This window comes from Gadus morhua, chromosome 1 (assembly GCF_902167405.1).
Source record: "Gadus morhua chromosome 1, gadMor3.0, whole genome shotgun sequence".
Lineage (NCBI taxonomy): Eukaryota > Metazoa > Chordata > Actinopteri > Gadiformes > Gadidae > Gadus > Gadus morhua.
The window spans coordinates 19,431,475-19,541,474 of NC_044048.1; the positions used below are offsets into that span (position 1 = coordinate 19,431,475).

At 42.5% G+C, this 110,000-nt stretch overlaps 4 protein-coding genes and 1 long non-coding RNA gene across 16 annotated transcripts; 4 read left to right on the forward strand and 1 right to left on the reverse strand.

The window, feature by feature from the left end:
* Window positions 1-640: 640 nt before the first annotated feature.
* On the reverse strand, window positions 641-7,838 carry LOC115552322 (tumor necrosis factor receptor superfamily member 14). The gene is made up of 8 exons (XM_030368303.1): window positions 7,491-7,838; window positions 4,755-5,101; window positions 4,541-4,666; window positions 4,081-4,230; window positions 3,896-3,980; window positions 1,072-1,238; window positions 842-867; window positions 641-733 (listed from the first exon to the last, which is right to left on the reverse strand). Exons 2-8 carry the CDS (start codon window positions 4,912-4,914, stop codon window positions 659-661), a joined length of 789 nt encoding a protein of 262 aa, XP_030224163.1. The 5' UTR covers window positions 4,915-5,101; window positions 7,491-7,838; the 3' UTR covers window positions 641-658.
* Window positions 7,839-10,797: 2,959 nt separating this feature from the next.
* LOC115559682 (tumor necrosis factor receptor superfamily member 14) lies at window positions 10,798-26,829 on the forward strand. The gene is made up of 10 exons (XM_030378760.1): window positions 10,798-10,958; window positions 11,616-11,752; window positions 12,820-13,076; window positions 13,254-13,379; window positions 23,131-23,286; window positions 23,711-23,798; window positions 24,275-24,441; window positions 24,709-25,222; window positions 25,463-25,496; window positions 25,745-26,829. Exons 3-8 carry the CDS (start codon window positions 12,932-12,934, stop codon window positions 24,783-24,785), a joined length of 759 nt encoding a protein of 252 aa, XP_030234620.1. The 5' UTR covers window positions 10,798-10,958; window positions 11,616-11,752; window positions 12,820-12,931; the 3' UTR covers window positions 24,786-25,222; window positions 25,463-25,496; window positions 25,745-26,829.
* Window positions 26,830-27,670: 841 nt separating this feature from the next.
* On the forward strand, window positions 27,671-47,686 carry LOC115559088 (tumor necrosis factor receptor superfamily member 14). 12 transcript variants are annotated; one of them, XM_030378280.1, is made up of 18 exons: window positions 27,672-27,863; window positions 28,413-29,528; window positions 34,133-34,206; window positions 34,435-34,494; window positions 34,653-34,778; window positions 35,100-35,255; window positions 35,428-35,515; window positions 35,848-36,020; window positions 37,054-37,079; window positions 37,204-37,261; window positions 38,201-38,269; window positions 39,120-39,997; window positions 40,219-40,397; window positions 44,803-45,152; window positions 45,363-45,488; window positions 45,797-45,952; window positions 46,132-46,219; window positions 46,466-46,636. In XM_030378280.1, exons 5-12 carry the CDS (start codon window positions 34,655-34,657, stop codon window positions 39,569-39,571), a joined length of 1,146 nt encoding a protein of 381 aa, XP_030234140.1. In that variant the 5' UTR covers window positions 27,672-27,863; window positions 28,413-29,528; window positions 34,133-34,206; window positions 34,435-34,494; window positions 34,653-34,654; the 3' UTR covers window positions 39,572-39,997; window positions 40,219-40,397; window positions 44,803-45,152; window positions 45,363-45,488; window positions 45,797-45,952; window positions 46,132-46,219; window positions 46,466-46,636. The 12 variants fall into 12 exon arrangements, with proteins under 12 accessions (XP_030234309.1, XP_030234140.1, XP_030233653.1 ...); XM_030377793.1 differs by having other exon boundaries at window positions 28,413-29,190; window positions 29,400-29,528; window positions 34,133-34,494; XM_030378359.1 differs by lacking the exon at window positions 34,435-34,494.
* Window positions 47,687-48,629: 943 nt separating this feature from the next.
* On the forward strand, window positions 48,630-50,947 carry LOC115559832 (uncharacterized). Its single transcript, XR_003979634.1, has 2 exons — window positions 48,630-49,071; window positions 49,931-50,947. It is a non-coding gene; the product is annotated as an uncharacterized LOC115559832 (long non-coding RNA).
* Window positions 50,948-51,884: 937 nt separating this feature from the next.
* On the forward strand, window positions 51,885-57,191 carry LOC115540509 (tumor necrosis factor receptor superfamily member 14-like). The gene is made up of 8 exons (XM_030351917.1): window positions 51,885-52,019; window positions 53,987-54,333; window positions 54,445-54,570; window positions 54,771-54,903; window positions 55,348-55,478; window positions 55,890-55,931; window positions 56,706-56,731; window positions 57,153-57,191. The coding sequence occupies exons 2-8, from the start codon at window positions 54,174-54,176 to the stop codon at window positions 57,189-57,191; spliced, it is 657 nt and encodes a 218-aa protein (XP_030207777.1). The 5' UTR covers window positions 51,885-52,019; window positions 53,987-54,173.
* Window positions 57,192-110,000: the final 52,809 nt, after the last annotated feature.

The window sequence follows — 110,000 nt, forward strand, 5'->3', positions numbered from 1 at the left end:
TCCCCCCCCCCCCCCCCCCCCCCCCCCCCCCCCCCCCCCCCCCCCCCCCCCTACAATCGTGTCGTCGTCGTCCCCCTCAATAAACGTGTCTCTCCCCCCCCCCCCCCCCCCCCCCCCCCCCGGTCAACAACAGTCTACCTCCCCCCCCCCCCCCCCCCCCCCCCCCCCCCCCCCCCCCCCCCCTAAACAATCGTGTCCACAATTTGCCGCGAAAGCCGTTGAAACCCAAACCCCGAAACCCGCCTCCACAGTGGCACACGTGGATACTGTAGGTATAAACACTCTATTTTTTACGTTGAAATGCTACGTATCCAGTGTTCATGGAAACGTACACCGTAGACGTTTTTTCTTGGCGACTGGGTTGTGTCATGACGACTCAGTCACTCAGTGAGCTACGTTATCAATGCCACTGAGCTGACGTTATGCTGGCCACATCGCCCCAGCTATCAGAGTAGTGTCTTATATACATGGATAGCTCCATTCTATAATCTAATATCTAGAGGATGTTGTTCAGTAGGTCTGCCACTCTGGTCCCTCTGCTAGGTAGGCTCTGACTCTCTGGTACAATTAGATGGAATGTTTTGAATCACAGCGATATCATTTGACCTGGTGTGAGTCAGTAACCCTTGCATATCACTGGATATTAATAAATGATCTTTTACTCATTAACAAAGTGTAACATGTGGAATAAGAACTTACCAAGATTATAGTGTGTTTCGGCTATTCCCTTTTTCTATAAAATAAAAAGTGAATAAAATACATTTACTTTAAAATACATACCACTGCCAGTTAGGGTTACACATATTATTATGTTCTGTATCAAACCAGTGATAACACTTACCTTCGAAAGCCTTCTATAAAGCAATGCTATAAAGAGATAAACAATACAATACAAAATCAAAATGTCAGGACAGCAGTGAATATCATTCGCATCAACATGATACATGGTAGTTTAATGTAACCACGATACATGTTAGTTTAATGTAACCATGATACATGTTGGTTTAGTGTAACCATGACATCTGTTATTTTTATGCAACATGATGCATCTTAGTTGAATGTAACACTTACCTATTTTCTTCTTCTGAGTATTGGCTATGATTATTAAAGCCAGTATTAGCAGTATGACTCCTGGTATTATTACTGCCACATGTCCTCTCTCTGGACCATGTTCTCCACATTCAGAATCAGTTGAATCAGTTCCTGGTTTCATCAGTTTCAATTCCTTAGATTCACATCTGAGATGAGAAGGACCAGACAACAGGTTTAGTTTGAGGGTGTGTAGTGTATATCCTATCCTGGGGGGAGGATAGTAGACTGGGGGTTTGTCTCCTGGTCCAAAGGTACGGGGTTCAATCCCCAATGTCCACAACCTTCCAGAAGGCCTACAGGAAGGTTCTTGAGCTAGATGCCTGACCCCTACCTGTTCGTAATGACCTGTATCTACCAGTGTCTGAATTCACTGTACACCGCTTCTAGGAAAATGACTAAATGGTCAATTATATATATTGTCAAGCATTAAAGGAGCATTTCACCAGTGGAGACATGAATCTGTATTGAAGTGGGTCATATAGGTAGTCGAATCGTAACATACATTTCTAATTTGGTGTCTTCTTGACCGAGAAAAGGGTTACAGTGACTTTTTGGCACTGTGGATTGAAGACGACAACTCCCACAAAGCCAATCAGCGTTCAATCAGCGAGTGAATCGCAGCAGGAGAAAGTGATTATTGCCGTTTTATATAATATTATATATATTGGTATCTATATAATATAATATATAATATCACGGACAAAAGCTGTGTTTGCCTCCGGATGATATTATGAATTAAAGACTGCGTCGGGTTCTCGGACATCTCTGGTACGTCCACAACAAGTAAAGACTCGTAGTGGGGGTTATCTCGGCCCGAGTCCTGCACGGGTTCGGTGACCCACACAATTTGGATAAAATGGGTGAAAAATAATGTACTGTGTCGGACACTGGTGCGAGTCGGGTCGGACGCCTGAACAGCGCGGGTTGGTTGCGGGTTTTACGATTGCGATTGAGACTTCTCCAGTGCTGGATATGTTCTTCAGGAGTAAATTAAAACCGTCCACAGTGGATGATGTGAAAAAGAAGCACCACGCCAAACACTATCAATCGGTATCAATTGATAGCGGGTCTGGTCGGGTGCGGAATGTAATTCGCGGGTACGGGTGGTTGCGGGATTGCAAAATAAGAGCGTGTATTGATTCTCGGCCATGGTGGAGAAGGAATTGGGGTAAGAAACTTGGGCTTTGACTCTCTGACCATGTCCTCAGTAAAGAATTTAAACTAATGCCTTCAGGGCGGCGCTACTGTTCAATCAGGACAAGAACAATGAGGTACTCCCACTCTTTTATCCCTGCAACCATCAGGTTACTAAATGATGACAAAAGTAAGGAGTAGGTGGAGAGCACACCAGTGTTGCTGGGTGTTTCCGGGGGCAGGGTGGTTGTTACTGACGGGCTGAAATGAATTGTGAGTTAAATGTGTGTGTTGGATTGCCTTTGATATATGTTTTTGTCTACCTCCTATTGCTATTTATTGTATTTATTAAGTAATCTATTATGTGAGACTGGAAACTGTGAACGAAATTGCCCATTTTGGGATAAATAAAGTTTTCTAATCTAATCTAAATCTAAAGTCCAGATTGAACCGCGACTTCAGATTGATGTGGAAGGACCAGAGACGTCGGAGAACCCGACGCAGTTGTTTATTCATAATATCATCCGGAGGTGCACACAGCTTTTTGCCGTGATATTATATTTTATTTTATTACACTGCTCTTCTCAATGCCGTGGAACTCTCCGTTCACTTGCCTGGGCCTTCCGGATTTTTTGCTTCTGATTTATGTCTTTGGTATCAATCCGCAAGTAGTCCGGTAACTTATCAACCCCAGTGTATTCCGTTGCTAAGCGACGCCAACGTCTTTGGCAGACTATTTCTCTGCTGATCATCACTACGAATGGTAATATAAAAAGACACACCGTGTGAATTTATTTTTTCATTTTGGCAAGTAGCCGTGTAATAAGCGGGATAATAAGCCCCTTCAGGGTCTTATTATACGCTTCGCGTCGGTGTCCTGTTTGCCCTGTTGGGGCTTATTTTCCCGATAAAGACCGGTGTTCTATTCATTATCCCTTGCATAGATGTCTACATGTTATATTATATAATTTAGATATAGAGCTCCAGGTCTGCCGCCGGAGCTCCCGGAGTGTTCTAGATTATCTTATAGAACACGGCCTCAAGCTGTGTGCGCGTCCGAATTGTGTTATGACTAAACAACTGCGTCTCTGGGACTACGTCATTGCTTCTTTAGCACTCATGTGATCTAGCGGTCACACCGGTCAAAAGGGAACGTCAAAATCCATACCGTAGCGCAAATTCACACCGGTGAACTCATAGCGTTTAAACCCTACACACCTCAGTCCCACCTACTGGCACTGATCTGTAATAGGTCTGTAGCGTCAGTGGGTCCCCTAGGCGGGTTTCAAAATTAGGAACTAGTGCCCCGTCTCAGGGGAAAATGATGGAATGATGCAAGACCATTCAAAAATATGACTGGGTTTCTAACGATACAAAGCTTAATGCAAATAGGTGAAGTGTCCCTTTAATGATATTTTTGCTATATGTTATTATGCCATTTTTATGATTAATAGAGGAGTAAACTACAAACATAATGACTTCTGTATTTATTCTAAGGACTATCAAATAATAAACAGACCAATAAACATATGATATATGGCCCAGGCCTAACTGGCAATTAATGAAGTGTACATATAAAGAGTGAGCAGTCAATCGATTAAAAAAATTATCTGCCAAATCCCATGATAATGCTTTGATTAATCGTGATTAATTAGTTAACTCCACTTACATTGTGTGGGGTTGGCATGACGATGTGCCATTTGAGAAAGTACCATTAGCACATGGAAGGCACTCTGTGTCTTTATCTGCTGTTCCTGTAGGAATATACATGTTTTATTGAAGAACACCATATCTCAGATATGCTTTTTCAAAGCTATAATTAATGTTGACGTACAGTATATATAGAACACAGACCTGTTTGACCGATGTAATAACCAGGACTGCAAACCGTGTGACTCTGAGCGGCCCTACATCCACCTCCGTTAGAGTCAATACAGAAGAATCCATCCAGGACCTCACACACAGCATCTGATTTTGATGAACACAACTTCTTCCCCTTCAGACCTGTCAATCACAACAGTTACAGAGGAACCTGAGACAACCTGAGAGTACACAACTTCTACTATAACCATGAACAACACAACTTATCTATCGACATTAACAACACAACTTCTACTATAACCATGAACAACACAACTTCTACTATAAACATGAACAACACAACTTCTGATATAAACATGGACACAACTTATCTGATATAAGCATGAACAACATAACTTCTCTGATGCAAACATGACATGAACAACACAACGTTCTCATCAACCCAACATGGGGGTTGCATGGGGGGCATTTCCATTAAATAATATAAATGTACCTGCATCACACTTTGTACAGTTAGAGCATTCCTTCTTCACATTAAAGCCTTCTTGGAAAGTACCATTGGAGCAATCTTTGCACTTTGTCATGATTCTCTCTTCACAATCCTTATAAACTTGCTGTCCTGTTAAAACGATAATGTTGAATTTCTCCATTCTCATTATATTTTTATATTCATATGTTTAACAACAGTTCAGACATTTTACTCTTACCAGCAGGACATGCAGGGCAACATTCAATTCCCACTCTGTATTCATCCTTGGGACACAATGGTGATGCAGTGCTAGCAACTCCACAAGTAAAAGAAACTGAACATATTGATAACATGAACGCTAAGAACATGGTGATCCCGTTTGTATGAGCTTCAACCATCCAACGAATGAAATTTGACTGCAGTTCTGTGGCTGTGTGTCATTGCAAGACTTGTGTATCTGTCAAGGCTCAATAAGGTGTCGTACTTTAACATGCTTTCTTTCTAAATATATGGGCCACACCCTAAATGTTGGCTACCATAACATTGTCCGGCAGTTACAGGTTTCTTCTTGAACTTCAGAAATATCTGGGGAGAGATAGAAGAAAATACAGCGGTTAAATGAGGTTACTTGTTTCTGTAACACTTTCGTAAAAAACAACTGAATATGTAGTTTAGAAATATCATGGATATCATGGTTCCCCATGGATTTTATTTCAATTTTTTTATCACTGCTCCTCCCTTTCCTGGAAGATGGCCACACGGGCATTAAAGACCAATTAATCAGTGTACCTTCATTTCTATAACTTTTATAATCGGACAAACATCAATCAAGTCAAACGTTTTTCAAATTGAAGCCAGCAAAACAGAAAAGCAAATCAGCGCAGCAACTTGTGAAAGTACCGAACTTGAACATGTATTATTTTGATGCGTTTAAAAGCATACATTCATGAGTTATAACTTATAAACATATCGTAAAAGCGCTAGTCTATCTTGACTAGGATACATCCTGTTCTAGATATTATTTGGTTAATGGATGACACTGACATAAGTTTAATGTAGGATTCCTTCAAGTGTAACCTCCACCATGACTGACTCGTCCCATCCTAGAGAACCATCGTTCTCCAGGCGGCTGAAAGCGGGGTGAAATTCGTCAATCAGACGGTCGTACTGCACTCCCCCTCCCCCTCTCCCCGCGCGTGACCCCTTCGTGCACGTACTCAAAGCTCGTGACCCAGAGCAAGCTTCTGTTTGTTGTTATCCTGCGGTAGCTACTGGAGCTAGCAAACTAGCTAATGGCTCGCTCTTGCGCATCTGTGTTCGTGCTCGTGCATGATTGCGCGTCCATGTACTTGGAATGGGTGGAGTCAGAGTCAGCGTTGAAGGAGAGGGAGTAGGACCATTTGAGTTGTGTATTTTCAAAATCTGACGGCGTTTCGCAAATCCCATACCCAACCTTTAAATATGGATGCAATATATAATATACTGACTACTTTTGTCTTTTTTTTATTTATTAAAAGGTTTTTCTTTAAAACAAAGGGTTGTGGGAACTCCACAATGAGTTCATGAACACATCAGAGTTGGGGAGCGGGGGAGGGGGAGTGCAGTACGACCGTTTGATTGACGTACTTACTGTCCAATGCCACTCGGTGGCTCTGGAAATCATTGGCTGGAGTTTTCGAGCCCTGCCCGTTCCACAGATGATTGACTTGTTTAATTTTCATGTCAGTACTTTTAACTCAGTGGCTGTAAGTGGGTTATGATAAGGATTTCAAGTAATTTAGAAAAAAAATGCCAAAAAAGAGAATTCCATACCAAACCTTTAAGTCTTTTTTTTAGTAGCTCACTTGTTTTTATAGATATCAACACCAAACCAACTCTGATGTGTTCATGAACTCATTGGGGAGTTCCCACAACCCTTTGTTTTAAAGAAAAAACTTTTAATTGTTTTAAAAGGCAGACGTAATCATTGTGTATAGTTAGGCTAATTCATATTCAAGGCTTTTATTTTGTAATAGCTCACTTGTTGTTATAGATATCAACACCAAACCAACTCTGATGAGTTCATGAACACATCAGAAGTGGTTTGGTGTCGATATCTATAACGACAAGTGAGCTATTAAAAAAAAGACTTCAATATCGATATATTGATATATATATCGATATATATATGGACTGACTACTTTTTTATTGTATTTCTTAAAAAGGTTTTTCTTTAAAACAAAGGGTTGTGGGAACTCCACAGTGAGTTCATGAACACATCAGACGTGGTTTGGTGTTGATATCTATAAAAACAAGTGAGCTATTACAAAATAAAAGCCTTGAATATGAATTAGCCTAACTATACACAATGATTACGCATGCCTTTTAAAAAAAATAAAAGGTTTTTCTTTAAAACAAAGGGTTGTGGGAAGTCCCAAATGAGTTCATGAACACATCAGAAGAAGTTTGGTGTTGATACAAAAACAGGTGAGTTATTAAGAATTGGAAGAAAAAAAAAGACGTTTGCACTTTTTTGACGGTCCCTAAGCATTCCGCTGCTGTATGGCACTAGGAAGTGTATTCGGCGCGGTTTCTCCCTTTATTATGTCCATGGGTTTCTCTGATCTTTCTCCCGACTCGGAAAATAGGCGAATGTCGAATATAAAACCAATTTCACCGCGCCACGGCAGAAGAGCTCGGTCCGAGCGGCTGTTCAGCCGCCTGGTGAACGCAACGTTTAATATTTTTGTTTTGCTTTTTGTTTCTGTGGATTTAAAAATAAAAACGACTGGGAGAAACCACCTTCTTACTTCCTCGTCTTAACCGATTGAAAATGAAAGTAGGAATGTCCCTATCAACTATCACTATTATAGGCCTAGCCTACATGTCATAGCCTAGTTGTTGTAGCCTACCCACTTAACTTATAACATAATGTCGTGAAGAATATATTGACGAGGCTATCTGATTTGATTTAGAGTGCGTTTAGATGACTTACTTTGATTGAGATCGTCGTAACTCTCGTCTCTGATCAACATACACACCAGGGCGTAACATCAACTGTCACGGGTGGCAGGCAGCCAGGTATATGCAGTTAGATTCATGCCAAACCACACACACACACACACACACACACACACACACACACACACACACACACACACACACACACACACACACACACACACACACACACACAACGAGTTTTACTCACGCACAACGATTCACACACACACAAAACCTGTTTTACTCACGCACAACGATTCACACCAGAGGCGAAGCCAGACTTTGTGTACATCCGGGGCTTAGCCCCGAGGGGGGTCTGGGGGTCCTCCCCCCCAAAAAAATGAATTTCTAAAATGCGATTTTCCTGCATTCTTAGTCCATTTTAGGGTGACCTGCTGGACATGGGCATATCCTAAATCTCTTCTAATTCATTTTCAGTTGCAGGGCCTGCTCAAGACAATACTATTGAATGGAAAGAAACAATAACCACTTGACTTCTAGAGATTTTTATGTAAACTACAATCGGAAAATTTAGACTTATAATTTGAGACTAACCTTCAGTAGATTCAAAGTGCCTTGTCATGTTAATTGCCATTTTTATTTTTTATTACAAAAAAAAAAGGAAGAGACTGAAAGGTTTCTCCCATAAGGCAACTGTATTTAATGGAAAAAAAAACATATTACAAATGCAAAGTATTGTGAAACAAGATTAACAACATCATTAGGCCTGCTAACTCACTGAAATATCAGTGCATTATCATTATCATTTTAATTTAATTTTAATTTAAAATAATAATCATAATGCACTGAAGTATTATACATATGCAAAAAAATAAGTACTAAATTGTTTTAGAGGATTGTCCGCATCTATCACTCTGTTGGAACTCACTTAAAAAGGGGTCAAAGTTCAATGAACGAGGATATGGACGCAAGCTGAAAATAAACAAGACAGTCTAGCACCAGCCACGCATCGTCGGTAACATCGTTAACATGTTGGCTGCTGGCCAAACAGCGAATGCAGCAACCCGATATCTGTACATTTCTTGTCTAAATCGTTAATAAAGTTTGAATTTAAAATAACCGATATGTCAGACATGGATATTTTTTACCTATTCATGATGTTCAGTGGACCTCAACATTTCATTTAAGGTAACATTTGGTAAACACTGTACAATATTGGCTGAGACAGAATCGCAATCAGAAAAACGGATTTCTGACATTTTAAACAACGCTGATAATCTATTTTTTGTGAAAGGAGTAATTATCATAGCAGCTAGGCTAGGCTATTTAGCACTAGCACCAGCACTACTGCTCCCGGCCAGCGCGCATCAAGGTAATTTTTCACTGACCTGGGCCCCGTTTCCCGAAAGCATCTTTAGCCTAAGTGGATCGCAGAGTGGGTCGTACGAGCATCGTACAGTTTTCAGACCGTTTCCCGAAAGCATCTTTGGTAACGAACGTCTTGAAAACGCTCGTAGCTACGAGTGCTCCAGGGTACTCGTAGGACGCTAAGAGCCTCGTTAGCCTACTATAGCCTCAGTCAGTGGCGTAACCAGCGGACATTCCTAGTATTGGATGCGTTTTATTATAACACATTGGTAATGGTGTATCACGTGCGTCTGAGCCTAATGTGGGCCATTATGTTCTTAGTTTGAGAGAGACAGTCCAGGAAATGTTTGAGCAGGCAGGGCACTTAAAATGTGTGAGAGAAAGTGGGGGGGATTTGTGCAGACTGACATAGGCTACTCATAAAACGTAGCCTAAAATAATGTCAAAAAAAATAAAATAAAAAAATAATAAAATATTAATTATAAAAATAAAAAAAATGCAAAGGAGCAGGCAAAAGGCTGGGATATGGTGGGGATTGGTCACGTTGACGGGAATGTTTAGTGACATGTGGGAGGGTGGAGGGGGTTAAAAAAAAGTCGACGTGCATGAAAACCAGCCGCGTAGTTATGAGGGAGGCCGTCCTCACACCGATCTTCCTCGTCGTCATCGTCCTCAATGTCCTCCGGTTCAACCAAAGCTACCCCAGCCTTAGCTGCAATGTTGTGCAACATAGCTGTCACAGTCACACATATCACAGCGCATGACTTGGCCGGCGAAAACTGGAGCCCTCCGCTGGACTTGTGAAGGCATCTAAAGCGCAACTTCCACCTCCCGATCGTGCGCTCAGGATTAGGACTGATATATATGCCTAGGCTTAATCAATTGTGTTTTAATATCTTTAGCATTCATATTATTGCAATCTATTCTTTTCGTAGGCTACTCTGCGGTTGAACTATATGGGGAGATATTTTAACCCTTTTTAACCCCATTTTCCTCCGACATTCCTGCGTCTCCCCCTGCGTCATAGCCCGTTTCAGCACCATGTCAGTGGACAGGTACAATCCTACGATCGTCGTGAGTGAAGCGAATGCGCGTTCACGTTAAGAGGAGTTTCGGGAAACGCTCCAAAGAAATTATCCATGGTTCGAAAGATCCATCGAGAGAATGATCTTACGAGCGAAGATCCATCGATATCGGGAAACGGGGCCCTGAAACATTTGACAGGTCATTGGCAGGGGCTGCTGCTGCTACGGTATCACTGGATGTTGGTTTAGAAAAATAATTTCTAATGTCCATTGTAAAGTTTGTTACACACCCTGAGGCTACTTTAACAAAACGTCCTGGCAACCATTCTAAACAACCGAACGAGAGATTGCATTTTCCATTGCTTCCATGTGTTTCTTTCAAAAGGAAAATAAATAAATTTCAAGAGGTGAAAATCACTACCAGTCGAAACATGAGGGAACATGTCAGGGTTGTCATAACTTCAAATGCTTAAAAAAGATCCGGGGCTTTTGACGTAAGATTCGGGGCTTCAGTCCCGAAAGCCACCCCCAAGCTCCGCCCATGATTCACACACACACTCTGTATGGTTTGCAAATACAAAACATCATTCACAAACTAATGTTTTTTGCTTCAGAAAAAAATACAGTATGTTTTACACATACAAAGAAACATATTTCTTCAATTACAAAATAATATCCTCCAAGTACAAACTTTCCTTCTGAGCTTTGCACAGAAGGCTTTTCTGCCAAAAGGGGGGGGGGGGGGGGGGAAGAGAGAGAGTGCGAGCGAGAGAGCGAGAGAGAGAGAGAGAGAGAGAGAGAGAGAGAGAGAGAGAGAGAGAGAGAGAGAGAGAGAGAGAGAGAGAGAGAGAGAGAGAGAGAGAGAGAGAGAGAGAGAGAGAGAGAGAGAGCAAGCACTCTCAGTAAATAGTTGTGCAGTGACGTCTGCTGGCGAAATATGTAACTGCACCCCTGGTTTCAGTTTGGATACGACGCAGTTTTTATTTTGAGTTTGTTAGGCAGCTAGACTCCAAACTGAAAGAACATGGAACAACTTTTTGTCTTTATTTTTTAATATGCAAATTACCAACCGGGTGGAATCCTTCTTCTAATCGTCATATTATAAGGTCAGTAACAATGAAGGCATTTTGTATTTCTAACTTCTTTGTATGCAGTATGGGCTCGTCGATTGACCATCTTTGATAATGGTAGGCCGACCTTTTTAAAACCACGTTGTTTTCTAGTCTATTCTTTTGAGGTGTTTTTTGGTTTTGTCTCTCCCCAGATATTGCAGAACTTCATATAGGAACTGCGTGGCAGCATGTGGGGCCCATATGTTTTGAATGAATGCATGTCAAAACAATGTTAAACTTATTTAGCCTCGATAGATTAACAAGTTGCAATGTACGGCCACACAACTGCTGTCAAATTTCTTTAGTTGGATGGTTGAAGCTCATACAATGGGTACACCATGTTCTTAGCATTCATGGCAACAATATGTTCAGTATCTTAGTTATTTGTGGAGTTGCTAGTACTGCATCACCATTGTGTCCCAAGGACAGAGTGGGAATTGAATGTTGCCCTGCATGTCCTGCTGGTATGAGTAAAATGTCTGAACTGTTGTTAAACATATGAATATGAAAATATAATCAGATGGAGGAATTCAACATTCAACATCTTTTCAACAGGAATGCATGTTTATAAGGATTGTGAAGAGAGAAGCATGAGGCGGTGCTGAGACGGCAGAAACATATAGCCTACTAATGCAATGTTGTGATAAACAGATTAACCCGGACACGCCTACGGAAGGGAAGGAATTCACTCTGCTGCCAAACTGAAAGAACGGACAACAACATTTATTTTTTTATATGCAAATTACCACCCGTGTTAAATCCGTCTTCTAATCGTCATAGATAATAAGGTCAGTAACAATGAAGGCTTTTGTATTTCTAACTTATTTGTATTCAGTATGGGCGTCGATCGACCTTATCTTTGTTTATGGTATAGGCCGCCATTTTTAAACGACGCATGTTGTTTACTAGACTTTTCTTTTGAGAGGTGAAGTATCACATTCAGAGGTGAAGTTGAAACTTGTTTCATTTTTCACTTGTTTCAAGGGTGAAGAGGTTGATACTTTGTTAAATTTTCACTTGTTTCAGAGGTGAAGTTGATACTTTGTTGTATTCTCATATGGCCACACATTAGTGCCATAAAGCACTAATGTGATAGAGAGGTGAAGTTGATACTGTTTCATTTTCACTTGTTTCAGAGGTGAAGTTTAAACTTTCTTGTATTCTCATATGGCCACACATTAGTGCCATAAAGCACTAATGTGATAGAACATGCATTCGGGCGTATTATATTATTTCAGACGCGTAGATATTAACTGCCTGCGCGCAAATTATCTCTGCGCGCGCGCGCACTCAGAGCGCTGCTCCCCGAGCGAGCGAGCATTACCTCGTTGCAAGCGAGAGGGGGGAATAACTTCGGTGCACGAAACAGCCTCTCGCGAATGATGTTCTGCTCTCTCGCTCGTATTTAATTTTGGCAACATGGGGCAGGGAACCAAGGCAGGGCGGGTGTGTTTCATGCGTGTTGTGTTAAAATCCGCCAGCTCTAATAATGTCCCCCGTGACGGGCCCAGGGCGCTCTGCCAAAACCACGAGGTGTCATGAGGCTCAGCAACAGGAAAGCAGCCTGGTTCTCTTTCAACTTCTGCTATCTCCCCACGTCCTGCAGAGGGAGAACATTCGGTCATTCCTCCGAGTCTCTGCAGCCGCCCTCATGGCTTTTGATGTGAGCGGCCGTCTTCTGACGAGGCCTCACAACTACGTTTTAATATTTCCATACTGTAAATTAATTTGGGTGACATGAAAAGGTGTTAAGTAAGCAAATGTGTAAATTTATACTAACACAATGGTTGAAGCTTCCCCTACTTGTGTCCAGATACTGCATTTATTAACTTCTCGTGGTCTTGCCTCTCCCCAGATGTTGCAGAACTTCAATCCATTCAGAGGAACTGCCTGGCGGGATGTGGGGCCATACACCTTATTTTTTCAATCTTAGTTTGATTTGTTGAAACGTATACAAATTGGCCGCCATGTTCATTTCCAATGCTCAATTCATGTTAATTATGTATTTAGTTTTATTCGAATTAAATGTAATTGGAGATAATATTGCACCAGCAAAGTGTCGCCAGGCAGAATACCGAGTGGGAGATGAATGCTGTCCTACCTGTCCACCAGGTAAGAGACAATTATCTGAACTTGATGGAGCTAACGGTCTCAATCAGGTTATAATTGTGTTAAATGCAGCCCACAGAATATCTGAATGAGCTAGTTTACTAGCTTGTATAGATTATTTTGGGATTAATTGAATGAAATTGAAAAAGTCAACACAGTCATTTGTTTTCTGTCCAACAGGGATGCATGTTAGTAGACATTGCACAGAATTCAGAAGTACATCATGTGCATCTTGCACGGAAGGTACTTTCCAAGATGGCGACAATGGGCGTGAACAATGCTTTTCATGTAAACATTGTGATCCAGGTACATTTTCATATTTCAGCTTATTGTTTCACAAACCCCTTGATAATGTTACAATTATCAGGGTTCAAGACCCTGATGGCTCAGTGATACGTTGCTTGTCATTTAAAACCCTTTCCCCCTGTGTCTCATTTAACATGAATTAAATGATGTTAAATGAGACACATGAGTTTAGATTAATGAGGGTAACAGGTGCCTAGATGCCCCTTGATTGCACTGAGTACTCCCCTTCTGTTCCTATCAAGTTATTCTAATCTAAGACTTCCTCAGACGACCTTCTCATCCTCTCAGGTCCCCAGTAGGGCCGAGCTCTTCGAGTGGCCAACGACGTGCGTCGCGACCTAGGTCGCATTGGTCGCGACGTAGGTCGCATTGGTCGCTGTGTTGGTCGCTCGTCTGGCTGCCGTTTTCTCGTCTGGCTCGGTCGCTCAAAGTCTATGGGCGGTCCTTAATCAGTTAATTTGCATGTTATTAACGGGGTTTTTTGCGACAGTTGAAGTACCAGAAAGCCATGCTCTCTGGCGAAAGCTACCTACAGCTCTTTATTGCTAATATTGTTTTAATATTTTTATATTGAAGTACAGTTTAAAATGATGAAATCGTTGGTCTATCAGTATCAATAAAATACATAAGTTGTAATTTGGGGCGTATTCAAATAATTTATTTAATTGTATTTTATATCTTATATAGCCTATATATTTGTTTTGTTAAATGTCATTGAGCCTAATAAGGTATATTATGCACAAAATTCTTCGTTATAGAGCGATAGGCTATACTTTAATATAAGAGGAATAGTTTGAAAGCAATGCTACAGTGGCGCAAGCTGTGGTACAAGTGGTAGTGACGCTAAGTTATTGATCCTGAAGGCCGGTGTTCTATTCTCTCCACGGACTGATTCATTTTTGCTCTTTTAGTCAAACTTATTGACGCAATCGGCCTCTTTCATTTAACATTTTTGTATGATTTAGTACGATGGTATGATAATTATATGACGGGCTGCGACGCTGGCTGGTATCGGCTGGCTAGCTGCGACGACAGGCCAGCCGCGCTGGCTGCCACTGTCCGCGCTGGCTGCCACTTGCCGGCCGCGCTGGCTGCCACTTGCCTATGGAAAGCCAAGAAGGCCACAATCCGGACCTAGATTTGGCGCGGTAAAAGTGCAAAACCGTACGGAATCCGTACGGAATCCGTACGGTTTGGCAAGAATTCCGTACGGTTTTGAATGACTAATAGCCGCGGCTATTAGTCATTCACTCCGGCTATTAGTTATTCACTCCGGCTATTAGGTATGCAGAACGAGCCCCTCCCCTTCTTTGCTTGACCACTAAGTTTGAAGGCTGTCTAACCAATCAGTGAAGGGAAAGACCAGACTAAAGTAACGCATTGTCGAAACTAGAGCTGCAGTGCCTCCATGTTTCGCCGTAACATAAGGCTGTGTTGTCTTTACTAGTTTCACTACAATGTAATGACCACCACTAGCTAGTGGAAAATATATTTGTGTCTAGTACAGTGATATATTTGTTAGGCTATATATTGAGATGGCAGTCCCTCATCCCCAGATTGTTCGCGATATGTAGTAGCCAGCTCGGCCATAACATTACAATTTCATGGATGCAAGCAAGCCAAGACAATCGATCTATATCTATAGCCTACATGACAACACGCAGACACACACACACACACACACACACACACACACACACACACACACACACACACACACACACACACACACACACACACACACACATATTAAAGGAGCATTTCACCGGTGGAGGCATGAATATGTATTGCAATTGGGTCCTATATGTAGTCGAATAATAAAATAAAATTCTACTTTGGTGCAGTCTTGACCGAGAAAAGGCAGAAAGTGACTTTTTGGCGCTTGTGGATTGAAGACAACAACTCCCACCATGCACAGCTTCGCTGGCGGCCACTCCCGCTGATCATCTCCGCCTATCGGACACCTCCTTGTACCATCTACTAATGGAACAAATCAGCGTGGAGCTTGAACCGACGTCACTAGAGTAGTGACGCTTGCACAGAAGCATACGGCCGACATCTTCCTTTATTCTGGGTGGAAATAGTAACATAGTTACGCAATTAAATGCGTTTATGTAAACATTTTTAGCGAGAAATGTGCATTTTAATTTCATAATGTTCGCTCGTTGAATGTGAAGGATGTTTGGTTTGATAGTTATGACGAAGAGGGAACGCTCCATTCACTTGCATGGACAGCGTCTCTGGTTGCTAAGCAACCTCAACGTCTTGGCGGACTATCTGCTGATCAACACTACGAATGCTGGAAACACACCAGACACACCATGTGAAGTTATTTAACCCGATTATTGTTATTTATATCCGACATTATTTAATCTAACCCGATCTAAACTCTATCATGCACCCAAACACGGCGGCATTTGGGTTTCCTACCTCGGACTCCTAAATCCAGCGCAGCCACAGGCGCGTTGGCGCGTTGAACCATTTTTGTGACACACAATGATCAAGCTTCAAGTTAAGCACGTTACACGCGTTTGGTGTGGCCGTAGCCCGTGTCCACCAAAAGCGTCTTTTTATGCGGTTTCACCGAAAAAATCGGCTTCGTGTGGACGGGGCCAAGAAGGCGAACACACGTCACCAAGACGGGGAGACAGCGCCAGGCGACTTACGCCACTATCTGCCAATGGATCGTGGATGCCTGGGCTGATATAACAGTCTCAACTGTGGTCTAAGCTTTCACGAAGGCAGGAATAATCACTGAACTGCCAGGCAACAGCAGCGACACTGACTCGGATAATGACGAGAGGGATCCGGGCATGTTGGATGCCGTACTCGCCCAACTGTTTAATTCGGACACACAAGAATTCGAGGGATTCGTAGACGGGGAATGAACTGAAAAAGTGAGCTTATTGTTGAGAGATATTGATATTGATGAGATATTGTTAATATGCACATTAACGTTTGAACATCGTTACCATGGGAGTGACCGGAGTTGTCAGAACGCTTAATAAAGTTTGACTTTATCTGACTGTTTTGTTGACATTCCCTTTAGCACAGCTCGGTCTGGTCGATGCATAACGCAACCCCAGTCAAACGTTTGACTGCAGTATCTTCTATTCTATGCGCCTTATAATCCGGTGCGCCCTATACATGAAAACAGTTCTAAAATAGGCCATTCATTGAAGGTGCGCTTGATAATCCGGTGTGCCGTATAGTGCGGAAAATACGGCAGCCCTCGTCTATTTCTTTCGAAATGGTGAACTTTTGCATGGAGCCATCTTCTATGTCAGATCGAGTACCCTCCGCCAATGTAGGCCTACTTCAGTTTTATCAACAGCCTCTGTTATCTTAGCTTCAGACGCTGTGGATGTTAGTTTCTGCTGGTGAAGTCCCACCCACTGGCACTGCTCTAATAGGTCTGTAGCGTCAGTGGGTCCCACCCCCTAGAGGGGGGTGGGACTAGTGGTTGTAGTCGTACGAGAATCATCCCCTCTTAAGGTACGGCCACACCAAAAGCGTTACCCGCGTATCACGCGTATAAAATCGGCAATTTTTCCATAGGGAACCATTGGTTTACGCGCGTATGAGACGCGTACGAGCGTTACATGCGTATAAGCAACATTTTACTCGCGTTAGGTGCGTATGAGGCGCGTATATATACGCGCGTATATATACGCGCGTACATATACGCGCGTACGAGGAGTTCAAAAAATTGAACTTTTTACGCGAGTAACGCTCATACGCGCCGCAATAGCCAATCAGCGTTGAGCTTGACCCGACGTCACTGGCAGAGAGTAGTGAGCTTGGACAGAAGCATACGGCCGACATATTTCTTTATTCTGTGTGGAAATAGTAACATAGTTACGCCATTAAATGCTTTTATGGAAACATTTTTAGCGAGAAATGTGCATTTTACTTTCATAATGTTCGCTCGGTGAATGTGAAGGATGTTTGGTTTGATAGTTATGACGAAGAGGGAACGCTCCGTTCACTTGCATGGACAGAGTCTCTGGTTACTAAGCAACCTCAACGTCTTGGCGGACTATATATCTGCTGATCAACACTACGAATGCTGGAAACACACCAGACACACCATGTGAAGTTATTTAAGACGATTATTGTTATTTATATCCGAGATTATTTAATCTAACCCGATCTAAACTCTATCACCCAAACACGGCGGCGTTTGGGTTTCCTACCTCGGACTCCAGCGCAGCCATGTCCATGGCAGCCACGGCCGGCAACTTTCTTTATTCTGGGTGGAAATAGTAACATAGTTACGCCATTAAATGCGTTTATGGAAACATTTCTAGCGAGAAATGTGCATTTTACTTTCATAAGGTTCGCTCGGTGAATGTGAAGGATGTTTGGTTTGATAGTTATGACGAAGAGTGAACGCTCCGTTCACTTGCATGGACAGAGTCTCTGATTGCTAAGCAACCTCAACGTCTTGGCGGACTATTTCTCTGCTGATCAACACTACGAATGCTGGAAACACACCAGACACACCATGTGAAGTTATTTAACCCGATTATTGTTATTTATATCCGAGATTATTTAATCTAACCCGATCCAAGCTCTATCATCCACCCAAACACGGCGGCGTTTGGGTTTCCTTCCTCGGACTCCTAAATCCAGCGCAGCCACAGGCTGGGGGGGGGGTCTCATCTACGCGCGTTACGCGCGTATCTGACCATTTTTGACACAAAATGGTCAAGCAACATTTTAGGAGCGTTACGCGCGTACATGGTACGCGAGATACGCGCTTGGTGTGTTCGCGGCTTTACACTTCCTATTTTCTTGTACGCAAAAATCGTCATATTGCGTCATAAAAAACAGGAAGTGTTGGAGATCGATACGGATCTCTCCAGTCTCTCCAGAAAATAAGGAAATGATGCTAGACCATTCAAAAATATGCGGGGGGTTCTAAAAATACAAAGCTTATGTGAAATGGGTGAAGTTGCCCTTTAAGCACACTGGTAAAGCAATAGGAGCCTGCATTGGCTAAAGTTGTTGGGATGCACCTTATTTTATAACAGGGAGGGGCAAAGTTGTGCATTACAATGCAAACACGACAATAATTGGCACCGTTCTTGCGCACTCAGAAGAACATGAACTGAATAAATGCCAGGTATATCGGAGACGGGTACACAATCAGTGCATTTGCAAATGAGAGCCTGCAGTAGGACCGATCTTGTGACATTATTTAACCATCCATCTACAGCTAATACGATCAGACAGATACATCATTGATCACATAAAAGCCCACAACAAGCCCAACATCACCACGGCAGGTGCGCTCTCTCACGCACATTCACACAATCACTCCAACTTCTCCAACTCCAAGGCAAGGCTGTTACACTAAGACCACAAACAACCACAACTAACCAGCCTACATATCCACAATAATGCACAACAATCAGTTCTATACATTGCGTCTATCTTCTGTTTGGTGCACATGGCTAATTTGCATAGTTTGCACCGGACTGTCGGCTCCGCTTGTCAAAAAAATAGAACGTATTTGTGAATAAATGCTTTGAATTCGCTAAAATGGTCCCTGCCAGTGTTTTTCTATTCTGATGTTTGTGGATGAATCTTTCAGCTACAGCTTTGTTACATTTCCTTGCGATGGTTTGCTAGTTTAACTATACAGCAATAAATCAAATGATGTAAGATGATGTGTCCGTTGCGTGGCCCACGCAAGCGGAATCTACAGCTGGTCACTTTCACTGGCTAAGCAAAATGAATCCCGAACAGTTGAACCTCTGAATTGATCCTGAAAGCCTATATGTCCTAGAATAATTCATTTGTATTCCGTTTTAGGCCATCTCACTAAAGGTCACTTAAATTTAGCCTATTCAAGCTCACCAAGTCCAGTATTCAGAATTCAAAGCATTTATTCACAAATACGTTCTATTTTTTTGACAAGCGGAGCCGACAGTCCGGTGCAAACTATGCAAATTAGCCATGTGCACCAAACAAAAGATAGACGCAATGTATAGAACTGATTGTTGTGCATTATTGTGGATATGTAGGCTGGTTAGTTGTGGTTGTTTGTGGTCTTAGTGTAACAGCCTTGCCTTGGAGTTGGAGAAGTTGGAGTGATTGTGTGAATGTGCGTGAGAGAGCGCACCTGCCGTGGTGATGTTGGTCTTGTTGTGGGCTTTTATGTGATCAATGATGTATCTGTCTGATCGTATTAGCTGTAGATGGATGGTTAAATAATGTCACAAGATCGGACCTACTGCAGGCTCTCATTTGCAAATGCACTGATTGTGTACCCGTCTCCGATATGCTATATACCTGGCATTTATTCAGTTCATGTTCTTCTGAGTGCGCAAGAACGGTGCCAATTATTGTCGTGTTTGCATTGTAATGCACAACTTTGGCCCTCCCTGTTATAAAATAAGGTGCATCCCAACAAATTTAGCCAATGCAGGCTCCTATTGCTTTACCAGTGTGCTTAATATGTGTGTGTGTGTGTGTGTGTGTGTGTGTGTGTGTGTGTGTGTGTGTGTGTGTGTGTGTGTGTGTGTGTGTGTGTGTGTGTGTGTGTGTGTGTGTGTGTGTGTGTGTGCGCGCGCGTGCGTGTTGTCATGTAGGCTATAGATATAGATCGATTGTCTTGGCTTGCTTGCATCCATGAAATTGTAATGTTATGGCCGAGCTGGCTACTGCATATCGCGAACAATCTGGGGATGAGGGACTGCCATCTCAATATATAGCCTAACAAATATATCACTGTACTAGACACAAATATATTTTCCACTAGCTAGTGGTGGTCATTACATTGTAGTGAAACTAGTAAAGACAACACAGCCTTATGTTACGGCGAAACATGGAGGCACTGCAGCTCTAGTTTCGACAATGCGTTACTTTAGTCTGGTCTTTCTCTTCACTGATTGGTTAGACAGCCTTCAAACTTAGTGGTCAAGCAAAGAAGGGGAGGGGCTCGTTCTGCATACCTAATAGCCGGAGTGAATAACTAATAGCCGGAGTGAATGAGCCGCGGCTATTAGTCATTCAAAACCGTACGGAATCCGTACGGAATCCGTACGGAAACCGTACGGAAACCGTACGGAATTCTTGCCAAACCGTACGGATTCCGTACGGATTCCGTACGGTATTGCACTTTTACCGCGCCAATCTAGGTCCGGATTGTGGCCTTCTTGGCTTTCCATACTTGCCGGCCGCGCTGGCTGCCACTTGCCGGCCGCGCTGGCTGCCACTGGCTCTGGCAGGCTGACCGACTAGGTCGCGACCATAAAAGCGTCGCGACCCTTTTGGCGGCAAATAGGTCGCAACCAACCAGAGGTATGGCTGAATGAGCGACCTGTGGCAGCCAGCCATTGTCACCATGGCTGCTACCACAACCAAAAGCCTATGTTATCAGTTAACATCTCATTGAACAGAATAAATATGGGCTACGTGCGTCAGTGTAATAAAAACGTACATGCAATAATATATAGCCTAGCTTAGATATTGATAGACCAATATGCCTTTTTATAATATAAAAATAAATAGGCCTTTTGGTCTATCATCTATAATTAATTTTAAATTAACTTTGTAATACAGTGATGCGTATGAATTTGTATTGATTATATTGTATAGCCTTTTCTTTTTTAAATGTCAAAGACTAATAAAATATCCTATGAAGCAAATTATAGTGTAATATAGTTCTATAAAAAGTGTAACGTGTCTATCATAGAAGTCACAGGGGTGTACCTGTTGATAAGTGTAATGATGTTCATTTTAGCCACAGTGGTGTAAGTGGTAGCGATGCTAGGTTAGTAATCAAGGGGATGTGGGTACGAATTTATTCACAGTCAGATAGATTTTTGCTCTTTTAGTCAAACTTATTGACGCAATCGGCCTCTTTCATTTTAACATTTTAGCAGGATTTAGTACAATGTTATGATAATTATACGACGTAATGACGGGCTGCGACGCTGGCTGGGTCGGTTGGCTGGCTGCGACGACAGGCCAGCCGCTGGCTGCCGCTGGCAACTGCCGCTGGTCGCTGGCACTAGCTCTGGCAGGCTGACCGACCAGGTCGCGACCATAAAAGCGTCGCGACCCTTTTGGCGTCAAATAGGTCGCAACCAACCAGAGGTATGGCTGAATGAGCGACCTGTGGCAGCCAGCCATAGCCAGCGTCAATAAGTTTGACTAAAAGAGCAAAAATCTATCTGATTGTGAATAAATTCGAACCCACGATTACTAACCTAGCATCGCTACCACTTACACCACTGTAGCTAACAAAGGAAATATCGTTACACTTATTATCAATGACACCACTGTGGCTTTTATGATAGACACTGTTACACTATTTATAGAACTATATTACACTATAATTTGCTTCATGGGATATTTCATTAGTCTTTGACATTTAAAAAAGAAAAGGCTATAGGCTACAATATAATCAATACAAATTCATACGCATCACTGTATTTCAAAGTTAATTTAAAATTAATTATAGATGGATAGACCAAAAGGCCTATTTATTTTTATATTATAAAAAGGCATATTGGTCTATCAATATCTAAGCTATATATTATTGCATGTACGTTTTTATTACACTGACGCACGTAGCCTATATTTATTCTGTTCAATGAGATGTTGACTGATAACATAGGCTTTTGGTTGTGGTAGCAGCCATGGTGACAATGGCTGGCTGCCACAGGTCGCTCATTCAGCCATACCTCTGGTTGGTTGCGACCTATTTGCCGCCAAAAGGGTCGCGACGCTTTTATGGTCGCGACCTAGTCGGTCAGCCTGCCAGAGCCAGTGGCAGCCAGCGCGGCCAGTGGCAGCCAGCGCGGCCAGTGGCAGCCAGCGCGGCCAGTGGCAGCCAGCGCGGCCAGTGGCAGCCAGCGCGGCTGGCCTGTCGTCGCAGCTAGCCAGCCGATACCAGCCAGGCGTTGCTGCCCGTCATTACGTCGTATGATTATCATACCATCGTACTAAATCATACAAAAATGTTCAAATGAAAGAGACCGATTACGATTACGAGTTTGAGTAAAATGGCAAATATATACCTGATCGTATCGAACAGCCATTGTGATGATTACCAACCTAGGGCCACTACCACTTGTACCACTGTGCCATTGACGTTTTGTCGTTGTACTTTTATTAAACAATATAACTCTATAACGAAGAACTTTGTACCTATACTTTATCAGGCTTAATGATTTAACAAAACAAATAGGCTATGTATAATTTCGAAAATACATTATTTCAATATGCCCCAAATTACAACTAATATATCACTCTATAACGAAGTGCTTTGTGCATAATATACCTTATTAGGCTTAATGACATTTAACAAAACAAATATATAGGCTATATATAAGATATAAAATTCATTATTTGACGGATAGACCAACGATTTTATCATTTTAAACTGTACTTCAATATAGAAATATTAAAACAATATTAGCAATAAAGAGCTGTAGGTAGCTTTCGCCCTTTCTGGTACTTCAACTGTCGCAAAAAACCCGTTAATAACATGCAAATTAACTGATTAAGGACCGCCCATAGACTTTGAGCGACCGAGCCAGCCAGCGACCAAAACGGCAGCCAGACGAGAAAACGGCAGCCAGACGTGCGACCAACACAGCGACCAAAGCGACCTACGTCGCGACCAATGCGACCTACGTCGCGACCAATGCGACCTAGGTCGCGACGCACGTCGTTGGCCACTCAGAGAGCTCGGCCCTGCTCCAGGTCCCTCTGTAACTGTTGTGATTGACAGGTCTCGGTCTGAAGGTGAAGAGGTCGTGTTCATCAACATCAGATGCTGTGTGTGAGGTCCTGGATGGATTCTTCTGTAGTGACTCTAACGGAGGTGGATGTAGGGCCGCTCAGAGACACACGGTTTGCCGTCCTGGTCAATATATCGGTCAAAGAGGTCTGTGTTCTATATATACTGCACATGAACTTTATTTAACTGCATTTTCTATTTCACCTTTAATTTCTTCAGGACATCTTCCTGAGGTATAGATACTTCTTTAACAACAGAGACCTGAACTTAGCTTTAAACATCTACTGATACTATTCTGCCCTATAAGGGGCCATCCAGCTTCTTAACATTTAATGTATGGGTTTCTAAGTTATTCCATGATCATCTACAAAAGTCTGGCAATGAGTGGATAGCCAGAAACACATTCTGAATTACAATTCTCCATGTCCGTGTTCCTTCTTGGAGCTTGCGCCAAACAAATGTGGTGAAGGTAGTTGGATTATTCAACCTCTCCGTGTTTTTCACGAATGTCATTTTCACACCAACTCTTAGTATGATCGTGTTCCAATAAAACATCTATATATTCCTACAGGAACAGCAGATAAAGACACAGAGTGCCTTCAATGTACTCATGGAACATTCTCAAATGGCACATCATCGTCTTGTGAGAACCACATAAAGTAAGTAAATATTTTAGTTCATTTATCAATACAGAGTTCATTTATGGCACTTTTAGCATCAGGCCTGGGCAATATACAATTTGTGTATTATTGTGGCTTATTATTTGCTGTCAATATGTTTTGTAGTTTATTTTCTACAAAATATTTATTTTCTCAATCAGAAAAATGGCAATAAAATAAGCAGCAAAGTATCATAAAAGCTTGATAATCGATCACATGATTTTCTGTTCAGTCATTTTCTCCAATGCACAGTGAATTTAGACACAGGTTGATACAGGTTATTAGAAGCAGGTAGGGGTCAGGCATCTAGCTCAAGAACCTACCTGTACCTCTACAGGTAGGCTGTGGACATTGGGGATCGAACCAAGTACCTTTGGACCAGGAAACAAACAACCAGTCTACTATCCTCCCCCCAGGATAGGATGTACACTTCACACCCTCAAACTAAACCTGTTGTCTGGTCCATCTCATTTCAGTTGTGAATCTGTGGGACTGAAACTGATGAAACCAGGAACTGATTCAACTGATTCTGAATGTGGAGAACATGGTCCACAGGCAGGACTAGGGGCAGGAATAGTATTAGGAGTCATACTGGGAATGGCTTTGATAATCGGAGGCATTATTCACAGGAAGAAAATAAAAGGCAAGTGTTACATTAAGCTAACATGTATCATGGTCACAGCTAACATGTATCACGGTTACATTAAGCCAACATTTATCAGGGTTACATTAAGCTAACATGTATCATGGTTACATTAAGCTAACATGCATCACGGTTACATTAAGCTAACATGTATCAGGGTTACATTAAACTAAAATGGTTATTATACTGAATGATAGTGCCTGCTTTCATGTAGTTGCTTATGTTCTGACATTACTGTATGTTCCTGTATTGTTAATCACACTATAGCTTGGAAACCAACCTCACCCTCATCTTCATCGCCAAACCGCTTATCCAGGGTCGGGTCGCGGGGGCAGCAGCTCTAGCAGGGGCCCCAGACTTCCCTTTCCCGGGCCACATTGACCAGCTCTGACGGGGGGATCCTGAGGCGTTCCCCGGCCAGTGTTGAGATATAATCTCTCCCCCTAGTCCTGGGTCTTCCCCGAGGCCTCCTCCCCACTGGTCGTTATGGAACACCCCCCAAGGGAGGCGCCCAGTGGGCATCCTACCAGATGAACCCCCTCCACTGACTCCTTTCTAGGCAGAGCAGCAGCGGCTCTACTCCGAGTTCCTCAGGGATGGCTGAGCTTCTCACCCCATCCCTGAGGGAGAGACACCCTCCTGAGAAAACCCACCTCGGCCGCTTGTGCCCGCGATCTCACCCACACACCCACACTTCATGACCATAGGTGAGGATAGGAACAAAGATCGACCGATAGATCCTCATCCATGGTCATGGACATCCACCCTTAAACAAAAACAGGTATGTTTTGTTACTTTAGTTTGACACTGGAGTGTGTGTGTGTGTGTGTGTGTGTGTGTGTGTGTGTGTGTGTGTGTGTGTGTGTGTGTGTGTGTGTGTGTGTGTGTGTGTGTGTGTGACCCTATAATGACAGTGATATTTATTCAATTGTGCACCTTGTTAATAGCTCATAATACATTTATTTGAAGAAATTAATACATTTAAAATAATAAATGTGAATATTTTTATTTTATTTACAAGAATGAAGATAGGAGATCTGACCTTCAGCCAAGCAGTAAGCTCTTCCTCCAACTATTCCAGTTGACAAATGTGTTGCTAAAATAAGCTATAATTAATCTAGACCAAGGGTCTAACAGAGAACAGTTGAGTTATATCTGGCAGGTAGGTTCAGACCCTTAGTTTTCCAATAAAAAAATTCACTTTAGCAGCCTACCAGCCAGAACCCCATAAATATACATTAGTCGTTACAAAACCCTGAGCAGGGACAAAGTTTAGGACTTCTGTCATTTCCTTCTCTTCCAGAACCGAGACTAGGGAGCCTCTATCCAGAACCGAGACTAATGGGGAGCCTCTATCCAGAACCGAGACTAGGGAGCCTCTATCCAGAACCAAAACTAATGGGGAGCCTCTATCCAGAACCGAGACTAATGGGGAGCCTCTAGCCTCCCACCAGAGACCTAAGAGAAGAGGCTGGAGACGCAGTTGACAGTAGACTTGGCGAAGAAAAAACTCTAGCCACAACACTCCACAATGCAAAAAGAAATGCGGACTAGGATGGTTTCACGAGGCTATGCCTGCTCTGGATTGACTCTTCAAATGCACGGACCAATCAGATGGGTGGCTAAATACACGGACCAATCATCAGCAGAGTTTGGCACAGAAGGATTTGGTAAGAGTGAAGAGAGCGAGAGCAAAGAGAGTGAGAGCAGTTGCTCAAATTATCGCTCTGTTTATTACACTCCATTCGGATTGAGATACATAGAATAAATGTTCAGAAATGTGCCCTACATGTAAATATCAAATCAATATTTAACTATTTTTATATGATTTTTTTACGACCTGCATGTCGTATGTATAGAGGAGAGTGGGGTAAGATTACTTTGTCGTTCAACTTACCCATGATCCAGTGAGGTTAAGTTGAGTCTCTAAAGTTTAAAGTGGGATTTCAATGTAGTATTACACAACTGACTTGGTTTTTTGTAGAAAACATTGTAGAAAAGCAATTAGGCCAAGAAAGAGAGAGAAAGGAGATGGAGAGAGCAGCCACTGATGTCAAGGGTGAAAATCCATCAGAGCAGTGGCAAAATACAGAAGTATTGACACGTTTGATATTGTTTAAAGTGAACTTAAGCAAATATGACTTTTTGGAAAAGGAAAATGCTTACAACTTGTAAAAGTAAATGGATGAATCTACCCCCACAACACCTGCATTGTTATCAATTTGATTGACAGGGGAAATCCTGAAGTAAAGGTAGATGTTTTCATCTTACTTTTTTTATTTTTCCTTGCCGAGAGGACAACATGAGTAAAAATGGTCTCATCTTACCCCACTCTCCCCTACATAAAATGATAAACCGACAATAAAAAAAAGGTCAAATTACAAATTATCTGTTTTAGCTAAATGTTTTACATCAATATTAAGCTGTTTGTCAACATGTTCACAATAATGTCTCTATTTCCATTTCCTTCATCACTGAAACATCGTTGCGACACAAATGACACCTCTAGCTAAATGTAGTAACCTAGAGAACCAACTACAACCTTCTTTTCATCCAAACGAGCCGTCTTTAGAGAACGGTGAATTGCAGTGTCTTCTATGAGCTGTCGGCTTTCAGCCGCGAGCTTAGGGACCGTCTGCAAAGTGCAAAACTGAAAACGACCACAATGGTCAAATTTCAATAGCGTCGCCATTATTGACTCTAGAGCCCCAACTTGCTCCATATAGGCATGGCCTCTATATGGTCTTACTACAACCCTTAGTTTTGAAAAATATATCTCCTCTTATTTTTGAGGATTTTTTATTTGGCAACAATTTCAATAGCGTCAGCATTGTTGACTAGAGCCCCAAAACTTGCTACATAAAGGCATGGGCCTCTATATGGTCTATCCACAACCTTTACTTTTGAAAAAAATATCTCCTCTTATTTTTGAGGAATTTTTATTGGCAACAATTTCAATAGAGTCGCCATTGTTGAATGAGCTCCAAAACTTGTTCCATAAAGGCATGGCTTCTTTATGGTCTTACTACAACCTTTACTTTGGAAAAATATATCTACTCGTATTCTTAAGGATTTCAATAGCGTCGGACAAAAAATCCTTAAAAATAAGAGGAGATATATTCTTCCAAAGTAAAGGTTGTAGTAGGACCAATAATGGCGACGCTATTGAAATTTGAACATTGTGGTCGTTTTCAGTTTTGCACTTTGCAGACGGTCCCTAAACTCGCGGCTGAAAGCCGACACCTCATAGACGCCCATGCAAAGACGGCTCGTTTGGATGAAAACAAGGTTGTAGCTGGTTCTCTAGGTTACTACATTTAGCTAGAGGTGTCATTTGTGTCGCAACGATGTTTCAGTGATGATATATTGAACCGCAAACTCTGAATCTGCCAATTTCTTTCCAACTTGACGGAAGTGGTCTGGTGAGTGTCTCTACAGATATGAAAGCCATAAAGAAAAGCGTTCAGTTCAACCGTTGGCTATCAAGAAGAGACAGATTTCTGAATACGTATCGCAAATAAAACTATATCTCAGGGTCGTTTTAATTGTTAATGAATAGCCTTCATTCAGATGTACTGTCTATATCAAAAACGTAGTCAGAAGATCATCTTAAGGGCCTTCACCCTGAGCGGTGTTGTGAATGTTTCAAATTCAAATCCAAACTGTGGTCACGTCATAACGGTATCATGTAGGCTATTATATTTTAGGGCTATAAACTCTGACACTTCTGTCAAAGCCGGGGCAATGTGGCCCCTTGAAAGCCTGCGTTTTGGCTCAGCCACTTGTTAATCATTACATAACAGAGCAGGGATAGAGTGTAGTTGTGTTTCTTGCTGTGTCTGGTTGTTTCCTCATCTCCACCTGAGAGTACCCAGCTGCAGAGCTGCTCCACTGGGCTTCAGTCTTCAGTGAGTGTTGCTGCATGTGGAGGCTGGCTGTATGCCCTGACTCTCTGCTGCCTTCTCTCCCAGTGACTACATCGCTAAACTACAGTGACTCTCCTGCACCAACCGGGGACCAACAAGAACATACCACAACTACCCCTGCTGCAACTATGATCATGACGGTGACCAGTCTGGGTTCAGCCCCACACATGATGGATCTGTGTCACTCACAGATCCTGAGAACTGCTCGTTCTCAGGATGTTCTGCGAACGATCAGTCTGTCCTCATCAGGAGAGACATTTGTCAAAGTTGCCCATCAACGGTGTAACACTATTGATGGGTAATGATATTGCAGGAGACAAAGAAAACTCAGATGAGGTTGTTACCTGTTCAGAGTTCAACTAGACTGCGTACGTCCCTTCCGCCCACCATTGTATGTTGTACGTCCTGGCACTTAATGTGCACACTTATTGTTCGCACTTAATGTAGGCCTACGTAGGCTACGTTGTACTTATTCATAGTACTTAATTGTCTCGCATCTGCAGTAGCTGCTATCACTGCTGTATACGGGGAATGGGTTAGCCTAGAGAATGTTAGTACTTGGTACTTCTTAGCACTTGGTTCTATGAACATCTTTACTGTACCGACAGCGATATATTGTTTCACTTCTTATGACAAATGTATTTATTCCAAGTCGCTTTGGATAAAAGCGTCTGCTAGATGCCCTAAATGTAAATGTAAAGTCTACTGTATAGTTCCTGATGCCAGCTTTCTCAGGAGAAGAGGTCTTGTGAAGTTCCCTGAAGAGGTAGATTCTGTATTGCCAAGAATTACTGATGACCACAACACCAGGGGCCAGGAACAGGTTAGCCCCAGGAACAGGCAATAGTTCATTTTCTTTGTATTTGTACCCCGTTGGTCATTTTAATGCTCTTACACACTTGATTACATTGCTACTTTATTCCGATTACCAATTTATGCATTGCACGGTCTTGCTGTGAGTGCAATACAATGTAAAGTTGAGTTTGTTTTCGAGCTGGTTTGCTTATGTAGCTAACAATAAACCACGACCAGCCAGGTTCATAACACATCAGAAAGACCAACGGGAGCCATGGATCTATAAAAAACGGGAACGCTCCGTATGACGTCGGACGTACAACATGGATGTCCTGCTTTGACTCCAGCTGAAACTGAAAGAACACGGTAAGCGTCATATGGTTTAAATTATGCAAATGAAATGATCCCCGTCTTCGCGTTCAATCCGTCTCTTAATAGTAGGCCTACGACACGTTAATAAGGTAAGTCTTATATCCAAAACGACTTGCAACCATTTAATTACACGACGACTGTGGAAGAGACCAAGGTCGAGCCAGCTCGTCAGGCCTCAGGAGCAGTCAGGGTGGGTGTGTCGCTCAGGGACACCTTGACACTCGATAGGAGGAGTCGGTGATCGAACTAGCAACCTTTCGGTTACAAGTCAACCCGCGCTCTCCTGAGCCAAGCCGACCGGCCATGAGCTTGGTAGACTCGGTCGTTTTCAGAGCGGAAGTGGCAGAGCTCAGCTGAGAAGAACATACGATGACTTCCTTGGTCTGGACAGTAAAAATGGGGCAACTTTGTGTGGCCTTGGGTTTTTCATTTTGCTGCCTCGAATAATTTCAAACGTGTTTTTGTGCGTTACCACAATAAAGTGCTTAACATAGTCTTCCGAGCATATTTCGATGGGTGCGTCACCTATGAATTTGGAGGACGAGTTTGGTCACGTATGACTTTTAGTACCGTGGGGGCGACAGAACCTAGAATCGCCAGGGGCGATTCTAGGTTCTGACTTTTGGGGGGGCTCAGCCCCAGGAAGCCACAGGGGTATATAAATGGTGGTGACCTGGTGGAGATCCTAAATGTATTCTGGTGGGGGGTAAATCTATCTATTTATCCATCAATCCAACACATTGTATATTTTTGAACAGTCTGCTGGTTTATTCTCAGAAAACCACAGACCTTTTGTAACTGTTTAACCTCAGTTAAACTCATAACAATGAGTATTTCATCCCAGAGGAAAGGATTAAACACATTTTCAAAAAATACCATATTTCCCCCTTTTTTTTATTTCCACAGTTACTGAAACACATTGGTTTTCAAAGTAAACGGCATGGTAAATATGGAAAATGGATCCAAAAAATGTGAAGACAAAGTAAAATGTGAACTTTAAAACAATTATTGTTTTATTGATATCGGAACATTGTATCAAAATGCATTTTCATAAGACTTGTGATGCAAGAAAATCAACAAGTACATCATGTACTAGATTAATACTATGAGAAACAGACCACTATTTCGGGAGCACTAAACTATGTCGCCTCATTTTCAGGGACCAATACATTTTTATAAATTGTATCAACATACATTTTATAAAACTTGTGATGCAAAGAAATCAACAAGTACAACATGTACTAGACTAATGGTGCGTAGCATGATAAGGCGCAAGGAGCTGATTTTCAATTAGTTGATGATTTTCAGTTAATTCTGGCATTATTTAATCAGCTCAGGGCGTTTCTATTGCCAAAACAACGTGAGCTAATCAACAAGTACAACATGTTCTTGACTAATAGCCTATTATGAGACGTTCTCAGCTGATAAAATAATGCCAGCGTTTTTTTTTTTTCTGAAAATTAGCACCCATGTCAACTTTTTCTGCTCCTTGCGCCTTATCATGCTTATCATGCTACGCACCATTACAAGTAGGGTTGAGCACCGAAATCGGTTCCAGTAGGGAACCGGTTCCGAAGTAAACGGTTGTAACGAGATTGACTAAGAACGCACTTTTCAATTTCGGTGCCTCATAACTAGGGTTGAGCACCGAAACTCGGTTCCAGTAGGGAACCAGTTCCGATGTAAACGGTTGTAACGAGATCGAATAAGAACGCACATTTCAGTTCCTCATAACGGTGCCTGACGTTTTTTAACGCCCCCTGCCCCGCCCCTATGGTGTTGCGGCGTTGACATGCGTTAGTGCTGGGCGCTATACCGGTTCTCACTGAATAACGGTGTGTATTTTCGTTAGGATATGATTTTTTTAATATACCGCCATACCGGTGTATTTGATAACACAACGTTCGGAACGCAGCGCTGCGCGACACTGTTTCAGACGGGACCCTTTTCAATGTTGCGCTATACACGCAGGGTACGACTACGACTCTCTTTATAGGTCCATGACTGCGAGGCGTGGTATTTCAGGCCAACTGGTAAAAGAGTGTGTCACGGCTTTAAAACATATAAACCATAAAGCCTATGGGCGCCTCGAGACTCGGGACGGACTTGTCAACGCGCTGCGGCATCGCTTACTTGATGTTGTTTTGATTGAAGATCAGCAGGTTGTAGTGGTTGAACATGAATGAACGTGTGTGTGTGTGTGTGTTGCGAACAAATGTAATTTTAAAGTAGCAAACAAACAAACTCAAAGCCGATGCATGCATCCAAAACTTTCTGTTCAAAACCAAATAAACAAATCAAAAACAGAGTCGTTATTCGCTTCAAATACTCTTTCTTTTCAAAACTTGGGAATTAATACAGCGCGGTACCGAGCGGTTGAAAACAATGTTGGCGTCTCCTGTGGCTGCCTTGAGCACCTGAGTTATATTACTTAATATGACTTTGGCAGTAATGTTGCGCCATGATGCGTGCCTGCCTGCTTTCAGCGAGTAATTAATATTATTTGTAATTATTTTTTAAAAAGATATTTATCTGTCACAGCACTCACAGCAGCCTCTTCGGGTAAGTCGAGTAATTTTTATGTGTGGGGGGAGGGAGTTCCAGAGCCTGGGTGCTGAACAGCTGAATGACCGGGCACCCATTGTAGTGAGTCGTGATGTGGGGATACATAGTAGTCCAGCAGAGGTTGAGCGGAGGGAGCGGGAGGGAGTGTATTCTTGGAGGAGGTCGCAGAGGTAACTGGGGGCTAGGTTGTGGAGAGCTTTGTAGGTGATTAGACATTATACTCCCTGGAACCGATTTTGACAGTATCTGCATATTTTGTTGAAGATTTAATAGCTTTTGAACGTTAATTAGTAGGCCTAAGTAGGTTGAAGTTCCTTAGTTTTCCCCGTGAAAGCGAACAGCTGTTGCTCCATTCCAAATCAGCTGTTCTCTGCCATCTCAGCCCTTACGGGAACTTTTTAATTCATCCTGGAACGTGCATCTTTTCAGGGAATTTGTACAATAATTCCATAACAAATACCGAATATTGATTGTCTTATGTGTTCATATTATATCCATTATATTGACCGGGTATTCCCAAGACGCTCACGCTCTGCAGCAAGCCAGTCACAGTTGATTGGCACGGCGCTGTACAGCGAACGTAAACAAACAACTAAGCTAAGGTTTTAAGTATTACTTTTCCTCCAGAGATCCCGCTAATGTTGTGTCATAAAGTAAAGGGAAACAAGATATATATTCTTCCTCCACCTCTCTCGCTTCTCTGCTTGGTGTCGCTGACGCTTATAGTTTGCCTACCTCGCTCTGGTAACGTCAAGTACGTGAAAAAAAAAAAAAACGAAGCTCCGAATACTGATTTAAGCTTCGAATACTAATTTTCCGAACGAGTATTCGAATATTCGAATAATTCGGGCCAGCCCTATATAACACAGCTGGAAATCGTGGATTTTCTAATAAAAGACTAGCTAGCCTCTTTGACAGACAAAACAGCAGAAATATGTTAGGTGCGCTCGCGCTGCATTTTTGGGTTTTTTTCAAACAGGAGACGACCACCCACCAATCAGAGGAAAGAGATTCCTGCAGGAAGGTTGTGCTCGAATTCACTAGCCTATTTGAGCCTGTCCATTAGTGTACAGCATCCATCCTCCCATTGCTTGTGTAAAAAAAACGGTAGAATAATAGATTTCAGGACGAAATGATAGGGTTGGCTAAGGCAAGTTTTGGATAGGCTTGAACCCACCCAAAAAAGGTCTAGCTGCTTCGCCACTGGTGTTACCGTTATGAGCGTTATAATAGACCTCTGAAGAATTAGTCCCGCCTCCGAGGCTCCTAGTTCCATCGGTTAAATGTCTATGGGAGATAACATGAGTTTTTTTGAATGATTAACAAACTAGGTGGCGAAGAAGTAAAAGTTGCTCACGTTTTGAACTACCCACTCTTTCTATCTAGATTCCACTTGGGTTTTGGATTGTCGGTGCCGTTAAAGTATTATTTATAATCGTTTACTACGGCATGTTTGCTTCTATGAATTAGAGTTCTCGAGTATGAATGAGAGCTTTTCTTGGGATTTTGTGGTATCTCGTTCATTCTGAAAAACGGAGCGGAATTGATATTCTCAGGTGAATGCGTTACTCTTCCATATATCCGCACCAATTAACCAATTTTCCTGATTTCCCTTTTGAAAATGTCAATGCCAATATCTGTCAGGTGGCCATGTGACCGACAGGACAAAGCAACTTCAATCTCTTCCATAACATGGCTCAGCAACACAAAGGCAGCCTTTTTCTCTTTTTAACTTCCACCGTCCACCCGTCTCTTAAAGCCTGATGGCAGTTGGATTATTATTTCCTGTCGGATGAAGGAGCCAATGTCCTGCAGAGGGAAAACATTCGGTCTTTCCTCGGAATCTCTGCAGCCGCCCTCATGGCTTTTGATGTGACTGGCCATCTTCTGACGAGGCCTCACAACTACGTTTTAATATTTTCAAACTTTATATTAATTTGGGTGTTGAGTAAGATACAAGTGTGGCTAACACTATAAGTAAACCTCAACCTGTCTCCAGATATTTATTAACTGCTCATGTTTTGTCTCCCCAGATATTACAGAACTTCGATCCATTTAGAGGAACTGCCTGGCGGAATGTGGGGCCCATATGTTTAGAATTAAAGCAGTTAAGTCAAAACCATACACCTTATTTTTCCTCAATATAAAATACTTACTATAATATTGTTTGATTACTGACACAGAGCCACAAGAGTTGGCTGCTATTGAAATATGTTATACAGTTTGATGGTTGAGGCAAATTGGACGGCCATGTTCATTTCCAATGCTCAATTGATGTTAAGTCTATATTTCGTAATACTTAATTTAAATGTAATTGGCAATACTGATGCATTAGCAAAGTGTCGCCAGGCAGAATACCAAGTGGAAGGTCAATGTTGTCCTACCTGTCCAGCCGGTAAGAGTCTCTGAATTCGCTAACTAGCTGTTGAAATCAAGTTATAATGTGTTTGTGTCTGATTAAGCTAGTTTACTAGCTTGTATAATTTATTTTGGTATTCACATTAAATTAAATGGAAAAAAAGTTTACGTAGTAATTTGCCTTCGGTCCAACAGGAATGCATGTTAATAGACATTGCACAGAATTCAGAAGTACATCATGTGCATCTTGCACAGAGGGTACTTTCCAAGATGGCGACAATGGGCGTGAACAATGCTTTTTATGTAAACATTGTGATGCAGGTACATTTTCACTCTTCATCTTATTATTTCTAAAACTCCTTGATACTATTACAAATATCAAGGTTTAAGACCCTGATGGCACAGTGATATGAACCTGTGTCATTTAAAACCCTTTCCCCCTTAAACCATGACAACATTGACAGAGTAACAGGGCATGAATGAGAAACATGAGTTTAAATTAATGAGGGTAACAGGTGCCTAGATGCCCCTTGATTGCGCGGAATACTTCCCTTCTTTTCCTATCAAGTTATTCTAATCAAAGACTTCCTAAAACGACCTTCTCAATCTCTCAGGGTCCTCTGTAACTGTTGTGATTGACAGGTCTCGGCCTGATGGTGAAGAAGTCGTGTTCATCAACATCAGATGCTGTGTGTGAGGTCCTGGATGGATTCTTCTGTAGTGACTCTAACAGAGGTGGATGTAGGACCGCTCAGAGACACACGGTTTGCAGTCCTGGTCAATACATCGGTCAAAGAGGTTGGTGTCAAAACTCATCTTCTGTATCAATTAAGCCCAGGTCTCCTTTTAATAACAATCTCTATTTCCTTGTTCCTTCTTGGAGCTTCCATCGAACAACTTTGAGTAATTTCAGATAGATGCTATATTTTATATTGCAGAAGTAACTATCCATATTTTTATATTCATACAGGAACAGCAGATAAAGACACAGAGTGCTTTCACTGTACTGATGGAACATTCTCAGATGGTGCATCATCATCTTGCCAGTCCCACAGAAAGTAAGTGAATAATATAGTTAATTGATCAATACAGTTAGTACATTAATGGCACTTTGAGCAATAAGCCAGTGCATTGGTTTGAGTGTTGTTGTTTTTCTATTTTAGTTTTATCCAAAACAGCCTGCTGTGAATTCAGACACAGGTTGATACAGGTCATTAGTATCTACCTGTCTCTCTAGCTGTAGGCCTACAGGATGGTTGTGGACATTGGGGATCAAACTGAGGACCTTTTGACCACGAGTCAAACCCCCAGTCTACTATCCTCCCCCCAGGATAGGATATACACTACACACCCTCAAACTAAACCTGTTTTCTGGTCCTTCTCATTTCAGATGTGAATCTGTGGGACTGAAACTGATGAGACCAGGAACTGATTCAACTGATTCTGAATGTAGAGAACATGGTTCAGAGAGAGGATATGTGGCAGGAATAATACCAGGAGTCATACTGGTAATGGCTTTAATAGCAATAACCATAGCCATTAATCACAGGAAGAAAAAAATAGGTAAGTGATACATTAAACTAACATGTATCATGGGTACATTAAACTAACATGTGTACATTAAACTAACATGTATCTTGGTTATGCAGAATGATAGTGATTGCTGTCCTGACATGTTGCTGTATTATTTATCTCTAATTAGATTTGGTTGATCTAAGTCTTGATAATATAAGTGTTATCACTGGTTTGATACTTAAAACAATAATATGTGTGACACTAGCTGGCAGTGGTGGAGTTATTAGATAATGACTTGTAATGAACCCAGTGTTGATATTTTATTTAGATTTTTGTTTGGAAGTCAGCTGGTAAGTTCTTATTCCACATTGTAAATGAGTAACAGATCATTTATTAATATCAAGTCATTTGCAAGGGTTACTGACTCACATCACACCAAGTCAAATGATATCGCTGTGATTCAAAACATTTAATCTAATTGTACCAGAGAGTCAGAGCCTACCTAGCAGAGGGACCAGAGTGGCAGACCTACTGAACAACATCATCTAGATATTATATTATAGAATGGAGCTATCCATGAATATAAGACACTACTCTCATAGCTGGGGCGATGTGGCCTGCATAACGTCAGCTCAGTGGCGTTAAATTATAACGTAGCTCACTGAGTTGTCATGACAACACACAGCAGGGACTAAGGGTAGAAAGACTTCTGTCCTTGTTTGACGACGATAATGTCAGCCGTCTCCCCACACGTATTCAGTCTGTCAAGATGTTCTTCTGTGTAGAGGCTAATTCAGAGTGGAACTCATTTTATTTCATTTCATACGTTTCATCATATCAATCATAGTCCTTGGAGCTAAGAGTTACACTAAACTCTTATGTATCATGGTTACATCAATCTAACATGTATCATGATAACATTAAAATCTATCATGTATCATGTTACGTTAAAAAAACATGAATCATAGTAACATTAAACTAACATGCATCATGGTTACATTAAACTAACATGTATCATGTTAATGCTGAATGATAGTGTCTGCTGTCCTAACATGTTGCTGTATTGTTTATCTCTATATAGAAAAGGCTAATCTAATACTGGATAAGGTAAGTGTTATTACTGGTTTGATACAGAACACAATAATATGTGGAGTGGTGGAGTTATTAGATGGATTTGATTATGTTGATTGTTTATTTACATTTTTTATTTTATTGAAAAAATGTGACAAAGAAACTGGATAGGAAAGAAGAGGAGAGAAGAAAAGTTGAAGTGGATAGGGAGTTAACTGGTAAGTTCTTATTCCACATGTTTCACTGTGTTGAGTAACGGATCATTAATTAATATCCAGGGATGTGCAAGGGTTACTGACTCCCACCAAGTCAAATGATATTGGTGATTCAAATCATTTCATCTAATTGTACCAGAGAGTCAGAGCCTACCTAGCAGAGGGACCAGAGTGACAACACAGGGATATACAAACACTGCAGTAGGCCTACCTGCACACTAACACAGAATCAAGCATCTTTACTGTATTATTATTACCCACACTTGCTGTCAAAACAAATCCGTATGGTTTGACACTAAACCCATGACACTATACCCCCCACAATCTTTTTTTTTTACCGTTTCATTTTAGGCAATTTTGAAGTTAAAGTTAAGTTCTAATAACGCATTGCTCTAACATTGTAATTGTAATAAAACAATTTATGCAGTAAAATGCCTGATTTTGGCTAGGTGTATAGTCAGAGTTGTCCTGATCTCAAATATATCTGCCACTGTCAGACCTTATAGAGCATATTGTTTGCGTCAGTCATAAATTTATTTCAATGTAATAGTGTGGGACTCTAATTTTGAAATTCTCTAAAATTATACAATAAAAATGCTTGATTGTAGTGTATAGTTAAAATTTTCATTTTATGCCCTGCAGTCTTTGTATTTACCCTGTGTTAACCCTTTATTTTGAAAACCGGACATAGTCACATGTAGAAAGTCGCTAACTCTCTCTCTGATCACTTGGTCGTCTCAATGCATTTGCCATAAAGGATAGACTAGACCCGAAGCACCGAGACAGCGCAGCCGCTAGTGAACAGAACCGCCTGGCTACGGACGAGGACGCTTCAGAAACCCTGCGGCAGAGAGCTTGGTGGCTAGCTAGCTACTCTGCTGCAGCAGCTACAGGTTCTGTTTGTGATGTTAGGCTAACTTTATCTACCCTATAACCGTCCAGGTGGAGCTGCCGGAGAAGAGACACCTGGTCCCTCATCCACACCTCTCCTCTCTCCGCAGTTGGAATATGGTTACATAAAACTAACATGTTATATGATTACATTAGACTATCATGTATCTTGGTTATGCTGAATGATATTGACTGCTGTCCTGATATGTTGCTGCTGCTGCTTGGTCGTCTCGCTGCGTTTACCATAAAGGATAGAATACGCGTGCACTCCAAATTTAGAGGCGGCTGGCTTGACCCTGACCACAGGTGTAGACGGGTCGGATCACGTGGAAAACCTAAAGCCAACCAAACCAGAGTTCACTTGGAAGCGGACATAGAACCCCGTTTTCCATCATCGTTTGCTTTATTGGACCAAACTAGCGTTCAAAAGACACTCCGCCCCGAAGGAGAGGCAGCGCCAGGGGCAACGCTCCAGGGTTCGATTTAACCGATTTAACCGGACCAAACAGCTGTGGAAGCAACCTTCTACTACTTTTATCCTTGTTTGACAACGATAATGGCAGCCATATCCCTACACTGTTTCAGTCTGGTTGTGTGTCTCTGGATGTGTGTCTGGCTCTGGTTGTGTGTCCGTTGTGTGCTTCTTGTTTTTTGTCTGAAGTTTTGTTGTGTTACTGGTTTTGTTTATGGTTGTGTGTCCCTGGTTGTGTGGAGTGGTAGTGTGTCTCTGGTCTGCGGTTGTGTGTTTGTTTCTGGGTGTGTGTCGAGTTGTGTTCGTCTAGTTGTGTGTGTGTGTGTGTGTCTGGTTGTGTGTGTCTGGTTGTGTTTCTGGCTGTGTCTGGTTGTGTCCTCATCTCCACCTGAGAGTACCCAGCTGCAGAGCTGCTCCACTGGGCTTCAGTCTTCAGTGAGTGTTGCTGCATGTGGAGGCTGGCTGTATGTCCTGACTCTCTGCTGCCTTCTCTTCCAGAATCTACACCACTAAAGTCCACTTACGGTCCTGAACCAATCAGGGACCAACAAGAATATACCATGAATATCCCTGATGGAACTATAGTTGATCATCATGGTGACCAGATTCTGGGACCAGCCCCTCCCTCAAGCCCCTCACAAGATGGATCTGTGTCGGTCTCAGTCCATCAGGAGGACCATCAGCCTGTCCTCATCAAGACAGACAGTGGAGCCTCCCGGTCCACCCCCCTCAGTCTGGGTCCCCCCTCCCCCTCCCAGTCCCCCCCCCCCCTCAGTCTGGGTCCCCCCTCCCCCTCCCAGTCAGAGAGAAGGTTTCGTGTTTGCTCCAAGTCGGAATCAAGCTGCCTCGAAAATCCCAAGTTGCCCAGGGACCGTGTTTCACTATTGATGGATAATGACGTTGCAGAAGAAGAAGTAACGCCAGTTCTAGAAAACCTGGATCCACCTTAAAGTGAATCTAATGATTCAAACTGAGAAACTAGAGGAAGAAATACACCAGTCGGATTCCTTCCTGATGCCAGCTTTCACAGGAGAAGAGCCCTGGTGTGTTTATCATCATTATTTGATCAATCCTCACATTATTCTTCTATCTGTGGCTCACACAGCAAAAACAAGCGTGGTGTTAACAGATAGTGTGAGGTGTCTGAAGCACCCGGGCGCCGTCCCCCTGGGATCTCCTGCTCCCTGGGGGACGCCCAGTTGGGACTTTGGGGATGGACCTTGGCTCGCTCTCAGCGATGGCGGCACCAGGCCTCCAGCTGAAGGGGTTGAGCGGAGCGCTCGAGCCGGGGGCTGTGGTCTGACCAACGCTGGGAGGGAGGCGGGGGCAGTTCCATTGACCGCCTTGTAGGACGGAACCGTCGTCCTGAATCTGATGTGAGCGACTACAGGGAGCCAGTGGAGGTCCCGGAAAAGTGGATTTTTATTGGTCTTTTTGTGTTATTTTATGTCTTTTGAATTAACTTTATTTTTCTACTTGCAATGTTATTTATATAAAATGCTAAACATAGAAGATGTAGTCAATAAAATCATGACATGTTTAATATTTTGTTAACGTGTTCAAAATAAAGTTCTATATTCCCATTGTCTTTATTCAGGTGAAGATAGTGCATATGCACTATGTTCAATTCACTCATACTCAAACAAAACCTTAAGAGTCAGGAACCAGCTGATACACCAGACTGGGTTGACATCAGGTTCTGTTCGGGTCAGACGTCCCCTCAATGTCACGAAGGCTGCAGCCTGGGCTTTGGGACGCAACCTCGATGATTTGTGAGTGAGTCGTGCTGTGACATCTGCTGGCGGAATATGTAACTGGTTTCAGTTTGGATATGACGCAGTTTTAATTTGAGTTTGGTAGGCAGCTAGTCTCATATAGAAAATGCGTCGTCTTTAAATCATTGCTAAACTGCTTCTTTTGCTATTCATTGAAGTGGTTGAACCTCTTATATAAAGTATATGGGTTTGAAAATGTGTCGTAGATTGTAGTAGGCTATAGTGCCGCGCACTTATATTGATCGAGTGCGGATGCGGAAACATGGTTCGAGGTGGAAGGGTTGTCATCGACTGGTATCAGAATGTTAGGTTCTCAATTTATACTATGGAAAAGAAAATGATAAGTAAACAGTCCGTGGCCCGGGTTACCACTCCCACGGCTTTCGTGAACGTTTTGCAGTGATAACCCGACACGGTGGTCTGGCTAGTCTCACTACGAAAGCCATAAAGAAAGGCGTTCAGCTCATCATCCATCGCAAGTAAAAGTAAGTATCGCAAGTAAAACAATGTCTCTCGAGGCCATTTTAATTGTAAATGAATAGCCTACATTCAGATGTAGGCTATTGTCTTGTCTATCAAAAACGTAGTCCGAAGATCCTCGGGTTCCGTCATCCCTGAGCTGAGCGGTTCGTCTGATCAACGCCAGGCGCATTCCCCTGATGGTTCTTTTCTTTACGGGTTTGAAATGTGAACCCGGTCTCGGTCCTCCTACCTAGGGGATACTTTCACACATTGAGATCGGGAGACTCGGTCCGATAAGGGTGAAGGGGAGACTTTGAGGCATTTTCATTGGCTTCGCTCAGCGAGCACACTGGACTTTGTTGGGCGGACCAACAATGTAAGAAAATTTGACAGAACCTCCGAGAGAAACTCACGGGGCTTCCTAGGCCTATATTAATTCAATCATGATGAATTTGATGTGTATAATCCTGAAAAACATACAATCTTTAAACATAAAATAAAGCACCTTGTTTATAATAGTAAATGTATTTCAATGCAATAAATACATTTTAAATAAGAAAATAAATAAGACACCAAGCAATGATAAGAGATCAGACCATCTCTTATCACAGTAGGCTCTTCCTCCAGCTATTTCAGTTCACCAATGTGTAACTAAAATATGTAATAATTAATCTAGACAAATGGTCTAACATGGAACAGAGTTAAGTTATATGTTGCAGGAGGTAGGCTCAGCTCAGAGTGGAACATCAGTTTCATGAGGGTCAGAGTCCACCTGCCAGATAGGTCACGTGACGTCGGTATCAACGGTAGGCATGTATTATATTATAGGGCTATAACCTCGGGCACTAACTTGGGCCTATTGTTAATCATTAAACGACACAACGCAGGGGCAAAGTGCAATACGTCTGCATTCTGTCCTGACCAGGATAATGGCAGCCGTCTCCTTACGTATTCAGTCTATCGGATAACCAACTACATTTATTTTTCGAGATGCTTTGAATAATGCCAATGATCACCGTATTCGCGTTCAGTTTGTCTCCTATAGTCCTCGACATGGTAAATAAGGTCAGTCATAATCAGGTTTTATTCACTGTTGGTGTCCATCGACCTCATGCTCGTTAACAGCACGCTGTAAAGCATTTTGAGGATTCTCAGGAACTTGTGTAACAGTGTGGGGCAAAGGACGGATCTTACACACCTAGACATTTAGGCTACATTTCAGGGCATTTAGCAATTAAGGCTAAAAGCTTGGGATTTTTTTTCGTCTACCTGCCAGACGTGACCTATCTGGCAGGTAGACTCAGGGCCGGCCCTGACCAATTTGGCGCCTTAGGCAAGATTTTTGCTGGCGCCCCCTACCCCTTTTGATCGCACAGTAAATTCGACTACCAAACTCAGAGAAGCTACAAAGCTTTGTCTTTGAGACTCTTTGATTTTCGATAGAAAATTAAACACACAAAACGTATTACAAACCAAGTGACAAGCAATGAATCATAAATACAATATGGTATGCACAAAATACTGCAGACGTTAGAACTTCTAATAATTAAACACTTTGCAGTAAAAAGATGTCTTGCAAAACAAGTGACAATGAATCACTCATACAATAAGGTATGCACAAAATACTGCAAAGAAATGCATGATGTTTTCTAAAGGCATTCATAAGCAAAATAATATATATGAGGTCAGATCCAAATTATTGTAAATACAATTAAATGTAGTATGGTTTATCTAGTTGGGTTCTAACCAGAGATTAAACAAGCACTCAACTGAAGTGTTAAAAAAAATACAATAATATATTGTTATATGAAAGATATTGGAAATGTAAGATATGCAAACCACAAACTATCATCCAATTCAGCTTGAAAAAAAACACTGCTCCAACAATAGTTACTACAATGAATTGGATAATTTAAGGATAATACCCCCATTTTACTGTGGATTACAAACTGTTATGGACCTATGTACATAGCAGACATGTTTTGATTTTCATTGAAGCGTGTGGGTTTGGATTGAGCAGCGGACCAGCTAGGTAAAGAGCTGCCGTTCCTTTTCTTTTTTTAAAACAAACACTGCATGACTAGTTACACCGGTTAAGTTGTTTTTACACGCTGCTTGGCAAAGCGCTACGCCCTGACAACTGTTGGCGGATTATTTGTATTTACTAAATGATAAAACCACATATTGCTTCGATAAGTGAATAAATTAAACCAATAGCCACGTATTAAACAGAGTTATGTATAGGGAACAGTTAGCTCCAGAGAAATAACGATTTAAAGGTGAAGAAGAGCCAGACAAAGTGACCAGTTGGCTATAGCCAGCCAGGCCTACATTAAAGATAAACAAATTAAAGTTACTGTATTTCTGTCTTTTCCTGTTTTTCCTCCTCTTCTTTCGTTCTCTTCCTCCCCTGGGCGCCAGAGTGTTTAGGTTTCTTTGACATTGTGATGTGCAAATACTGTAGATAGCTTTCTCCTCTCTGGTCAGAATTTTATATTTTCAAAAAATATATATCATACACAAATTATTGATGTTAAACAAAATAGAAAGCATAATTAGATACATAAATGATAAATCATAAATGATAAAAATATAGAATGATGTATCAAGTGGGTAATTAAGGTAACTCGTCCCTCCCAACCTCCCGGCGCTTTTTTATTTTACATGTTATTTTATGTTGTCTAATATTTATTTAGGCATAACTACTGGTACTAAGTAATATAAACATATTTTTGGCGCCCCCTGCCGATGGATGCGCCCTTAGCATTCGCCTATACTGCCTATGCCCAGGGCCGGGACCCTCTGACCCTCATGAAACTGATGGTCCACTCTGAGCTGAGCCTACCTCCTGCAACATATATTCCATGGTAGAGCGGGTTTTTCTGATAATGCTGTGACCCATTCAATAAGTGTATCAATCAACTCATACAGAGATCATTCTTGTGTCCACTAGATAGCAACTCCATAAACAAAAATGTAGCCACACAATTAATTATTTACATGAATCTAATGTTGTATGAAGTATTTATGGACTGACGTCTGACCGTATTACAAAGTCAAATTGAGTCAGTGGTACACAGAAATACAATCGTTTTACATTCCTCAACATTGCACAAACCATGTCTTTTCATACACAAATGAAATATAAAATCTGTATTTTTGTATTTGTTCAGATTGTAGGATGAAGAACTTTGACAATCGTCACAACATTTCAAAGGTAGTGCAGTCAAGTGTAAAGAGTGTAAAGGAAAGTGCAGACTTTCAACAGTAAATAAAAAAACACCATGGCAATAACAAGTAAAATATTTAAAAAGATGAGGCTAGATTGTATGGCTATCGGTAAAAATGAACATGAACAGATCATGGTATTTTTACACTTTTTTTGAATGAGGGAAAACTATTTAAAAACAACATCAGAGAGAGAGAGAGAGAGAGAGACAGAGAGACACATAGAGAGAGAGAGACAGAGAGACACATAGCGAGGGAGAGAGACAGAGAGACACATAGAGAGAGAGCGAGACAGAGAGACACATAGAGAGAGAGAGAGACACACATAGAGAGAGAGAGACAGAGAGACACATAGCGAGGGAGAGAGACAGAGAGACACATAGAGAGGGAGCGAGACAGAGAGACACATAGAGAGAGAGAGACACATAGAGAGAGAGAGAGAACCATTTGAAATGCGACATGAATCTGAATGATCAATGACAGATCCTAGAACACTGATAACTACTGTTGCTGTGATAGAAGGGTTAGAAAAAAGATCCCTCTTTTTCCCCGTTGGTAGTGTATCGCCCCTATACACAGTCCACCCCTGCTCTCAACAACGTTTTAATATTTTCAAACCGTATATTAGTTTGTATACAAGCGTGGCTAACACTATAAGTGAACCTTCACCTGTCTCCAGATATTTATTAACAGCTTGTGGTTTCCTCTCTCCCCAGATATGGCAGACCTTCAGTCCATTCAGAGAAACTGGGTGGCAGCATGTGGGCCCATATGTTTTGAATGAAACCATGTTAGGTCAAAACCATACACCTTATTCTTACCCCTTAAAAAGACACGGCACTGACACAGAGCCAAACACGTTGGCTGCCATCAAAATATGTTAAACAGTTTGATGGTTGAAGCTTAAACAAATTGGGAGCCATGTTAATTTCCAATGCTCAATTTCTGTTCATTATATATTTGGTTTTATTTCATTTAAACTTAATTGTCAATGCTAATGCATCAGCCAAGTGTCGCCAAGCAGAATACCGAGTGGGAGGTGAATGTTGTCCCACCTGTCCACCAGGTAAGAGACAATCATCTGAACTCGATAAAGTTAACTAGCGGTCTCATCAGGTTATCATTTTGTTGAATGCAGCCCACAGAATGTCTTATTAAGCTAGTTTGTTGTATAATTCATAAACTTCTATAATAATAAATTGTATATATTTTATTGGTATTCAATTCAATTCAATTAAAAAAATGTCAACACCGTCAATGGTTTTCTGTCCAACAGGAATGTATGTTAGTAGGCATTGCACAGAATACAGGAGTACATCATGTGCATCTTGCACAGAAGGTACTTTCCAAGATGGCGACAATGGGCGTGAACAATGCTTTGCATGTCAACATTGTGATGCAGGTACATTTTCACTTTTCATCTCGTTATTTCACAAACCCCTTGATAATATTACAACTATCAGGGTTCAATACCCTGATGGCTAAGTGATATGTACCCCTGTCATTTAAAAACCTTTCCCCCTTAAACAAGAACATGAATTAAATAAATGAGACACATGAGTTTAGATTAATGAGGGTAACAGGTGCCTAGATGCCCCTTGAATGCACTGAATACTCCCCTACTTTTCCTATCAAGTTATTGTAATCTAAGACTTCCTCAGACGACCTTCTCAATCTCTCAGGTCCCTCTGTAACTGTTGTGATTGACAGGTCTCGGCCTGAAGGTGAAGAAGTCGTGTTCATCAACATCAGATGCTGTGTGTGAGGTCCTGGATGGATTCTTCTGTAGTGACTCTAACAGAGGTGGATGTAGGGCCGCTCAGAGACACACGGTTTGCAGTCCTGGTCAATACATCGGTCAAAGAGGTTGGTGTCAAAACTCATCTTCTGAATCAATTAAACCCAGAACTCCTTTTAATTACAATTCTCTATTTCCTTGTTCCTTCTCTGAGCTTTCATCAAACAACTTTGATTAATTTCAGATACATGCTATATTTTACATTGCAGAAGTAAATATCCATATTTTTATTTTTATATTCATACAGGAAAAGCAGATAAAGACACACTGTGCCTTCACTGTACTGATGGAACATTCTCAGATGGTGCATCATTGTCTTGCCAGAACCACACAAAGTAAGTGAATATTATATTTTATTTATCAATACAGTTAGTAATTCTATCCAAAGCAGCCTGCGGTGAATTCAGACACAGATAGATACAGGTCATTTGTATCTAGCTGAAGGCCTACTGGAAGGTGGTGGTCAAACCCACTACCTTTGGACAAGGAGTCCAACACACAATCCACTATCCTGTCCCCAGGATAATAGAAACACTACACACCCTGAAACTAAACCTGTTGTCTGGTCCTTCTCATTTCAGATGTGAATCTGTGGGACGGGTGCAGATGAAACCAGGAACTGATTCATGTGATTCTGAATGTGGCGAACATGGTCCACACAAAGTACTGGTGTCAGGAATAGTATTATCAGGAGTCATACTAATGGCGTCAATGGCGGCTTCCATAGCCATTATTTACTGGAAGAAAAAAAAAAAAAAAAAGAGGCAAGTGTTACATTAAGCTAAAACATATCATGGTTACATGAAACTCTAACATGTATCATGTTACATTAAACTAACATGTGTCATGGTTACATTAAACTAACATGTATCATTTTACGTGTTATAATAATATCCAGTAGTTTGCAAGGGCTACTGACTCACACCAAGTCAAATGAATTTGTAATTCTCTAAAATCATACACTAAAAAGTGAAACACTTGATTGTGGCTCAGTGTATAGTTAGAATTTTAATTTTTCTCATTGTCGAAACTTATAGAGCAATGTTTTTTTACTGTATTTTTTTCATGTAATGTAGGATTGTCTCTAATGATAAACATTTAAAAATGCTTGATTTTGTGAAGGCCCTGCAGTCTTTGTATATACCCTGTGTTAACCCTTTATTTTGAAAACCACATGTAGAAAGTCGCTAACTCTCTCTCTGATCACTTGGTCGTCTCAATGCATTTGCCATAAAGGATAGACTAGACCCCAAGCACCGAGACAGCGCAGCCGATAGTGAACAGAACCGCTTGGCTACGGACGAGGACGCTTCAGAAACCCCGCGGCAGAGAGCTTGGTGGCTAGCTAGCTACTCTGCAGCAGCAGCTACAGGTTCTGTTTGTGATGTAAGGCTAACTTTATCTACCCTATAACCGTCCAGGTGGAGCTGCTGGAGAAGAGAAATCTGGTCCCTCACGTCTCCCCTCTCCGGAGCCTGTACGTTCAGCCAATTATTTGTGGTCTCTTTGTCATTAATAATAAACTGCTGTTTAGTCTTTGTTATTGTTATTATTATTATTGTTGAATGTTACAGTTACACCTTGTTACTAATTAATTGTAGTAATTAGTTAGTCAAATTGTATGAAGTGTATTTGTACAGTGCTACCTTATATGCAGTAGAATGACAGAGGACTTAATGCAGTGGTGTAACAGTATGGATGAACTGTATGTTTGAACACAGCCTGCAGGTCTAGAGACATCCATCCCTCTAGCTCCCTCCAGTGAAACACAGCCTGCAGGTCTAGAGACATCCATCCCTCCAGCTCCCTCCAGTGAAACACAGCCTGCAGGTCTAGAGACATCCATCCCTCCAGCTCCCTCCAGTGAAACACAGCCTGCAGGTCTAGAGACATCCATCCCTCCAGCTCCCTCCAGTGAAACACAGCCTGCAGGTCTAGAGACATCCATCCCTCCAGCTCCCTCCAGTGAAACACAGCCTGCTGAAGGTGAGTTGTGTTAATTATGATACAGCTTCAGTTATATAACTAATCACAATATGAACTAAACAAGATTCTATTAAATATCAGTTCACCCTGTAACTCTGAAATGTTTTGTGCACAAATAAATGCGAGGGAATCTATTACACTATATTAGATTGCAACTTATTTCAATCAAAAACATAATTAAACCAAGGTGACCTTTTTTCACTTGTTTAATTGAACAGTAGGTCAACCGTTATCTATAATCATGCTCATTGTGTGTGTCTTGTCTTGTGTGTCTGGTTTTTGGGGGTGATTGTGTGTATGGTTGAGTGTGTGTCTGGCTGTGTGTGTGTGTGTGTGTGTGTGTGTGTGTGTGTGTGTGTGTGTGTGTGTGTGTGTGTGTGTGTGTGTGTGTGTGTGTGTGTGTGTGTGTGTGTGTGTGTGTGTGTGTGTGTGTGTGTGTGTGTCTGGTTGTGTCCTCATCTCCACCTGAGAGTACCCAGCTGCAGAGCTGCTCCACTGGGCTTCAGTCTTCTGTGAGTGTTGCTGCATGTGGAGGCTGGCTGTATGTCCTGACTCTGCTGCCTTCTCTTCCAGAAACTACACCACTAATGTCCAGTGAATCTCAACCAACCGGGGACCAACAAGAACACACTTCAAGAACAAGTACCCCTGATGTAACTATGGATGGTCATGATGATGACCAGAGTCTGGATGCCCTCGCCTACCGGTCTGGTACTGGACAGCTAGACATTGAGATGGGTCCAGTCCAAACGCTTCCCAAAGATTGTAACAGGATTCTTTAATATCGCTGTTGGACCCAAGTTTCCCATCTACCGTGATTCACTATTGAACGGGAATGACATTACAGGATACAAAGTAACGCAGTTCGAGAAATTCTGGATCAACATGAAAGTGAATCTGATGGTTCAAACTCAGAAACTAGGGGAGGAAATACACCAGTCTGATTCCTTCCTGATGCCAGCTTTGACAGGAGAAGAGGCGTGGTGTTTATTATCATTATTTGATCAATCCTCACATTATTCTTCTATATGTGGCTCACAGAGCAAAGACAAGCGAGGTGTTAATAAATAGTGTAAGGTGTGCTCTGTGAGGCGTCCTGGGATATGATGGGTAACGTTGGCTTGGGTCCAAGCTCCACCTCTCTTGGGCGACCGCCAAGGAAGATGTACAGGGAATACTGATCTGGAGATGGAGATGTTGGGTGAGAGGAGCCACATGTCTTTGAGAGAATTTTTTTCGTGATATTTTTTTTAAATGTTGTATTACATTTTTTTACATTATTCTTACCTTTTGATTAATATGTTTGAAAGTTCAAAAGCTTTATTTAAGATTTTATCATGAGAAAGTCACGTGACACTAATGTCACCCTCACAGTCTACATGTGAGAGTGCACGTCAGTGAGAGACAAGAAGTGCATACTTCTTGAGTCACCGAGCGGTTAGGGGACAACTCAGAACTCAATGCATTATGTTTGGACACGAGACGTGCCCTAGCGGCAAATGGCCGCTGAGCGCAGTGTGGGGCTCCTACCAATAGGGGAGCCCCCTAGTGGCATTACACCCCCACCCCCACTTCCCACTCTTATGCAGGTTGGTAAGACACATAAACTCAAATTAAGTGGGGTGAATTATTATAAATACTTAATGTTTGAATATTAAATCTGTCAATGAAGATGTTTTGCACTGCAGTAAGTGCATCAAACAGTAGATGAAAACGTACTACAGCCCTGCTGAAATGATGGCGCCAATGCCAGGGGAGATGGGATGAGTCACGGTGGACGTATACCGTAGGGTTCGAATAAGTTCCCGCTCCCCCTGACAAAGAGTATCAATGTAATATTCCTTGTATACTATTAGATCTATACCAATGTTATTGGTAAACTTGTTTATTCTTTTCTTACTGTGATAATTTACAAGTCTATCCCTTATCAAACCAACAGGTTAATATAATACATTAGCAATGCAATTTATAGTAAATGGTCATGATACTCATGTATAGAAAAGGGTTAATGTCCCTGAGAGTTATTGGTGATACCACTGTTTCACCTTCCGGTCCCCGAGTCGTCCTCCAGAGCGGCTCTGCTGGTCTGTCTAGCGTCGAGCGCCCGGGCCGTCGCCTGGGGTCTCCTGCTCCTTCCCGGGCCGTCCCCTGGGGTCTCCTGCTCCTTCCCGGGCCGTCGCCTGGGGTCTCCTGCTCCTTCCCGGGCCGTCCCCTGGGGTCTCCTGCTCCTTCCCGGGCCGTCGCCTGGGGTCTCCTGCTCCTTCCCTAAGGTTCCCGGCTGGTCTATCCGGCTATCAGCCCACTTGCCCCTGAATCTCTCCTCCAGACCATCTCCACCCACCCTGCTCGGTTCTCCTGACAGACCTGGTGGGACGTCTGGATCTGGGCCTTATGGTCCTGGTCTCACTTTGTCTCTCAGTTGTTCAATGTTCGTTCTCTCCCTGTCCACCAGATGCCCTTTGACTTCTCCAATCCCTTCATTCCCCTTCCCCTGTGCCTTCTTGTCAATCTTCCCACCTGCCCCTCATTCCCTCATCAGTCTCTCCCACTATATCCAGATTCACTTCCTTTGTTCCCTTGTCAGTTCGTTGTTTTTATCCGTCGTGGGTCCCCAATTGTCATGTTTTTCTGCCTGTTCATGGAACAGAGACATTGAGTTTCTTTATTAAAGGCCTTTTTTTGTAACGTCCTGAGTCGTCTGCATTTGGAACTACCCCTCCTTGTTCCTGCTGCCCCGCAAGCACCCGACCATGACAGTCTCTGTACTGTCCATCCCCTAACCGCCCCTTAATGACCCGTCTCTGTACTGTCTAACCCCTACCTGCTCCTTAATGACCTGTCTCTGTACTATCTAACCCCTACCTGCTCCTTAATGACCTGTCTCTGTACTGTCTAACCCCTACCTGCTCCTTAATGACCTGTCTCTGTACTGTCTAACCCCTGACTGCTCCAGATGTTTTGATTCACGAATGTATGAATGACCTTCTCTTTCTTGCATTATTGTCAGCAATCTTATCAATTTAATTGTATTTTGATCCTGGCAAAAGTTCAATCAATAAAATTCCTCCTCGCCTGAACACAGGGCAGGCTCTTAACTTCAGCTCCAAACCCTGACCCCATCCCCAACAATCCTCAACACTGAAGGAACAGTTGTGCATTACGTCATGCTTATTTTATCAATGTTATGGCCTCATTTATCTAGTTATGGCTTCATCAATTATAAATCGTCAACTGCAGTTCATGCCCATACCCTTGAAAGTTCTTACTTTCAAATGGCAGTAATATGCAGTAATGTCAATATTTATGTATAGATATTAGAGCTGTCAGTTAAACGCGTTATTAACGGCGTTAACGCAAACCAAATTTAACGGCGTTAAATTTTTTATCGCGCGATTAACGCAATTATTTTATAAAAAAAAAAAAAAAAATTTTTTTTCCTTTGGCTCAAAACAAAGAAGCAGTAGCCTGACTGATATGTTCAAATGACATTTGTTCAAAGCAGTCGTTTAATTGCACTAAAGGCTCTTTTTTTGTATCGTCCTGTTTTGATCAGTGTATATGCCAATGTTGTTATCAATAAAAAATCATTTGCACAAGGCAAGCCGATGCACTTCACCATGTTGATAAGAGAATTCAAATGAGAAGAATTATGGGACAAAAAAATCAAGGGATATTTAGCATAGAAAAAGAATTTGCGATTAATCTCGATTAATTAGAGTTAACTATGACATTAATGCGATTAATCACGATTAAATATTTTAATCGCTTGACAGCTCTAATAGATATATATATTTACATGTATATATATATAGGGCATTTCGAAAGTATCTTGCCAAATATATGTGACCCACTTTTAATATTTGACTAGTAATCCTGTTGATCCATAAGCAGAACAGTACTGCCCTTAATCAGGCATTATAATGTAGAATGTACTATGGACACCATATAACTCCTTCATGTCCATGCCAAGTACTGCTGAACTTTGAGCTTTCATTTTCCAGTCTTATTTCATACAGTCTTTGAGTCACAGAAAACAAGATCTAATGTGCGATGCCTCAAACTATTGGAAATACATTTTGTTTCCATACATAACGTCTTTCCATGTTTTTCAGCCAGAATTCAGTCTCCTAAGGCGACATCATCGATAAGGTCAGTGTCGAGTTATTAATTATTTGTATTTTCTAACTTTAGTTCACTGTTTGAAAAGCAGTAGACTATAGTCAATCTTATTTGCTCTGCCGTGGTTCTCAGTTTAAAACGTAATTTATGTGTTGCCTTTTCTACGGTTTATTGTAGTGGATCTCAACTGGTCCTCAGGGTAGCCTCAGGACCAGTTGAGAACCAGTTGAGGCTGGCCTCTGGACCAGTTGAGAACCAGTTGAGGCTAGCCTCTGGACCAGTTGAGAACCAGTTGAGGCTAGCCTCTGGACCAGTTGAGAACCAGTTGAGGCTAGCCTCTGGACCCTCATGTATCATTAGTCTTTAAGTCAACACCCCCAAAAATGTATTCACTAGGGGTGACCTCAAATCTTCGCCGACCCAGCAAGACATTCTGATGGGTTAACCAGAACCCTAATGAGTGATTTGCAGTGTTATTAAATGAATGTCAAATGAAAGACACCTGCCACTGGTTGGGTCATAATGTTTTACATTAATTACTGTACATTATTATTATATTTTTCTATTTTAGAATAACTATTGCGAATAATAGACTATATTTTCTTCCCAATTGATTGACATGAACGGATGCGCACGTTGTCATCATATTGTGAAAGGTAAATTTGTTGGTAGAGGTGCTCAGTTGTCAGTGATGTGTCTGGGATGAAGATTCATATTTGACTTTGCAAAATCAAATTGAGGACAACCCTAGTAAAAAGTTACTGAGGCATACTGTCATGTGAACGCGGTGTCGCCCCCACATGGCGGATTTAACTCATTGCACCAACACCGACTTGGACAAGATGACCTCAAAGGGCATATCTCTCACTATCATAAAAATATAGTTCTGTTGAGGGCAGGAGGGGTCACACATAACCTGCTGCCTCATTTGTGGTCCTGGCACACATGGATATATTGCAGATGTGTCATGAATGACGCCTTAGTTCATTAAATATAACCCTTAATTGAACGTGTTCTGTGATCACACAACGCTGCAGCCTTGAGAAGTTACTCGTTTTTTGATTTTGATTTGAAGCCAAAAGTGTCACTTCCCAGTTCAGCAGTAATTACTGTGTTACAGACTGCAACTTTGGTGACCAAGTGGCGGTCTGCTCTCCCACCCCTAGAATCAGTGTGTGGACAGCGTGACATGATAACGCCACCTCAGCACAGATCACTGTTTCTCCATGAATTATATTATCTGATAAATGTAATCTGTTGTTGTGGCGCCTATCAGAATGGAGGCTCATTCTGTCATTATGAGGCAAACTTTAAGAGCATGAACATTTTCTGACACACATTGAGAACCAACTGTGTCTCATCTGCTGAACAATCAATAGAGCCATAACTCCAGGTGCAGACCTACTGTAGGCCTGCTCATTGTGTCCAGGCCTCCACCCAGTCCTCCAGGCTGTGGATCAGCCCCTAGGCCCTGAGATCTTCAGCAACCAGATGACTGTGTTTGGGGTTTAGTTTGGGATGAGTAAGGTGGAGTGTTCCACCCAAAGTAATCCTATATTAAACAAAGGATCCTAAGACCAAATCAATCTAGCCAAATGAACATAAAAGTGGTACATTATATTTGTGAGACACTTATAACACTGACAGATGTATTTTCTTTATCACAGCAAAATAAGTATTAGATCACAGTTAATGCATAAATACAAGGTTAACAAGACTTTGTTTAACAGCTCTAATGTTTTCAAACGTCATATTATTTTGGTTTAGAGAAAAGTGTTAAGGATACTTTTTGATTTGCTTTATTTTAGTGCTATTTAAATTGTTGTCCCTGTGTGTTTGTCTGTAACTGTGGTTCATTGTGCTGCTGCCTGTCTTGGCCAGGTCACCTTTGAAAAAGTGATTTTTAATCTCTGTAGGTTTTTCTCCTGGTTAAATAGGTTAAATAAAAATAAAAATTACATTTATTAACTCCTGAATATTTTCTTTTATCTCTCCAGATGTTTCTGAACTTCAAGAAAAGTCTGTAGCTGCATGGCAATGATGATATGGCAGCCAAAGAATAGCGTATCTGGCCCATGTATTTAGAATATACAAAGCACGGTAAAACCATAAACCTTATTTGGCCTCGGCTGAATAACAAGACACAGAAGAAATATCTGCCGTAAATCAGCCAAATAACATCACATGGTTGAAGGTCATTCAAACTGGACCACCATGTTCTTACAAATCCTGTTCCTAATATGTTCAGTTTGTAATACTTATGGTGTTGCTAGTGCTGCATCACCATCGTGTACCAGTGATGAATACAGAGCTGGACAGTTCTGCTGCCTTTCATGTCCCGGTGGTAAGAGTCCATTAACCCAGCTGTTGTCAAGCTGTTGTCCAAAATAGCTCTGTATGATTTCTTCAACCAAATCCATTGGTAAACAACATATTTTAACGTTCTTTCCAACAGGATATAGGGTTCATAGGGATTGCACAGCGACAGCCAATACATTGTGCTCAAAGTGCCCCGATCGTACTTTCAAAGAAGACCTTAGCGGACAGAAGCAGTGCTCTGCCTGTACAAAGTGTGTCACAGGTACATCTATATTATTAAATGGAAACGCCCCCCATGCAACCCCCATATGTTGTGGTGATGAGGACGTTGTGTTCATGTTTATATCAGAAAAGTTGTGTTGTTCATGTTGATATCAGATAAGTTGTGTTGTTCATGTTTATATCAGAAGTTGTGTACTCTCAGGTTGTCTCAGGTTCCTCTGTATCTCTTGTGATTGACAGGTCAGAAGGTGAAGAAGAGGTGTACTCCAACATCAGATGCTGAGTGTGAGATCCAGGATGGATTCTTCTGTAGTGACTCAGCAGATAAAGACACATTCTCAAAGGCCACATTGTCATGCCAACCCCATACGATGTAAGTGGAGTTAATTAAACAATCTATACATAAAGTACAATAATGGTTGTTTAGAATTAGGCCTGGGCAATATATCATGTACTGGTTTGGCTTTTGCCTGTTCTTAAAGTACATACCATAGTCATAATGTTATGTTTGTTTACTCTCTATTTAATAATACAAATGTCAGAATTAGATGTTATAAAAGTTTCGTCAATGCTTGACATTATAAATAATTTACAATCTAGTAATTTTCTCCAAAGCGGTGTACAGTTAATTCAGTCACAGGTAGATTCAGGTCCTTAGGAACAGGTAGGGGTCAGGCATCTAGCTCAAGAACCTTCCTGAAGGCCTACAGGAAGGTTGTGGACATTGGGGATCGAACCCAGTACCTTTTAAACCTGGAGTCCAACACCCAGTCTACTACTGTTAGAACTAAACGTGGTTTTGTCCTTCTGGTTTCAGATGTGATTCTGTGGGAGGGGTGCAGATACAACCAGGAACTGATTCAACTGATTCTACATGTATTACATATGTGGCCATTGTGTTCATAATAATAGGATGCATATGTTTCATTATATCATTAGTCCTGCGAGGTAAGAATTACATTAAACTCTTACATTAACCTTACATTTATCATGTTACATTAAACTCTGACAAGTATCATGGTTACATTAAACTGTAACATGTATCATGCTTACATTAACCTAACATGTATCATGTTTACATTAAACTAACATGTATCATGTTCACATTAAACTAACATGTATCATGTTACATTAAACTAACATGTATCATGTTTACATTAAACTAACATGTATCATGTTTACATTAAACTAACATGTATCATGGTTACATTAAACTAACATGTGTCATGTTACATTAAACTAACATGTATCATGTTTACATTAAACTAACATGTATCATGTTTACATTAAACTAACATGCAGGGTTATGCTGAATGATGGTGACCTCTGTCCTAACATGTGTTATTTATCACTTCATAGCATTGTTTTATAGAAGACTGAAAATGGAAAGGGATTTAACTGGTAAGTTCTTATTCTACATGTTTCACTTTGTAAATGAGTAACAGATAACTTATTAATATCCAGTGATTTTCAAGGCTTACTGACTCACACCAAGTCAAATGATATCGCTGTGATTCAAAACATTTCATCTAATTGTACCAGAGAGTCAGAGCCTACCTAGCAGAGGGACCAGAGTGACAGACCTACTGAACAACATCCTCTAGATATTAGATGATAGAATGGAGCTATCCATGTATATAAGACACTACTCTCATAGCTGGGGCGATGTGGCCAGCATAACGTCAGCTCAGTGGCGTTTATAGCGTAGCTCACTGAGTCGTCATGACAACACAGAGCAGGGACAAAGGGTAGAAAGACTTCTGTCCTTGTTTGACCACGATAATGGCAGCCGTCTCCCTACACGTATTCAGTCTGTCAAGATGTTCTTCTGTGTAGAGGCTAATTCAGAGTGGAAACCAGGAACTGGTTCAACTGATTCTACATGATTAAATATATGGAGCATTTCATAATGATGGATGGATACGTTTAATAATATCAGTCATAGTCTTGGGAGGTAAGGGTTGCATTGAACTCTAACATGTATCATGTTACATTAAACTAACATGTATCATAGTTACAATACACTAACATGTATCATGGTTAAATTTAAATAGCATGAATCATGGTTGGATTCAACTAACATGTATCATGTTACATTAAACTAACATGTATCATGGTTATGCTGAATGATGTGACTGCTGTCCTGACATGTTGATGTGTTGTTTCTCTCTATAGAATACGATAATCGAATAGATAAGATGGTAAGTGTTATTACTTATTTGATACAGAACACAATAATATGTGTGAACCTAGCTGGCAGTGGTGGAGTTATTAGATGACGACCAGAGGTGGATTAACACCCAGGCTAGCCTCGGCTGAGCCTAGGGGCCCAGGTGTGCAAGGGGCCCTGGATTGGACAGACTATTTTCAATTTTACTTAAAATAAAAAAAGACTTGACCCCTATTGGCCCATAACTAGAACCATTTAAAAGTGAAGCAGCTGATTGGGTAGATGTGTGGGCCATGTCATGTGACCAGGTTCATAAAGTCAGATTGGTTGTAAAGGAATACGTCACTTCTGCTGGACAGCAAAGAGGCAGAATGTCTGAAAAGCGAAAAGCACAAGTGTTTCCATTTGTCGATATAGCACTCTTGACTATTTATGACTTTGCCTGTGGCCAGTGCCAGCAGGGGGCGCTCTTTCCTCAAAATTGGTGCTAGTTACAGAAAGACTGAGATCCACAATGGGCCAAAACAGACTGAATCACCTGTATCTGATCTGTCAGACAGCGATATTCTTGGCAATTTGGATTTTACCAGCCTCATTAAGGAGTTCTCTGTTGGTCGGTCCCCAGAAATACGTGGTCGCAGCAGCTATGGGGAACTCACACTTGTTTCTGTATCATTTCTGTTTTAGTCATGGCCGTCTCAATGTGTGTGTGTGTGTGTGTGTGTGTGTGTGTGTGTGTGTGTGTGTGTGTGTGTGTGTGTGTGTGTGTGTGTGTGTGTGTGTGTGTGTGTGTGTGTGTGTGCGAGGGCCAATGTAATATTCCTTTGTTTAAACATGGCAGTAAATGTATCAGTAAGGGGGCCTCACAAAGTAGTAGCCTAGGGGCCAATGACCACCTTAATCCACCACTGATGATGACCTTGTGATTAACCCAATGTTCATATTTGATTCACATTTTTATTTTATTTATAAAGGAAACACCGGAACAGGAGAAGGAGTGTTTGGGTAAGTTCTTATTCCACATGCTTCCCTTTGTAAATGAGTAACAGATCATTTATTAATATCAAGTCATTTGCAAGGGTTACTGACACCAAGTCAAATGATATCGCTGTGATTCAAAACATTTCATCTAATTGTATCAGAGAGTCAGAGCCTACCTAGCAGAGGGACCAGAGTGGCAGACCTACTGAACAACATCCTCTAGATATTAGATTATAGAATGAGGCTATCCATGTATATAAGACACTACTCTCATAGCTGGGGCGATGTGGCCAGCATAACGTCAGCTCAGTGGCGTTTATAACGTAGCTCACTGAGTCGTCATGACAACACAGAGCAGGGACAAAGGGTAGAAAGACTTCAGTCTGTCGAGATGTTCTTCTGTGTAGAGGCTAATTCAGAGGGGAAACCAGGAACTGGTTCAACTGATTATACATGATTAGAATATATGGAGCAGTTCATAATGATAGGATGGATACGTTTCATTATATCAACCATAGTCCTGGGAGGTAAGGGTTACATTAAGCTTATTCAACTCATTTAACGAACATGTATCATGGTTACATTAAACTAACGTGTATCATGGTTATAACCATGATGTTAGTTTAATCTATAGATTTAAATAACGTGTATCATGGTTATAACCATGATGTTAGTTTAATCTATAGATTTAAATAACATGTATCATGGTTATAACCATGGTGTTAGTTTAATCTATAGATTTAAATAACATGTATCATGGTTATAACCATGATGTTAGTTTAATCTATAGATTTAAATAACATGTATCATGGTTATAACCACGATGTTAGTTTAATCTATAGATTTAAATAACATGTATCATGGTTATAACCATGATTTTAGTTTAATCTATAGATTTAAATAACATGTATCATGGTTATAACCACGATGTTAGTTTAATCTATAGATTTAAATAACATGTATCATGGCTATAACCTGACCCAAAACAGACGGGAATCGAGATCCTTTGTTGCTGCCCTACATGCCAGTAGGCATAAAGGGCAGTAAGTAAGTACCATGGTGACATTAGACTAACTAATGATAGTGACTGCTGTCCTGACATGTTACTGTATTGTTTATCTCTATATAGCATTGTGGGAACGACTTAAGGAGGTAAGTGTTATTACTGGTTTGATACAGAACACAATAATATCTGTGACCCTAGTTGGCAGTTGTGGAGTTATTAGATGATGACCTTGTAATGAACCCAATGTTGATTTTTTATTGACATTTTTATTTTATAGAAGAAGAAAACACTGAAACAGAAGAGGAAGTTTGATGGTAAGTTCTTATTCCACATGTTTCACTTTCTAAATGAGTAGCAGATAACTTAGATAGAACATATTGAGCAGTTCGTAATAATAGGATCCATATCTTTCATAATATCAATCATAGTCCTGGGAGGTAAGGTTTAGATTAAACTCTGACATGTAGTATCATGGTTACTTTAAACTCTATCATGTGCCATGATAACATTAAACTACTGACAGATATTTTGTTTGGATTGAACTAACATGTATCATGATAACATTAAACTACTGAGCTGTATTGTGTTTAGATTGAACTAACATGTATCATGATAACATTAAACTACTGAGCTGTATTGTGTTTAGATTGAACTAACATGTATCATGATAACATTAAACTACTGAGCTGTATTGTGTTTAGATTGAACTAACATGTATCATGATAACATTAAACTAACATGTATCATGGTTACATTAAATGAACATGCATCATGGTAATATTGAACTAACATGTATCATGATACATTAAACTAACATGTATCATGGTTACATTAAACTAACATGTATCATGGTTATGCTGAATGATATTGACTGCTGTCCTGACATTGTTTATCTCTATACAGCATTGATTCGTCGATATTGGGAGGTAAGTGTTATTATGGTTTTGATACAGAACACAATGATATGTGTAAAGGTTCAAGGAGTTCAGGAGTTCAGTGGAGGCCACAGCTGTGAAGTGCACAATACTAATAGTAAACGCGCGCGCGCACGCACGCGCGCGCGCACGCACGCGCGCGCACGCACGCACGCACGCACGCACGCACGCACGCACGCACGCACGCACGCACGCACGCACGCACGCACGCACGCACGCACGCACACACGCACACACACACACACACACACACCACCATATTGTGCCCATCAAGTCCAGTCTGTTGTGTGTGTGTGTGTGTGGAGGGGCGGGGCGGGGGGGTTGTGGGGGTTGGAAGCTACTGCTCCTGGAGGAGAGTTGTCCTTAGTGCTTTGTTAGGGGGTTGGGGGGGTGATGGAGGCTACAGCTCTTGGGGAAAAGCTGTTCCTCAGTCTTGTGGTGCGGGCCCGCAGTGTGCGGTACCACTTCCCTGATGGGAGGGGGACAAACAAGGTGTGTCCAGGGTGGGTTTTATCTCTGCTTATTGACCTTGCCTTCCTCTTCAGGCGGTCACCACACACAGAGTCCAGGTCTGGGAGCTCAGCTCCTATGATCTTTTTTGCTGACCTAACCACCCTGGCCAAGTCCCTCCTGCTCCCCGCTGTGCAGCCTGCATACCACACACTTCAGCCCTGGCAGAGGATGCTCTCAATTTTGCTCCTATAAAAGTGAATGAGCAGGAGTGTGGATAATCCAGCCTGTTTGAGCTTCCGTAGAAAGAAGAGCCTCTTCTGGGCCTTCTTTACAAGGTTGGAGATGTTAGTAGGCCATGTTAGGTCCTTGGTGTTGTATGTCCCCAGGAATTTAACAGAGTCCACCCTCTCCACTTCTTCCCCATTGATGGTAAGTGGGGTCTGCGTGGTCCTCTTGGACCTCCTAAAGTCTACAATGATCTCATTTGTTTTGGTGGTGTTCAGGACCAGGTTGTTGTCCACACACCACTCTGCCATGTGTTGGACCTCCTGCCTGTAATGGCACTCATTGCTGTCACTAATGAGCCCCACCACAGTGGTGTCATCAGCTCATTTGATTATGGTGTTGGATGAATACACAGTCATGGTGAGGAGGGTGTAGAGGGCAGGGCTGAGTACACACCCCTGGGGCGCACCGGTGTTCAAGCTTATAGTTGAGGATGTCAGATCCCCTACTCTGACATTCTGCGGACTGTTTGAAACAAAGTCGAGGATCCATGAGCAGAGTGAGGTGGGGAGACCAAGATGAATGAGTTTGAGGAACAGTTTATGGGGGATTGTGGTGTTGAAGGCAGAGATGAAGTCCACAAAGAGCATCCTTACATATGTGTTGGGGTACTCCAGGAGGGACAGGGCTGTGTGGAGTGCGATGGAGACAGGGTCCTCTGGGGATCTGTTTGCCTGATGGGCAAACTGGTGGCTGTCCAGGTCCTCAGGGATGCGGTCTCTGATGTACGCCAGTATCATCGGCTCAAAGCACCTCATGATTACTGGGGTGAGGGCGACTGGGCGGTAGTCATCGAGGCAGGTGATGGTAGATTCTTTGGGGATAGGGACGATGGTAGTGGTCTTAAGGCAGGTGGGAACTGCAGCTTGTTGCAGGGAGAGGTTGAAGAAGAACTCCTGCTAACTGGTCGGCACATGACCTCAGTATACGGCCCGACACCCCATCAGGGATGGTAGCCTTGTTGGTGTCATTCCTTTTCAAGGTGGACCTCACTTGGTGGTGCTGAAGAGGTGAGTGTCTGCTCCTCCTCGCTAACCAGTGTGGTCTTATATTTGTAGTCAGTTAGAGTTTTGATGCCTCTCCACATGCTCCTGGGGTCCGTGTTTTCAAAGTGACCCTCAATGCGCTGTCTGTACTTGCCTTTGGCCTCTTTAATGCCCTTTTTTAGGTCTCGTCGGGCAGTTCTATAGGCCAGCCTGTCCCCCGACCTGAAGGCAGTATCTCTCGCCCTGAGCAGCGACCTCACATTACCGTCAAACCAGGGTTTCTGATTAGGGAACACCTTGATGGTTCTGGTGCGCAGTACTGTCTCGGTGCAAAACTGAATGTAGTCCAGGACGTTAGAGGTGTACTCCTCACAGTTGGCTCCCTGAGAAAAAAACCTCCCATATGGAGTAAACATACTCAAAACAGTCCTTTAATGATGTAACAGCTTCTTCACTCCATACCTGTACTGTCTTCACAGCTGGTTTGGTTCTACAGACAGTTTATAAGATGGAATCAGTTTCAAGGAGATATGATCTGATAATCCGGATGTGGGGACGGTGTCCTCTGTATATTTGTACTTGGTCCAGTGAGTTTTTATCGCTCGTTGGAAAGCATACATTTTTGTGGAGTTTTGGTAATACATTCTTGGTAATACTCCATCACTGCCTACCTGGCAGTGGTGGAGTTATTAGATGATGAACTTGTAATGAACCCAATGTTGATATTTTATTTCATTTTTTATCTTATAGAAAATGGAAAAAATTGACCTGGATCGGGAGTTCGATGGTATGTTCTTATTCCACACTTAACTCCACACATTTCACTTTGTAAATGAGTAACAGATCATTTATTAATATCCAGTCATTTGAATGGGTCACTGACTCACACCAAGTCAGATTATATAGCTGTGATTCAAAACGTTTCTGGGGCGATGTGGCCAGCATAACGTCAGCTCAGTGGCGTTTATAACGTAGCTCACTGAGTCGTTATGACAACACAGAGCAGGGAGAAATGGTAGAAAGGGCGCTATCACTCCTTTAGTCCGTAGACTCGGTCCGATTCATTGTGAAGGCGAGGCTTTGTTACATTTTCATTTGGTTCGGTCAGCGTTCACACTGGACTCTGATAGGCCGACAGTATTGTAAACCAACGCCTCGCGGTCGGCGGGTCGCTCCTCTGTTGGACAGAACCTCAGAGGGAAAATCACAACGCCTCCTAGTTGAGGACAATAACAATGGAGCAACTTTTTGCAGTCTTGGGTTTTTCATTTTGCTTCGGTGTTCCTACAAGTTAAAAATAATTTGGAGGAACTTCCACCATTCTTTAACTGAGTAATTAAAACAAGTAATCCATGACACACCTGTGTGTGGAAAAGGTGCACATCCCACCCACGAGGCATTGTGTGTCTTGTGGGTGGGATATAGTTGACTGGGGTCAAGCCGGCCGCCGTTACGTTTGGACTGCACCCATTTTCTATCCTTTATGGCAAATTAATTGAAATGGTTACAGCCGAGCTGACATGGAGAGTAAGCGACTTTTCACATGTGACTACGTCCTGCTTTAAAAACAAGATGTTAACACAGTTCAACCCGGTATCACGCGTTTTCGTGCTCATGCACACGCACATGCTCATGCACATCTAGTGTACTATTTCGTTCTGCTACACAGAACGGAATTTAAACCATTGCCTTTCAATTGGGATATTTCCTTCGACCACAGAAGGGGTGTGCGCAGATAGTACAGTGCACCCTCTACTTATGTATGTGTCAAAACAACAAATGCATCAAAGGGTAAATGTAGTGTACTAGGGATACTCTGATTTCCCCTTTTTTTTTACAGCAGACCTCCTCAAAAACCTTCCGTTCTCACGCTCACGGAAAGTAATCTATTGAATCGTGTCGTGTCCCAGAGCAGATTGTCCAACATTATTTGTACTGCACATAACTAAATGTAAACCCCACGCATTTTGGATTGGAGCATTTCTCAGAATATACACATACAGGTATATATATATATATATATACAGTATATATGATATATATATATACAGTATATATGATATATATATATATATATATATATATATATATATATATATATATATATATATATATATATATTAGTGGTGGGCATCGATTTTTTTTTTAATCTAGATTAATTTTGGAATTAATCTGAATTAAAATGGCAAACGGAAAAAGATCCTTTCATTTACCTTGACAGCGGTTAATTATACTTGGCAACGGTGAATTATCAAATATAATTCACCGCCCGAAGTTGTGAAGGGCCCATGCAAGTGAACGGAGCATAAACAAAAATAATTGACAGATGAACGTTGGGAAGGCCCATGCAAGTGAATGGAGCAGTCTACAGCATTGAGAAGAGCCGTCTAATAATCCATAATAATGTAAGGTTTAGAAGTTAATTCATATTTGAAAGTTGTAGAATAAGTTAATATAATTTATATTGGAGTTAATTTGCTAGAAATGTATTTACAATGTTTAGTCAGTTAATTATTTACATATTCATGTTACACAATTATTACTTACATATTTACATGTTTACATATTTAACACAGTCAGGATATTCTGTTGAATCTGCCTCTCTGATTCCCTCACGTTTACCTCAGTCTAAATTCTAGCTTCTGATTGGTTAGTTCAGTCTAGTGGTGGATTTAATGATTTGTTTCCGTAACCCAGTTCGCTTGAGTCAGTTCGCCAAGAGGAGTTGTTCGCGAATCGTTCGTTCGTTCGTTCGTTCATGAATCGATTCACCGGAAACTCGACTGAACTGGGAGGAGTCGTTCGCGAATCAGCCTAGTTTCCGGTAGCGGTGAATCGCATCATGGAATGAACGCCATTGCACGGTTCTCAGCTGAGTCAGTCAGACTCAGTGCTAACGGAAACTCGATTGAACTCAGAGGAGTCGTTCGCGGATCGTTTGTTCGTTCAGCCTGGTTTCCGGTAGCGGTAAATCGCATCATGGAATGCACGCCATTGCACGGTTCTCAGCTGAGCCAATCAGACTCAGTGGAGTCAGTGCTACCGGAAACTCGTTCGTTCGTTCAGTCGAGTTTCCGGTGAATCGAATGGTGAACGAGACGAACGAGAGAGACGAACCCGTTCGGTTCGTTCGTCCTAAAGACTCGTTCATTCGAACCGGTTCGCGAACGAACGAGCCAACACTATGTCACGTGATGGGTCCGAACAAGGAAGTGTTGTGGTTGTTGTGAGTTGAAAAGTAAAGTAAAGTACCTCTTGAGAAAGTCATCCGACTGTCTCCCTGCTGTTTATTCTCATAAAGAGTGATCCACCACCACATATCGAACCCTCACGTTACAATAATTCAACTTGAGTTTTGTTTTGTACCCAAGTGGTGGTTACAAAATGATTCTTGACGAAAACTGGTGGGGACGTGTCCAGCGTAAGTGACGCCCAGCTCCCAACCCAACTTTGAAAATAGATTAACGGCCCACCACTAATATGTGTATATATATATATATATATATACATATATATATACATATATATATATATATACATATATATATACATATATATATATATACATATATATATACATATATATATATATACATATATATATACATATATATATATATACATATATATATACATATATATATATATATATATATATACAGTATATATACATATATATATATATACATATATATATATATATATATATATATATATATATATATATATATATATATATATATATATATATGCCCATTAGTGCATCAGTGTCCCTCTCTATGGCTCCCTCTCTCTCTTTTCCACTGTGTTTCGAGAATATATTATATATTTTAATATTTGGGGGGGCGGGCTGCGCAGTGCACGCTCTAACATATCTTGTTATAACGATAATTGAATAAAAGCTACATGGTCTACTTATAATATTATTACTAAAAGGACAAAGGCGCTCCTCACTGGCTTGTCGCCCTATTCCTCTTCGCCAGAGGAAGGTGAGCCAACCCTCGTGGTCACACCCACTATCTGGTGCGGCGGTCCACAGGAAAATCCCTTCGTAGTAGCGTCGCTAGCTGCGCTAGTTAGCAGCCCACTACTGTTCAGCTACTTGCGTTAATTAACTGACCGGGTCGTTTATGTGGACTGGTCCGGTGGAGCTTTCAGTAAAGTTTGTGTTGAACTTTATCTTGAATTTTAAGAGTTGCTGATATGTCATCAACAGACTGTACTCATGTGCTCCATCCAACAAACGTCTTTTCTTTTTCTTCCCAACTCCAGCACGTCTTCCCTTTCCTCTACTTTCCCGCCTTCTCCACATTCACCCACAAACACCTCATCGCTCCCCCTCCTGGCTGGATGACCATATCACAGTTAATTTAAGCAAAGGATATACACAACATTTACAATACATCAAATAACATTTACAAAGTTTGCAACCATTACACAAACGTCAAAAAACATTATGAAAAATAATAAACTCTTATATAATGTTGTTTATTCTTATGAATAATTAGAACCCGAATCCCAACTGGGTTACTTACAAGACCGGTAACCATAGCAACGCCGGAAAACAAACCCCGTGAAGCCCTAGGAGAGCTCCCCGCGCTACGGCCATCCGGAGGCGCACGCACAGAGCTTTTGGCCGTGATAATATCTATACAATTATATTATACTATTATATATAGCTCTGCCTACACACTAACAAAAAATCAAGCAAGTTATAGACGGGTCTAAAAACCTAAAGCAAACCAACCAGTTAACTTGGAAGCGGACATAGAACCCCGTTTTCAAGCAGACAACAGTTTTATTGTTCTGACCAAACTAGAGTAGAGAAAAGAATAAAGAAAGAAAGAAAAAAGTAATACAGTTTGCTGCCCTCACTAGTTTTTATCTTGCAGCCTACTTTGCTCACTGAGGGGGGGGGTGGGTTACTGTTTGATGCTATATCCACATTTGAGTTTCCACATCAAAGTTAGTCTGTTTAATGTAGAATCACAGAAACCCCCAGACTCATTTGAAGTGCAGAGAACCCAAGCACCAGGACAGCGTCTGTACACCAAGAGTACAGAACCGCTTTGCTCCACACGAGGACGCTTCAGAACCCCCACGGCAGAGTGCTCCGAGAGAGCCGCTCAGAGAGAGCCGCTCTGAGAGCCGCTCAGAGAGAGCCGCTCTGAGAGAGCCGCTCTGAGAGCGGCTCTCTCTGAGCGGCTCTCTCTGAGCGGCTCTCTCTGAGAGAGCCGCTCTCAGAGAGAGCCGCTCTCAGAGAGAGCCGCTCTGAGAGCCGCTCAGAGAGAGCCGCTCTGAGAGAGCCGCTCTGAGAGCCGCTCAGAGAGAGCCGCTCTGAGAGAGCCGCTCTGAGAGCCGCTCAGAGAGAGCGGCTCTCTCTGAGAGAGCCGCTCCGAGAGAGAGCCGCTCTGAGAGAGCCGCTCTGAGAGAGAGCCGCTCTGAGAGCGGCTCTCAGAGAGAGCCGCTCTGAGAGAGCCGCTCTCAGAGAGCCGCTCTCAGAGAGCCGCTCTCAGAGAGCCGCTCTCTGAGCGCTGGTGGGCTTGTTATTTTGGTGCGCAATTGTGCAATTTAACCTTCAAACTGTAAAAAAGGACCTTCAACGCTTTCACAACGATGTTGGGCATTTTGTTACGTCTATTCTTTTGTTGATGAGTGGTGCTTGATTTTACCCGTTACATTAGGTATGAGTTACATTAAAGTCTAACATGTTTCATGGTTAGATTAAACTAACATGAATCAAGTGAAAGTAATCTTCAACATGTTTCATGGTTACGTTCAACTCTTAACATGTTTCATGTTAAATTAAACAAACACGCATCATGGTGACATTAAACTAACATCGAGATAACATTTAATGAACATGCATCATGGTTATGCTGAATGATAGTATATGCTGTCCTGACATGTTGATGAATTGTTTTCTCTACATAGAAAGGATCTATAGAAGACTTCTGGAGGTAAGTGTTATCACTGGTTTGATGCAGAACACAATAGTATGTGTGACCCTAGCTGGCAGTGGTCGAGTTATTAGATGATGACCTTGTAATGAACCCAATGTTGATAGATTATTTACATTTTTATTTCATTGAAAAGGCAACACAGGATCCGTGGAGGGAGTGTGTTGGTAAGTTCTTATTCCACATGCTTTACTTTTTAAACGAGTAATAATAATCATTTATAATATCCAGTAATTTGCAAGGGTTACTGACTCACGCCAGCCAAATGATATCGCTGTGATTCAAAACATTTCATCTAATTGTACCAGAGAGTCAGAGCCTACCTAGCAGAGGGACCAGAGTGGCAGACCTACTGAACAACATCATCTAGATATTATATTATAGATTGGAGCTATCCATGTATATAATGCCTGGTGCAAAATTCCTCCATCCGTCGAGGATCTCATTGACGCTCTCGAAATGCATTGTGGATCCATCCTTCCAGACACCTGCGTCAAAAGTTGAGAAAATTTCAACTTTTCGGGCAGAGACGTATCCATCGGTCAATCAGATCACGGTTATGCACATACACTACTGTCCCGCTACTTCTCTGTCCAATGAAATTGTCTTTGTGATACAACCCGACGTGGATATGTAAAAAAGCTGGACGGCAGCGGGGATTTAAGAATGGAGGAGAAAGTTATTATTGCGGTGGGCAATCGCCCAATTCTGTTTGACCAGTCCCTGTACACGTACAGGGGCAACGCTCTCCTTGCAACTACAGGATCCATTTTGCAATGACAATAACAAGCAGGAAAACGCAGGAAAAAGCCGGCAATAGTCAAGCGGGTAGTAATTTGAATGGCTGCAGGCTGCGTCCACAAAGTCTACTCCCCCATACTACTCTCATAGCTGGGGCGATGTGGCCAGCATAACGTCAACTCACTGAGTCGTCATGACAACACAGAGCAGGTACAAAGGGTAGAAAGGGCGCTTTCAATCCTTTAGTCCGTAGGCTCGGTCCGATTCAGGGTGATGGTGATACTTTGATTCAGTTTAATTTGGTTGGGTCAGTGTTCACACTGGACTCTGATAGGCCGACCGTATTGTAATCCAACGCCTCGTGGTCGGGCCGGTCCCTCGTCTGTTGGACAGAACCTCCGAGGGAAACTCACCGTGCCTCCTAGTTGAGGACAATATCAATGGAGCAACTTTGCGCGGTCTTGGGTTTTTCCTTTTGCTTCGGTGTTCCTGCTAATTAAAAATCATTTGGATGAACTTCCACCATTCTTTAACTGAGTAATTAAAACAAATAATCAATGTCACAATTTTATGAGCCACATAATATACATATTCTTCAGGCCATATCTCGATGACTGCGTTCTCCTCCTTATTGCACAACGTCTGACTCACTTTAATCTCAAAAAGTTAACCTAGGCAAGGCAAGGCAACTTTATTTATATAGCACTTTTCATACACAAGGCAGACTCAAAGTGCTTCACATATAAACATTGTCATACAATAAAATAAAATAATAGATAAGTAAAAGAAAAACATATGCAAAGAAATGGGTAAAATAGAAAAAGGCATTTTAGTATTAAAATAGAAAATAAAGGCAAAGTTAAAAAAGCTTTTTAGAAAGTGCAATGTATTTAAGATTTTAGCAGAAAGCTATAGCAAACATAAAAGTCTTCAGTCTTGTTTTAAAGGTGCTCAGAGTTGGGGCAAGTCTTAATTCCTCTGGGAGTTTATTCCAGCTATTTGTTGCATAGTAACTAAATCCTGCTTTCCCATGTTTTGTGTTTACTCTGGGGATAATTAACAGATTGGTCTCAGAGGATCTTAGTGGTCTAAAAGGCTGATGTAGTGTAAGCATATCAGTTAAATATTTTGGGCCTAAACCATGTAGGGATTTATAGGTTAGCAACATGATTTTAAAATCAATTCTCTGACCTACAGGAAGCCAATGTAACGATTTCAGAATTGGTGTAATATGATCAAATTTTTTGGTCTTTGTTAGAACTCTAGCAGCAGCATTCTGAACAAGCTGAAGCTTCCTCAGAGTTTGTTTTGGGAGACCTGTGAGGAGACCATTGCAGTAATCAAGCTTACTGATGAAGGCATGTACAAGTTTTTGTAAGTCTTCGAGCCCCCTAAGTCTTGCTACATTTTTAAGGTGATAATATGCCGATTTTGTAACTGATTTGATGTGACTGTCAAAATGTAAATCTGAATCCATGATAACCCCTAGATTTCTGGCTTTGATTGAGGTTTTCAGGGACAGAGAGTGAAGGTGTTGGGTTACTTTAAGCCTTTCCGTTTTAGAACCAAATACAATTATCTCTGTTTTGTCCTCATTTAGTTGAAGGAAATTTCGGCACATCCATTCCTTCACTTGCTCAATGCACTGGCACAGCAGATCTATGGGCCGATAGTCATTTGGTGATAGCGATACATAGATTTGCGTGTCATCAGCATAGCAATGATGGTCAATATTGTTATTTTGCATGATTTGCCCTAGTGGGAGCATGTAGATGTTGAATAAAGAGGGTCCTAAGATCGAACCTTGTGGGACTCCACATGTCACGTTGGTTGATTCTGATACAAAGTCGCCAATGGAAACAAAGTAGTTCCTATTTTGTAGGTAGGACCTGAACCAATTTAAGACAGTGCCTGAAAGCCCCACCCAGTTTTCTAACCTTTCCAGAAGTAATGTATGGTCTACAGTGTCGAATGCAGCACTGAGGTCAAGTAGCATTAGTATTGAGGTTTTGCCAGAGTCTGTGTTAAGATGGATGTCGTTTACAACTTTAATAAGGGCGGTCTCAGTGCTGTGCAGGGGTCGAAATCCTGATTGGAAGGTGTCATAGCAACCAGTTGATGCCAGGAAGTGATTTAGTTGCCGGAGGACAACTTTCTCAATGATTTTACTTATGAAGGGTTGATTTGATATTGGTCTGTAGTTGTTAATAATAGAGGCATCTAGGCTCCGCTTTTTTAAAAGGGGTTTAATAACTGCAGTTTTCAAAGCTTTTGGGAAATTGCCTGACTGGAGAGAGTACCCTTAGTAGTCTTAGGACCCTCTTTATTCAACATCTACATGCTCCCACTAGGGCAAATCATGCAAAATAACAATATTGACCATCATTGCTATGCTGATGACACGCAAATATATGTATCGCTATCACCAAATTACTATCGGCCCATAGATCTGCTGTGCCAGTGCATTGAGCAAGTGAAGGAATGGATGTGCAGACTAATTTAAAGTAGAGACCCCAAGCACCAGGACAGCGTCTGTACACCAAGAGTACAGAACCGCTTTGCTCCACGAGGACGCTTCAAACCCCCACGGGAGAGTGCTCCGAGAGAGCCGCTCTGAGAGAGCCGCTCAGAGAGAGCCGCTCAGAGAGAGCCGCTCAGAGAGAGCCGCTCTGAGAGAGTCGCTCTGAGAGAGCCGCTCTGAGAGAGCCGCTCAGAGAGAGCCGCTCAGAGAGAGCCGCTCAGAGAGCCGCTCAGAGAGAGCCGCTCTGAGAGCCGCTCCGAGAGAGCCGCTCAGAGAGAGCCGCTCCGAGAGAGCCGCTCCGAGAGAGCCGCTCTGAGAGCCGCTCTGAGAGAGCCGCTCTGAGAGAGCCGCTCTGAGAGAGCCGCTCAGAGAGAGCCGCTCAGAGAGAGCCGCTCAGAGAGCCGCTCAGAGAGCCGCTCAGAGAGCCGCTCAGAGAGCCGCTCCGAGAGCCGCTCCGAGAGAGCCGCTCTGAGAGCCGCTCTGAGAGCCGCTCTGAGAGCCGCTCCGAGAGAGCCGCTCCGAGAGAGCCGCTCCAAGAGAGCCGCTCCGAGAGAGCCGCTCCGAGAGAGCCGCTCTGAGAGAGCCTCTCTGAGCGGCTCTCAGAGCGGCTCTCAGAGAGATTTCAGAGAGAGCCGCTCTGAGAGCCGCTCAGAGAGAGCCGCTCTGAGAGAGTGTGTGCTCTCTCGGAGCCGCTCTGAGAGCCTCTCAGAGAGCCGCTCTAAGAGCCGCTCTGAGAGAGCCGCTCTGAGAGCCGCTCAGAGAGAGCCGCTCAGAGAGAGCCGCTCTGAGAGAGCCGCTCTGAGAGCCGCTCTGAGAGCCGCTCAGCGAGAGCCGCTCTGAGAGCCGCTCAGAGAGAGCCGCTCTGAGAGCCGCTCCGAGAGAGCCGCTCTGAACGCTGGTGGGCTTGTTGTCTGGGATGTCGAAAGGACAAAGGCGCTCCTGTAAAACTGTAAAAAAGGACCTTCAACGCTTACTCAACGATGTTGGGCATTTTGTTACGTCTGTTCTTTTGTTGATAAGCGGTGCTTGATATAACACGTTACATTTGGTATGGGTTACATTAAAGTCTAACATGTATCATGTTACATTAAACGTTAACATATATCATGGTTACATTAAACTAACATGTATCAGGGTTATGCTGAATGAATGATAGTGACTGCTGTCCTGACATGTGACTATTTTGTTTATCTCTATATAGAATCACTTATTCGACTTAACATGGTAAGTGTTATTACCGGTTTGATACAGAACACAATAATATGTGTGAACCTTGCTGGCAGTGGTGGAGTTATAAGAAGATGACCTTGTAATGAACCTAATGTTGATATTTTATTTACTTTTCTATTTTAAAGAGAAAGAAAACAACGAAACAGAAAGAAAAGTTTCATGGTAAGTTCTTATTCCACATGTTTCACTTTGTTAATGAGTAACAGATAACTTGGAAAGAATATATTGAGCAGTTCATAATAATAGGATGCATATCATTCATTATATCATATCACAGTCCTGGGAGGTAAGGGTTACAATAAACTCTATTATGTATCAAGGTTATATTTAACTCTTAACATGTATCATGATAACATTAAACTAACATGTATCATGATAACAATAAATTAACATGTACCATGGTTACATTAACCTAACAATTATCATATTACATTCAACTCTGACATGTATCGTGGCTAGATTTAACTAACAAGTATCATTGTTACATTAAACTAACATGTATCATGGTTATGCTGAATGATATTGACTACTGTCCTGACATGTTACTGTATTGATTATCTCTATATAGGATGGATTGATCGACTTCTGGAGGTAAGTGTTATTACTGGTTTGATACAGAACACAATAATATGTGTGACCTTAGCTGGCAGTGGTGGAGTTATTAGATGATGACCTTGTAATAAACCCAATGTTGATATTTTATTTACACTTTTTATTTTATTTAAAAGGAAACACAGGAACTCGAGAGGGCGTTTGATGAGTTCAGTAAGTTCTTATTCCACATGTTTTACTTTGTGAATGAATAAAAGATAACTTATTAATATCAAGTGATTTGCAAGGGTTACCAACTCACACCAAGTCAAATGATATCGCTGTGATTCAAAACATTTCATCTAATTGTACCAGAGTCAGAGCCTACCTAGCAGAGGGACCAGAGTGGCAGACCTACTGAACAACATCATCTAGATATTAGATTATAGAATGGAGCTATCAAAGGGACAAAGGGTAGAAATGGCGCTTTCACTCCTTTAATTCATAGATTCGGTCCGATTCAAGGTGAAGGTGAGGCTTTATTTAATTTTCATTTGGTGGGGTCCGCGTTCACACTGGACTCTGATAGGCCGACCGTATTGTAAACCAACGCCTCGCGGTCGGCGGGTCGCTCGTCTGTTGGACAGAACCTCTGAGGGACACTCCCAACGCCTCCTAGTTGAGGACAACATCAATGGAGCAACTTTGTGCAGTCTTGGTTTTTTTCATTCTGCTTTGCTCTACAAATTAAAAATAATTTGGAGGAACTTCCACCATTCTTTAGCTGAATAATTTAAAAACAAGTAATTGGTGAGTCCGATTTTCCCAACAAAATTGCTTTATAAAATCTTCAGACCATCAGGCATAAAGGCATAGGCCATATAGGTGGTCTCCTGGGCATTCCACCCCTACAAGGAAAACAATTAAATAATAATAATGATACAATTCATCGGGCGCCATTCCCCATGTTCTGCCTTGAGGTAACAAATTAACAAATAAAGAAAGACAAAAAGTAAAAATCCCCAGACTAATTTGAAGTACAGAGACCCCAAGCACCAGGACAGTGTTTGTACACCACCACACAGCTTTTTCAACGTTGTTGGACATTTTGTTACATCTATTCTTTTGTTGTTGAGTGCTGATACCCTGGGTCCAGTGCCCAAAGTTGAACATATTTCACATTTATTGCACGGTGAAAAAAGGCAGAAAGCGAGAGGATGGCGTCTAGTGCGGAATTTAGAAAATGGAAAAAACAGGAGGAGGAAAAGAAAGCCTTCATTTGTGGTGGCTTGCTAGCTACTCTGCAGCAGCAGCTACAGGTTTTGTTTGCAATGTAAGGCTAATTTTGTCGACTTCATAACCGTCCAGATGGAGCTGCTGGAGAAGGGACACCTGATCCCTCATCCACACCTCTCCTCTCTCCGGAGCTTGTACGTTCAACCCATTATTTGTGGTATCTGTGTCATCAATAATAAACTGCTATTTAGTCTTTATTATTATAGTTATTATTATTGTTGAATGTTACAGTTACACCTTGTTACTAATTAATTGTAGGTCTTAGTCAAATGATATAAAGTGAATTTGTACAGTGCTACCTTATATGTAGTAGAATGACAGAGGACTTAATGCAGTGGTAACAGTATGGATGAACTGTATGTGTGAACACAGCCTGCAGGTCTAGAGACATCCATCCCTCCAGCTCCCTCCAGTGAAACACAGCCTGCTGAAGGTGAGTTGTGTTAATTATGTTTAAGCTTCAGTTATATAACTAATGACAATATGAACTAATCCAGATTATATTAAATATCACGATCAGTTCACCCTGTAACTCTGAAATGTTTTGTCCACAAATAGATACGAGGGAATATATAAGACTATATTAGAGTGCAAATTAATCCCATCAAAAAAAAATTAAACCAGGATGACCTTTGGACCTTTTAGCACTTTTTGAAATTGAACAGTACTGGTCAACCTTTATCTATAATCATGCTCTTTGTGTGTGTCTTGTTTTTTGTGTGTGGTTGTGTGGGTTGGTTGTGTTACTGGTTTTGGGGGGTGGTTGTGTGTTTCTGGTTGAGTCTTGTGTTGGGTGTTTGTGTTTCTGGGTGAGTCCCTGGTTGTGTGGGTACTGTGTATCTCTGGTTGTGTGTGTCTGGCTTTGTGTGCGTTTCTGGCTGTGTGTGTGTGCGTGTGTGTGTCTAGCTGTATCTGGTTGTGTGTTTGGCTGTGTCTGGCGGTGTTTGTCTGGCTGTGTGTGTGATTGTCTGGCTGTGTGTGTTTCTGGTTGGTTGTGTTTCTGACTGTCTGGCTGGGTGTGTGTGTCTGGCTTTGTGTGCGTTTGTGTGTGTGTGTGTGTGCGCATGTGTGTGTTTGTCTATTTGTATCTGGTTGTGTGTTTGGCTGTGCCTGGTTGTGTTTCTGGCGGTGTGTGTCTGGCTGTGTGTGTTTCTGGTTGTGTGTGTGTGTGTGTGTGTGTGTGTGTGTGTGTGTGTGTGTGTGTGTGTGTCTGTGTGTGTGTGTGTGTGTGTGTGTGTGTGTGTGTGTGTGTGTGTGTGTGTGTGTGTGTGTGTGTGAGTGTGTGTGTGTGTGTATCTGGCTGTGAGTGTGTGTGTGTGTGTGTCCTCACCTCCTCCTGAGAGTACCCAGCTGCAGAGCTGCTCCACTGGGCTTCAGTCTTCAGTGAGTGTTGCTGCATGTGGAGGCTGGCTGTATGTCCTGACTCTCTGCTGCCTTCTCTTCCAGAAACTACACCACTAATGTCCAGTGAATTTCCTGCACCCACCGGGGACCAACAAGAACATATCATAAATATCCCTGATGCAACTATGGATGGTCATGATAATGGGTACTGAGGAGAGAGCAAATACCTCAGGAGAGACATTTGCTCCTCCCAGCCAATCCCTTCCACCTCCCAGTCAATCCCCTCCTCCTCCCAGTCCATCCCCTCCTCCTCCCAGTCCATCCCCTCCACCTCCCAGTCCAGCCCCTCCTCCTCCCAGTCCATCCCCTCCAACTCAGAATGCAGGTCTGGTGCAGACATCGAGATGGGTCCATTCCCAGGATTCCTTAACATCGACTGTGATTCACTATTGAAGGGGAATGACATTACAGGAGACAAAGTAACGCTGTTCTAGAAATTCTGGATCAACATGAAAGTGAATCTGATGGTTCAAACTCAGAAACTAGAGGAGGAAATACACCAGTCTGATTCCTTCCTGATGCCAGCTTTCAAAGGAGAAGAGGCGTGGTGTGTTTAACATCATTATTTGATCAATCCTCACATTATTCTTCTATATGTGGCTCACAGAGCAAAGACAAGCAAGGGGTTAATAAATAGTGTGAAGTGTGCTCTGTGAGGCGTCCTGGGATATGATGGGTAACGTTGGCTTAGGTCCAAGCTCCACCTCTCTTGGGCGACCACCAAGGAAGACGATATTTTCTTTGTGACATATTTTTTTCACAACGTTACTAACGTTACTCACTATTTTGTAAACGATGACACGTACATTTCACCCATGCCAGTATCGGATATCTTATTTACATTTAATCGATTTTGTTGTTAAGTAATTCCTGTACTTTTTTTTACTACTTTTCTTGAGTTGATCAGGAAGCATTTGGGGTGCTGGGATTAGCATTAAATGGCCTTCTTTCATGCGTCAGTTTAAAGTGGTTAGTTACATACTATTGTTTGTGATCAAGTGGCTGGTTTTTTGGGTGTCCTGTGATGAGAGCAGACTAATAAAGGGTTGAACATTGCGTCTTAGCTTTTGGTCTGTTTGTGACAAGGGACCTGGAAAAGTCTGGTCTCACAGGAAGATTGCAAAAACACAAAAAGGGCCCAAGGCCGCTGAAGACTTAAGACAGGGAAACAATCCAAACAAAGGAAGAAAAGACAGGTCACCTTCTGAAGAGAAGTCAGGGAGCAGGTAGAGGGCAGAACCACAGGCAAAGTCCAAAAACAGGCAGGAACCAGACAGGCAGGAACCAGGCTGGCAGGAGCCAGGCAGGCAGAGCCTGCCTGGCTCCTACAGGGCCTTTTGAACTGACTAGGTAAGCCAAGACCAAACGTAAGATTTATCTAACAAGTGGCACTGACAGCCCAGCATATAAATAGGCTGAGTAGTTAGCACACAACAAGGCACAGGTGAGTAGGAAAAAGGGTGTGAAACTGACAACGGTAGGATGTACAGGTGAGAGGCAGAGTCAGAAGCACAACAAAAATAAACGCATGGTGGACAAAACACAGAATAACCAGCAGGAGGCCACAGAGTCACTGAGCCCAGACAGAGGTGCTGACCATCAAAGGTTTAACATTTATTTTCCATTCCTTCCGTCTATATGTGTGGGTTGTTCCTTTTAAAAAAATGTATTGTGTACAGTTTGTACACAATTCCTTGTTTACATATTCCCAATACTAATTTGGACAGCTTGTCATGAAAATTGTTTAATTCCAACAGGGTTAGTGGGAGCTAGCGTAGCGGTACCTGCCGAGTTTATGCTAACTTTGGCCGAAGCTAACTGTCTTTAGCTCACTACACCACCACAAACCTCGTCTGATGTTGTGGACTAACCCTAACCCACTCATTTAATCACCCAATGAAAATGACCCCAAATACTGTTTACCTATTATGTCTTATTATTCCACCAGGTGCGAGTGTGATTAGCCGTTACAAGCCGTTTGAAAATGTGCGGCTTCTGACATCACAGGTGGGTGTGTCCACCTAGATGTATGCAGGATAGATCAGTCTACCAGCCTACCCAGTGGACGGTAGCAAACGTTGCTCATCTATCCGTCATATATCTAGGTGGACACGCCTGCCTGTGATGTCAGAAGCTTCACATTTTCAAAACGGCTTACGGCTAACCACACTCACACCAGGTGGAATAATATGTTCCCTTTAACTGAACTGTAGCGTTATATGTTTGGCTCCAAATAGCCTAATTACAGTACTGATAAGGTTTACGGTGTTAGCGGTTAAGTTCACCCCCCAACCCTAGCCAGGAGTGCAGCACCAAACAGTGGGCGTCTATACAAGAATCTCTCTTTAACAATTCTTTAGTTAAATAAAGATGTTATATCAATCAATTAATCTCAATACAAAGGAAAGAGCAGTTTATATGTCGACTGTTGACAATGTTGTGTTGGTAATACTATAGATAGATATATTGCTTGTGTAAAATGAATAATACCGAAGATAAGAAAAAGATAGCTATTAGATTATTCAGCCAAATCTTTCAGCCCTAGATTTCCTTCACCTATTATGGACTTTTAAGTGAAAAGGCTATAAATGTATGTATATATATATATATAGATATATATATTAGTGCTGTCAGTTAAACGCGTTATTAACGGCGTTAACGCAAACCGAATTGAACGGCGTTAATTAAAAAAATGAAAAAAAATCTATGGCTCAAAACAAAGAAGTAGCAGCCTGACTGATATGTTCAAGGCAGTATGTTTGTATGTTCGTTTAATTGCACTATTGGCTTTTTTTTTGTATTGTCCTGTTTTGATCAGTATATGCCAATGTTGTTATCAATAAGAAAACATTTGCACAAGGCAAGCCGATGCACTTCTCCATGTTGATAAGAGCATTAAAATGAGAAAAATTAATGGGACAAAGAAATCAAGGGATATTTAGCATCGAAAAATGTTTGCGATTAATCGTGAGTTAACTATGACATTAATGCGATTAATCACGATTAAATATTTTAATCGCTTGACAGCTCTAATATATATATATATATATATATATATATATATATATATATATATATATATAAACTTAGCACAAAGAGTAAGGATTTCTTTTTTTGGTTGATTGTTTCTCTGTGGTAACAATGCTTTTTGGCAATAAATCTTATAATGTTGGAAACCCTGTATAGTTCTCTTTCAAATGGTGCCCCACTTGTAAGGAACATGCACTTGTTGGATGAGCAGCAGAGCTGAGTATGTGGGTTGTGCCCATGAAAAATTTCCCTAATCTTCTCTCCCAATGCCAAACAGCTTATTCTGCCATTGACTCGTTTGTTGTTTGGTGGATTGGATGATTGAAGTTTGAAGGAACAAGACATATTGGAATTTAACAATTTATTAATTTCACAAACAGGAGCCTCAGTAGCGTGTGGAAGTACCATACACAGCCACAACAGCCTGGCACCTCCTCCTCATTCTGGTCACCAGCCTGATCACACACTGCTGTGGGATGGCATCCCATTCTTCAACCAGCATTTGTCGCAAGTCAGCCAACGTGGTTGTGTTGATCACTCTGGCATGAACAGCACGCCCAAGCTGATCCCACAAGTGTTCAATGGGGTTGAGGTCAGGACTGCTAGCAGGCCATTCCATCCTCTTCACTCCCACATTCTAGTCTCTGATAAACTCCGCCCTGTGGGGGCGAGCGTTGTCATCTTGGAGGATATTCGGTCCCAGACTGTTTTGTCTCCACCAAAATATGTTATTCTATCGGTGCAGCAATCAGCATAGCATTCTCCGCCTCTTCTCTACATTTTGACCCTATGATTCAACTGCCGTAGGCAGAATCTGGACTCATCACTGAACATAAAGTTCCGCCACATGTTCAGGTTCCAGTGCACGTGTTGCCGACACCAGCGCAAACGGGCCTGACGGTAAAGGGCAGTCATGGCAGGACTCCTGGCAGCCCTATGAGTACAGAGATTGGCTGCATGTAGTCTGTTCCAGATTGTTTGGGCAGAGAGCTGTCGGCCATATCGTCCTGCAAACCTTGACTGCAAATCTGTAGAGGACAGCCTACGGCACCTAAGTGCTGACAGGGTGATGAAATGGTGTTCTTGGGGTGTCATCTTCTTGGGACGCCCACTTCGTGGCCTGTCTTTGACATCCCCCGTTATATGGAACGTGTTCTTCAGTTTGGAGAGGGTACTAGGGTCCAAATAATGCCGCAACTTGGTTTTGCGGAACACCAGCTTGAAGTTGCCCTATCGCAAGGGCCCTATCCAGATCAGTCAAACGCGGCATGCCGATTCTTGGAGCAGACACTTACTGACTGTAGCTGTACTTACAGTAATAGGGCCCATGCTCACAGGTGCTGTCAATCAGGTGCCAATCAAGCACCTGATTGGCAGCACCTGGGGGTACCAGAAGCTCCAAACAAGTGTCAATAGCAACAGCAAAATAACCTGTTTGGTAATGGTAGAAAAGATTTGGCAAATTGTTCATGGGTGCAACCCACATACTCAGCACTGCTGCTCATCCCACAAATGCATGTTCCTTACAAATGGCGCACCATTTGAAAGGGAACTAAACAGGCTTTCCAACGGTATAAGATTTATTGCCAAAAAGCATTGTTACCACAGACAAATAATCAACCAAACACAAATTTCCTTACTTTTTGTGCTAAGTTTATATATATATATTAGAGCTGTCAGTTAAATGCGTTATTAACGGCGTTAACGCAAACCAAATTTAACGGCGTTAAATTTTTTATCGCGCGATTAACGCAATTATTTTATAAAAAAGAAAAAAAATATATATATTTTTTTTTCTTTGGCTCAAAACAAAGAAGCAGTAGCCTGACTGCTATGTTCAAATGACATTTGTTCAAAGCAGTCGTTTAATTGCACTATAGGCTCTTTTTTTGTATCGTACTGTTTTGATCAGTGTATATGCCAATGTTGTTATCAATAAAAAATCATTTGCACAAGGCAAGCCGATGCACTTCACCATGTTGATAAGAGAATTAAAATGAGAAGAATTATGGGACAAAAAAATCAAGGGATATTTAGCATAGAAAAATAATTTGCGATTAATCACGATTAATTAGAGTTAACTATGACATTAATGCGATTAATCACGATTAAATATTTTAATCGCTTGACAGCTCTAATATATATATATCCTAATTTGATCCTACTGTGCACTTGCTTTTGATCATTACAAATAATAGTGCAAAGGGATAATCTTAAAATAGATGATATACTGCGTTTTTAGCATAACAAACATTTTAAACAGGTAAGTAAGTGGTCTCGAAGATGATTCGTCTTTTTCTGTCGCGGTCCTGACTGTCTCTCATTTGGACTCGACAAAGGTGGTCTAGACAACAGCTCTGCCTTTTTCATAGCACATTTGTAGCATGCTCCTTTTTTCTGTACTGCTCCCTGGATGGCCTTAGCATCTCTCCACACTCGCTACACTACTATACCCATCAATGATCCAGCATGTTCGGGCCGTTATGATCTCAAACAAATCAATGCATGATTTATAAAAGCCTTTTCACAAAAATAGTGTTTTTTTAAATGAACGTCACATTTCTACAGAGCAGCATGGGCGTCAGTTTGGTTTGAAATGTGCTGGGGACAGACGCATTCAGAAGTACATTTTCAGAAGTGCTGGGTACAATGAGGATGCACTCTTTTTTCTCTCTTTAGTGCCGGCGTTACACCGAATTCTGCAACCCACCGAAAAGTGTGACCCCAGGGGGCGCTGTTAAATATTTTCTGCAATATGCTCGAGTTTGAAGCGTAGACATGCATGACAAAAACATACATGAAACATAAGATCTCCCCCCCCCAACCATTTACCTTTTTATTAAAGATGCTTAATAATTAATAATATAATAATAATAATTAATGTTAGTATCAAGAAAAGAAAGACCCACAGGAGATCTTATGTTTTTGTTATAATGCACACGTACATGTTGCAGAAAATGTGCAACAGCGCCCCCTGGGGTCACACTTTTCGGTGGGTCGCAGAATTCGGTGTCACACCGGTGATGAAAGGTTCTGCTAATTACTAAGGAATAAAATGTATACAAAATCTGTCTGGTACGTATTATGAGGAATACGTTTCCAAAAAGCATTGGACATATGACCCACTATGTTCTGCTCCATGTATCCAATGTTGACAACGTGACATATGGCTAAGCTAACAACATAAACAAGAGGAGCTAGGAAAGGAATTTAACTGCGTGTTTAAGTTCAGAAGGGCCAAACGTGTGGCTACACACAGCACTACAAAGGTCGTAAATATTGAAAAAGAAAAAAATATTTGTTGCACAGCTGAACGCTGTATCACATCATGAGCTGGCTGTTCTCAATTCACAACACGCATTCCATCAAAACTAGCCTACATCAGGCATTCTGACCAAAATTCATGCACTCCCCCCCACAATTATTCCAGAATTCAAGCAAAGCAAGAATGACCAAAAGTGTCAAAAAGAGACTGACTCCACCTACTATCAATTGCAAGTTAAAACAGCTGACCACTTGAATACAAAAAACCCAAAAGACCTCGCGACAGCACCAGCAAATCTTAATCAATAAATATCGCGTCTGACCTTTATTTATGTGGCAGTGGTCTGCAGATGCATCCCGTGGTGTAGCCTACCACATCCATTTAGTTCAACAGGTTATCGTTCTGATACTGTCCATGGTACTAGCGACCTGCTCTGGTGCTTTTTACCTATGTATTCAGGCTAAAATGACGGTAACCCTTCCTTTTACAGTCCCCTAATTACTAGGTATTTACCCGGTACATACATGGTAAATTATAGTGTATTACTGGGTAATTACCACTGGTAATAAGAAGGTAAATACAGAGGTAGTTACCCGGTAAATACATGGTAAATCATAGTGTATTACTGGGTAATTACCACTGGTAATAAGAAGGTAAATACAGAGGAATTATCCGGTAAATTATAGTGTATTACTGTGTAATTACCACTGGTAATAAGAGGGTAAATACAGAGGAATTACAGCTGATGTACCAAGTAAAACCTTCACTATTACCCATCAACTCAACTAAGTAGCGTGTAGTTGTAACTGTTTTAGGTTGGTAATAACTCCGATATTGTGTACTTCCTAGGAAATTAGGCAACCAATTCTTAGAAACACCCATTATCCAAGGTTTATGTTGGTAACAGCCCAAATTTAATGATGTACTATCTAGAAATTAGCTTAGTACTTTAAAATAAAATACTTTTTCTTAGTTATTATTCATAGCTACACCCATTTAGAAAGGGTTTATTCGATTTACCACTATGGAATTACTTACCTGGTAACAACCTCTGCAGGAATCTGTTTTCCTCTAGTGTCATGGTACATCTTCTTAAATACTGGGTACGAAGCCGTTTGTTTCCGTGGTATTACCAGGTTCTTACCATATAATTCATAATAGATACATTCCATTATCCATGCAGTCAACACAAACTTGTACCATGTACGTTCTGCGACGTTACCAAGTAAAACACGACAATTTACCCAGTAATTAAGCTGAAACTGTACTGTAAAATGAAGCCTTGTTTGTTTCCATGGTATTACCAGGTTCTTACCATATAATTTGTAATACATTATTCCCTTTTCCATGCAATCAACACAAACTTGTACCATGTACGTTCTGCGACATTACCAAGTAAAACACGACAATTTACCCAGTAATCAAGCTGAAACTGTACTGTAAAAGGAAGCCTCGTTTGTTTCCATGGTATTACCAGGTTCTTACCATATAATTTGTAATACATTATTCCCTTTTCCATGCAGTCAACACAAACTTGTACCATGCACGTTCTGCGACGTTACCAAGTAAAACACGACAATTTACCCAGTAATTAAGCTGAAACTGTACTGTAAAAGGAAGCCTTGTTTGTTTCCATGGTATTACCATGTTCTTACCATATAATTTGTAATACATTATTCCCTTTTACATGCAGTCAACACAAACTTGTACCATGTACGTTCTGCGACGTTACCAAGTAAAACACGACAATTTACCCAGTAATTAAGCTGAAACTGTACTGTAAAAGGAAGCCTTGTTTGTTTCCATGGTATTACCAGGTTCTTACCATATAATTTGTAATATATTATTCCCTTTTCCATGCAGTCAACACAAATTTGTACCAGGTACGTTCTGCGACGTTACCAAGTAAAACACGACAATTTACCCAGTAATTAAGCTGAAACTGTACTGTAAAAGGAAGCCTTGTTTGTTTCCATGGTATTACCAGGTTCTTAACATATAATTTGTAATACATTATTCCCTTTTCCATGCAGTCAACACAAACTTGTACCATGTACGTTCTGCGACGTTACCAAGTAAAACACGACAATTTACCCAGTAAGTTAGCTGAAACTGTACTGTAAAAGGAAGCCTCGTTTGTTTCCATGGTATTACCAGGCTCTTACCATACAAGTTGTAACTGGTTATTCCCTTCTCCATGCAATCAACACAAACCATATATGTTCTGCAACATCGTTCACCAGTAGTTAAGCACTTTAATTGTTGTTATAAAACCCCAATCCACTGTTGATGAAAGGCATATTAAAATTAAACAAAATCAAGGGCTTATCTTTCAAACAATGCATATCTCACAAACAAGCACTGAACACTGAAGAAATCAGACAAAAAAAAGAGCCGTCTGCATCAACTCAATTTAAATGTTACTGATGGTGTTTTCATAAAACACATGAGAGTGTTATGGCAAGTGACCACAAGGAAGACTGCTTCAACCTCTTCAATTTGAATAAGTGGTGAATGCCATGCAGCAATCTGCCTATGGGAGCATCTTTGTGGTCATTCGCAAACCAATGAGTCCACTCGATGAATGAGAGATGACTCTTTAGTGTCTTCTCTGTGAGGTATCCCTGCAGTCTCCACATCTGGGATTTGAAGGCTGACCAAGACCTGACCAGGTACCTCCAAATCTCCCCTTCCATACTGCAATAAAGAATCAGAAGACAAGAAAATAAACATTAGGACTGTCAATTAATGAACATTTCTACAACATGTAGAACTCAAAGATTATTTTGTTTATCAGTTAAGAAAGGATGCTGGTCCTCTGGCCATTGTGTTTGGTCATATTGAAAAGAGAAAAAGGCATAGCCATAAATACAGTTAATAGGACGGGAGGGGACAGGCTGTTAGCTCCGGTTAGCCATTTAGCATCGAGCTAGCGGAGCTTCTGTCATTCAAATAACTCGGACATGTTGTTTAAAAACTATAACATCGAATTTATTAAAATATCCGGATTTAATCGGGCTCTCTCCCATAAGTACAGTTAAAGGCCCACTATGCAACTTTTTTAGCTAAAATTACATTAAGTATGCAGGTTGAGAGTTATGCTGATGGTTCTGCATCCATTTCTTGGTCGATTGGTGGGTGTGTCATTTACCCATGTCGCCTCTCCAGTGAAAAAGCGCATATGCAACTTGCTCTGTTCGGACCGACACAATCCGGATGTGACGCAGCGGAAGTATCCTCGAAAATGTAGTCAGATTGTAGTTTCGCAAATGCTTTACGGCACAGACACACACCCAAACATGGCACCGGCTAGATATAAACAGCCAGTTGCGAGGCAATTGTTGCATTCATCATGGATCAATCGACTGATAAGGGACCCAAGAGGCGACCGTCGACGGAACAAAAGAAGAATGGACCAGAAAAGAGATCAGACACGAGTGAAAGGGGAACTATGCAACTTTTTTGGCTTGATTTACCTTAATATAACAGGCTAAGAGTCATTGCGATGGTTCTATTATACATTTTTGTTCGATTGTTCGTTGTTTCGACTCACCCTTGCGCATCTTGGCGGAGAAAAGGAATATGTTTCTGCCGGCGACCCGCCGCCCACTCTCGCGGGAGTCTCGGGTCTCGCGAAGTAACGAATTGCTTTACGGCACAGACCCCCAAACACGGAACCGGCTCGATATAAACACAAGTCACTAAGGGATTGTTATATTCATCATAGATCAGCCGAGAGACAGAGAAGCCCAATTCCGGAGGAACAGAAGAAGAGAAAAGGGAGACTGACCGGCAGAGAGGCCAGACACGAGTAAACGTTGGGCAAGCTTTTCAGGAATAGCGTGAACTGAAAGAAAAAGAAGACTGCAAATCAGACGCCGACTCGGCCGTGTTGCTTTTGAAATTGAAAGTACCCTTGGGTGGCCTTTGTCTTCGTGGTATTCTTGATGTTGATAGTCTCTGTACAAATGTGTTTGCTCAACCATTTTGTTGTGAGCCCTGTAAAAATTGTTTTCTCGACCGTTTTGTTGTGAGCCCAGTATGTTTCTAGCTTGCTTGGTTGCAACCATATAAACACCTTTGTTTCCATGGGTGTTTTGCTGTTCGTCTGTCTCCTCCCCCAGATACAGACTGAATCCCCGAATCCAGGTTCTTGTTTATTTAGATTATGTTGGCCAAACCTCTTACACTGATTGTTCTGTTCAACCTAAGATAAAACAATTATAATCTAGGATATAAATTCTCCCCGTCAACTATAAAAAAGGATGGATTTATGTTTATTGCAATACAAATACACCCTTTTATGTATAACCTTGCCTACACTTTATGAACATCTACTTCGGACATGGCTCCACGCATTCGCCGGCTTCTTTGAAAACAAATGCACATGGCTCGCGTAGAAGTGCATGGGGAAGGGTCGTCAACGAGTTGTTACGACAGTGTTGTAAAATATCTACTACAAAGCTGTAGGGGGCGCTGTGTAGAGAAATGTGCGTGCCAAAACCAAGAAAACAGCGAAGAAATTCCCGAAGTTGCATAGTGGGCCTTTAATAGGACGGGAAGAGACAGGCTCTGTTAGCCCCGGTTAGCGCGATGCTAAAGAGCAGCTCTACAGGAGCATGCCACCTCAACAGGAGCAAGTTAGCCTCCGGTTTGATATTCGGTTTACCACCCAATCGGATTCATCAACATAAGTGCAATACATTACGGGCTTAGTATGTTGAGGACGGTTTAGGACACCGTATCGCGAAAAATCACAAACACATGTTGGCGCCATCGATGTCTGTGCAACAACGTCATTTACGTTCTGGCTGCTACCTGTTTTAGGGACCGTCAACAAATTACACTCACCGATAGGTGGCAGAGACGTTACCATGGAATTGTTTCAGGAAATTAATCACACAAATATATTGCAATATAGTTAATCATAATGCAGTTAATAGTTTAATATTCGAAAAAAAATCGACTAAACTATATTTGAAATTATTAATTGCATTCCGTTTAACAATAATGCAATATATTAGCAAAGTTACCTGCAGTAAGTAGCAGACCACCATTGGCAACTACTACTACAATCAGGTGACAAAATGTATTTTTTAGTGATTTTTATATTATTTTATATGATTTATTTCCAGAAACGTCTCTGCCACCAGTCGGTATGTGTAACTTGTTGACGGTCCCTAAAACAGGTAGCAGCCAGAACGTAAATGACGTTGTTGCACAGACATCGATGGCGACAACATGTCTTTGTGATTTTCGCGATGCACCGTCCTCAACATACTAAGCCCGTAATGTATTGCACTTATGTTGATGAATCCGATTGGGTGGTAAACCGAATATCTGGCGAATATCAAACCGGAGGCTAACTTGCACCTGTTGAGGTGGCATGCTCCGGTAGAGCTGCTCTTTAGCATCGCGCTAACCGGGGCTAACAGAGTCTCTTCCCATCCTATTAACTGTACTTATGGGAGAGAGCCCGATTAAATCCGGATATTTTAATACATTTGGTGTTATAGGTTTTAAACAACATGTCCGAGTTATTTGAATGACAGAAGCTCCGCTAGCTCGATGCTAAAGTGCTAACCGGAGCTAACAGCCTGTCCCCTCCCGTCCTATTAACTGTATTTATGGCTATGCCTTTTTCTCTTTTCAATACCAAACACAATGGCCAGAGGACCAGCATCCTTTTTTAACTAATAAACAAAAATAATCTTTGAGTTCTACATGTTGTAGAAATGTTCATTAATTGACAGTCCTAATGTTTATTTTCTTGTCTTCTGATTCTTTATTGCAGTATGGAAGGGGAGATTTGGAGGTACCTGGTCAGGTCTTGGTCAGCCTTCAAATCCCAGATGTGGAGACTGCAGGGATACCTCACAGAGAAGACGCTAAAGGTGCGGCCACACCAGACGCGTATCTCGCGTACTTCGCGTATGAAATCGCCATTTTCTCCATAGGGAACCATTGGTTTACGCGCGTATTACGCGTATTTCGCGTATTAAGCAACATTTTACGCGCGTATAGCGCGTATGTGGCGCGTATATTTACGCGCAATACGCGCTATACGCGCGTATATCGCGTACATTTCAAAAGAGTTCAAAAAATTGAACTTTTTACGCGAAGTACGCGAGATACGCGTCTGACGAGACACGCATTGCCCAATCAGCGTTGAGCTTGACCCGACGTCACTGGCAGAGAGTAGTGAGCTTGGACAGAAGCATACGGCCGACATCTTCATTTTTTCTGTGTGGAAATAGTAACATAGTTACGCCATTAAATGCTTTTATGGAAACATTTCTAGCGAGAAATGTGCATTTTACTTTCATAATGTTCACTCGGTGAATGTGAAGGATGTTTGGTTTGATAGTTATGACGAAGAGGGAACGCTCCGTTCACTTGCATGGACAGAGTCTCTGGTTACTAAGCAACCTCAACGTCTTGGCGGACTATTTCTCTGCTGGGAAACACACCAGACACACCATGTGAAGTTATTTAACCCGATTATTGTTATTTATATCCGAGATTATTTAATCTAACCCGATCTAAACTCTATCACCCAAACACGGCGGCGTTGGGGTTTCCTACCTCGGACTCCAGCGCAGCCACGGCCGACAACTTTCTTTATTCTGGGTGGAAATAGTAACATAGTTACGCCATTAAATGCGTTTATGGAAACATTTTTAGCGAGAAATGTGCATTTTACTTTCGTAATGTTCGCTCGGTGAATGTGAAGGATGTTTGGTTTGATAGTTATGACGAAGAGGGAACGCTCCGTTCACTTGCATGGACTTGGACTCATCTAGGCGAGTGACGTAGGCGCGTATAGCGCGTATAGCGCGTATTGCGCGTATGCGACCATTTTTGACACAAAATGGTCAAGCAACATTTTAATCGCGTATCTCGCGTAAAAAGTACGCGAGATACGCGTCTGGTGTGGCCGCACCATAAAGAGTCAACTCTCATTCATCGAGTGGACTCATTGGTTTGCGAATTACCACAAAGATGCTCCCATAGGCAGATTGCTGCATGGCATGCACCACTTATTCAAATTGAAGAGGTTGAAGCAGTCTTCCTTGTGGTCACTTGCCATAACAATGTCATGTGTTTTATGAAAACACCATCAGTAACATTTAAATTGAGTTAATGTGGACGGCTCTTTTTTTTGTCCGATTTCTTCAGTGTTCAGTGCCTGTTTGTGAGATATGCATTGTTTGAAAGATAAGCCTTTGATTTTGTTTAATTTTAATATGCCTTTCATCAACAGTGGTTTGGGGTTTTATAACAACAATTAAAGTGCTTAACTACTGGTGAACGATGTTGCAGAACATATATGGTTTGTGTTGATTGCATGGAAAAGGGAATAACCAGTTACAACTTATATGGTAAGAGCCTGGCAATACCATGGAAACAAACTAGGCTTCCTTTTACAGTACAGTTTCAGCTTACTTACTGGGTAAATTGTCGTGTTTTACTTGGTAACGTCGCAGAACGTACATGGTACAAGTCTGTGTTGACTGCATGTAAAAGGGAATAATGTATTACAAATTATATGGTAAGAACCTGGTAATACCAAGGAAATAAACGAGGCTTCCTTTTACAGTACAGTTTCAGCTTAATTACTGGGTAAATTGTCGTGTTTTACTTGGTAACGTCGCAGAACGTACATGGTACAAGTTTGTGTTGACTGCATAGAAAAGGGAATAATGTATTACAAATTATATGGTAAGAACCTGGTAATACCATGGAAACAAACGAGGCTTCCTTTTACAGTACAGTTTCAGCTTAATTACTGGGTAAATTGACGTGTTTTACTTGGTAACGTCGCAGAACGTACATGGTACAAGTTTGTGTTGACTGCATGGAAAAGGGAATAATGTGTTACAAATTATATGGTAAGAACCTGGTAATACCATGGAAACAAACGAGGCTTCCTTTTACAGTACAGTTTCAGCTTAATTACTGGGTAATTTGTCGTGTTTTACTTGGTAACGTCGCAGAACGTACATGGTACAAGTTTGTGTTGATTGCATGGAAAAGAGAATAATGTATTACAAATTATATGGTAAGAACCTGGTAATACCATGGAAACAAACGAGGCTTCCTTTTACAGTACAGTTTCAGCTTAATTACTGGGTAAATTGTCGTGTTTTACTTGGTAACGTCGCAGAACGTACATGGTACAAGTTTGTGTTGACTGCATGGAAAACGGAATAATGTCTTACAAATTATATGGTAAGAACCTGGTAATACCATGGAAACAAACGAGGCTTCCTTTTACAGTACAGTTTCAGCTTAATTACTGGGTAAATTGTCGTGTTTTACTTGGTAACGTCGCAGAATGTACATGGTAAAAGTTTGTGTTGACTAGATGGAAAAGGGAATAATGTATTACAAATTATATGGTAAGAACATGGTAATACCATGGAAACAAACGAGGCTTCCTTTTACAGTACAGTTTCAGCTTAATTACTGGGTAAATTGTCGTTTTTTACTTGGTAACGTCGCAGAACGTACATGGTACAAGTTTGTGTTGACTGCATGGATAATGGAATGTATCTGTTATAAATTATATGGTAAGAACCTGGTAATACCATGGAAACAAACGGCTTCGTACCCAGTATTTAAGAAGATGTACCATGACACTAGAGGAAAACAGATTCCTGCAAAGGTTGTTACCAGGTAAGTAATTCCATAGTGGTAAATCGAATAAACCCTTTCTAGATGGGTGTAGCTATGAATAATAACTAAGAAAAAGTATTTTATTGTAAAGTACTATGCTAATTTCTAGATTGTTCATCATTAAATTTGGGCTGTTGCCAACATAAACCTTGGATAATAGGTGTTTCTAAGAATTGGTTGCCTAATTTCGTAGGAAGTACACAATATCGGAGTTATTACCAACCTAAAACAGTTACAACTAAACGCTACTTAGTTGAGTTGATGGGTAATAGTGAAGGTTTTACTTGGTACATCAGCTGTAATTCCTCTGTATTTACCCTCTCATTACCAGTGGTAATTACACAGTAATACACTATAATTTACCGGATAATTCCTCTATTTACCTTCTTATTACCAGTGGTAATTACCCAGTAATACACTATGATTTACCGGGTAACTACCTCTGTATTTACCTTCTTATTACCAGTGGTAATTACCCAGTAATACACTATAATTTACCATGTATGTACCGGGTAAATACCTAGTAATTAGGGGACTGTAAAAGGAAGGGTTACCAAAATGACTTGATTGTCTGATGCCTCATCATCCCTGCCAAAGAGTATTGGTATTATTAGTAATGGCTACTTGCAAAATCGAAAAAACAACCTCATAGAGTGTGTCTTTTTCCAATGTAGGCCTATTTGTTATCATTCGTAGCATTTATCAGCAGAGAAATAGTTTGCCAAAGTCTTTGACGTCGCTAAGCAACCGAATACGCTGGGGTTGATAATAATAATAATAAATGAAATTTATATAGCGCTTAATATGGTACTCTGGGCCGTGTCCACCAAAAGCCTTTTTAAAAGGCGGAGCGCTCCGTGAACTGCTTTCAACGCGTTTGTGCGCGCCGCTCAAAAAAGGCGCTTCTTGCCGTGGCAGCGGAGGTTGCGGACGATCCCCCGGTGCCTGTCGTGGTTGCCCGGAGGAGAGTGTGGGTCCACAGCATTAATCGTGGCAGGAGGCAGTACGGGGAATACCACCTTTAACGTGAGGTCGTACAGGTCCGGACACTCACTCACAGCTGTTATTAAAATTTCGTCCGACATATTTCAGTTTGTTTCAGTTTGTGTTCTGTTGATACTTTTAGCCTTGCCTCCTCCTCGATTTTGATTGGTCGTTCGAAAAAAGCGCCGATGACGTGGAGCGCTTTTCTTCAAAAGTTCAACTGTTTTCAACTGGGGCGCGCGTCTAAAAGCGCGAGGCGCGCGGAGCGTTTAACCGCCCCGGGCAGCTTTTTAAAAGGTGCGCTGCAAGCGCGTCCTGCCATAGAGAATGCATTGCAGACAGGCGCTCCGCCTTTTAAAAAGGCTTTTGGTGGACACGGGCCCTAAGGTGGGAATTAGGTGGGGAAGGCTAGTGTAAAAAGGTGTGTTTTTTTGATAAGTTACCGGACTGCAGAGTGATACAGATGACGTGAATCAGAGGCAAAAACGCACTTTCCTTGACAGCGGTCAATATTGTGGCGACTCCTACCCCCCGGGGAGTCTGGGTATTCATGTTGTTTGGGGAAAAGGGTTTTTATTGTCTTTTCGTGTTGAGGTTCACGGGTTTGGGCTGTGTGCACAGTAAAATGTAGTTGTGTGTTGTGAGGTATTGTTTATTGTGTGTAGTGTTGCCGGCAACCGTTACCCGTAGTCGCATGTCCGTTGGTGGGCTGTGCGGTGCGCTGTGTGTTGTGTGTGTGTGTTAAATAAAGGCAGCTCTCGGGGTCGTGCGGTGTATGAGACACGAGAGTTGCGTCACTGCTTAACCTGGGCTCCCGTCTCGTCCTTCCCGCACTGATCGCCACATTGGTGTCAGACGCGGGATGTGGCCTGCGCACGCGGAGAGGGACTCGAGAACGACAGTCGAGCCCATGGAGAGCGACGCACCCTGCGCTATGGGAGCGCAGCACCCCCCTGTGGTCACGACCGGAAGGACCGGAGAACCAGCAGCTGCCCACGGCCCCCTGGTGGCAAGGATAGCGGTTAGGCTGCCGAAGTTCTCCAGGTCAACGCAGCTGGAGCCATACCTGGCACAGTTCTGGCTAGTCGAGTGGCACAATGGCTGGGGTGCCGGGGAGGCGGTCGTCCACCTTGCCCTGGCGCTGGAGGGGACAGCGGTGCAGGCGCTCCTGGACTTCGCCCCAGCGGATCGACGGGACCTCGGGGCCCTGACACGGGCCTTGGAGAGGCGTTTCGGGCAGCGGGCTGTTTAGCAGCCGTGAGCTGCTAAACAGACGCCGCCGGCAGGAGGGGGAACGGTTGGGGGCCTACACAGCAGACTTGCAGCTGTATGCCAGCGGGGTTATCCAGGCATCCCTTCTGCGGCTAGGGATGAGGTAGCCCTGCATGCCTTCCTTCAGGGACTTGCCCTGCCGCGGCTGGGGCAGCACGTCCGCTTCACCATGCCCCCGACCCCGATGTGGCTCTCCACGTGGCGGAGCAGGCGGAGCGGGAGCTCTCCGACCAACCCAGCCTGCAGGAGGATGATTTCCAGGACCAGTCTTGTCCGGCCAGGCACTGCTGCCGTCGTTGTGGTGCCAAGGTGGACGCGGCTGGGGCCGCCATCTCCCGTGGCACAAGGACAGTGGCTTCCCAGTCCGGGCAGGAAGAGGAACGGGTCCGAAAACCCAGGCCACCGGACCTCGAGCGGGTCAAGGACTGCGTCCCAACCGCCGGCATGGCCGGCGACGGGCCAGACGGCGGAGGGCGGAGTATGGGGTCCCCGAACGGCCCTCCAGCGCCCCCTACGGCAGAAACTGGTGGGGGCCCCGAAGGAGGTGGTCCCTCCCCGACCACACCCCCAGGACCTCTGCGGACGGTTGGAGACGGGCGTCCCAACCAGGGAGGAAGGCTGTGCCGCAACGGGGCCGCCACTGTCAGGGGCCAAGGCGGCGGCGCCGGCCCCCTGAACACTCGGGACTGTGCATTGGGTGTTGGGGTCGTCGGGACGTCTGACCCCTAAGTTGGGGGCTGTGTGGCGACTCCTACCCCCCAGGGAGTCTGGGTATTCATGTTGTGTGTAGTGTTGCCGGCAACCGTTACCCGGAGTCGCATGTCCGTTGGTGGGGTGTGCGGTGCGCTGTGTGTTGTGTGTGTAAAGCAAAGACAACACAGCTTTAGGTTACGGCGAAACATGGAGGCACTGCAGCTCTCGACAATGCGTGACTTGGTATTTCTCTTCACTGATTGGTTAGACAGCCTTCAAACTTAGTGGTCAAGCAAAGAAGAGGGAGGGGCTCGTTCTGCATACCTAATAGCCGGAGCGAATAACTAATAGCCGCGGCTATTAGGTATGCAAAAACCGTACGGAATCCGTACGGTGCACGGAATCCGTACGTACCCCTATCTGCTCCTAAATGACCTGTCTCTGTATTGTCTCCTTAATGACCTGTCTCTGTACTGTCTCTGTACTGTCTCTTATCAACACATAAACTTTCCTACCCGGGGTGATCAGATTCTTGACCATTGCTACTCACAGATTCGAAAGTGTTACAAACCCCTCCCCCGCCCCGCTTTCGGAAAATCGGATCACACCTCCATTATGCTTATCCCTACCTACAGACAGCGCCTAAAACAGGAAAAAACGGTTTCTAGGGCAGTTCAACGCTGGAGTACTGAAGCCATTAGCACTCTGCAGGACTGCTTTGACACAACAGATTGGCAGATGTTCTTTGTTGCAGCTGATGGGGACATGTCGTACCTAGGGTCAGTGTTAGGACCTTCCCAAACCAAAAGCCCTGGGTAAATGGTAATGTCTGTGCTAAGCTCAAAGCACGGTCCTCTGCCTTTAACTCTGGTGACCAGGAGGCTTTGGGGAAGTCCAGATGTGACCTGCGGACGGCCATCAGAGATGCAAAGAGAGAATACAGGGACAAGCTGGAGTCCACCTACCTCAGCTCTGACCCCCGACGCCTGTGGGGTGGCCTGCGACACATCACTGGCTATAAAGGGAGAAATAGCAGTGATGATCAGCCTACCACCTCTCTCCCTGACGACCTCAACACCTTTTACGGAAGGTTTGAGGCAACCAACCCCCTTCCTTCAGCAAGACTGGCCGAGGACCAGGACGACTACACTCTGTCCCTGACCGTAGCTGACGTGAGGCGAGAGCTCCAAAGGGTGAACCCCCGGAAGTCATCGGGGCCCGATGGAGTCCCAGGCCGCGTCCTCAGGGGGTGCGCTGACCAGCTTGCGGAGGTATTCACCTCCATATTCAACTTATCACTGCATCTGTCTGAAGTCCCCACCTGCTTCAAACAGGCCACCATCATCCCCATACCAAAGAAAACATCAGTAACCTGCTTGAATGACTACCGCCCTGTAGCACTGACCTCCACAATTATGAAGTGCTTTGAGCGGCTGGTCAGAACCCACATCTGCTCTACCCTTCCCAACACCCTGGACCCCTTTCAGTTTGCATACCGTCCAAACCGATCAACAGACGATGCCATTGCCCTAGCTACACACGCCACCCTCTCCCACCTGGAAAAGAGCAACACATATGTGAGGATGCTGTTTGTGGACTACAGCTCAGCATTCAACACTATTGTGCCTGCCAAGCTCGTCCCGAAGCTCAGGGGCCTGGGTCTTAAAACACCCCTGTGCAACTGGATCCTGGACTTCCTGACGAGCAGACCCCAGGTGGTGAGAATGGGCAACCACACCTCCTCCTCACTGACCCTGAGTACCGGGGCCCCCCGGGGCTGCGTACTCAGTCCCCTCCTGTACTCCCTGTACACGCATGACTGTGTGGCAACACACAGTTCCAACATCATCCTGAAGTTTGCAGACGACACTACCATCCTGGGTCTCATCTCTAACAACGATGAGACCGCCTATAGAGATGAGGTAAGGGTCTTGGCAGAATGGTGCCAAGACAACAACCTGTCTCTCAACGTCTGCAAAACCAAGGAAATGATCGTGGATTTCAGGAAGCTGCAGAGGGGGGGTCAGGACCCCATACACATCGAGGGAGCTGAAGTGGAGAGAGTCTCCAACTTCAAATTCCTCGGTGTGTACATCAAGGATGACCTAACCTGGTCCATGCAGGCAGGCTCAGCAGTCAAAACTGCACAGAAGCCGCTATACTTCTTGAGGAGACTCAAGAAGTTTGGCATGTCTTCAAAAACTTTAACAAACTTTTACAGATGCACCATTGAGAGCATCCTCTCAGGCTGCATCACTGCCTGGTATGGTAGCTGCTCCGCTGCCGACCGCAAGGCCCTGCAGAGGGTGGTGAAGACAGCGGAGCGTATCACCGGCAGCCATCTCCCCTCCGTGCAAGGCATCTACAACAGTAGATGCCTGAGGAAAGCAAAAAAGATTCTAAAGGACAACAGCCACCCAGGCTATGGACTGTTCTCATTGCTGCCGTCTGGTAGACGCTACCGGAGCATCCGAACACGGACTACCAGACTCACAAATAGCTTTTTCCCCCTGGCTGTAAGGCTTCTGAATCAGAAACACTGAACCTCTGAACAGTTGCCACCTCCACCTACTCCCTGCTCCCCCACTCATACAATTCACTTCATAGATATATTTGCACAATTTTAAAAACTTTTAACTTATGCTTAGCATTTCTTTTTAACTTATTCTCTATTCACACTTAAACTGCTGCTAGCCCTTCTACTGTACTCTGCTACAGAGATATATGTTGTTTTTTAAATTGTTGTATGTTAAATGTTACATTTTATTGTCATATTTTTTTAGAGTTTTATGTTATTTTTGTTATATGTATGACGTCTACTGCGTAGATGAATGATGCTTGCCAAGTCGTAAGAATTTTGCTGTGCTGAAGCAATTTGGTACATGCAACAATAAACACACTTTGACTTTGACACTTTGACTACTGTCTAACCACTACCTGCTCCTTAATGACCTGTGTGTTGCCTCTTCAGGCATTTAATATTATTGCATTTATTTCTTAAATAATTACTTTACAGTTTGAATTCGCAAATGTAAAAAATCTTATTATTTTGCCGTTATAGTTTGCTTAAACTTCCGGTTTAGTAACTCCCGGTTTAGTAACTTCCGGCGAAGTTACTAAACCGGGGAGTAGGGTCTATCTGCAGCCGGAGCCACTTGCCAAACACGCCCATTGCTCTGCCAGACACGCCCATTGCTCTGCCAAACACGCCCATTGCTCGTTCAATAGGGATACCTTTAGTTAGTCGGTCGCGAACGACAAGAACTGGTTCCAACTGTTCTCTGTTCCAACAAGAGAACAGTTTTTTTGATTCTTTTTTTTTTAACATCAAACAAAAATATGGTCACGTAAATAAAATATACAAACGAACAGAGCTTCGTCTCCCCGCGACCTTACATTGATTGAGTCTACAACGTTCTCAAAGATTCAGCCAATGAGAGGTAGCGATGTTGTTGCTATGGCACCTGGGTAAACAAATGACAAGTTGGTACCGTCCACCACACACGTTAACTAATGATCGCTGTAGGCTTCAATATCATGCAAGCACTTCATGCGTTTTATTTTTTATTTTGTTCTACAACACAATTGCATGCTTTAATAAAGTATTGTTTTACCTACCATTACGAGTCTTTTTTGGTCTAATATTAATAAGCAATGCTTAGAGCTACTTGGAAGACGTCATTTAATTCTTACTGCACCACTTTATGTATTAAGTAAGTAAGTAAGTAAGTTTTATTTATAGAGCACATTTACAAACAGCATACACTGACCAAAGTGCTGTACAATAAGATAAAAAATAATAAAAATAATAATGATAATTAAAAATAACAATAATAATAATAATAAATAAAGATAAAAAGTGAATAAAATACAACAACACAACAATACATAGAGGTCATAATAATACAAAGGGGGAACATTCATTCCCAGGGCATACCACACAGACATGAACAGGAGGTAGGCTAAAAGGTCAAGGGGCAAGGAAGGCCAGGGAGTAGAGGTGGGTTTTTAGCCTAGGTTTGAAGGCAGAAATGGAGGGGGCGGATCTAATATCCAGGGGGAGCTGGTTCCACAGACGTGGAGCAGCAATGGCAAAGGCTCTATCACCTCTCTGCTTGAGCCGTGAGTGTGGCACAAACAGAAGCCCTTTGTTAGAGGATCTGAGGGACCTTTGGGCAGAGTGGGGCTGAACAAGCTCAGTGATATAGGCCGGGGCCAGCCCATTGAGTGCCTTATAAACAAATAAAACAATTTTAAATTGGATCCTAAAAATAACTGGGAGCCAGTGCAAGGAGGCCAGAATGGGTGTGATGTGCTCGTGCCTCCTGGTGCCAGTTAAAAGACGCGCAGCTGCATTTTGGACCAGCTGCAGACGTCTGAGTGAGGATTGGGGGAGGCCAAGGTAGAGGGAATTGCAATAATCCAGCCGTGATGTAATAAAGGCATGGATAACTATCTCGAGGTCGTTGTGGGATAGGAAGGATTTGAGGCGGGAGATCACTCTGAGCTGGTAAAAACTATTTTTGACTACAGTGCTGATCTGTTTGTCAAGACAGAGTTCAGAGTCGAGGATGACACCAAGGTTTCTGGCATGGGGTTTGACAAGAGGCGTGAGGTGACCTAAGTTTGACAGTGCAGTGTGTCTTGCCTTGGAGGGACCAAAAATTATGACTTCAGTCTTGTCACCATTTAGCTGGAGGAAGTTGTTAGCCATCCAGTTTCTGATGTCTTCAAGACAGACCAGGAGAGATTGGATGGAGTCCCTAGATTTTAAGGGCAAGTACAGCTGCGAATCATCGGCATAGAGGTGAAAAGAGATCTTATGCTTTCTAATAATGTCACCCAGTGGGAGCATATACAGGCCGAACAGCATGGGACCCAGGATGGACCCCTGGGGGACCCCATATGAGACAGGGGCGGATGATGACGAGAACTGACCAATAGAGACAGAGAAAGTCCTATGTTTAAGGTAAGAGCTGAACCAGAGTAGTGCAGTCTCCCTAATGCCCACCTGCTGGTCCAGGCGGGTGAGGAGGATGTTGTGATCTACAGTATCAAAAGCAGCACTGAGGTCAAGTAGTATTAAGATGGCATTATCACCAGAGTCCAGAGTGAGGAGGAGATCATTGGTTACTTTGAGCAGGGCTGTTTCGGTGCTGTGAAGGGATCTAAAACCTGATTGAAGAGGTTCAAGTATGTTGTGGGTGGTCAGAAAGGGAGTCAACTGAGACAGAACAGCTTTTTCTAGGACTTTGGAGATAAAAGGAAGCTTAGAGATGGGACGGTAATTATTCAGGCATTTAGCATCAAGGTTGTGTTTCTTTAACAGGGGTTGGACAACCGCATGTTTAAAACATGAGGGGACAGTGCCAGATGTAAGGCATGAATTTAGAATTATTTGAATTGAAGGGCCAACTGCATCAAAAACATCCTTAATGATAGAGGAGGGAATGGCATCATGGGGGAATGCAGTGTGCAATACTAATTCCCGCAGTTCAGAGAGAGAAATGGGCTGAAATTGGTTAAAAATAACTGGTGTACCAAAGTAATCAGGTGGAGTGGGTGATGGGGAGGTAAACAGTGATCTGATGTTCTTTATTTTGTTAATGAAAAACTTAAGGAATTCCTCACAGGTAGCAGTAGATACATCAGCAGCTGGGGAGTTAACAGGGTTGATAACAGAGTTAATAGTGCTAAATAAAATGTTTGGTCTGTTTGAGTGTTTACTGATCAAATCAGAGAGGTGCTTTGCCCTGGCTTTTTTTGCTGCAGCCTGGAAAGCAGCTAAAGCAGTTTTAAAAATTTCAAAGGAGACAGTAAGGTGATCCTTTTTCCATTTTCTTTCGGCTTTACGACAGGCCTGCCTGGGAGAGCGGGTGGCCTCATCCAACCTATATCGAGATTTTAGTTTGGGGCGGATGTATGTGAGAGGAGCTACAGAGTCAAGTATGGAGGAGCAGGAAGAGTGGAAAAGGCTGACTAATTCATCTGGGCTGGAAGAGGATGATGCTGCTGTTGCAATGGTAGAAGCAACAGTTTGACTGAGAAAGCTATCAGAAAACTGGGCTGCAGTAAGAGAGTTTATATGGCGAGAGTAATGGCCTTGAGCTCTAGTAGCTGGCAGATGATTGGAGAGGGTAACATCAAACATAATAGGTCTGTGATCAGAGAAAGTGGCATCCTCAATTACAATATTATCAACAGAAAAACCATATGATAAAATAAGGTCAAGTGTATGTCCCAGTAAATGTGTAGCTTTGTTTATATGTTGAGTGAGACCAAAGGCATCTATTAAACCACAGAATTCGTTGACCATGGGTCTGTCTGGACAGCAGACATGGATATTAACAGTGGTGTAGTCTACGTGATACGCAGGTATACGCCGTATACCCACTAGGAACGCACCAGGATTTGCGTATACCCACTTAAAAATATGCACGGATACGTATCAATCGTCTTGTGACAGATCTTTCACTTCTGTGTTTATTTTTCGCAAATATCGGTTGGGTATAACTGCAATAAAATACTCTAAGCAGGGGAAGTTATCTCCTACATTCACACATTCATAAAATTCCCCCTGCGCGCTCGCGCTCTGCCCTGTCTCTGTTACGAAGCGCGAAGCTGCCCCTGCATCTCTGCACGTTAGTTGGCGGGCCGAGCCCCTCCTTCTCGCGTGTGTGTGCGTGTGTGTGTGTCCAGTCCTCACATATTAATGTGTAAACCACATAATAAGTAGTCAACAGAAGACAATGTTTTAATCCCACTTTATATCTCCTTGTTACTTTTAGATGAGAACCCCCTGGTCAGCCTTTCAGACTGGGTGTCAGGCTAGGGAATTTAAAAACAGGCATCCTTGGTTAGAGTGGAGGGAAAACAAGTTAGGTAAATGTCAGCCAACATACAGTTGGTATACACAATTGAAATTCATAATGTTAATCACTATGCAAATGAGAGTATAGCTAATTCATGGTCATTTTTAAGGTGCAGTAATTTCACACTTTTACACAATTCAATTACTGTATGGTATGTTAGATAACAACAGTAAGAGCTCAAATTAGAGCAATTGAAAGAGTGAAACATTAGTCTCCTGTCATCTCCTTCTCATAGCCATGGTTGTAAACAGTTCATTAAATTATTTTGAGTAGATTTTGTCCTTGTTTAGCATGTGCTATTGCTACTATAGATATACAAAGCACAACTTGTCATTTTTGTCTTCTATTTGTTCATACTGTTATTAAAACTGATAAACCTACTCAGCATTACATGATTGTTGATAATCGTTAAAGGTCAGCGGGTTGTAGACCCCTGCGTTGGTGAGTGTGGTGCGACATCCCATAAGTGCCACACACGTACACGTACCGGTGGGACGGGTTTGTACGAGGCTGGGAGGGAATCATCACAGTATACCCACTACAATAAAATAGACTACACCACTGGATATTAAAGTCACCAAATATGAGCAGACGATCGTACAATGACACAAAATGGGACAGAAAGTCAGAGAATTCTGTTATAAAGTCTTTGTCAGGCTTAGGGGGTCTATAGATCAGAACACTAGCCAGTGGGGACGTGGCAGATTCTACAATTATGCATTGCAGTTCGAAAGTGGAAAAACTGCCTACAGAGAGTGTCCGTACTTTAAAATCATTCTTGAAAACGAGAGCTACTCCGCCTCCTCTTCCAACGCACCTTGGCATGCTAATAAACGAGCAGTTGGTGGGGCAAAGTTCGCTGAAAACAGAAGACTGACCAACTCCAGCGCCTATCCAAGTCTCGGTTAAAAATAGGAAGTCCAGATTGTGACGAGAGAAAAAGTCATTTAAAACGAAAGTTTTGTTCGACACAGACCTGCTGTTGACCAGGGCGGCTTTTGCTGTGGAGTGAATCACAGTCTGGGGGTGACGGCAGTATTCCAGAGGGCGGATGTTCAGGGGATTCACCCCACCGCTACGGATCCGCAATCTCGGACGAGCAGAGCTGACAGGTGTTTGAGGTCGGTGCGGGGTGATGGATAGGCCTACATGGCAGGGGAACCTCGGATCCCACGAACAACGAGCCAGGGAGAGATCATTCCGGCCTGTGAAGTGTTGATGGAAGACTTCCTTGCGGGGGGCAGAGTTGCCTACAGGAGAGGATCGTCCAGGAGAGCCGCGCCGAGACTGGATAGTCGGTATGGCATCCTCCGTTGCTCGATTGTAGATCTTGAAGGAGCGACGAGACCCTCTGTGTATGTAGCGCTTCCTCCGACGGATCCCCGTAACCTGGCAAAGCTGGAGTACATCTTCATCGATGGAACTGATGGCATAGGAGGCAAGCTGTTGGAGCTGCTCCGCGGTGTAGATATATCCCATGTTTAGTAGGCTACAGCAGCTCAGGCAAAGCACAGCGCAAAGCCTCAATCTCCCTGGGAGGGCTAGTTATTAGTCAACCGACTAACCTAGCTGCTGGTCAGCGTCAAATCCGCCGACAGGATGAAGGAGAGGGAGAGAGACATCGAGTAGCCCAAAAACAGCAGCGGTGGAGCACAGGCAACCAGCTTCAGATCGACCGAGGCGTTGGATATCCAAAATCAAGCTCAGGATGGGGTAAAGTGCAAGAAAAAATTGTGACAAAAGAAGGCCAAAACGAAGTTAAAACGTATGACAAACTTTGTCATAAAAATAAAATAGATTAAATTGCGAAAACTTGAAAAAACTTAAATAAAAACAAGGCAGACGGAGTGGCGTCAGTGTCGCCAGAGTCCCCGTAACCTAGCAACCTTTTATTAAGGATATTTATGAAAAAAAAGGCACGTATGTGCTTTATATATGCTTAATATTTACACTTAACCTGGGTAATTTCGCCAGAAGATTAGAAAGTCAAAGTAGTAGGCTACATGCATGCATGTTGAACATTTATTCAATCATTTCATTGACCAACAAAGAGTTGTGGACTCGAGTCACATGACTTGGACTCGAGTCAGACTCGAGTCATGAATTTGATGACTTTAGACTCGACTTGAATAAATCTAAAAAGACTTGCAACTCGACTTGGACTTTAACATCAGTGACTTGTGACTTCACTTGGACTTGACCCTTTTGACTTGAAAAGACTTGCTACTTTCCTCGAACCTAAAGATTAAAATGTATGTTTACACGACACTGACCTCTCTATCTCCCTTTGCACCTGTGTGCGGCACGACATCCAATCAAATTAGATCCACGTTGTTTCTATATGATACATACATGACACACACGCGCACCCTTAGGCAAAAATGATACCAAAGGTAGTTTCTTTTGGGTACAAAAATTATGAAGTGATAAGCAAAAAAAAAAAAAAAAAAAAAAGAATTGCTGTATGTAAAACCTGTGGGAGCAAGATAACAGACGGAGACGCGACAACGTCGAACTTCGTCCGACATTTGAAGTTACACAAAGAACGGTAAGTCTTGAATCAAAGCCAACACTAGCTTGTTGGCTAACTTAATTGCTAGCTAGCTACATATCAATGAGGCTGTAAACTCACTGTTAACGTCACCTTGACTTTACAAACATGGTAAACCGTATCTCCTGTGGGCAGAGCCGGATTAACCCAAAGGCAAACTAGGCACGTGCCTAGGGCCTGATGGGCGGGGGGGGGCCCAGACAGAAGTACAAAAAAAAAAAAAAAAAAAAAATTAAATAGCCAATACAAATGTCCTACCTACTATTTATTTCAGTTATAATATATCAATATATATTAATTAACTAAAAAAAGTGACGTTGTTTATCTTAACGTTACGTCACATTAACGCCAATCAGTTAAGTCCGAGGGGAGGTCAGCGGGTCAAGACTAAGCGGAACAATAAAGCTAGACGTTTCTTGAGTAAGCTAACATTCAAGATGCTTTCGGGTGCGGCAAAACGTAAAAAGAAAAAAAATGAAGAGGAACAAAACAAGAAACAGCGGGGGGCTTTACAGAAGTTTCTGTCGGGCAGCCGTCCGACAGCTGTGAACCTGCTCGTGTCAGCAGAGCCAGAGGCCGAGCCAGAGGCCGAGCCAGGCCCGCAGCCAGGCCCGGAGCCAGGCCCGGAGCCAGGCCCGGAGACGCGGCCCGAAGACGCGGCGGAAGACGCTGTGGCGCCGTCAACATCAGCGCCGTCACAGAATGACAAAATGATGGAAGAACAGCAGCCGGCCAGAAAAAGTGAGCCCAATATCATTTTGACGGAGCCTTTAGACCCGGTAAGGGTATTGACCAGCTATCCATCTGATCCTGCAAAGTGGGACCAAATTGACGACAGGATGCGTGAGTACTTTGCACGAAACCATCCCAGTCAAAATATTGGAGATTTCTCTGCATCAAAGAGGAAATATGGAGACATTAACCGAAGCTTAACTAAGGAACATTTCTTTAGAAAAAAGCTAAATGGAGAAACCCTGTCAAGAAAATGGTTAGTGTACTCACCGTCTACTGGTAGTGTATTCTGTTACTGCTGCAAGTTGTTCAGTATAAAAGACAATCAATTTGTCACTGGATTTAATGACTGGAAAAACTGTGCTAATCGCTTGCATGAACATGAGAATTGTATGGATCATCGCACTGCTGTGCTAAGTCTATCATCACTTGGAAATAAAAATGCACGCATAGATTCAAACATAGTACAGCAACAGGAGTCTGAGAGGGCATACTGGCTCAACATTTTGAAACGTATAGTGGCCACTATTCAGTTTCTTTCTTCGCGAGGACTGCCCTTCCGTGGGGACGATGAGTTAGTAGGATCACCCCACAATGGGAACTTTTTGGGATGCTTGGAGTTAGTTAGTCGCTTTGATCCACTACTGTCAGAACATCTAGCCAGATACGGAAACAAGGGCAGGGGAAATACCAGTTACCTGTCCTCTACAGTTTGTGATGAGTTTATTCAGCTGATGGCTGAGAAGGTTCTGCGTGCCATTGTAAAGGAAGTTAAAGATGGCAAGTATTTCTCCATCATTGTGGACTCAACACCTGATGTCACACATGTTGATCAGCTCGCTTTGATAATTCGCTATGTCCTGAAGAAAAGTGGGGAGCCTGTCGAGAGATTTTTGGAGTTCATACCACTACATGGTCATACTGCAGAGCACATGGAGGAAACACTCAAATCTGAGTTAAAAGAACTGGACATTAATTTGATGGACTGTCGTGGGCAGAGCTACGACAATGCAAGTAATATGGCAGGGAAATATTCTGGACTGCAGGCTAGAATAAAAAATATAAATCCTAATGCTGACTTCGTACCATGTTCTGCACATTCTCTTAATTTAGTCGGTGCATGTGCAGCAGAATGTTGCCTAGAAGCAGTTTCATTTTTTGGCTTCATTCAAAATCTTTACAATTTTTTCTCAGCTTCAACTTCGCGGTGGGAGATTTTAACAGCCCACCTCACAAAATGTGGACGAGGTCTGACACTGAAGAGCCTTTCCGGCACAAGGTGGTCTGCGAGAGCTGATGCAACAAAAGCTCTGAGATTTGGCTACAAAGCTATTCAGGATGCTTTGAATGAAATCAAAGTTAACCATGGAACCCCCAGAGCTGCTCAATATGAGGCGAGTCAATTAAGAACAGTGATGGACACCCTTGAAACTGCAGTTATGACGGTACTGTGGGATGCCCTGCTGAGAAGAATCAATTTCACCAGCAAAGCATTGCAGCAGGTACAAATTGATGTATGTACAGTTCCTATTCTGTACAGTTCACTCATAGAGTTCGTAGGACAGGCCAGAAATGATTTCAATGTCTATGAAGCAGAGGCCAAAACTCTCACAGCAACAGAGGGATACAAAGCAGATAGCCAAAGAAGACGATTGAAGAAAATTATGTTCGGTGAGTCTGCAGGTCCAGAGGTGCAGCGCTCAGGCCGTGAAGCATTCCTGATTGACACACATTATGTCATCTGTGACTGCTTGTCACAAGAATTGAAACGACGCAAAGACGCATACAAAAATGTGGAGGAGAAATTTGGTTTCCTCACTAAAACAAAATCAATGGACATTGAACAAATCCGTGCAGCCACAGAAAAACTAAAGAAAATATACCCTCAGGATCTTGAGGAGGACTTTACAGCAGAGTTTTGCCAGTTCATCTCAATGGTGAAAGATGAAGAATCAGTCATGGCCATGTACAAGAAGCTCCTAGAGCTAGGCTTGAGGGATGCTTTCCCTAATGTGGACATTTGCCTTCGCATGTATCTGACATTACCGATTGCAAACTGTTCAGGAGAAAGATCATTTTCTGCGTTGAAACGGGTGAAAACATACCGGAGAGCAACAGTTACAGAAAAAAAACTGAATGCCTTTGCCCTGATGGCAATTGAGAATACATTTACAACCTCCCTGGATTTTGACGACATCATAGAGGACTTTGCCTCATCAAAACTCAGGAGAAAGCATCTGTAAATGTAAGTTTTCCATTTAAAAATCTAAATCTTAATAAGTAAAGTGAAGACATAAATTAAATGTATAATATAGGGCTATACTTTCTACTATAATGAAATGAAATATGAGGAACAAACCAAGTACCGGTATATTCAAATCTCAAACAGCTGTCTTTCAGCTTATATATACATTTTATTATTTCTCCACAAGATCGTGATGATGCTGTGTGTGTTTCTACTGCAATGGAGGCCTGTGGTGCTGGAAGGCTGAAAATTATCCCCCTGAAGATTAACATCTTTACCATTACAGCACACTTTCTCTGACTGCATATTTTATTCGTTTTTGTATATTTGACTACTTATTCGACTATTCAATTTAATCAACACATTTAATTAAGATTTTCTGCATTTTCTGGCATTTAATAGAGCTGTGTAATAACGTATAAATAATAAAAATCAAAAAATAGTGTGATAGACTGTTTAATATACATAACACATGACTTATTTTGGCGTACAAATAACCAACTTGTAACCAAAGACTATGCTATGTAAAATGTGAATTAACTTTTATTAGTAACTTTGGTAAGTGTTAGGGTTAGGTTAGGTTATCGATGGAGGGGGGCCCAAAAAATACAGTCTGCCTAGTGTAGTCCATTTATTTAATCCGGCTCTGCCTGTGGGTTCATGGTAAACTGTATCTCCTGTGGGTTCATGTATGTATGTATAAGTTCACTCGTTTGCACGCCCCCATTTCTGGGTTGTCATGGATGAAATAGCTGCTAGTGCTAGAGTGTTTGACATAAAAATGTGGATCACCACTCGGTGAGTTGCACATCTTTGAAAACGAACGTTTAGGGTTGATTTAACTCGGACCGCTTTATGAATGTCTGCACCAGAAGCACGGGGGTGATTCTAAATTAACCAAAAGCTTGAGACTGGATAGTTTAGGATTTTTTTTTAAGCGAGATTGTATGTGCACACCAGATTCCATTGATAGAAATGGCCATTTTTGCCAATGGAATCTGGTGTATTGGAGAGAGTGAATTAACAAGCATACATCAGTTTCCTGTTGGAAAGGGCTGTTTGAGTCAAACAGTCAAAATATTATTAATAAGTAAGGCGACACTGCAAATGAAATGTATTTTATCAATGAAATGTTAAAACACACACTCTAAAAGTATACAATACAATTAATATTAACCCCAAAAAAGAATATTAACACAATGTTAGCATTTTCTGACATCTGTTTGATATGCTTACCTGTTTCAGATTTGAAGAATACCAGATGAATAAAAGCATCATAGATGAACCACAACAGCCTTCAATCTCACAATTCATGGACAGTCGTGTAGGTCATTACAGCATGAGTCATCCACAGCAGAAAGCTATTACTAATGCAATACTGTCCGACTTGATTATTGATTGCAACCTTCCCCTGTCTATTGTGGAAAACAAGAGTTTTCGGCACTTTCTGACAGTAGTTGACAGTAAGTACAGCCCAGTGTGTCGCAGAACGTTGACATCAAAAACAGAGAGCCTCGCTGGGGAGAGACGTTCAAGATTGAAAACTCAATTGAGCAACACTGAGCATGTTTCAGTCACCGTGGACATTTGGTCTGACCGAAAGATGAGGGGATTCCTTGGTATCACTGTCCACTGGATAGAGAGAGAGACAGAGAGGATACAGCTAAAGACAAATCTCTTGGCCTGCAATCGCTTTAAAGGCTCCCACACAGCTGAACGAATCTGTGACCAATTTGAGGCAATATGCGATGAATACAGCATCAAAGATAAATTGGACTACATTATAAGTGACAATGCTGCTAACATGCGAAAGGCATTCACTGTGTGCTTCCCCAGTGAACAAGAGGATGATGACGGAGATCTTCTTGATGACCCTGACCTCTGGTGTGACTTAACCCTGGAAGAACAGCAAATGGTAGATACTGCTATGGCAAAGAAACAGCGCCAGTGTTTTGCACATAAACTTCAGCTGGTGGTGGGAGACGGTTTGAAAGAAACAAAAGTGGCATGTCCTTCTCTTTCCAAGTTATCAAAACTTAGCTCACTGCTGCACACAAGCACAACATTCAAAGATGTGTTTGATAGTGAATTTGGGGAACAGAAAGGCATCCCTGCTGCAGTCAACACAAGATGGAACTCAACACTGAGGCAAGTAAAGGCAGTTCTCCATTGTGATCATCTAAGGCTCTGTGCCGTTCTAGAAAAGGCTGGGCATAAGGAGTTGTCATTCACGCCACGAGAGTGGAATCTGTTGAAGGAGTTGGTGGAGTTTTTGAAACCGTTTGGAGAAGCAACTGATCTGACACAGGGAGAGAAGGTTGTCACAATCAGTGCAGTTGTTCCATCCGTCTTGTCCCTCAATCACCACCTTGAGAAGCTGAAGACTCAAGTTGGTTTCCTGAGTGGCCTGGTCAGAATTCTCCAGGCATCCCTGAACAAAAGATTTCTTGGGATATTCATCAACGTGAAAATGGCCAGGACTCAAGATGGGATCACTGCCCCCTTTTCAGACCCAGTCTACCTCAAAGCAGCCGCCTTGGATCCAGCCTTTTCTCTGCTGTGGGTGGAGCCTCATATGTTGGTCAATTGTGACATCAAGGCAGAGGTGGCACAACGAGTTAAAGGTAATAAATACTATTGACTTCAATGCAACTTTTTTCCTCATAGTCTGATCAGCAATTATTGACAGCATCAATAATTGCATTTTTCAGTCCAACGCTGTATCATCAACACCAATGGTAATAAGGGCTATTTTGTTTCTGCTGTTGCTAAATGTTTTTCCAGAATTGATCCTACAAGATGCTGCAGAGACTGAGCAACCTGTGCTTCTGGTTGATGAAGAAGAGCAAGAGGACCTTGGAGAAGGAGAAGGGCTGTTTGCTACATATCATAAGAGACAGAAGAAGGATGTTGGGACCTCTCCAGCACTACAGCAAAGTCACTACCTAGACCTAGCCGATGGACAGAACGCCCTTTTGTTCTGGGCACTGAACATGAAGACTCTTCCTTCACTCTTCCGAGTGGCCATCAGAGTGTTGGCAGTGCCTGCCTCTAGTGCTCCAGTGGAGCGAGTTTTCAGCCATGGTGGCATCATACTTCGTCCCCATCGTGCACAAATGACTGACAGACTTTTGGCCAATTTGATCTTTTGCAAATGCAATGCAGCATAGGGCCCTGACATAGAAAAGCACAACTCTGTTCATTGTCATGTTCATGACACTTCCAATCCAGTCCCCTTCCAATCTCTCTCTCACACACAGACACACACAATCTCTCTCTCTCTCTCTCTCTCTCTCTCTCTCTCTCTCTCTCTCTCTCTCTCTCTCTCTCTCTCTCTCTCTCTCTCTCTCTCTCTCTCTCTCTCTCTCTCTCTCTCTCTCTCTCTCTCTCTGGATGCATGCCAATTGTTTGCAACCTGAACTGATAGAGGCATGAATGTATTACATGTAGATTATTTATTTTAATTTTGAGAGTGAGGATATCTTTTATAAAGTGGTGACATGGTTGAAAAGGTTAAGGTTACGCTCTGTGTGTGTGAGCATGTTTAAATGGTTTTCTGTATGTGTGCAGGGGTTGTGATGTCATGGCGGTTGTTGTCATAACTGTAGATTTGCAAAGCGCTGCTTACGTGGAACTCATCTCCACGACATTCCATTGTTTAGGTTCCATTGCTTAGGTTCCTTTGCTTATGTTCCATTGCTTAGGTTCCATTGTGTTCAACGCAGCTTAGCAAGCCACCAGCACCAGAAAGCCACTGGACGTGCCTGAAACACCTCCCAAGGAAGGCGCCCAGTGGGCATCCTTACCAGATGCCCGAACCACCTCAGCTGACTCCTTTCTAAGTAAAGGAGCAGCGGCTCTAATCCGAGTTCCTCACGGATGGCTGAGCTTCTCACCCTATCCCTAAGGGAGACGCCAGCCACCCTTCTGAGAAAACTCCTCTCGGCCGCTTGTACCCGCGATCTCGTCCTTTCGGTCATCACCCAGCCCTCATGACCATAGGTGAGGATAGGAACGAAGATCGACCGGTAGATCGAGAGCTTTGCCTTGCGGCTCAGCTCTCTTTTCGTTACAACGGTGCGGTAAGCGAACGCAATACCGCCCCCGCTGCTCCGATTCTCCGGCCAATCTCACGCTCCATAGTCCCCTCACTCGCGAACAAGACCCCGAGGTACTTGAACTCCTTCACTTGGGCTAAGGACTCATTTCCTACCCGGAGTAAGCAATCCACCGGTTTCCTGCTAAGAGTCATGGCCTCAGATTTAGCGGTGCTGATCCTCATCCCAGCCGCTTCACACTCGGCCGCCAGCCGATCCAGTGAGTGCTGAAGGTCACAGGCCGATGATCCAATGAGGACCACATCATCTGCAAAAAGCAGTGACGAGATCCTCAGACCACCGAACTGCAACCCCTCCCCACCATGACTACGCCTCGATATCCTGTCCATGTATATCACAAACAGGATTGGTGACAAGGCGCAGCCCTGGCGGAGACCAGCACCCACTGAGAACGAAACTGACTGGCTGCCGAGAACACGAACACAGCTCTCGCTTTGGGAGTACAAAGATTGGATGGCCCTGAGGATAGACCCCCTTACCCCATACTCCCGCAGCACCTCCCACAGTTTCTCCCGGGGGACCCGGTCATA

Coding starts and splice junctions, on each gene's coding strand:
- LOC115559682 (XM_030378760.1), top strand. CDS start 12,932: ATGTTCATTTCCAATGCTCAATTCATGTTAATTATGTATTTAGTTTTA. Junction 13,380..23,130: donor ATGTAAACATTGTGATCCAG/GTACATTTTCAT, acceptor TGTGATTGACAG/GTCTCGGTCTGAAGGTGAAG. Junction 23,799..24,274: donor TCTTGTGAGAACCACATAAA/GTAAGTAAATAT, acceptor ATCTCATTTCAG/TTGTGAATCTGTGGGACTGA.
- LOC115552322 (XM_030368303.1), bottom strand. CDS start 4,914: ATGGTTGAAGCTCATACAAACGGGATCACCATGTTCTTAGCGTTCATG. Junction 4,231..4,540: donor CTGTACAAAGTGTGATGCAG/GTACATTTATAT, acceptor TGTGATTGACAG/GTCTGAAGGGGAAGAAGTTG. Junction 1,239..3,895: donor TCATGCCAACCCCACACAAT/GTAAGTGGAGTT, acceptor TTCTCATCTCAG/ATGTGAATCTAAGGAATTGA.
- LOC115540509 (XM_030351917.1), top strand. CDS start 54,174: ATGGTTGAAGGTCATTCAAACTGGACCACCATGTTCTTACAAATCCTG. Junction 54,571..54,770: donor CTGTACAAAGTGTGTCACAG/GTACATCTATAT, acceptor TGTGATTGACAG/GTCAGAAGGTGAAGAAGAGG. Junction 56,732..57,152: donor ATAATCGAATAGATAAGATG/GTAAGTGTTATT, acceptor GCCTGTGGCCAG/TGCCAGCAGGGGGCGCTCTT.
- LOC115559088 (XM_030377793.1), top strand. CDS start 34,311: ATGTTATACAGTTTGATGGTTGAGGCAAATTGGACGGCCATGTTCATT. Junction 34,495..34,652: donor TTGTCCTACCTGTCCAGCCG/GTAAGAGTCTCT, acceptor TCGGTCCAACAG/GAATGCATGTTAATAGACAT. Junction 35,256..35,427: donor TCAATACATCGGTCAAAGAG/GTTGGTGTCAAA, acceptor ATATTCATACAG/GAACAGCAGATAAAGACACA.